This window comes from Camarhynchus parvulus, chromosome 1 (assembly GCF_901933205.1).
Source record: "Camarhynchus parvulus chromosome 1, STF_HiC, whole genome shotgun sequence".
Taxonomy (NCBI): domain Eukaryota; kingdom Metazoa; phylum Chordata; class Aves; order Passeriformes; family Thraupidae; genus Camarhynchus; species Camarhynchus parvulus.
The window spans coordinates 109,970,250-110,114,428 of record NC_044571.1 but is presented as its reverse complement, the minus strand read 5'-3'; the positions used below and the strand labels follow the sequence as shown (position 1 = coordinate 110,114,428).

Below are 144,179 nucleotides of genomic sequence, written 5' to 3'. Positions count from 1 at the left end.
AGGACTTGTAAGAGCAGCTAAAGATGCGCTTATATCACCAAAGTACCATCTCTACTAGTAAAGGCATGAAGAACAAAAAATCAGCATAAACCAGTCATTAATAACAGCATTTTGCAGGGATCGCTGCTCAGTTGTAAAGGGCTAGCAGTACTTGAAGAAAATGAGAATGTAAAGGCAGATGAGTTGAAAATGAAAATGTGTTTGTGCACACAAATGACTGGGAGTGTGAGGCAGCTTCTTATTGCTGGTTGGCATCCAGAGATCTCATCTGTTTCTCTCTGCTTTGTTTGGAAGCAGAGGATTAGCTTTTTCTTCCAGATAAGGTAGGCAGTTATGTCACAAGTTCATGGATACTGACATCTAGCTCTGTAACCTGCTCTCTTTTCTCATTGCTCAGACACCTCCCGTAGGCTTCTCTACATCCTGACAGGAGCAGCTGCAGGTACCATTGCTGTCATTGGTCTGACTTTATGCTTGATTTTCAGGCACAGAGGTGAGTCCTTTTAATCTGAATTATATTAAAATCCCATTGCTGACCATGTGCAATACAGGTACAAGGACATGCACTTTATTGCTGAGACTGAGTTGGGAGGCAAGGGTTGAGGAAAATGTTCATATATGCACTGTCCTTTTGGAGGAGTCATAATAAAATAAGGGGCAGCAATTTAGAATAAGTCTGGAGTTTTGAAAGAGCCACAGGTATTGTGGTATTAATGCATTACAGACATGTCATAGATTCATTCAGGATGAAAAGGGGTCTTTCTGAGAATAGGGCAGGCTTTCAGTTTTTAGAATTATTTTGTTTGTTCTGCATTTACTGGCACAGAATTCTATACTAAAGAATGACAGTTCATAAACTTGTGACCTAACACAAATAATCTCCTTCTATGAGCAGTGATAATTTTTCCCTTGAGCAAGTGTAAGAATAGGCCAAATGTACATTGATATCTTGCAGATAGTTGTGCATTGGGCATATTAGATAGCTGATTTGTTTCATTTCTCACACTAAATGCAAAACACAGCTTCTAGGAAGAAAATCAACTCTACCCCAGTAGAAACCAGGGCACCCAGCATGAACAAAAGTTCAAATGAAGGGAAAAATAAGAGTGTGCTAAAGAGCAGGATGTAAAAAACCCCAAAAACTTAACATATGAAGGTAACTGTATTTTGAAGAAAGTCTTTCAAGAGCTGGGGGCAGCTAGAGGAGAACCCCAACTATAACAGCTGTGTACCCGGCACCATCAAACCACTCTAACTTCCTGACATCCTCTTTTCAGCTTGCTGCTTACGTAAACGGGCACAGGGCCCAGCAGAACACTCTACAGTAAGTGGGCTTTGTGTGTGTGTCCTTTGCAGGTTTTGGTGTTTTCTTCACTAAAATTTGGAATTTATTTCCAATGTGTCTGCTCTGACATACTCCCATACACCTCTGTGAGCACTTGGAGGGGGGGATGAGGAACACAACATCTGTGAGAATGTCTGTTGTTTGGATGGCCCTATCTTCATGTATAATCAGAGTATCTGAGCAATTGTTTAAGCCCTGGATAGAGAGTGGTGTGGTGCACTTCCTGTGTATAAGTCGCATTTACAATGCTGAATTTTAACTCTCCCAAAACGTAATATTTTCATATTTCTGCTTCACAGAGTAGTCTTTACTCAGATGTTTTATTTAAGAATGTGTATTCTTAATGGCAGAAGCCTGCCTGATTAAAGATTAGAACTAGACATGCCTTTTACAATGAGGGGAAAAAGGTCCACTTTGTTTCACTGTATTGGAGACAAACACAGCTATGAAACTTTTATTTTTATATGGCAGTTCATATACTTGTAAAGCCAGGAAACACCAGGGATAAATCTGCCACCACAACTTTTACTCACTCTCTAATTCCAGTGTGTTGTGATATATATTTAACAAAAATGAAAATGTGCTGCTTTTCCTCAGGGCTTCTGCCTCACTTAATGCACATGCAAAGACCAATTATTTCCTATTTTGTTTCCTGCTCATGATTTAATTAATGGTCGTGTGCCCTGTTGGTTGCAAAGCAGTCAGAATGCTCTGAAGTTAGCATGATTCATTTCCTGATATGTTCTTGTGTGGCATTCAGGACAATTTCATTGACGAGAGGGGGAGTTGCAGATGTCAAAGTCTTCCAGTGATTTTAGGTGCCTAAATTGGATTGTTTGTGGTCTGTTTTGTTTTCAGAGAACCTATCATCATTCATTTTCATCTATTTTGCTGTAGATACCAACATTTCAAAATTTGTTTTTGAAAAGACAATATTAAGAAAAAAAACAATATTAAGAAAACAATGTCCGAGACTTTATGAAGGCTGTTCTTGCATCTGTCTGCCAGTTCATGTTTCACCCTCTGTGTTCTACCCTTTTGCTCAGAGAGCTCAGAGAAATCACTTCACATTTCTTTTGCAACAATAATATTACCTACCAGGTCTCTTCTGCTCTTTGCTTTTAGTTTGGGATCTATAGGAATGACAGCCCCACAAAATTCTACAATGTAATACAACGGTACATGTTTTTCCTCCTGTTGCAGGCTAGAGCCTCGAAGTTCTCACCTCCACGTGCAACAAGAGCAACAGTCAGTCCTCCTGACTTTCCAGAGAGCATCTATGTGAATTGCAAGCCAAGATCTATTTATATAACCTTATAAGAGTGTAGGCGCAAGTAGCCAGCCCAGCTACTAATGATACTCAGCTACTCAAACTTGTACTTCAACTCTTAAGCCTCAGACCTTACCTCCAAAAACCTTTGTCTTTCCTGACCTGACAATGGTGGGCAGAAAGGCCTGTTTTAGTAAGTTCTTTTCTCTTCCTCTAAATATCAGTACAGCTCTAGAGAAAGTTGGAAATTTTAAAGATTGAATTAGGGAAATACCTTAATTTTGTTAGAAAATGGACTCTGATGCATGTGCTGCCTTTCCTCAATGGACATATTTCTGTGCCAGAGTAAAACACTGCTGGTGAAAATGTAGCACTTTTCTTTCAAATTTGACAGCTGGATTCTCTGTAAAGGTCTGTGTTGGAAACTAGAAAGTGGCATGGGAGACCTCAAAACACAGAAGGTCAAAGCAATACATCTAACAGAAATGAAGAAATAAGAGAGTTTTAGGGGTTTTGGTTGTTTTGTTTTGTTTTCTGGTTGCAATGACATGATGATCTCGTATTTGACATCTTTGTATTTTTAACATATTTCTTTTTCAGTTAATCTTTCTGTTTGCATTGATAACTGATGGAAAATAAAACCATTTTGATATTATACTGGATATGGAAATAAGAAACAACGATGGACAATTTTTGGACAGTCTTTAATGTAAACATGCAAATATTTACTGCAAAGATTTTTGTGGTTATTTGGGAAAATTTTTTGACCAGTTTCTGAGAAGATGAGAGCATGGTTTTACTGAGAACAGAAGTGTTAAGTTGTATAAAGTGCAGGTGGTATGTTTCTTTAAAACAAAGGAAAAAAGACAACCCTAACCGCACCATTTATTTCTTCTCATCTTATGTCCCCAAGCTAAAAAAACCTCCACAGGGTGGTTGTTAATTTCAGTTTTCATTGGTCAGGTCTGTCAGAGCTTCCAAACACTAATGCAGCAGTAACTAAACTGAAATGTGTGCTTTGAAGAGCCTTTTCCTGCTTGTTTCTGCAGGGTCATCTCTGCTCATAAGCATTCTTAGGCATGAGCATCTCCCAGTGCCTTTTAATTGTACTTTATCACTTCTAAATAGACATGGATGTCAGCTGACATCACTCCAGCCTTTCATTTTAGTCAGAAAGGCATGAAGAATGATTCTCTGCCTTAAGGAAAAGGACCTACAGAGGCCATGCTGGTTTCCAGGCTTGGTGGACAAGCGAAGCCTTTCCTGTGGTGTTGGATGTCAGTGATGGGTTGCTCTCAGAGCTGTGTGCAGCATCATCATGCCTTCTGTAGGAAGGGAGAGGCCCTTTTCATGTGTAAAACCTCTGGGAGAAATAAGTGACAGCTTGGAAGTATTGCAAATAGGTTTGAAATGATGCTAGATAGGAAAAGTGTTTTGTAGCTCTAGTGAAATCCGCAGCAGTGCCTTAATCCAAGGCGCTGTCAAGGGGTCATTTGTGACTTGAAGCTTCTGAAATAGAGAGAAGATCTCTTGTTTGCTTAAGGAACTACCCAGTCAGGTCTAAACATGAGTTCCTGGACTGGTGTTTTCTCAGTGTGGTAAATGAGCATGGATAGTTTTTGTGGACAGCTACAGCAATCTGTGCCTTTTTCAGAAGCTGGATCATTGCAGCCATGCCCAAAGATGACAGGGCTGTTAAAATTAAGAGAGTTAGGCTGTACAGCAGCCTGTTTCTGGGAATCACAGTGCATGTATGCTGTGATTATTAGGATGTAATGTAATTTTTCCTTAATTCCTTTGCCCCAAGTGAGATGTTGAAGGGTGAGATCTCATAGAGACAGAAAAGATAGAACCTAGACAGGGAGATGATGGTGTGTGGGGAGAAAGCTCTCTGAAGCTATATCTGTGATAATTTGTCCTGGCTGAAAACTATGGTTTTCACACTCATATCTTTATTTTCACCTTTAATTTGCAATTGGTTGAATTGGCCCAGTCACCTGCACTGTGTCAGCACTTTTGTTAATGTAGAAATTCTGAGCAGACTTAGTGCTGAAATTAGGTGCTCTGGCAATGACATGGGCTATCCTGGAATAAAATTGGCCCTTATGCTTTTTAGGTATGTTGTTATGATTAATAGAAGTTATCAGGCCAAAGAGAATAATGTGGTTATGAGAGTGGTTGTAAGAAAGGCTGGGACATCAATAAAGCTTTTACAGGTACTTTCACTGTTGGTTATGACTGGCAAAGGGCAGGGTTTTGTCATATGTGGAGCTCCTGGTGTGGGCTTTGGTGGCTTCCTCTCTGCCTGCCATGACCAGAGCCATATGTGCCATGCTTCTTGGGCTGATGAGCTGATCTCTTGAGTATTTGAGAATGAGAAATAAATCACTTAAATATTTTTTGTCATGCTGCTTTTGTATGGGATAGGCAGCTTGGTGTAACCCAGAGAACAAATCAAAATGTGTGTTTGGTGTCTTATAACAATTTGGTCTCAAAAATAAGCAACTCCAAATGTTTTTATGTTTATCATGTTTTTTCCCCCCCCATTAATTATGAGTACATTTTTGGTGACCCTATACTTTTTATTTGCACTGAAAGAAAAATTAATCAAGGCTGGTATTTTAGACTGCCAAAATGTGTAGGAAAATGCTGACTGTTTGTTGAATAATCATTGTGAGAGAGCTACTAAAAAGTGATGGGAATTGGAGTCAACTATTTGCACATTGTCACAAGAAAAAATTTTTTAAAAAAGCCTGGGAGCGTGACACTGCTGTTTCAGATTGACTGTTTAGTCAAATGCACAGTTGACTGAATGTCACTTGAGCTTTTTAGCACCAGATGTGATTATAGATGAAAATGCTCCTGTTTATTGTGTGGATTTTCACTCACATTGTTCATAGGACACTCTTTGTAATAATGATGATGTCTGCTTTCTCATTAATCTATGAACAATTTGTCTTCTGGAAATAGCAGGTGTTGTGATGCCTCTTTCTCTTCACTGAATATGGAAAAAAATGGTGACAAAGCATTGCTCAGACTCTCCTAAATTGGAATATAACTTCAGATTGTGAACAATATTTGTTTAAAATCACAAATTTCAACACCAGGATTGAAATTAAGAAGGTAAACAATTTTCCTGCAGATTCTGGAAATGGAGCAGATTTCCAAAGGGTATTTTCCAGTTCATTGAAGAGCTCGATTTTCCTAAGTTTGAAGTTGCAGCTATAAGTTTTGCCTAACCTTCCCGGCATCAATTTGTCACAACTTTTCCTCTCTGATGAGAAAATAATGCTTTCCTTGGTTCTCCTCTCGTAACTGTAACACCTGTGATGTCTTTGTGACCTGCTTTTTCTGACTTTGTGAAGTCTTTGCTGTTAATGATAACTTGTCAGCTCCTTGATTTTGTGTCCACAATCTGTATACAGCTGTCATGTGCTGGAGGCAGCGAAGAGCTCGAATTAACCAAGTGGGATTTTTTCTACATTTCCTATCACTTCTCTGTCCTGCTGTAGTTTGTACTTGTGCTCTTAATGATGCTTCTTTAAGCAAGTACCTTCTTTTCTCTTTTTCCTCCCCAATCTTTTCATGCACTAGTTTTCTCAATTTATTGGTTTTTATGTTCTCCAAGTATTTTATTACCTAGTTTTATTTCTTTCTCTTTCTGGCATCAAGTACAATTTTATTCTTCATTCTTTTGTTGCCTTTTGTATGTGTGTAACAAGAGGTTTCAAATAGTGACTTGTTTTGGAATTTTTTAGTGCTTTTCACTGAACTTCTTCATAGGAACATACTTACTCCAGGTCTCCTTCATTTTTTTGTCCCAAGGCATAATAGAGATTAATCACTCTTGATGAGAAAAATCTTCTGTTCTTAGACTTCTGTGAATCTAAGTTCACTTACCAAATCCAAATGCATAACATGTAGCATTGTATTTGTTCTTGGCTGACATCTGTCTAACAGAATCATAGAATTGTTAAGGTTGGAAATATCTTCGGAGATCATCAAGTCCAACCATTAACCCAGCACCATGGTGGTCACAACTAAACTGTGCTCCTCTGTGACAGATTTACATGTTTTTGAACACATCCAAGGATGGTGATTTTACCGGCTCCCTGGGCAGCCTGTTACAATACCTGACCAGCTTCTCAGTGAAGAAACTTTTCTGAATATTTAATATACTCTGCAGCACCTGTGAGGAAGAGGAGTGAGAAAAATGTGAGAGGAACAGCCCTGCAAACACCAAGGTCAGTGGAGAAGGAGGACAGGAGGTGCTTCAGGTACCAAAGCTGGGCTTCCCCTGCAGCCTCTGGTGAGACCATGGTGAGGCAGCTGTGCCCCAGCAGCCCATGGGGGTCCATGAAGGAGCACCTGCAGCTCATGGGGATCCCATCCTGGAGTACACTTCTGGCAGGAGCTGTGACCCTGGAAAGGGATCCATGCAGGAATGGATTTTCTGGCAGAAATCACACTGAAGCAGTCTGTTCCTGAAGGACTGCATCCCATGGAAAGGACCCACACTGGAGCAGTTTGTGAAGGACTCTATCCCATGGTGAGGAACTTGCTGGAACAGAGGAACTGTGTGAAGGAGGAGTAGTGGAGGTGAAGAGGTATGAACTGACCCCCAAACCCCACTCCCCACCCTGCTGCACTGCTGGGGCTGGGGAATATGAGGGAAATCTGTGAAGAAGAGGGAGTGAGAGCAAAGGTGGTTTCAATTTTGTTTATTTGTCATTATCCTACTCTGTTATTAATTGCTAATAAAAGAAATTAACTTCCCCAAGTCAAGTCTCCTTTGCCCATGACACTAACCAGTGATCATCTTCTTCTTATCTTGACCCATGAACTTTTCCATCATGTTTTCTCCTCTTGTTGTGCTGAGGGGGGGGGAGTGAGAGAGTGTCTGGCTGGGCACTGTCAGGTGGCAGCCAGCCAAGGTCAATGCACCAGGCAAGGCTTAGTCACCAGCAGAGCTATAATAGGAAAGAGGATGCTGTAAACATCTCATTCTACATTATTAAGGCATTTTTATGCCGATGGTCCCTCTCTAGGTCTTCTGACTTTAATCTCATCACTGTGTACTGAGCTCTGAAAATTTCATTTCCTCTCATTCTATTCTCTCAGCTGTCAATAAGTACTGCTGAGCAAACAAGGCTAAGTGCTTTTGGGATTGATTTTTGTCTCACTTCTGCCACAGTCCGACAGTGTTTATATTGTCATATCATAATGCTCATATCTAGCTGTGCTTATATTTTAGATTTCCATGTGTGCATCTGAAAAAGAAAACATGGGCAGCCCCCCTGAAATTGTTTCCGTGCTAGATTTATGATCTTTGAAGAGTGCAACCCCCTCTTCTGTGCAAAACATGTGGCCACATGCTGCAGAACAACGTGCTTAGTACATGAATGTCTTGTAATTCACTCCATCTCGTGTGAGAGGAGTGTTGTGTGGAATAAACAGACAAACGAGCCAACTACTGAAAAGCTCTGGTCTGGCTGCTCGTCTTTTTGTGCAACTTGCTTGAAATATTCAAATCAGGAAGATTGGAATCCAACACCACCAGTCAGTGTATTGTTAGGGCTGCCTCCTTAATCAGGCAAGTTAGTGCCTGCAAAGCTCTGATACCTTCAGGAGCACTGCCTGCCTCCAGGTCTGAATATCTACCACCTACACTTATTATCACACCCTTCATCATTGTCATTCTTGTGTAATCAACAGTGGCTGCCAATTTCATGCTGCTATAGATAGCAGAAATAAAACTGTACACCTATATGCAAACATCTTGATTCATAGTTACATTGCTGTGTGTGTGTGAAGCTGTGAATATACACAGGAAAAGTTACAGGTTTTTTTTTCCCTGAGAAATTAATTTCTTAATAATTTCCCATCATCAGAACATCTCATTATATATAAATGTTGTGAAAGACCTTATAAGACAGATAGACACATGAGGGATAAAATGAAAAGTTGCTGTGGAAACCATAACCTGAAATAAATCTTTCTTCTGTGCACTCAAAATCCCAGTCTTTGTCTTCTATTAGAATATTGTTTGCATATCATTTCCCTCTTTTAGAAAGAATCTGAATTTCTGATACACAAATGGAAATGCCATCTTGACTGTGACTGTAAAGTGCATCTCAGACTAATGGAAAATTTTTTTCCTCTCCTGTGAGTATTTTAAGCCTTTCTCTTTTCTTGGTATCAGTCTGGTGTAAGGCAGAAAAATTGTTGGTCAGTACAGCCCACATCTGACCACGTGCAGCAGTTTTGAACTGATTATATTAATTGGACCTAATTTTGGTGTAGGAGACAGCTTGGGGTAGGCTGTAAAAGAGAGAATAAGAACACATAGAAGATGCTAAGGCACAGAGGAAATGTTTGGCTAAACACAAAACATTCTTTAGCTCTCAGCTTGCAGCTGTCATCATCCCTCTATAGCACATTCTTAGAGAAACACATTTCAAATAGGGGCTGTCAAATGAGCAAAAAGAGATTTGAGCTCTGGTATGGAGAGGCTGGATCACGTTCTGTCCTTGAGACTCTCCTGTAGCTGTTGTTCTCTGCAGTCATCTGTTGGCAGATGCACTCACACAGTGTCAGCCTGGGTCAGGAATGTGCTTTTGAAAAGAAGCTCCCGGTGCTCTCGTGCTCACTGTGCGCGGTTGGTATTGTCCAGCAGCCTTGCAGCACACAGCAAACGCTGCATCTTTTCTGCAGCACCCCTGGGCTTCACCTAAAGCTCCCCAGCTGCTCATGGGTGTTCAGCTCACAGGAGCAGACCAGAGCCAGCCCAAAATAAAATCCCCCAGCTCGTGCTGTGTTCTGTCAAATCACTCCTGCTGAGCTACGCAGCTGATGAGATAAACTTAGCTTTTGTTAAACAAACCCTTCCTGCAGTGCGATTTTTCTTTTTAATCTGTTTTGTATGCAAGAAATAACTTCAGCATCAGCTCCAAGAAGGCACTGAAAAATACCAATTTGCAGTGCTTATGTATTGAAGATCTTTTTTGATCACACAAAGGATATGCATGGAAAAGATGAGGCCAGCTATTGAGTGTGCTCCTCTGATTCTCAGTCTAGCAAAAAGCACTGGGGACTGATTCTTCACCTGCTAAAACTGGATTGCTTGGCAAGAAAACATAGCAGACATGGCTTCATGCAGGCATTATTGCTGGCTAAGCCTCATGTTTTCTTCACAAATGCTGAAATACCACAAAGAATGATTTAAGATCAATCTGCACAGTGATTTGCAAATGCATTAGTCCCATTTCCCTTATTCAGTAGTTACATATATAGAAATATATATATATATATATAAACTGGCATAGAATTTCTACTGTTTTTGCACAACAGCTTGCATTTGAAAGGTCATTGTGCTCAACTGCCAATGGAGAATTAGCATATCTGTAAAAAAAAAAAGGAGGGTATGTATGTGACAAAAATGTAAAAAGCCAAATTCTTGGCATACATCTACTAGATGTAATGTCAAAGTCCCATATCTGGAGTTCACCCTCAGCAAACATTTTAGATACAGACACTACCTGATGGGCAGGCAATTCTTCTGCCCTTCCAGTTTTAGTGCCATCAATGGAGAGCTCAGCCTGGTAGAGTTTGATGGAATTGGGGCTGAATCAGTACCTGAATGCCTCTGTGGTGTCTTATGCCCTGCCCATGGCAGGGGCAGGGTGGAACCACATGAACGTTGGGGTCCCCTTCCGACCCAAACCCAAATCAGAATTCTGATTCCATAACTTGAATGAGGAGCTGGCTGTGAAACAAGCCTAGACATTGTGAAACACATCTCTTTTTCAGCAGCTCAGAGGAACATTCTGGAGATGGCTTGAGACTGTTTTAGCTTCGTGTAATATTTTATAGGATGGTCCAGAATGGCCAGAAGAGAAAAGACCATAGGAAACCACAGCTATCTGACTCTTTGAAAACCTTGCTCAGCTTCTTAGAGTCAAGGGTTTAGGACTTTGTGAGATGGAGGTTGTGTTTGAATGATCTCGTAACAGCCACAGATAAACCTGCCCTCCATAATTATTTCAATGTCTTTTAACCTTTATATGTTTTTAATCTATAATATAAGATCCATCAATGAGTTCCACAAATTTAATTATGTTCTGTGAAAGAATATTTTTCCTGGTGATTGAAACCCACTTCTTGGTAGTTAAATGCTGAGAGGAGGAGGCATTACTATGGTGAAGCTGAAGAAAACAGTAAGTAGCAAAAGAAACAGTAGTGGCAAAGAAGAGGAGCAAAGCACCTCACTCCAAAAGAGAGGCAAGAGTCAGGAAGAAGAATTGTAGGGAGAGGACCTCAAAGATTCCCACCTGCCCCTAAAGGGCACATCCACGAGTGTAAACAACCCTGGCTAAGGAAAAATTGGTCAGGTTTTTCACTGGTGAATGGGAGACTCATGAACTACATCCCTAAGGAAGGACTAGCACAGAGTGTTAAGGCTGAAAAAGATTCTGAAGGTCATGGGAAGAATCAATAGTGGATTTTTCCCTGTTAAAAAAAAACCTGTCAATGCCCAAAGGAAAAAAAACCCAAAAACTGTGTGAAAGTGTGAAAGTGATATTCAACAAAGACTTGGTTTAGGTGAAATTTGGTAAAAGACTTTGGAAGGAAGGACAGAAAAGTTCCTCCAGATCACTGCAGTCAGTGCAAGGAGTGTGGTTAGAAGGAAAAGCCATGCAAAGGGGCATCCCCCATGTGAGGGTGGATAATGCTGAAGACACAGCTTCCTGGCATCACACTTAACAAGGTTTGTGAAAAGAAATCTAAATAAAGAAATGAATAATTTTGTTTGGAAAAGTAGTGAAGACCTTAGAGCTATTTTTATAATACAAAGAGAAGGGGAAAAGGGAGTAGAACTGCTGCCAACTGTAGTTAAGTGGGCAATATCAAAGCATTTACGTTTATATGCCTAGAAAGTATGGTCAGGAGATAACAGATATGGTGTTCACACCAAGCAAGTGTTTATTGCAGGTGTTGTTGGAGCAGGAAACTGAATATCCTCATCAACTTAATTACATTGAGGTGGAAGAGTAGCAGTAATTATTACATGACAGGAGCAATCATGTTGGAAATGGGCTGTACAGAAATGATAGAATAATGATTTTAAAGGTATTGGAGGAGTAGAAACATACTTTAAAGATGTTAAGAAAAAAAAAGGGTAATGTGGATAATGTAGATTAGTTTCCATCAGAATTATTCCAGGGAAAGAAGCCCTCCTGGGATAGACTAGGGAGTTGAATTTGGATGCAAATAAAGAATTACTGAATGCTTTTAGAGAATGAAATACTCCAGAGATTTGTGTCACAGGAAATTTTCTTAGTCATCCAGACTGAAAACCATTAGCAATCATACACCATGGGAGTGACAACAGAAGATCTGTTTAACTCCACAGTCAATGAACCAGGGGCTGATACGACTTAAGATTTTGTTTCTGAGACTAAACATTAATAACTTAGAGGAGATGTAGGAAAACACTTGAGTGAGCAAGTGAGGTTGATTTAGTTGATGTGACCTGGAACATGGGTATGTGATCCCAGTTTAAAAAGGGAAAATCATGCATAACTAGGGGGAACTAAATGGTGAAGAATGGACTAAAAAGCTCAAGATTTCATTTTAAATGAAGCTGGGAATTTCTTTATGTTAAAGATGTAGAGATGTTGGAGACTTCTCTTCTAAACCAAAGGAAACATCAGCCCAACCAGCTCTGGAAATAAGGGAAAATTCAATTAAAATGGACATTAGGAAAAAGGGGAAACCCTGAGAGGATGGGGAAAGATGACTGCCCTGCAAAAGGGCCTGTCCTAAGGATCAAGAATCTCAGGGAATTGCTAACACCTGTGCAATTGCACAGCTGGTCTTGCAAAATACCTTTAATTGCTAAGCAGGGGGCTCGCTAGGTTTTGGCCAATAAAAGCTGTGGTGAGAGCAGGTCTGAATCCTAAAGCTGTACTTTGGGAGAGACAGAGGATCTTGTGGAGGAGTTGGTGTTTGGAGTCATGGATAGCCAGCGCTCAGTAAGTACGAAAAGGGTGTGTGGGGGTAAGAACTGTTGCAGAGAAACATTTGGAGTTTTTCTGTAATGAGCGGAGCATTTTGGTCCAAGTTTGCTTTTGGTACCTGGCAATGTGGGCTGGGCCAGGGTTCTGTGTTAGCCCAGACACTCCTGTGATATGAGGCACCTGTTTGAGGAAGAAGGGGGTCAGTCTGAGCAGTGAAATGCCTTGAGAAGTGGTACAAATGAAGTCTTTCACTGCAAAGTGTTAGGAAATTTTAATTACCAGTCTCATCACTAATTTGATGTGTGATGGCTTCACTTCAGAGGATTCAGCAGCTGTTTGGGCAGAGATAGAAATGAATCTGTGTTGATGTAAGGTAGACATTCACTATGACTCCCATATATTTTTCGTGTCCACCTGCCTAAGGAGGATGTGCCCCACCTCAAATCCTATAGTGGCTGTATCTGGATCAAAAAACTACTGGATATGGTAAGAGCTTGACATCTGCTTGATGTTGGGAAGATCACAGCCTTCCTCAGGGTACCACGTGGCAGCCTGAGGAGCCATCTTAGTGTGATGTTGAATGGACAGAATGAAAATTCGACTGTGGCCTTCCACAGAAACCTGCTTAACATTTTTCCTACTGGCTTTATGCAAAATTTCCTCATGTGAAATAAGTTTTCACTTTCCCCTATCTCTGAAAACACAAGCTGACTATGGCCTTGTTTGTTTTCACTGATTACTCACAGTCTCTGATGGTTTTTGCTTTGTTTTACCTTAAAATCCCACTTGTTTGAGCCCCAGTTTTGGTGTTTGGTTACTCTGTGTTCCTGGATTTTAAAATGATTGAAAACCCAGAGGATCTGACACCACAGCTGTTAATAGCAAATTAAGCAAATCTCAGTTGTACTATTTTCTGAAGCCCCAGCTATGACTTCAAACAGTAAAGGTTAACAATAAGAAGACTAGCCAAAAAGAATAAATTTTTATATTCTTTAATCAAATCTCTACTCTAGACCCTACAATTTTATGTCAAAGGAGGTCCCTTGCTTGTTTCCTTTAACATTTTACAGACTTAAAAATGACATAATGAAGCTTAAGGAGAGAATCAAATCATGTCATAGTAGGTGAGGAGATTTTGGTTTAGTTCTTTGTAACTGTTTTCTTTTGTGATTTTGGGCAATAGTTTCTCCTTCTCTGTCTCTCTCTCTGGTATGATTTTTTATCTCTAACTGAGGACACAGAAAAAAGAAAACTTTCTTGTTTCTGCTGGAGATGCATTCTTTTAATTACTATAAAAGACAATGAAGAGCTCAGACAGTAAAGCAAGGGTGTTAAATACAAGAGAGGGAAAAAGCCACTCTGAGGCTTCTGAGTTAAGCCTGGATTGTTTAAATATCTCTATCAATTTGTTGTGCCCTCTGTGAAGATGGGAAGTGAGGACACCAATAACATCTGCACCTTACTGGGTTAGAGATCCAACCTCTGCTGCCAACTCAAACCTTGGTCTCACTTTTACGAACATCTTTGCAACTGTTAATCTCTGATGTTGAAAAAGACTGTAGAAAACACACCCATCTGTGAAATGGAAGTGTAGAATGAAATGGCTTTTTCTGGTTTTTGGTGGCTTTTTTTCCTTTTTGGTTGATGTTGTTATTAAAATAGAAAATAAGGTACTTAATGAATTCCTCTTGTCCTACTTGAGTTTTGTGCCTAGATAGCTACAGTGTGGGATTATTAACAACTTTGAAAAGGAGATGAGTAGATTATCAAGGAAATGGCACATCACATTGGTCTCCCATAACTATCAAGACTGTCCACAAATGGTGCTGACTGATACCTTTGGATTTGATGAACTTCAGGCAGAAGCAGCCTGGAAGGAAGGAATTTCCCTGCAACATCTAGACAAAACAGCCACCTGACAGGACAAACTCTTGGCTGATAGTGCTGTCATTCAGATGAATGTCTGGTTTATCACCTTTTTCTTTTTTTAATCCCCATTTGCTTGGGGAGCACTCTTTAGCCTTTTTGGGACAAGGTAATATGTGTATTTCTGTACTTCAAAAAAAGCCCAGGTGCTTGACTTTGCCATTTTGACACACTTGGAAATGGAAAAACCCATGAATTTGTGGGCAGTAATTGTGTAGAAGCTACGTATCAGACTCTGGCTGCCCTGTGGTCTGTGAAGCCTCTCTGAGCAGTGGGCTACCTGTGAAGAAGTGGGTTGTACTGAAGGAGGAGGAGATCACGGTGATGGGGTTAGAGCAAGGAAATGACCACAGTGTGGGGGATGTGTGAAAGAAGGAAATAGAAGTACACCTCTAAAGACCAAGGAGGAAATGGTAGCACATGTCAGACTTTTGCTGCATTAATAAAGAGAATTATTTTGTATTTATATTTTGGGTTACTAAGCCGTACTTTGTATGTATAGATAGTCAGCTCAGAAAATGCATTGCTGAGGGCAGTGATACTGCTCATTCCATTCTGGCAGCAAAGGCCAGAGTTATCTGGAGCATATTCATGGTCTGCATTGCTTCCACAGCTGACGCCAAGCAAAGGGCAAGCTGGACTAATTGGTCAGCAGGGGACTTCCTTGTATGAAAAAGGCCCTCAAAAGGCTCAGGAGTGACCATACCTTAATGACAGCAGACTGTCTAGCAAGAAGTAGCTGCATTTCAGTGGAAGGACTAAAGGGACACAGGGCTGTCATCTTCCTTGGCTATGTGTTTGGGCTGGCCTTTCCCTGACTGCAGTGACCCCAGCCCTGCAGACCTGTGAGCCAGCATGTCCCACACTGTCCTTGTGCAGCTGCTGCTGGGACACCAGCTCAGCTGAACACTGAGAGATCTCCTGGGAGGGTGCTCTCCCTGGGGGCTGGATTGGGGATTTCACTCATTCTGCTTGTGCTCCAAGCCACACTCAGCACCCTGACTCACCATCAATCTTCCTTTTCCTTACCAGGGCCTGGGGAAGCTCCTATCCTTATTTGTTTCAGATCAGCTTGCTTCATTTTACCTTGGGGCCTTAGACAGGTGCCTTGTGTGATGCAGAGATGATCACTCACTCATCTGTGATCTCCTGAGGTGTTGGTGACACTGTTTGAACTTCCCTGCTACAGTAATGAAACTCCAGGAGATGCATTTGAGCAAGGAGACCTCCCATGCCAGAACATTTGTCTGGATGTTATGTAGTGACAGAAAGAAATAAATTGAGGCAGGGGAATAAGGGAAGGAGTTTACTCCACACTTGCTTATTATATTCTGAACTAGGTAGAAAGTGTCCCTGTGATATTTTTGCATCAAACAAACGTTAAATATTTTAAAGAGCACTATCTGGCGAGAGATCCTGCCCACACGTTTCTGGGCAATTGAATAGGAGGATGTGGTTTGCACCACATGATGATGGTGCTGAATGTAGGGTTTGGAGAGGTTTGTACACCTCTCCAAACAACCTGAAAATGTGAATTCTATGCTATTTAAAACTAGCTTGCCTTGAGGGTGTCTGAATATCTGCAATTACCACCAATATTAGCAATATATTTCACAGCAGAGGGGAATGAGATGGGATCATACTGCCACTGTGTATTCCCTTGGAAATGCAGCATGTGTAACTGTAACTGGCCTCACAGTTGTGATGAAAGATTTGGATTGATTTTTTTTTTTGATCCTTGGTTTGATTTTATTTTCCCCTCCTTCTTAGGATCCAAAAAAACTTGGAAAGAAATTTCTAGGTCTGGCAAAGTTGTTTGTGTGGCTTTTTTTGTTTGTTTTGTTTTGTTTATTTCTTTGTTTTGTGTCTGTATGACAATGAAGAAAGGATATAGGACAGAAAAAAGAGAGATGTTGACAGAAGCACAGAAGTCAAAAAATCTGTCATAATTTTTCTTTCTTAGCTTTGCAAAGCAGCTCAAGTATTTCTGAGGCTTTTGTGCTGCCTATATATAAAAGAAGAAGCAAATTCAAACTGCAAGGGAATTGCATAAACAATTCTAGATTTACTTTTTGAGAAACAGGAATAGAATTGGACAGCTGACAAGAACCAGCTGGAGCACTTGGGTATAAATCAATGGTTAGGCAATGCATGAGAGAGAATTTCTTAACATGAAAAATGCCAAGGGAATTGGAAACAGCCCTTTCTAGAACAGTTTCTGAGGTCTTCTCTTGCTCAGAAAAAAATCTGCTGTCATGAATCCCTTATGTTTGGTAATTTCTAACTCTGAAAAGGATTGTTTGTGGCACTTTAGCTCTGTGTTCATGTACAAATATTTGTGCGGTCTAGATGTGTTTCTTTGTGTTCATGTTCTGGTCTCAGCTGAGACTTCAAAGCTCCTCTCCTCAGTACCTACAGTATGCATTGATTTACTGCTGCCCAGTATTCCACCAAATTCAGACATGCTGTTGGTAGAATTTCACAGAAAATGTATGAAGACAGTAAGACTTCAGTTATTCACACTTCAGCATGATTTTTCTTTCCTAGAATGACATTCCAGTCATTGACCACTTTATAATTCCAGAGCATAACTGCCCACTGCCCTGTGCTTTTCATTGTCCTTGTGCAGTATGAGAGGGGCTACAGATTTTGGAAATGAGGAAATTTTAGCCACTTAGCACAGTACTGTGCAATATCAAAAAGTGGTAAAGAGCAACTGGGAACAAAACCCCCAGTCCAGTAACCACAAACAAGTCCAAATCAAAAATAGTTATTATAAATGATGTCATTATTTCAAATGGAGGGCTAAGTGGCTATTTCTGTAGTGCTTGCTATTGTTCATGAATACTTAGAATTAAATCCTGAAAGAAACCAAATAACACATCAGAAAGAACCGGCTTCTCTAGAAACTGCCTTAGAAGCTTCTACCTGTCACTGAGGCCTTTATTACTGTTTTATCAGCCCCTCTGATCTCTAGTGATTCGTAATTTTTCTCCCCTATGTACAGTTTTTGACTGCATAGGTGTTTCTGCCCACCATTTCAAATGACGGTATTTTCTGACCTTTGTTTGGGAGGTCGTGCACACACTGCTGAACTCCCCAGACTTTAATTGGAATGCTCTGGAGTCCCATTCAGCTCACAAAATGTTACTTACTACCTCAGTCTTGAAGGAACCATGACAGGGAGCAAATGTCATGTTCTCTTGCTGGGAAACCTCCATTGCCTCTGGTTCCTGCTTGTCCCAGGAGCCTTGTGCTATGGGAGTTTTAACCCAGAGGAAAGCTCTATTGCAGCTCCCATGTTCATCAACCCAGCCTTCAACCTGCTCAGTGATGATTCCTTAGGAAATCAATGTTCCACTGACATTTTTCTTCCTTTTGTGTGTATGGTGCACCAAGTCCCTAAATGAGCAGATGCTGTGGTGCATCAAGCACAGCAGCGTTGGCTGGTTGAGGGAGGTGATTGTTCTGCTCTGCCCTGGTGGGGCCTTACCTTGGGCCCTGAGGGCATTTTTGTGTGCCATGATATAAAAAAGACATGGAGCCATTGGAGAGTGTCCAAAGGAGAGCCATGAGGATGGTGAAGGGACTGGAGGGGAAGCCTTATGAGGAATGGTTGAGGTCTCTTGGTCTGTTCATCCTGGAGGAGACTGAGGGGAGACCTCACTGTGGTCTTCAACACTCTCATGAGGGGAAGCAGAGCGGCTGACACAGCTCTCCTCTCTCTGGCGCCCAGCCCTGGGGGAACGGCATGGAGCTGTGTGAGGAGGAGAAAGTGGCCTGGATATCAGGGAAAGTTTCCTCGCCCAGATGGTGGCTGTGCACTGGAACAGGCTCTGCAGGGAACTGGTCTCAGATCCAAGCCTGCCAGAGTTCAAGAAATGCTTGGACAAAGCTCCTGGGCACATAATGGGATTGTTGCAGTGTGCGGGGCCAGGGGATCGACGGTTGGACTCGATGATCCTCGTGGTTCCTTTACAACTCAGGGTATTGTACGATTCTCTGATAAACCTGCTGAACAGGGGTGCAGGTAGACATGAGGGCTCTGAAATTCTTGCTGGCAAAGGAGAAATCCCATGCTGATGGTTTCCCCACTTTATCGGCACGTTTGTTCCCCGGCCAGGGCTGCCTGTCAGCGGGCGGCCCGGGGTGCCATGCTGGGCACTCGGGGAGCGGGGCTTGGCTGCCAGCCGAGCCCAGCCGGGCCGGGAGAGTGTGTAGGGACGGCAGCCGGGGCTGTGATCCGCGGGCAGGGACCGGGAGCTCGGCCGGGGCCGCTGCCGGGCTCAGGTGCCGCTAGGGGGACCCGCCCGCCCGGGAAAAGGCTCCGCGGCCCGGCGCACCACCCGGCACATCCCCCGGCACATCCCTGGCCCTGCAGCGAGCCTCCAGCGGCTCCGGGGCCTGGCACGGCGAGAACAGCCCCAAATCGCCTCCTGTTCCCACCCCTGGCTGTGAACTCCTGGTTTCTTGCCCGCGGAGGGGAGCTGGGGTTGCCCTCTCACGAAGTGTCTGGAGGCTGAGGCAAAGCTGCTCTGTCCCGTGAGAACCCGGCCCTTAGTGGGAGCCTCTCCCTCCTCGCCTTTCGTCGGTGTTTCCCTGTCTGCACCTGAGCCAATAATCCCTCGCTCCTCTTTGGTTTTCTTTGTATGGCTGAGGATGAAGGAAGGCAAAGCAGGTTATCATTTCATAGCCTTCCTTGTTCCCCTGAAGGATCTTTAAATGAGAGCTCTTTAGCCCAACTATACAAAATAAGTCAAACCTGCTACTGGAATAACGTTTCCCCCTCCGTCACAGTGTGCAGTGTGTTGTGGGTGAGAAGAGTGTGGAGTGGGGTGAATAGAAAGGGTGGTTCAGAGGAGTGTCACTTGATTTATTTTCTCTTAAATCTAGGCTGCTTCCTTCTATTTCTATTTTATGCCCTATTTGCTGGTTTAGAACTTGGAGGGTGTTCCAGTTGCTTTTTGTTATTCTTCTCCAGTCAAGTGAAAGAGAGGAGTGCTGGAGTAAATTGTTATGGAGTGCTTTAACACTATGTTCAGTGAGCTGGAGACACAGGTGAGGGCCAGGCTGGCAGGGGCTGGGGAGGATTGGCATACCCTGGGGTATTTAACTAAGCAGAGCAGGAAACGTGGTAGTGGTTTGGCTGTGTAAAGTTGTACTTCTGAAATATAAAGCAAGATGAGCATCTATCCCTGCCACGTCTAAAGCAAGGGACAAAGTCTCCATTCTCGAGCTCTCCAGGTGCTCGAGGTGGCTTCTGAGAAGGCAGGAGGGTATTGGAATGTAGATAAGATTTTAAAATATCCTTTCTTTCTACTAATTTTTTTTTTTCTCTGCTGTTTGTACCTCTCAAGATCTCAGTACTTGCAGTTCCCCAGCCTCACTGGCTGAGTACGGCTGGTGCTGACCAGAGTTGTCACAGCAGCTTTGGAGAAGGATCACGTGTGCTGGGCTGTGCAGTGCTGCACTGACCCTGTGTGGGATGGGGGTGGCAAAACCACCTCCTCTCCCTCTCTCAGCTCCAGGAGGTGCCAGGCAGCTCCGAAGTGAACTGGCACTTCTGTTTGCTGGATCTGAGCTGTGATGAGTTCAAGCAAGTTTACTTCAAGGCTGCCAAGCCCTATAAGGAGAAAACTGCTCAGTCTTTCTCTCTCCCTGTTCTCCTCCTCCTTCCACTTTCCTGATTTGCCTTGCTCCACAGGTCTCATTTTCATCCCTCTGACAGTAGTGTGTGATTCCTTGTGCAGCTAAGAAAAGCTTTCCTGCTCTCCCTTCCCCTCCTTTCACCTCCCCTCCACTCCAGGACCTCAGGATGAGGTGCTGGCTGACTTCTTCCCTTAGCTTTTGGTTTTCTGACTATAAAAATGAGATAAGACCTACCTGAGATAATTGATTAATTAATTAGTATTTCTTCCACACTTTTAAAACCAGATGAAAGCAATACTTATCAAAATGGAGGATACCATCAATGAAAGAGGTTTGAAACAGTCCAATAGTAACATATAATATGTGTGTGAAAAATGAAGTCCTGCCTTGCTGTTATGGATATATCCTGCTTGGAAAACTGTTTTGGGTTCAAAATGATTGCAGTTTACTGGCTATTAGATTTGGAAGACAAATCCCTAACCTGCAAACAAGTAGCTTGAACTTTTCTTATCTTAAATTCCAGTATTTTTGCATATATCTAAGCTGATAGATCACCTCAGGCTTCAGAGGTGAACTTTTTGATGACAGAAAATGCAAGCCCTGTATTGACCAGAACTGTTGAGGTAATTCAGCACTGTTTTGCTGATCACTGGCATTCTCCTTGAAGGAATCTCTTTTTGTGTCTGGCTGGGGAGCAGTGCTGCTCTGCGTTGAGCCCACCTGGCCATGAGTCAGTTCAGCCTGCCTCCAAAGTAGTAGATGAATGTGAAAGATTTTTTTTTTTCCCTGTGGATGCAGGCACAGCTTTGCTGCTATTGGTTAGTGGTGTGTGTTTGTGGGGCAACTATTTTCCAGTGACTGCCAGACTAGAAACATCTGGAGTGTAAACTGTCTGATTCCTTATTTTGTGGCTGTGGACTGTTTCATGCAGCTTTGTGCTGTGAAAGATAGGGAACCAGGCTTAGCCAAGAGCGAGTTGCTTAGCAGATGCTTGCTGTCATACAAATTAACCACAGCTTTTGCATCTTGGAGTGCTGCCAGAGCACAGAACCAGCTATTGCATTAAATGTCTACCACCAGTCATGATCTAAACTGAAAGTGAGAAGATTAATCTCTCTTCTAGCATTACCTTAGCAGTTAGTGCTTTTTGTGGTGTTAAACATGTTTTTCACCTGTAAACCCAAACCATGAAATACAGCTCTGAGTTTCAGAAAAATGGGTGTACAGGAAGAAGGGAAAGGTCTTAATTTAGTGAGGGGAAAATATCATCCATGTATAGGAGGTATCTTGCTATAAAGTGGAAAGAGAGGCAAATTTTTATTAGTGCTGCCCATCTGGTACATAGCAATGAATACCTTCAAAACGATATTTTAAGTAATTTTAGGCCTATATTATATATATATGTAATATAAACAAGAGTAGATACAATTGGTTTGAGCTATTAATGGATTAAGAGCAATAGCATTGGATAAGCAGCATCTTTGACTTTACACAGCCCCAACCAGGATTTGAAATTCATAAATGTACTGATGTACTTTGACTAATGAAAATGAGACACAGTACTTTTTCCTTGCCTAAAAATATTCCCTTCTGAAATTTTCCTGAGTTGCAGAGTTCTTACTTAGGAAGTAACTCACTTGAACGTGAAGTAAACAACTAAAATTTACGAAACTCATACTTTGGTAAGTTAGGATAGAAAGTGAGGATATAAAGTTGCTTTCAGTCGCTGGTGTTCATTATGTGTGGGAGATTTGACACCAGAAAGTCTGTTTTGAATTTGGCTGGTAACCTTGGCTGTTCACAGCCCTTGCTGCTGACTTCTGTTTGTTCTGTTCTCTGTAATCTTTCCTTTTAGCCAAGATCAGTATCATCAGAGATTTAATTTTTTGGAGTTACTTTATGATGGCTAGAAACAATCATAAAAACATCTTTGTTTCTTTTAGAGGTTTAGCTTTTCTGGTTGAGAAGTGAAGTAAGAAATTTGATCCTAGTTCTCCAGAAGACAATGGAAGATCTGAAACAAATTGGTTTAATTAATTTCAGGATTTCACAGGGAAGGAGATATCAACATCTTGCGTTAATTTTTAGCAGTTCTGCTATTGGTAGTACTGTCACTTTGGTAGGACTGACATGTGTTAGGATTCTTCCTAATCTTTACAGGGCTACTACAAGGGTTTCCTCTCACTTTCTTGCAGGATTTACTCTTTGGTGTGAAGAGTTACAAAGAGCCCTTTTTTTTTGTTCTTTTTTTTTTTTTCCGCAGCAGCTACAGCGGTGATTTTCTGTTTCTCTTCTGCGAGGGGAATCTGACGTGCAAAGGTCAAGTAGTAATGTGTACTTGCCTAGAAATAATGTGCTGAGTTTGTAACTGCTGGAGAAAATAATTTGGCACGGAGCTATTTCCGTGCACCTCCCCAGCACCGAGAACAATCAGGCGCCAGCTGAAGACAGCGACTGCCAAAAGCGCATTTGGATGAGGTGGGTGTTTCTGGGTGGTACAGTCATGTGTTAACAAGTGTGACTGCATCACTAAAACAAATGTATTTTTGAGTCCCCAAGCTCTCTGTAGGGGTATGCCATCCTCAGGAGGAAAGGACACCAATAAAGCCTCTGGCAGGGATGAAAGGCAAAGAAATGAGTACAGCACAACGAGGTGGATCTAACTGCTTATTGTTTGTAAAACCATCCACCTGAGCTGGATGTCATGTTCACAGCTGCTTCAGGAACAATTCTCTGTGAAAGCTGAAGTGGGAGTGGGTCAGCTGTTCCAAATCCAGTTCTCTGGGTGTTGGAAGAAATCTAAACTGGTGGGTGGGCAGCAAACAGCAATGGGGAGGGCAGCTGCAGCAGTGATAGGGACCCAGGAAGCTTTGTGCAAACTCTGGAGTACATGTTAAACCCTTTCCCTGAAATACACAGAGTCTTCTGGCGGAGGTGGGAAACCAGACGCTTTTTTTTTTTCTCTTTGCTGAGACTGAACTCTCACAGAGCACAGAGCTACTTGCAAAAAATCTTAACTCCAGTGCATAAAATTGCTCCTTCAACCTGGTGCTAAGGTCCAGTGGAAGCCTGTCTGCTTCACAGGGAGGGAAAGCAGCATCCTGCAGACATCTTAACGTCTATCCATTTTGAAAAGGGAATTCTTGTATTTTTTTCTGAATGTATCACATGCATGGGTAAATGCTAGAGCTGAAATGGTACTGTGTGCTGCTGTGTGGGGAAGTGTTTGGCACAGTGGGTTCTGTAAGGGAACGAGTGATGAGTTGCAGTCAGACACCAAGAAATGATGGTCCACAAGCAGCAAGTGCTTTTAATGGAATAACTTCCCACTTGTTTGATCAGATTTCTTGTAGTTGCCTCTCCCACCACTGTGCTGAAGGGTGAGCAGATACAGCTCAGTGAAAACAAAAAAGAAACCACCCTGCATCTTGAGAAATGTTTAGCAGCTTAATTAGTTTCAGAGTATAATACTGTTAACAGTGCATAAATGACAGATATTTTCTGTTTATCTACATATGGTTCCTTCTTTCAGCTTCACCCATTATTATTTAAATGAGTATTTTAAGTATCTTTTCTCCTGAAAAGCAGCCCCTATTTTTCCTTCCAATTTGATGTCACAAGATATTGTCAAACATCTTACTAGTAAGAGGATAAACAATATAGTCTGTACTCCAGGAGCCATAAAGGGAGAGGAATGGATTTCCCCAAGACAACCAGGGTTACAACTCAGGAAATGTGGGAAGCAGAGGTCTTCAAAAGTGGACGATTTTGTGGGGTTTTCTGTGCTGCCTCCTGCTAATCTGCTAATCCTTTTGGAAAGCTAAAATTCATGGCTCTTTCTGGAGACAGCAGAGCACAGCTGATGCCGAGAGCAATTTTTTCTCTCAGCATAATGCAGCCAGTGCTGAGGTCATGGGGGCTGCAGAGGCTGTGCTCTGACTGCAATGGTAATAAAGCGTGCTGGCTTGCACTGAGCATGAGCCAATTCCACTCTGTCACATCCCAGTATCTTCAAAATTTAGCTGTGCCACTGCTGTGCTAGAGCTCCATGGTATGACAAGTGAGCTTTCCATTAGATTCCTGGCTGTGTTAAAATCAACAGCAAATGCACTGTTTCTGCTAATTCTGAATAGCATTTCATTTGGACCTTGATGTGAAAGCAGAATACAGTAAGTTACAAGTGACAGAAAAAATTAGTTCAGTATCTCAAGTTTCAAACCTCGTCATCTTGCAGGAAACCCTTTTGACACCTGTTGTGTCAGCTGGTAGCCAGCAGGGAAAATACAAAAATTATTACCAACTCCAGAGTTTGTAATACAGAGGAGGGTGAGGGGGAGAGACAAATGACAGTGTTGACTTTTTTGTGTAATACAAACCACTGAAAGTCTCTTGGAAGAACAGTTGCAAGGGCCAGTGACACCTTTCCCCAACTGAAGGTGACCATGGTGCTGTCATTTCTCAGTTCCTTTGTGGTGTCCCTAGGCTGGTGGCCCAGGTGTCAAACTGGAGAACCTTTGCAGGAGGTTGCTGCTGCTGACAGTGTGGTTTGTGATCCCTGTAAGGAGTTTCAAGTCTCTGTTCCTGTGAGGCAGCACTGAATGTCTGACAAAGAATTTGAATTTGGGCTCTTAATGACACAGCCTGAATCTGTTTGTCCTGAAAAGTGCAAAACCTGGACTTTGGTGTGGCTCTTAACAACTTCATGGCTTGGCATCTAGAACATGTTGGTCAGGATTGGCCAAGCTGCCATCTTTCAGGCCTTGGAAGGGATTTGTTCATAGAGGTCATCTTTGACTAAGTTAGGGTGGGCTGGACTTCATGTTAGCTCTGCTGGGAATTGGGGGATATGGATGGATGCTCTGGGGGAAGGCGGGGTTTAGAGGTGAGCTTCTCAGTGAGCATCCCACAGGATCCCCTGCCCAGGTGTGCAGTGCATACTGAGGTCACTCCCTCTTCCCCTGCTGCAGAAAGTGCTCCACAGCCTTTTCCAGAGACGCATGCCAGCACTGTGGTGCTTTCTCACTTGCTTGGAAAGGCAGCACAGCCCTGGTGCTTGGGACAGTTAAGAAGAGGCTCAGGGGCATCAGGCTTCTGAGGATGGAGGGCTGAACATGCTGAGCTAGAGCTGCCCCAGTCCTTCAAACCTTACTGAGCTACCCTCTGTCAGCAGTGCTCAGCCCTGGTATGAGCTGTGGCTGGTTTGGTGCTCCAGGTCACAGGCTCTGTGCCTGGCCAGGTGTGAGGACATGGAGAAAGGAGAATCTCCTTGTCTCCTGCTTCTCTACCTTCTAATATATCCACAAGGAGAACCAGCTGCTCTTTATGAACCTTCCCTTTCCCACACAAGTGGTGTCTCAGAGCACCAGGCACTCTGTGTACCCAGCTCACTGGAGGTGCCCCAGATGTTTGGCTGTTTCCCTTGGGATTATGCTCACATCTGCTGTGGGTGTGCAATGGCAGAGGGCTCCCAACACTAGCTTGCTATGAAACTGGTAACCCATGAGAGCCTCGTGCCTGCTGCTGGGATGTGGACTTCCATAGGGAAGTCCACTTATGGGACAAGGCAGAGCTGCAGCTCACTCTGCAGCTCACTGACAGGATGATGGTAGATATATTTAAAGCTACTACCCTTGGCTGTGAATGGCTTGGCTCTATGCTGCAGGCCTGTGCTGGACTGTTAAAATCATGTTGTCATTCCATGGTGTATTTTCTATCTTATGTCAGTAGGGTTTAAAATGTGTGTGTTGTTTTACTTAACATTTCATTGATGACTGAGGGTTACTTTTAAAAAAGTTTTGCTTCTTCATCTACTTCAAGTACATATTTCCTTCTTATTTAAGGTAATACCTTATGCTTCAAGCTAGGCAGCTGTGCAAATCCCAACTGGATCAGAGCTACCTCTTTTTCTAGAGCAAAACCAATCCCAGATGATCCATATCTTTAAAACTTGGGCAATCAATGCTCCCAATATTACCTATACAAAAAAGTCATTATAATGTAAATGCAGAGTCCTGGTGCTTTGCCTTAAATACAACAAATGCCATCTCAGTTATATAAATTTATACAGGTTAAAAAACAATGAATGTGTTCTCCTTATATGAACAAAAGCTCTTAAAGGTATTGCCCGCACCGTACAAGCTTCTGGAAGGCTTTCTTGAAATCTTCATTAAAGATTGTGTAGATTAAAGGGTTAATAAGGGAGTTTATATATCCCAGCCATGTTAGGAAATTAGACATGTCCTCTGAGATGTGACATGTTTCACAGGTATTAACAACTACTTCTTTTACAAAAAATGGGAGCCAGCAGATCACAAAAGCCCCCAAGATCAAACCCAATGTTGTTGCTGCCTTTCTCTCTCTTGTGCTGGAGATTCTCTGTTTTTTCCAGGACTTCTCGTGCTTGGATTCAGACCTGGGACTCCGTAAGGTGATGTTGATTTTCTCAGAGCTCACCAGGGGATCTGAGGTCTTCTCTGTTGTGCTGGGCATTGAAGCTGATTTGGTGCTTCTTTCACCTGCGTCCAAAAGGACTTGTCCATTCACACCCTCCTCCCTCACGATCCGGCTGACGCTTCTCCTGTGAAATGTCTTTGCTGCTTTGTAGATCTTGTAGTAAAGGATCAGGATCAAGGCCAGCGGGATGTAAAAGGCGCCAAACGTGGAGTAAATGGTGGAAACGATGTGGTCGTGTTTGATGATGCATTCGTCCTCCCTGCTGGTTGTCTGGTGCCTCCAAAACAAAGGTGGCATGGAGATAAGAATGGATATGATCCATACAACTGCTATCATGATGCCAGCGTGCTTAGGTGTCCTTTTCCGGGCATATTCCACGGCATCCGTGATCGCTCGGTACCGGTCCAAAGCAATGGCGGAGAGGTGCAGGATGGAACAAGTGCAGCACGTGATGTCCACGCTCAGCCAAATGTCACACACCACCTGGCCCATGATCCAGGTCTCCTTTACGATGTAGACAATGCTGAAGGGCATCACCAGCACTGCCACAAGGAAGTCAGTCACTGCAAGAGAGCAGATTAGATAGTTGGCGGGGTGGTGGAGCTTTCTTGTCACAATTATTGCAGTCATCACGAGAGAATTAATGGCTGTTGTCATTAGAGCCAGCACAGACAGGGTAATGGAAATGAGAATCTTGGATGTTGCCCATTTGAAAGGTTCTTCTGATGTACTGTTTTGTTCAGTTGAGTTTATTAAATCCATGTTCCCTTTTAAAGATGATCTTTATCCGTAGCAGTTACCTGTTGGAAAAGTAAAAACAGTCAGATATTGCACCCTTGATTTTTGTCATCTTAAAAGACTGTGGGCCCTAAGCTTACAAGTAGTTCAGACTTATCATTAGAAATTATTCTGACTCCAAACTCCAGCCTGGTTCCTCGAGTGGCTAAAAATACTTACTTCCCTTCCAGCTAGAAGCATTTATTCTGAATGCTTTGTAGAGGAGTCCTGAAATTGGTTTAATATGAACAACCTCATCCTAAAGTAAGCACTAATACTTCTTTTAGGCTCGTGCTGTCTGCTCCACTAAGCAATGTAATGACTGTTGAAAACATTAATGCAGTAGGCATAATGCTTATTTTCCCCATATAAACTCATTTTCCCCATCAATAAGTGACTCATTCCTCATGTATTAGCTAAACATGGGATTTCTTAACTGGGACATAGCTTTGAAAAGAAAATAGAAATCTGAAATATTGCCATATGCCCTGGGGCGACACCATACAAACAGGAGAAGAAAAAAATGGTGTGATGAAAGTGTTGTATTACATCTTCCTCTTACACATCTCTAAAATGAAACATCTTAATAGGTTTTAAAGCTTCAAATGGTTAACTTATTGGCTAAGTGAAATATTAGATGTACATTAGAGCCCTGAGAAATCTTTACTTTTCCTCAAGTTTTGCTGTTCTCTGGTTTCTGCCAAAGAAAACTGAAGAAAGCTTGGGTGCTACTTGTTCTGATAATGACTCTTTCTATGGAAATAGCCTAACTCCTCCTATGGCTCTGCAGGAAGGAAAATGCAGAGAAATAGTGATGAAATAAGTTCTTGGTTGTGTTCTGGGGATACGTTCTTATCAAGAAGAGTTTGAGTATCCTGCAGAGTGCAGCTGAATTGGAGTTTCCAGCTTTTACTGTGAGTGACAAGCTTTGCTCTAAAGATCAGGTTTCATTCTCTAGTGAGTGTTGACCTGCAATTTCTTGTGTAAGATCTACTTGATGAACACCTAAGTGGGGTTATCTCTCACAGGTTTTTGAGTGTAGTGAATGAGTTGCGCTTGTGTTACATTGGATGCCACAAGTAGGGAAATATGTGAAATTAGCAAATATTTTTTCTTTCAGAAATTTGATTTCATTAACATAACTAAAGCTTTTTGATATTATGCTGGAGTGGCTGAAAAAGAATCTTGTTTACTGTTTATAACCTTGCACCCAACTCACTCACTTGCTTTGAGATTTTAACCCAGGCAGTGCTTAATATGCTACTGACTGCTCAGGAATATTTTTAGCACTGACTGACCAACATTTATTTGAATGGAAGCACAAGGAAAGGAAATATATTTTATGCGGTGATATTTGCACATGCTTAGCAGGTACTTGTTCTGTACATGATCTGATCACACGTGTGTGCTTTCTGTGTTCCTTCCTCTGAACTTGAAATATACTTTACACATGTAAAAATAGATCTTTCATCATGTCAGTGTCACCTTAAATCCCTCTGAATCCACACTAATTTCTGTTTTGCAGATATTTTTGTCTACAGCTAGCTGCCTTCTGGGGAAAGAACAGACACATATGCTATTATCTGGTGAATGCTCAACCTCTGCTAAATAGTCTTCCTTTTCAAGCTTGTGCAAATACACAGGGAAAAATGTTTATTGGGAAAAAAATGATATCTGTTGATATTCAGCAATTGATCATACTATGGTTAATCACTCATTATGGTTAATCACCTTATGAATTTCTAACTCTTTGGATATTAGTCTTTAATTGCAAGCAAGGAAAAAGCAATTTAGAGCTAATGAAAGCTGATTAATAATTTTTGAAAGATTCTTCAGTTTGAGACTGTGGAGTAAGGAAGACACTCTGGGTAGATTTTTAAGAGTGGCGAGTAGGAATAAGTAGTTTCCTTAATGCTGCTGTGATTTGGAGGCTCTTTATGAGAAGCACAGTGGCAGAAACGTGCACATTTCTGTGCAGTGATTGTGCCTCTCTGTGTGGAGGCAGAGCCATGAGGGCTCTGCTGCTTAGGGCTGCCAGTCACAAAATTTGGGGGCTTTCCTGGTCGGGTGAGGTGGAGATCCATTTCTAACTGGTGCAGCTTTACTGGGTGATCGTTAACCAAAAAGATTGTTTTATACATATGTGGAGTTGAAGCACTGGCAGTATTTAAGGATTGCTGCTTCTTTTTCTTTTGATAATGGTCAGAAATTACCTAATTCTGGATTTTTTTCTTAAGTGGAACTCAGTTCAGTCAGTTGCTATGGCTGACTTCTGCCCTCAGCAAGCAACCAACCCACTTTCAGGAGTATGAAGGATGATCCTGTAGACAGTGCACTGGATTAGAATGCAGGAGGGCCGGCCTCTGCCCCTCTGCTTTAGCCTTTCCTTGTCAATTTTTGAGCAAATTAATTACAGTGCTTCTGCTAATTCACTGTAAAACAAGAGGAATTCCCTGGAACCTTTGTTTGTTTTTATTGCTTTCTCTTAGTAGCATGATTGATCTCTTGTGGAATGGGTTTAGCAGCGACTATTTCAAGCATGCAGCTATTTTCAGAAGAGGTGCTGCAGTCCAGATATTTGTAAGGTTACTGTTGTGGAGTTGGCAGCTCAGTGCCCCTCTTGTAGAGCTTATCACTGATACCTCTCCATCAGCTATCTCTGATATCACTCTATCAGCTTATCACCGATAACTCTAATTCCATGGCACCTGCTCTTGCTGCAGATGGAAGTATTGTTTTTTGCTATTACCTTTTCAATACTGAGCTGTTGTTCCAAAACTCTGGAAAGACTTGAAATTTTGATTGCATTACATTGTCCTGAATTTAAGACTGGTGAAAATGGTGTTTCGTACTTTATTCATTATTTATTTATTATTATTTATGATTGTTGAACGAGAGCTCTGTAAACAAAGGAAGCTGCTGTTCACCTAAGATAGCATGCCTCTTATCATGGACACAGGAATATTATTATTTTGGAGGAATTAGCCACTTCTACAAATCTTTTTTCCTTCCCTTCCAGATCTGGCATATTAAGATGACCTGAATGTAAATACTTCCTTGTCTGTAAACACACACATATATCATCTTAGTGATCATATTTACAAGGCATGGATGAAAATGTCTGTGCAGCCTTATCACAAAAGTAAGCATTGAGTTTGGCTAGTGGCCGCTCAAGAAAAATGGATGTTGCAGGTGTTTCAGCTTTTTTTGGGCATGTGTGTGCGTTATTAAGCCCATAACCCACCATTTGTGGCTAAGATTTACAAAATAACAATGTAATTGATCTTGTTCAACAGCCGTAGTCTGCCCTTCCAGGTTTGGAAAACAGTACTGCTCTGCCTTTGAAAACATGAAAAATAATTAAAAATGCCTAATGCTGGAGAAACCTGACTGGGAATACCTTTGGAAAGGGCATCATCAGTCTGCTGTTTGGGGTTCTGAATGTAGACTGAACTGCTAGAAATGTACAACTTTTGATTTTTGGGCCTGTTTTTTTCTTTTTTTCTTTTTCTTAAATATTTCGTTAAGTATTGATGGGGAGAAAACTTGCTGATTAGTGTTTAAGTACTGCTTTCAAACATAGGTTTTCCGAGAGTACTGGGAGGGGTGGGAGAAGGTGTTTACTTTTTTCTGCGTGGTTTCATTAGCAAAATGTGTCTTAATTAAAAACCAGTAACAGTAATCAGACAGCAAAATAAGCCAGGGGTTGAATTTAGGGTGTTTAAACTGCTAGAGGCAGCAATAGCAGCCTTTGTGCTTTAAGTAAACACCAAGTTGTACCGGGGCAGAGAAAGCTCCTACTTTTCCACCTTCCACCAGGCTTCAGCTGGCTTTGAAATGAAACACTTCACTTGTCAGCAGGTGTCCCTTGCTCTGTTGGCCTCTCTGACCTGCAAGGCAATTTGATCTAAAATTGTTTGAGGCTTTATAAACTTGTACAAATCCTTCCTAATGTGACCGTGTGTCTTTAGACACTGACCAAGTGATGTACTAATGACAATTAGCTTCATCCATCATATTTAGTGTGAGTAGAGGGAAATATGGCTGCTTTGGATTAAAAAAAAAATCCCATTTAAGAAAGAGGAGCTTGCATGTGGATCTGATAGGGGATGTGTACTTTGATCCTGAACTCCCATGTCCCAACAGAGGAGGAAGGGTAGAGGGACACTTTCACTTGTTGCTTGGTGTCCTTGAATTCTTTCCTGCCAATAACTCTTCCTAAGGCTCCTAAAGCCACAGTGCAACCCTGGGACAGGGCAGGGAAGGTTTGTAAGGGAAGTTTCTTGCCAGCTGAAGGCTGCTGCAGCAAGCCTGCCTTTCCTGGAATGCAAAGTAGATGTCTGTCAGCAGATTGAAGTGCGAAGCAGAAATTACAAGGTTGCCAACTCTCCTTACCCAGTCTGCATTTCTTCATGCTTAAAACCTTATTTTTTCTTTTTTTTTTTCTCCCCCATATCTGCCATTTAACTCAGAGGTAGAGTTATTTCCAGTTCTTAATCTGTCAGCAAATATTTGTATATGCATGCTAAAGTAATGCTTAAGATTCCCTGTTTGGGTGATGCTATCCAATCCATGGGGCTGAGCACAGTTTAGACCAGAAATGTATTGGCAGCTGGAGAAATATCTTAAAAGCTGTTTAGTTTTTGCTGTATGAGTCTCCACAAACTGGATTTATTTATAATTTCCACTTGTAAAAGGTCACAACAGACTTAGAAACACAGACAACAAATAACTGCAAAATTACAGGTAAATCAATTGAACTAATATCAACTAAAGATAATGTGGAATTCTGTCTCCCAAGCACGCCTCAGGAGAAGCAGGGGCAAATAAATAGGCTTTGCAGCATGCCCTGAATACCAATATACCACAGGAAGGAAACAGATCTGAGTCCTGGAGAATAGGTATCTCCATGTCTGAGCACAGATGCTCTGATTTCTTACAGAACGGCAAAGGAAAGTTCCCTTCAGTGCCTTGAACCTGGATTTGGTGCTTTCCTTAGCTGTGTAACAGTCTTAAAAGTCCTTCTGTTGGCAAAATGATGTGCTGCAGTATGTTTTGTGTCAGGCACAGCAAAGATTATGCTTGCTTTAGATTTTCTGGATGTCTCTTTAAATTCGTTCTGCCAGCAGAAATAATCCCAAATGGCTAAAATGACAAAGTCTGATAGACTTAGCCCTGAAAATTACCATTCCACATGTCTACTTTGTCATGTTATTGCAACAAAGATAGGCAGTGCTTCCACTGAAGCAGCTGAAATGCAAAGTCTGAAGCCTTCCTTGAGCTGCCAGGCAAAAGGAATTTGCCCTCTGCCACTGGATACTGACAGGAGAGATGCAAGCACCAACTCCAGCAGGACAGGAACGCAGACAGTGCTCTCTGGTAAAAGGGAAGCACTGGAATAGCTCTGTCCTCATCTCCTTGGTGTGATTAACTCACCTTCACATTTCCCACTGTGATTCCTTCGCCAGGTTCTCTGCTTGTGTGTCTAGGACTGCAGTGTAGTCCCAGACTGCCTGTCAAGCCTGCCTGGAGGATCCCTCCCCTGCTTGTTGTCATCTTATCTGTAGCAACCCCTGCATCTGCTTATGTGGAGGAATGTGATGTTCAGAGGGTAATTATGCATTCCTTGCTGCTGCTAACGTTGAAGTTAAGGGTTTGGCTTTCTGTCTCCTCTTGGAAAATTAGTCACTTGCCTGTGTTTGCTCTTTATTTCATGTCCCTCTGCCATCTGTTTTAATCTAGCTGAGGGGTGGAGGGGGGGGGAGGGAAGGAGGAGCAGCAAGAACACAGGATGATGGACTTGCTTATATAACACAACTCCCAAATCCAGCTTCAGTTACTTGGGTGGTCACAGAGTGAACCTGTTATGATTTAATCATTTTTGGCTGGAGAAAGAGAAAATTTCATTTTTCTATTCATAGTTCTCCAGAAGAGATGACAGTGATTTGTTTCTTTGTTAGGTGAAGGGATTTGGTTTCCTCCCTTATTTGAGGCTGGTCTGAGCCCCTAGTCCAGATCTCTCAGGATAATGGCCTGGCTAGTTGTCTGTTGTGGTTGAGCCCCAGAGGATCAGGTCCTGGACAATGGTGCCCATAGGAGCTGCTTCCTGCCATCTTTTCTGCTGTTGATGCTCAAAGCTCTTTAAATTAAATATATGTGAGAAATAGTGTTGGAGCATCCCATCCCCCAGTGTGAGCTCCACACTGAGCAGAATGGCACGTCCATGATGATAAAGCCAAAATCCCATGTAACCCTGTGGCCACCACCCTGTCCTTAGAGGGGGTTGGGATCTGAACTTGATGCCTCCATAACATAAGTTAAGGGGCCACTCCCTTCCCATCCCTACTCTTTGGCGTTCCTCCTTTGTTTAATTTGGATCTAACATGCCTGAAATGACCCATTCAACCAAAAAATTTCTGTATTAAGAAAAAGTTTAAAATTTTTACTTTAATCCTAGTGAAGAAAAAGCAAGGTTTCTTTTTGTTTTTACTTGAAGGTTTTTTTTTTTCCTTTTTTGATTGGTAGTGAATCAAAGAAGTGACTAATCACCCATTTTTAATCTGATTTGTACAACTAGATTGTTCCTCGGCAGGAGTGTCTTGTTTTCATTGCTATCAACTAAATTTGTACAGGGGGTTGAAAATGCAGAATGGCTTTGCTTGTGTTCCAAAAAAACTGCCTTTTCAGGTAAGGGCTTGAACCCTGTAGGAATCACAAGGCAGTGCTGGAGCAAGGAGGTTGAGAGGCAGTTTTAGTTTGCTTGAACAGTCATAAAATGCAGCCTTGTTTCTCCCACTTCCCACTCATCCTTATGCTTTGAGGCCATGTGTTCTTTGACAGCCCTCTGAAAACACTTGTGTGTGCAGCTGCAAGTCCCAAACCTCCTTCACTGACAGACCTCCCTCTGAAACTCTTTTACAAGAAGGAGTTTCAGTAACAAAACAATCAATATTTTCAAATGTGTTCCTAGAAATGAAGAAAAGATCTTCATTTCAAGCTATAACATAAAACATAATTTTCAGACTATACCCTGGTCCAACAGTTGGGAAATTATTTTTCTGCCGTGTGATCACCAGGACAGCTTTGTGGGAGAATTGGTCTCAGAAGAATTTGCTGGAAGAGGAGTGAAGGCGACACGTCCCTGTGCTCCTCATCTGCAGCAGGATTCTGTGTGACACAAGAACAGCACAAGTCTGTGGCTGATCACTTACAGTTAGGAGAGATGGCAAAATTCACTTAATCTTTAATCACATCTCTGACTAGTTTTTAGAGACTGATGCTGTTTTAGATTGTATTTGTCTCACTGCATATTTCCCAGTGTCTTTCTCTGTACTTCTTCTCACTGTGTCATTTGTTTTTGTTCTAGTCCTCATCTGATCATCTTGGAGACTGAAGGTTCATTTCCCCTTGATCTTATTATCCATATGGCACGGCATAATCCTTTCAGATGCAAACTCTGCATTGGGTTTGCCCTGAACAGCACTTCTCTAACATTGCCTTTATCAGGACTAACTGAGACAATTCAGGCTATTTCCCTCAAATGATGTGCATGTCATCCTGGCCAAGAAGTACTTCAAGTAAAACAAACAAAACAGTCCTTAAAGCTGATGATTTTGGAATAGGGAGGGATATTAAGAGCATCAACCTTTTATAGGAAGTAGAATTCAAGATTTTTATTTTTGTTCTGTCTCCATGGGAAAGACAGGGAGAAAATCTGCCAGAAAAGCGGGAAGAATTTGTGGAAAGCTTTCTCAAAGTGATGCATCCATGGCACAGGATTTTGTTGTGGAGGAATGTTTGGTTTTTTTCTTTCAGACAATGCTTTCCTGCTGCAGGATGCCAGGCTGCCTCGCCTTGATGACTTGCACACTTAGGTTGGGGCTGTCTTTCTAAAACTCAGATTCTGTGCCTTCAAACTTAGATCTATACTAACCAGGACATGATTTTTGCTATACTCTGCATGGGGTGCCACAGTGCTGGTGACACAATACAGAGAACTGTTCTTGTAGCTGCTTTCTCCTGCATGGAGACAGAGCATTAATGTGGGCAGGTAACTGACCAGACTTTCCATGAGCACCACAGGATAACCAGAAAGTCCTCATTTCCTTCTTTCATGTGCTTTTCCTGTTGTGAGGAGTTTTTGTTATTGTTTTTTTTCTGTTTGTTTGTTTGGTTTTAATTATATTTTTTTAGGGATTTAAATCCTCACATTGACACAACTGACTATTTTAGCCAGAAGAATTATGTTCACGCAGTGAATTGGCATAAATGCTAATGGCAGAAACCCCATTAGTTCCAGGGCTGTTTAAACCATCTGTGTCTTGAGATCTGGGATGCAGCTATGCTGGCAAAACTTCTCTGGTGCAGATTGGGCTTTAGATTTCCTTCTTTTTACATTTTCCAACTACTCTGCAGCTCTTGAGCATGCCTTTCTTTTTACTTCAGTTTCTTACTGCACTGCAATGTGATTCTCTTTACAAGCAGCAGCATTTGGGCAGAATAAGTCCCAGGACAGCCTGCATGAAATCAAGTGTGTGGTGAGGAGAGCTGGGGAGATAGGGGAGAGTACATCACGTGCAAGAGTTGTGAGGAGCACTTGAGGAAGAGGAATGGCTGGGAATGAGGGCTGCTGGAGTAACCCCTGCTTAGTGTTTGTATGTGGCTGTATCCCACACTGCTGCTGAACTGCACTGGCATGATACAAATACAGCAACTTCCTTGCAGAGCTAAGATGCATCAAACAGCACTTCCACACGGTGCTGTGGAGGTCAATGCTTGGGATTTCTGAGATTTCTGGCAGCTTTCCTTGGCTCAGTGTGTGTCTGCAGCAGTGAGCATGAGAGGAAGGCAAACTGGAGCAGCTGCTACCAGCCCAGACTGGCAGCTGGTCTGGAAATGACTTGTGTGTGGTCAGGACTGGGAGCCCAGCAAAATCTCCCGAGATCCTACTTTGGCAGAGAATGACTGTCTCTGTGGTCAGCTGCCATCAAAGCTTGCTGAAGAATTCCTGGAAACATTCAGCCTTGGGTGTATTTTTAGGGGTACAACACTGTCCAGCAGGACAGTCTCAAACTGTCCAAACACAGAAACAAGGATTTTTCTTCCTTAGGAAGCTCCCTGGATGTGCCAGGTCTCTTGTAGTAGATGTTGTGAATACTAAACCAGCTCTTAAGCTCTCTAATGCTTTGTGAACTCATTTTCATTTCTGATAGGAAAATAACAGACTGTCACACACAACTTTTTTCCTTTGCATAATTCAGATGTAGTTGTGACACTTGACACACAGCACAGATGACTGTGAATGGCTCCTTAAATTTTAAACAGATGATTCAGAATTAATTATGAAAACTAACCTTATAGTTGTCCCAGGAATTCAGTACAGATGATTATTGTCTAAGAAGATCACCCAGCTCCAGCTGACCCCCAAAATTTCTCACTGATAAAGCAGCTAAGAATCTTGAATGATAGGCTAAGGAAGTATTGAAAAGCTTTTGGTTTTCCTGTTGTTGATATTTTTTTTTCCTTTGAGAATCTATTGATGTTGGCTTTCTAAGATCTTCTTTTAAAACATAACTTTGTGACTATGAAAGCCTTCAGCATTGTATAGAGGTTAAGGTACAACTTGGTCCTAGGGATTCTTGTAGGCAGCACTTTAGCTCTTCATTTCCTGAGTAAGAAAAACCGATGCAGTTTCAGAAGAGGGTTGTGCAAATCTAACTTTTAGATTTAGATTGTAATCATAACATGAAGAGGAAATAATTATAGCAGCCGATTTCTCCTTAAGTTGTATGCTGAGAAAATGAAATTTGTGTTTTTATGGGATAAGAATGTTTCTTTGAAAACCTAGTGCACTCTTGCAATGTATTTCAATATATTTCACAACAATTGTTAAAAAAAACCTGTTTGGCTGCACTTGCACATGATAACATGAAATATTAGTTTGATTGTGAAAAGAAGCAATAAACAGACTGGGTCCAATTGCCCAAATCCACAGAAGGCACATGAGTGTTCTGAACTGCTGCAGGAGAGCTCAGAAAACCTTCAGTGGAATCTCAGCAATTGCAGGCTTTCTGTGGCCCCTGTCATTTCTGAGAGGGATCAAGATTGTAAGATGTGCTTTCACATAATAACATGGTAAAAAGCAAGAGTAAAGGACAGAGGCAAATGGTTAAGGTGCTGATCTTCAGAGACTGGAAGAGGCCTGGAAAAATCAAAGGTGAGCCCTTGCTTCAGCATGATCTGCCTTGTTTGTTATGAATGGGAACAACATCATGCTTAGCACTGCTGGAAATGCTGGATTCCTTTCCCTGGGTTGCTTACAGCCCAACTGTCACACTGGGAAGCTGGAGGATTTCCCTATGGACTACAGCATGAAAAACTATTTTTCTACTAGGAAATTGGAAAAGACCAAATTATAACTTCAAAGCTGTCTGCTCAAAAATGCTTTTTCAATTTTAACCTCTGAAGCTACTGAGATTTATGGAAAAAGGCTTTTAACATTTTAACATCAATGCACTGTTGATAAGCAATGAGACCTGTAGTACAGGTTCTGACATTGTTTGCCCTTGTGTAGGTATACATGTGCATATTGCATCATATTTTCCCACATCATTTCTGTGTTTTCTATTTTAAGAAATCATCATTGAAAACTACATTTCCTTAGTGTTCAAAATGCTTCTTTGCTCTTTGAAGCTGAAGAACATTATAATGTTAACTCTTCTGGAAAGGAGCAATGAACAGATTCAGGCAAGTGCCCACTTCCATAAAATACCTTGGGGTTTTTTTCCTCATTTCAGGTTTTCCCATTTTCAGCCACTAAATGCTGACATTACATTCTGTGATTCTTTTTCCTCTTTGTCTCTTTATTCACAATCTTTTGGTTGTGACTAGTTCATATATAGCAATTATTCCCCCTCCTAGAACCAAGGGTTAGAGGCTTTCTTAAAAAGACACAGGGGGTCATACATGAATAAATCAGGGGGATACTCTCTATAATCAGTTGACCTGAGTATCTAAGGCTTCAAGTAAGACTGAAGAGAAATAGCTGGATCACCAGCTGTTGGAACATGGAAAATGGGTGTGGTTACCAGCACCTCAAGAAATTATATGTATTTTTACATGGAAGCTCCATCTCTTTGTACTTGCTTAGCTCTGGGATTTGAGGATGAAAAGTTCCAACATCATTAGCTGCAGTTCCTGGCTCTGCTCTTACCTGACCTCTACTTCAAGGTTATTATCCTTTCTGAAAATTCAAATGGATTGTTTTAGACCCAGGCAAGCAGTCACAGTATTTTCTACCTGCAAAGAGTTTGAGTTTCTTTGTTCTCTCTGTTTCTGATAATGCCTCCTAATGAAAAAAAAAATCATTAAGCACTAATTTAGACCATGCAGCAAGCTTTATCTAAAATCTTAGAATCGGTTGTGTGGAAAATAACATTATATTATACACTTACACTTTTTCTTTTGATTACTGCAGTATGACCTGGTTTGACCATAATATTGACTGTCAATATTCTCTATTCACTAGATAATAGGCAGCACTGCATGAAAGAAAACTGCAAAGACATAACCATTAATTCATCAACTATTCTAAGTCCAAATACAAATTTTAATTTGGAAAAAAACCCTATAACAAACAGCATAGGAGCTTTCAGAAAATTTGTGATTTGAGGTAGTGTTGTTTGAGGTAAAATGTGGTGCACTGAAGTCCTTGCTTCCCTATTATTTTCAGCTAGTAGTGGAAAAAATGCTGCAGACCTTTAAATACCATGAAGGTTTATCTTATCTCAGTTGGAGATAAGGTATTTTGTGAAAAGTAGGTGCAGAAGAGCACTGAAGAAGCAAAACTGCCCCCCCCAAGCCTAAGAAAAAAACAACGAAATAGAAAACAACAGAAACAAAAACAACAAACCAACCCCCCAAAATAAAATTTGACTATGTCTTATAATCATCAAATATGGCAGAGGATCATTAGATTAACCTTTTGTTATGATGAAAAGCATTGCTGTAAGATGTTTTTCAGCTGTATTTAATGGGATCAGTAGGTTTATGCTCCTTATTACATTGAAACGGATAAAGATTTTAATTTAGATAAGTGGGTACCTGACATGGTCTGTTGTTGTGGGTTTTCTTTTTTATATAACTGCTGCTTTTATGTTGGCTTCTGACTTCTGTGATGATTAACAGATAATTACTTTTCCTGTAGTGAGCAGTGCTGAATTTGGGTGGCAAGAAGGAATTATGTTTTTTGTGTGGATGTTGCAGCAGGAATGGTGTAGCCAGTGTCCATGTGGGTAATCCTGAATAAAAGCAGCTGCATCTGCCCAACTCAGAGAACTTGGCTGCCCTTTCTGGTTTGCCTCTGCCCAATTTATAGAGCTGTGTCAAAATGTGCCTCTTCAGGCCTCTGAAACAGATGAATCACTTTAAATGCTAGAGGTTGTTATTCAGTTGGGAGAAGTTGATATTGGTGCCAAAACTGTTTTGGAAAGGTCCATGTTGGATTTCAGAGCAGGACAATACAAATCAAGCAACTGTGCTGGCTCCTTCCTGCCTCTCTGAACTGATTTTTCTCTTCTGTACCAGGGCACCTCTTTGCCACATTGCCATCCACTCTGCATGCCCAGGATCACACGAGCCCTGCAGTGTCCAGCAGCTGGTGCCAAGCAGGAGCAGGGTGGTGGGATCCCTGCTGTTGCTTTGTGACTGCTAGGAAATCATGCTTCAGGATGTACTAGGAGAGCTTGGTGAGTGAATGACTTCAGTGTGTAAAATGGACAATCCAGCACTTGTGCTTTGTAAATATATTGAACACTGTCAGCTGTGCAGATAGTCCTGCGATGGAAAGATTGAATTAAGGTGTAAAATTCTTTTAGGCTAGAAAGTATCCAGCTCAAATAATCTGTTACAACTTCCAGTTGTTCTTCCTTCAGTCTGAGTGCAGGATACTTTAATCACATCTATTTAATTTCATCCAAGGTTGCTCGGATGATGTGGTGTGGAGTGCCAGCGATGACCCCCAGAAATTCATACTGCAGAACCACTTGAAAACAACAAAGCTCAGTACCTACAGGTGTCAGCATGGTCAAATAGTTGCACATTGCTCAAGGTAACCTTTTCAAAGACAAGTGATGATGAGAAGTTTGGGTTTCTGAAAGAGTGAATGGCTGAAGCCTCAGGGAGCTGCTATCAGCAGCGCTGTGTTTGGGGGCACAGCAGGTCCTCCTTTCTTCTTCTCTCATCCCCTCCTGTTTGCATAATGAAATGCAGCAAAAAGGAGGTTTGCTTATCAGATGCTTGGAACACAAGGCAATTATTCATCAGTCCTTTTCCTACAGGAATTCCTTTACACCTGGAAAAAATAAATGCATTCCAGCCTGGGCTCCTTGCCCCATGCCACTGATGGTCTCATACACTTTTTTCTATGTCTGGCTGAACAATTGCCAGATCAAGGCTTAGGGTCTGTAAGTCTTAATAGGTTTTAAGACAAGAACTGTTTGATTGTTACTTAATTACTTAATAATGTATTTTTTCAGCCTAATATGATTAAAAATCTTTTAGTGCCATTAAAGTTGTTACAGAATACCCAGAAGGAGGACATTGAGCTCTCTTCGAATTACAAGTTGGTGTCATTGTGGCTTTTCTTTTGCTCACATGTAAGAGTAGGTGCTTTTGTAGGGAAGAGGTGCTTTTGACCCTTTTTTCAACTGCTGGGAGTGTGCTTTCTTGAGTTTTTGTGTGGGTGGGAAGTGTGCCTGAGAAGGAAGCTGGGCTGCGTCAATGACAGCATTGTGGTAACAGAAGTCTGCAGAATAATTGCTGAGACATCTGTTTAGGAAATTGGTGGCAGGGGGCTCTTCATTTGCTTGACTCTGTGGCATGACAAAGTTATTTTCCAGTCTGGAACTGAAGGAATTATTTGGGTTTTTGACTGCCACTGTATGAGAGACTCATCAGAACAATAATAACAACAACAGCAGTTACTTCTTCAGGCTTCTTCATCTCCTTGTGTTGGCTGCATTGCAGGTTGCTAATAAAAGTGGTGTTATAGATTGCAGTGGCTTATATGTGGGAATAGGTCTTTTTATATTCTCAGTTCACCATGGATGATGTTTACTGCATTTGCACTTTTAAAAGCAGTTATGTAACATCAGCAAAAGGTGTGTCAGAGGAAAGGCAATTGACTTTGAAAAGTTTTCATAAGCTGTGTTATTAAGTATTTATCTGTGTGGTCTCAGAGCAGGTAGTCTGAAAAGTAACTGCCTTTAAGAATGTCACAAATGCTGCTTGGGACTGCTGGGAGAGCACTATTTGGACCATTTATCTATCAAAACAAGAGACTGATGAGCACAGGAACTTTCTTCTGACAAGAGTAAAAATGTCAGTCTGAGCAGTTCTTCCCATTTCAAGCCTTTACTTTTCATTTAAAATTCTACTGCCATTTGATCAGAACATTGAAGTCGTGCTCAAGTTCTGTGCCCTGTTCAATCAGGAGATTGTTTTATTCCTAGATGCATGCTACAGATTCTAGAGAACTAACACTTCATTTGGTAGGGAGTGAGGAGTCCACATGCCTCTTTCTGGACATGGTTAGAAATTATATTATATTGGCTGTGAAGAAGCTTTTAGTGTTAATGTTGTAGTCATATATAGGAGAGTTTTTGAAAAGACAACAACCATACTGCCTATATTTATTGACTTTAGCCAAAAGACATAGATTCAGCTGCTTGCTCTGTTTATGACCAGAGAAAAGCTCACAAAGATCTCCTGTTCTCCATGAAACCAGATAAAAAACCTCATGCATCAATTTCTTGAGAAGCTCTTTTAACATCTAGGTGACTTCCTGTGTACCTTTAAAGAATATTTCATCTTGCATTGATATTTAAATCAAATGAGTCTCAACCCTAGGAAACGCTATAGCTAAATGTCTAAAATTGAAATTATTTAAAGGAATTAAATGTGGTTACATGGTATTTTCCTATTTCCTATATTGCAAACAGTATTCAGAGACTGTATTTGTTTAACTGTATTTTTAATACTTAGGCTCTTCTGCAATTTTCCTACTTGTACATAAGGCGTTAATGAAATAAACCTTCTCTGTCAAGGAGATGTAACCCTTCCTTCAGCACATAGAATTATGACAATAATAATGACTGGCAATAGAAAATTCACATACATATAAATTTAATTACCCATTTTTTGTCTTTGGACATCTGGATGGCCAACAACACATGGCACTAAAATTGGTTTTTGGGTTTCTTTATTTTATTAATCACTTAGGTGTCTGATAATGTGAGTGTCTATGAGTAGGGAGAGAAGTTGAATATTTCCTGACCCCCCATTTCCTTCCTCATCTACTAGAAACAGACACTAGCAAAGTTAAAGACAAGATTTTTACCTTTTTGCTTTAACTGCAAAGAAATGTAAAAAATGGACGACTTAGTGCCCCAGGAGGGGTCGAATAAGTACTTTCCTTTTGCTCTAGTGGCAAAAATGTCTTGAAATGTCTGAGCTCAGTCCCGTTTCATAGAGCTTTTAGAATATTTTTCCGTGCAATTTGACCGAATGCTCCCATTTGGCTGCCTTTCCCATTCCATACCCCTTGGCAGCAGAGAGTTGGTCATGTTTCCCTGCCAATCTCTGCACAGTCTGCAAGTAGTCTCAGCCATGAGCACTGTCCATTAGTTCTGCAGCACAGAACCCAGCAGCAAATCTGTCCTGATGCAACTCCTGGGGAGCAGATTTGCTTCTCGGCTCCACTGCTTCTGCTCCGTCAGGTAGAAATCCAGCCTAAGCACACTGAAAGGTTACAGAGGACTTTGTGAGCTCTTGCTTGAACATCTCAGGGTGATTTATTAAGCCTGGAGAGCCATTTGGAAGCGTAATGAGTGTCTAGGATGCTGAAAAGCTGTCTGAGACCAGGAGCCTACCATTAAGGATGACATACTGGTTTCAGCAGCATTTGCATTTATAAGGTTTTTTACCTTGAAGCAATTATGGTTTCACCCAGATGTGGTAGTGTAGGAGAGTTTTTGGAAGGTGCAAGCTGGAGTCCAGCGTGCAAGCACTTTGCACCAGTCCTTAGGAGCCTTGATGGGTGCACAGGGTGAGCTGAAATCAAATGCTGATTGGTCCTGTTAATTGATCCATCCCTGTCAAGGTGCCTCCTTCCAGGAGAAGCCATCTAAGTGCCTTAAACATCTAAAGCAGGGATTCAGGCATGGCAAGTCAACATGTTCACCATGACTTGCATAAGGATGCAGTCATTTTCTTAGCTGCTAGTGAGAGAGAGCTGAGTATAAATAACTTAAAGACAATTTAGCTGGTCAACAGCTGTAAACTTCTCTCCAAGTAAAGCCAAAATTCTTTGACAAAGTACTTTTTGGTGTGCTTCAGCATAACAAGACAGAAGGAGGCTCTTGGGTTTTCTTCTAGCCAAGGCAGAGCTACAGGTGGAAGATCTCTTACATAAAATGGTGTAGCTCAAGGATGTATCCATGAAAGACAATTTTTGTAGAATTTCTTTCCAAGTCTTATATTCTCTAGTAAGAAAATATATTTTTCCCAAGAAAACAAGTGTGGCTGAAAATAATTCTGGCATAATAATAACAACGGTGCTTCAAAGGGCAACAGTCTCCTCCTTTTCAAATTAACTTGTTACTTAACTTGAAAGTTGATCCCTTTTGCATTTCACATGGCTGAAGCTAAACTGTGGCACATATTTGATTCCACAGCTTTTGGCAAGACCTATTGTTTGGAAGCAGTGGCACCAGAAAAGACACTTTTCTGCCAATGATGGCAGATGACCCAGCTCCAGATGAGGCATCATCAGTGTTGTTCCTAGGGTAGATTATCCTTGCCACAAAGGGATCTGGCATTATCCTTCGTGTACTTGGCACCTCAAGAAGCAAAGCAAGCAGCAAAACTCAGGAAGGAAAGTTGGAGTAATCTGTGTAGTTGGTAAGCTATCTTTGAGCACATTTTACATTGTCAGCTTCCTCCCTTAGGCTGAGCTTTTCCTCTATGCTTTACACTGAGTGATCTTGTGTTTCTTAGCAGAAGCTACATGAAGGATTAAAAGTAATAGCATATTTTTTTTCTGTTGGAGAAAGGTATCCCTAGTCCTAAGGTCTTGACAGTGGATAAAGATCCACAGCTGATGTTTATTCTGACACTGTGGTACCTTGCTTGAGTGTATGGACAACATAAAACCTGTCTGTGTCTGTCTTTGCACTGATGACACTGGACCTGGGGACTGGGAAGGTGAGATAGCTCCCAAAGTGACTTCTCTGTTCCCTCTGGGAAGCTGCCATTTATAAGCTGGAGAGGAATGATCCTAGCAGCCACCCCTATTATAAATCCAAAAGGGACAAGCTTCTCCTTGTCAGTGCTGGTCAAAAGGATGAAATGCAGTCACTCAGGAGGTGTGTGGGAGTGACAGCTGCCTCATGCACCTCTAGTGTGGCTGGAGGTGGTGTTTGTCTTCCCATTGCTCCTTCATCTGTGAACTGCAGCTTGAAAACCCCATGAGGGAGCTCAGAGAAGCTTTTCTCCCAGGAGGGCCTCCTGCTGTGTCCAGAATTTAAAAAGTACCATGCTGGAGCATTAGAGAGCAAGCTGGAAGTAAATTATGACAAATCAATTAGCTACAAGTGCTATTTAGAGAGTGTTTTGGATTGAAATAGGCACCTAAGAGCGTGAAGTATTCTGTCAAATCATTGAACATAAGGGTGAAAAATGGAGGAAGTCCATTTTAGTACACATGTTCAGCCACATTAATTAGAGCAAACTGATGATTTTCTTCTGCAGGGAAATGTTGAGTCTGTGCTCTCAAAAGAAAATCAGCTCTTTAGAGGGAAAACTCTCCAGCAGGTTATTGTGTGCAGGCTCCACTTATGACCGTGTGAGATTTCCCTACCCATGTGTCATGCTCCACATTGGGAATATTGGGGAAAAATAACATTTTAAACCATAAATGGTGGGATTTAAATGACTAAATGCAGCCATCTAATCCTTAATTGTCACCCTACACAGGGAAGCAGTCATCTCCAGGGCAGAGTTGTTCTCAGCCTGAAGTAGCTGTCTCAATTGAGTCAGGTGAATTATGCCTGGAGGTGCTTCTTTCTCCCCACTGATTGTAAAGGGAGCCTGGGAAGACTGACTCACATACAGAAGTGTGCAGTGTGGCCCTCTAGAGCTAAGGGAGATGAACCCTGCCCAGGAGATCAATAGTGTCATGTCCATTGTGGTGTTACACAGTGGGACAGAGAACACGTGGCATGAAAATTTCAGAGCTGCAGTGGTTCATCAGTGAAGATAACCAACAGAGCAGGGTATGCAAGGAGCATTTTTTAGGATGTTTGTAGTAATATCAACATTGAGATGACCTCTGTTGGGGAATTTAACCCATTGGGGTTCACCAGCTGTCTTTGCACCCTTGTAAAAGGCAACTCAGAGGAAAAGCAAGAGAACTTAGAATTTCATCTCATTTCAGCCTGTTTGTATTACTCTTAGAAGATAGGTGCTTTCCTGTAATACTTCTGTTATTAAAATTCTCCTTTTCCCTTTCTCTTCTACCTGGAAAATTGTATGTGGTGCCACTTGGATTTTATCTTATTGGCAATAATCAGTTTCTCATAAACGAGAATATGGGAATATGAGATGTGAGGTAATGGCCCAATTTATGGAACTAAAGAACTTTCAGTGAGTCTTCAACAATGTATTACAGCCTAAATTCACACATTTTAAAAATGTACCATGGACATAGGGATGTATTTGGGGCCTGTGTCTAGAACAGCAAAAGTTGGCTATTTCCCTATATTAAACTATAAAAGCACTTCTAATTTCAAGGACATGGAACTGCAAGCTGCTAAATATATATTTTTTTTTGAACCAATATGTGTCTCTATAAAGACAATGAATTGTGACTGCCTTCTCATCTTGTGCGAAGAACAATAAGTCTTAGAAGGCAGCAGCTTTAAAGATTGGTACTTAATTAGAAAGTGTCCTAAATGAAAAGTCAGCGTTTTAATAAATTTCCTCTAGGATGAAAGAAATGTCTCTCAAAGGAAATTATAGCAGATGTGTGAGTATTTGGGATCACTGGGGAGACCTTGGCATTTGAAGGCAGAGAACTTGAACTGTGAAGAGTTTGCTCGGTAGTTTTGAAGAATGTGTCTGTGTGCAAACACAGTGTCTACATAACATTGAAAAATGTCTATAAACATATAGATATATAGGGGTTTTTATACACACTAAAAAAATCCCAAAACAGCCCCCTCCAAATACAGGAATAGGCATCTTTCTGAGCAGCACTAGTGGGTGGGAGGAGAGGTGGTAGCAGAAGTTGTTGTAGGGGTTTGTGAGGAAGCAGCACAGCCTGAAAGGGATACCTGGAGCCAAAGATGGGACCCCTGATTCCCAGGGCTGGGAATCCTGCATAAAATTACCCTTTCCTGCCTCCTTCATTGCTCGTGGGACTTCTGAGAGCTTAGAGCATGCCATGGGTCCTTGACAAAACAAAAGCTGTCAGGGATGGAGGGGAGTGGGGGATCTCCTTCCAGCAGCTGTTCCGTGGTTCTCTTGGACACCACGGCTTGGTGTTCCCTGGATTCCAGCCTGCCCTGGGCCAGGTGAGGTGCAGCCAGGAGGTGCTTGCTCCCTCTGCCCTGCTGCCCACACCTGCTGTGCCCACAGCATTTTGGGGAAGTCTAATGGGGCAGGTTCAGAGCCATCCTCCCCATGTGGGTTTTGGTTACCTCATCCTTCCCACACCAATACCACTGGGAGCAATTTCCAATAGCTCTCACATCCTTCCTCCTAAGTGATCCATGAATAACTTGGAAAAGTTCCTTTGGGCCATTATTTTAAACTGGCAGCTGTGAGTGATGCTGCTGTGGGAAGCTGGTACACAGTGTCTTGCACTCTCTTTATGACCTAGCTCATCCAATATGCTGGTGCTTGCAATGGGCTTCAAGGGACTTTGATGCTTAATCTGTGTTTGAAGTCATGTTTGTTCCTAGCATTTTTTTGTAATGGAACAATTACAGAAAGTTACTTTTGGTAATGTAGGCTGCTAGACTGTCTTCCTGGTAGTTTCAGAGCACTTAATACTAATTTTCTTAAATCAATGTAAAATTTGTTAAGTCAAGTAATGTCCTGTATGAGTTCATTCTTCAGTTCAGACAGAAGTATTTTATAAACTCGTCTGCAGGAAATGTCCAATTGAGTTGTTAAAACTTCTTGCCAGGTTCAAAATTACATTAACTGTTTTACCAGCAGAACAGGGGATTGTTGAAGAAACATCTGTTCTGAAAGGCTTATCAAATTTTTACTCCCTCATCATCAGATTAGTTTGTTGTCTTGTTCATTCAGTTGTGTTGCCTGACAATTTACTGCAATTTTCTGCTCATTTCTTTGACCTAGAGTTTGGGATTTAAAGGTTATAACTACTAGGATAGTAGGAAGCATTGGTTTACTAGGAGAAATAGAAATATTTCCTGCATCATAGCACTTTTGATAATATTGGTAAGCAGAAGACTTTTCTTCATTAATCAAGTAATGCAATGAATGTTTCTATCTGATAAGAGTCCTCAAATTGCTCCTCCATACCTCCTCAAGTTGCTGCATTGCAATGACAGCTTTGTATTATGGGGAATGACAACTTTGGGAGTTACTGTGCAGTTATTTTATGTTTAGAATGGATGGCTGGCAGGGATTTCTAAGACCTGTGCACCCAGAAACAGAGGAAGTTTCACATTTCACAGTATCATTGCCCACCTGTACCTGAGCAGCAGCCTCTGCTTGGCCTTTCTCAAACTGGTTAGTTCCTCCAAAATATGCTCCCAGAATTGCCTGCCCTCAGGAGCCAACAATTAAGTGTGTGCTCTCAACCAGCACTGGAATATTGATGTTAATTTTCCTTACTTTATAGATATATTTATATAAATATAGGTATATATGTATAAAATCTTGTCATATGAACTTTCTGTGAATTCCTTGCTGATTTTGAGAATCACAGGATGAAGAAGGCTCTCTCCAGCCATTCTTTTCCTTAGAGAACAGTCCAATTCTCTAGAATTCCATCTGGGATACTACAGTGCAGTGCAGATGAACAACAGTTTCTGCAATAATCATGTTAGTTCTGCAATAATGGAATTGGTTCATTAATAGAATATCAATTCTCTAATTATCTTATTCCCTCTATTTCAAATCCCATAAACCTCATTTATACAAGAAAGCTGATTAGCACAATGCTGCAGCATGAAGCTGTAACAGCACAACAATAAATGTGTTATGCATTTTCTTAGTAATGCCTTTTTTGGGTGATAAATACCTAGCTATTTTTAAAGCAACAATTGCAAGACTTATTGCTTTAATTTTTGTGGGAATTACTAAAGGATGAACTATTTCATTGATATAATGAATATAACCTTGCATACAGATAATGCTAAATGATTGGGGAAAGTGAGGTTATTTGAAAGATTTTGTGTGCTTGTATACAAAGTAAGTGATCCTTAAGGACAAATAAGGAGAGAAATTTGCTAAGGAAGCATGTTTTGCTGGCTTGATGATTTTTTTTAATTTGCTGGACTAATGGTTTAGGCGATCCATTAGGTATCTAATGGAAATGTTTAAACCAACTATTTTTAAATGACATTTTCAGTAGTAAGCCAAGTAAGTCAAGTACAAATACAGTATGCAAATAGAGTATGTTAATAGAGTTCATGTGGTACACAGCAAGTTTGGAAACCCAAACTCCATCCCATGCATGTCTATGTTTAGAGCAGGTCAGTGCAGTGATTCTAAATCTGAGCACATTGATACTATTCAGAACTAGAACAAAAGAGTGAAATAAGACAGAACTCACTCATTCTTTGAAAAAATATGCAGAAGTTCCTTAACAGAAGAAATCACATATCTTGTGCTTTGAACAGAGCACAAAGAAATGTGGGGGCTGTGACTGACAGGTTTCAGTCTTGAAAATGGTTAAAGCTTGAACATCTTTCAGAAAAGACTTTGGAAGTAAGGATGGTTGAATCATGCTGTTTGCCTGTCTTTTCCTTGATAGCCAGCTTGAGCTGCAGAACAAGATGTAGCTGTTTATAGTCCTTTTTAAAGGGGAATGGAGTATATGCACATAGTGCTTTAAATATCTCTCTCTCTCTGGGGATACTAAAGTGGCCATTTGGGGAGGAAACAGAAAAAAAATAGAAGTCTAGGTCTCTTCCGACTTCAGAGAAGCACTTGTTAAAAATAAACATTACATTTCTTCCTCAGAAACTCTAAAATCTGAGCAGCTTTGCCTTGCATTGGGATCACTGCAGTCTCAGCAAGCACAGGTGCAAATATTCAGCACAAAGGCCAGTCTCCCTGGGGAGGCTGCTCTCCTGTATTTCCTCCCCAGCCCCTCCTGCTTGTCAGACTGCACTTCTCACACAGCAATTTCTTCAGTATTACATGAGCTGCATTTCAGAGGAGGGTTTAGAAAAGCAGAACAAACACAAGTGATGCCTTTCTGGAGGCCTCTGGGGGAAAAAAGCTGATGAACCACAGCCTTCCTCCCTCCATGCAGCTGGTGGTAGCAGCCAGCCCAGGGTGCAGTAGCTGTATTTACCTCTGGCAGAGATAAACTGGACATCCTTGGCAGCCTCATGTCCTAGGACAATGGGGATACTTAAAGCTCTAGCTGGGTGTGCCTTGCTGTGGGTCAGTAGGACAGGCAGGAATAATAACACAGATCTCTTGGAATCATCAGCTCAGAGCTTTAATGACCAGGTGGCCAAACAGCCAGAAACTTCTATAGGGCTTGACTGAAGAGTGTTCTCTTCCTATCTTGGCCCTAAAGAGTTGAGAGAATGGAAAGACAAGGTGCTGCTGAGAAAATAGGAAATGTAGAAGGTGATGAATGCTTCTTGTGCGTCCGTTTTTTGAAATGTGATGAGACAGTTGCCATAGAAATGCTGTTCTCTGCTCAATACAATGGGTGCCAGTTCCAGGAAGCCATTGACAGCTGTCACAAACAGCTTTCCATGATTTTAAATATCTAGAGTAATGTAAAGGGAAATAAGTCCTTGTGTTTCCTTGTAGATCAGATGCTGTAAGTTTTGATTTTACTTAGGGGAATATGACTGAGCAGAGCATCAGCTGTTACACATGGCCTGCAAAGTGAATGTAACTGCAGTTTGGTTTTGCTGTAAACAAAAGAACAGCATATGTTTTCCAGAAAGAAATTAACTTGCATCTTTTAATACTGTTTTGATAGACCAGAACTTGCAACTATCTTCACTTACACTACCAGACTATAAAGCTATACAAATTAATTTGTTTCAGAAGACCATTTTGGCAGTTTGAAACAATATACTCCATAAGAATAAAGTGCTCAGTAAGGAAGAGTTCTGAGCTGTAAATAGCTTAGGATAGCCAAACTATTATGAATACAACTAGTAAGTGTATTATGAAAGGTCATTTAGCAGGGAAGAGGCTTCTTAGTTGTTTTTGTGGCCAACATTCCTTATCCCAGTGGTGTGCTCAGATACTGCAGGAGGTAACAGCAGCTTGGGCAGAGCACCGAGCACGTAGTATGAGCTTCTGGTCTACTTTTTTGGGTTATCACTTTGTTCTGCAGGTCTCAGTTGAAAGCAGCTCCTTTGGGCAGAAGTTACTCATCAGAGCAGTCAAAGTTGAGCTGCCTCAGGGGAGGAAGAATGAGCTGTACCAAACAGCCAATGGAAACAATGTGTAAGAAAAGGAAGGCCCTAAAAGTGTTTTGCAGATGAAAGAGGCAATTCATGGATACATTTAGTAGCTCATGCTATTTACAAAATTTTGGTGGTCAGGCGTTATGCTTGTAAGAACTTTTTTCTTTTATAAAGAGATGAGAAAGATGAAAATTAAATTATTTTATGTAAGCAAATCCCTTTATGGAAGACTAGACTCTGTTACAAATGAAGAGAGGGCCAGCTCATTTTCTTTTCCCCAGAGCTTGCTGGACTGGAACAGCATCCTTAAACAGCCTTACAGTAATTTAAAAACTGAGACTGACTTTTTAAAGAGACTTGCTGCTTTCCTTTTCTGATAGTTAAATTTGGGTATACAAAAAGACATGCCTGTAGTAATTACCTGTAAAATTTATCTGTCCAGGTGAATGTGTTATGTAACCTACAGACAGAGTGCTTACTGAAAACTGCAGCTGGAGGATTGTTACTTTGCTTCTCTTGCACTGCCCTTCCAGTCTAAAGGAACCACTCGGGCCCATCATGTCTTAAAAACTGAGAGTAGGATAGCTGCAGGCTAATTTATTAATTATTGGGAAGTCTTGAGTCTATGTGAGAGTCTAGGTCAGAGATTTAGTGTTCCCTTTTCCTTTCCATGGAATCAGTCCAACACTATAAATTGCCAAAATATTCACAGCTACTCTGATGGGGAAGAAAGAGTTTAGCAGCAAGGCAGCACCCAATTCCCCTTAGGGCACAGTGATCTGGCACTTGTCTTGCTCCAAGGCCTCTGTGGATCCAGCAGCTGAGCATCACAACCTTCATCTCAGACTCAGTGCCTCCCCAGGTCCTGCTGGCAGGGTTTCTGGCTCTGCTCTGCTTGTTATTAATTCTTGCTGTGCAGCAGAGGTGCAAGGAGAGCCTGCTCAAGTCCTGAGGGGGAGGGAGAATAGTCAATGATCCCCTGTGCTAGAACTGACTGAGCATCACTCTGTGGGCTATAGATGCTGTACTGGGAACCTGGGGAACAAGGGGGTCCCAAAATGACTGGGATCCAAGGGGATTCGAGGTGCAGATCTCTGATTGAGAGCTGTGGTCATCCATGCTGAAGGGACATGATTGCTCAGCACTCTGTGTCTTGGAGAACTTGCCAAGTTCTTGTTCATTATAGGGCAAACTTAATTTGGCACTACTGACTGCCAGAAGCCTGAAGTCACACTGAGGTTTAGTACTCTGTTTCCTGCAGCTACTGTAAACAAATATGTGCTGTCTGCTAAGAGATCATCATACTTGTTCAGCATTAGACTTACAGACAGCTTTGTTCTTGGAGCAGTTCTTTTATTCATCATTGTATAAGAATTTGCAAACCTATTTTCTCAACATCAGTACTGATCCTGCTCTTGCTTTTCCATCTCTGATTTGTTGAATATTGTTAATCTTGGCAGGATTCAATTGCTTGAAATAGCCATATTGTGTATCCTGAAATGGCCTACTGTGAGGCTTCAAATTTGAGGGCTCTTAGAGCTGCAGCTTAATTTACATGATGGTGCTAGCATTTTGAAAGTATTTATTTCAGTTTGTAAACATTCATGCTTTGATGAATGGCAATCTATTGTCAACAATCCTGCACCTTCTTTCTATTTCTCTGCTTTCCCAACCAGAGACAGGACTGATTTTACCCACGCTGTGTGTGACTTTTTTCTTATTTAAAAACCTAGGTTTTCTTCCATTCTGTTGAAATGGAGAAAACTTCTGCCACTGGGTGTGTGGATGTGCAGTAGTACTATCCACCCGTGGACAAAATAAACACAACCTCTCTTGAAAGTGCAGCACAGCATGAGGCTCTCATTTATGTCACTGCCCTTGGGAACCGAACCACTACAAATAACAAGGGTTATGCTGAAGAGGTGCTGCAAGCATGTCCTTCCTGCAATCCACAGCCTGTGCTATGAGATGGAGCTCCAGAGGGACCCCTCCCTTCCCATTCTGTCCTGAATATTGAAACTTGAACCTGCTTGGACAAATTTCCCCCTTTATGTGCTTGAACCTTTTCTTCTTGTGGTGATTTCTCCCCTCCCTGGAGGGAGAGGCAGTAAATCTACAGAAGATTTATGGCTTTCTGTCAGCCAAGGACAGCCTGATACACTGGAACCACTGTGATCTCCTAGAAAACATGGCAGGGTAATCTATTGAGTCTTGTAGAGCACACAGCTGTCTTCTCTTAGAGAGGAGAAGGTCTTTTGGCTTGTAAAACTTTTGGAAATGAAGGATAAAGAGGGATAAAAGTTGCCCAATTTCTGAGTTCTACATTCTGAAAAGTCTGGTAGATTTTTAAACTTTTTAAAGTAAATCAGTTACCTTTATATCTCTAAGTCACTGGAATGAAAAATATCCTACACAATACTTACATAATGTTGCAAGATTTCTTACTTCCAACTCATTAAATGTTGTTTTGTTCTCTGACAGCCTATGCCTCCAGTAAGAAATTCCTCCTTTGGGAATGCCACAGACTGTGCAGAGTGCAGGGCTCAGTCCCTGAAGTGAATGTGTCTAGGTCTGAATTTAGAGAGACTGATATTCCAGCTGGAGTGGGTGGTGTCTCAAAAACCTCAGGTGGGAAGCAGATGCATTATCACACTAAATGTCTTGGTGATGGGTTTGGAAGGCTCTGCTACCAGCCTGGTTACAGCAAGAGCATCAGCACTCTGAATTAACTTGCTTGAGTCATAGCAGAATGCATCAAGAAAGATTAATTCCTGTCCAAAAATACCTGATAGGTGATGAGGTTTGAAATTTTTATTTATTAAGAAAACAAACCCCAACAAACCCAACCAAATCAAACATCTCCCCTTTCCCTCTCAACCAGTCCCCTGTCTGTGTTTTATTTTGCTGTAGCTCAAGACCCAACACCATGCATGCTGTGGTGAAAAATGCCACTGATATTAGGTGAAGATAATTACTGTTTTCAGTGCTGCTTGGAGCATTTAATTTCATGTTCAATACAAATGAAACAAACTGCTTTCACAAAATAACTTCACAGTTTCTTCCCTTTGTGTTTCCATGGAGGAAATCTCCATCTCTTTCTGGATTATCTATTCTCTTCATAGAATACTTTTGCCCTGGCTAAAAGTCCCTATAAGGACTGACCCTGACTTAATACTGAGTGGGAGACTTAGAATTGAGTTAGAGATTCTTTACTTTTAAATATCAGAAAGTAACAGAAGAGGAGGTTCCTTGAAATCTCTGTTAATCTGTTAGTCCACAGATAAAGGGTTTGATGTTTTTCATGAAATTCATGATACTTGTGATAATGAGTGATTATTTGTCTTTTACCATTAAAGGCACAGTATAGCTACTTGCTGCATGGATTTACAACCTGCCTTGCAAAGGGCAAGCCCCAAGGGGCTACATTTCAATGAATTGGAAGAAAAGGAAAAGGATAGGTAGATGTGCAGCACTTGTGTCCTTTCTTGCTTTCAAGTGCAGCTCCCTGAGTAAAAGGCCATCTGACCATTGCAGCTGATGGCTCTCAGCTCCAGTTTACCATCTCCTTAAATTGAGTCAGTGGTGATTGCAGGCATCTAAAAAAGAACTATAGGGTACAGTGTCTTGCTCTAGAATATTGCTTCAATCTTGAATATTCTTTTAAAGTAGCAACTTTTGACTTTTTTGTGGCAATTCTAGAAAATTGTAGAGAGTAATGGCAAAGTTGTGACAAAGCCTGAAAGGCAACAAAACTGAAATGATAAGCAGGCATATAAGTTAGAAAATTGTCTTCTTTCTTCTTTGTAGTTTTGATAGAAAAGAGATTATGAGAGGTTGGCAGATACAGGTCTTCCAGCATGGAAAGTGTTTCTAGCACCAGGGAGGGCTTCACCTATCTGCTGCAAGTTCTGGAGCCCAGATTGTCTATGGTTTATCCTAATTTTACAGGTAGAAAAGTCAAAATAAGGGAAAAGAGAGCTGACCTAAGTTTGTGAGCAGGGCAAGGTGAATGCTGAATTCTGCCTAAGGGTATGACAAAAAGAAAACAGAACTTTTTTTTTTTTTTTATTTTAAGATTGTTAGTTTGGCTTCTTGGGCAGTAGATGGCCTGGTAGCTCAGTGGTTTATCTATCCTGCACTGGTTTCGTGCTGTGCATGCTTTGCAAAACTATTGCTGAGCTTCTGCTCCTGTGCAGAGGCCAGATTTCTGCAAAATTATCATCAAACAACACCTGTCTGCTGCTTGGGGATCCTGTGTGCTCAGTAAATCAGTAGGTGGACTGTAGAACTTTATTAAGACTTAGGTCTTTGCAATGCCCTTGGTAGTTCATCACTGCTAAGCAGAAATGCAGGCTTGTAATTTCATAAAGGCCAGTTAGGCCTTTCAGAAATAACCCCAGTAGTTATGCTGATAGATCAAGTGTGGGACCTCTGGATAAAAAGCATTGCTGTTCATCATGGGATATAAAAATTTATATGGAGGGATTCTGTTGTGGGAGACTTTCTGTCTGTGTTGAAGTGGGTTGGTCGTAGCTAGAATTTGATTATCTGTACCAGCACGTTTTTGAAGTGAGAAAAGCTATTTGCATAAAATACAATAATGCCTCCCACCTGACATTTACAGAGGGAAGAAAAGAGTGTTTTCCCAATTTTTACTACCCTTTGTTCATGGTGATATCTTTAGCTACAGGCTTGTCTTGTTAATTGATTGAATTATTTAAGGTGCTGATTTATTTAGTGAAGGCAAAATTAGTATTTTTGTCTCTGACAGCCACAGGGCTTGGAAGAATAGTCAAGGTATTTTTCCTGATCTTTCAGCGCATTACCCAAGAACGTTTCCTGTGTACTAGGTAAAAACAGATGGAGAAATCTGATTTCTTTCTTTTGAAAAGCTTACTTCATAGTCCCTAGAAAGTTATCTGCACAGGCCTTTTGGTTCCTTCTCCCTGCAGTGGCCTTCCCATAAAAGATCAGGATTTTGCTACAGCTTTGGATGAGCCTCATAAAATTATTTAGAAAGGTGCATATTGCCCTATGTGTTATTGTGTGTAAGCCAGAACTGCAGTGTATATATTTTTGGGCATTTCTTCACTGTTTATAGTGCTTGTCTGCACTGATAGTGCGACAAACTTTGATGTTGGCTCAGCAGAAAGTCCTTCTGGGTTTGTGTGCTGCTTCCCGTGCCTCTGGCTGAACAGCCCCCTCACTTCCCTCTCCCAGCCTGCCCTGTAAAAATGTGTGAGCTGCCTTTGTCACCCCGGAGCCCTTTCCTCTCCAGAGTGTGCACAACCACAACAGTGTCTTGCAGAGGCACCTCGTCACTTGTAATTTATCCTTTCTTCCACAAGGAGCAACGCTGCTAAGTCCTTTAACTGGGGATTAATCTTTCTGTCTTTTACTCTTTGAGCTGCTGCCAGTCAACTATTATTTATAAAACAAGCTCTTGGGTGATGATGGCAGATCTCATAAGTCACTGTTCAGTTTCTGCCATACCTAACTGAGACTACTGGCATAAATTGAAGTATGTTCAGTTACTCATTTCTAATTTGGTCAGTACAAAATAATTTTATCTCCATATCACTGCCCATACTGGCACATCCAAGCAAGCAACCAATTGCCCCTTCATTTACTCCCTACAGCTGTACAGATCAGAAACAGAGGGCAGGAATTACCCTGCTGTGATCTGGCAGATTGTTCAGAAATGCTATTCTACCCCGCAGTGCTTAAAAACAGGAGCACTACAATTGATATCCATCCTAGGAGAACTGGGTGAATTTTGGGGGAGAAGGAGGCTCTGGATGTCAGAAATGAGGGCTGATCATTTTGGGGATGCTAACAACAAGCTTCAGCAGTGTTTGTATGGAATGGCCTCTATAGCTCATTCCTTTCTTTGCCTCTGAAGCTATTGCAGTGTTGCTGATAGAACCTTCATACCACACTAGTCCCAAGAGAGATGTAGAAGCAAGGAGACAGATATGTGTTATTTAATCTCTGGTTTGCACCATGCTTCAGTCAGTCTCTAGATATGACATGGGTGGTCAGTGTTGTGTTAGTCACAAAGCCTTGTGCCAAGGTTGAGCCTTGGCAATTTCGGATGCTTACACAATGAATATTGGGTAAGTCACTTGAACTTCTGAAACTTTCTGAGGAACAAGCTTTCTTTGGGATGTCAAATCTTGTAGTTCATGCTTTAAGCTAAGTCTAATAGCCTGAAATACCTTCTCTTACTGTTTTGCAACATTCCTGGATCTGGTATTATCCAAGCAATGCAGAGATACAAAAAACCCCACCGCAAATATGGGAGAGGACTCTGAGGATTCCACCAAATAAACCTCAGACTGTGTTCAAAAAACCCTCAAAAAATCCCCCCCCCCCCCCTTTTTTTTTTATTCTGGGCATATATGCAGATTATTTTCCTACTAAATATTCAGTTTCCACCTCCCATAGTGGACATGCAGAGCTGGTTAAAATCCAATCTCATTTAAATTTGGTACTCCACTATCGAAAACAATGAAAAAAAATACTGCCAAAGACTTGAGACCTACAGTTACCAGTCACATGATGTCTAGGTCTATTTTGCTAACCATCCCCCATGCTTATTTTGTTCCCCAGCCTGCAATAACCAACTTCAGATTTACTGCTGCCATTAACTTGCTTATTATCTAGAGACCCCTAATGTAGCTGATGAATACCTGTGTTCTGTGCCACACTGTTCTCAAAGGCTTTCTTTTTCCTTTTGCAAGGTGTGAGGCTGATCCCACAGATTCTCACTTTGAAGCATTGTTTGTAATATTAATTGGTTGAAAGAGAAAAGACCAGCAGCAAGCTTTTCTTTCTAACTTACACAGTCCATAGGAAGGCTGAAGAGATCTGAAGCTTTGTTTGACCTTCTAAGTTCAGAGAGGCTCACTCACAGTGCTTCATCCTGTGTGGGGACACTTGTCTTCCTAAACCCATTAAAAGGGAGGCTCTGTGAGTCACAGAATCACAGAGGTCTTGGTTGGATGGGGCAGGTGCAGGTTGCCTCATCCAGCCTCCTCTTTGTAGCTGGGGACTCGCTGACATTAGAGACCAGATCAGCCATGGCTTTGTATTTAAGAGTTTGGAAAATCCTCAGTAATTGAGACATTTACAAGCTCTGTGGGCAACTGCCCTGTCCTGCCAGTGAGGAAGTTTTTCCTAGTGTCCAACCTGAACCTATCAAGACAATGTTTGTGAATGTTGTCATTCTTCATTATCCTGCCTGCCACTCTCAAAACCAGTTTGGTTTTATGGTCTTTAGCCTCTCTAATAGTATTTGCACTAGATCATCCTTTTTTTAGTTTCATAGATCATCCCTTCTTTAAGGAGGGAACAACCCCTGTTCTTCACCCTCTCTCACAAGCCATGTGCCCTGAGCCCTGACCATCTCATAGACTGGACTTTCTCCGTTTTCTCCATGTCCATTTTGACCTCACTCTTCTTTGCAGAAGTGGCTGAAGTACTGCAAGTCTGGTCTGATCAGTGCTGACTGGATTGGGATAATGACCTCTTGACCTGCTGGACATGCTTATTTTAATGAGGTCATTTGCTTTGTTTCTGACACGAGTGCAGTGTTGGTTTATATTAATCTGGCACCCATGGTAACCTCAGGACCTTTTTGGCACGCTGATTTCAGCCCACTTGATTTCCTGCCCTTGCAGGTGCCTGGGGTCTTTCTTCCCTGAGTGCATAGCTTTGCACTTGGCTGTGTTGAACTTCATGATGTTTGTTTGCTCAGTCCTCAAATTTATAGCCAGCTCCCTTTGTGTCTGCCTTTTGTCATGTCAGAAACTTCTAATCTATTACCCTAGAGGATACAAAAAATCACAGGCAAGTTTCTGCTCCGATTTATTCTTTTGGGGGAGATTTCTCTATCCATTAACTATAGAGGGAACCATGGAAGACTTATTGCCTGAGCTATGGTTGGCTTTTGAGAGTCTTCAGCTTTAGTTTCCAGAAGTGAGAACAGTGAAACTACAGAGAAACTAGTATTGTGTTTTCTTTTCATCCTGCTGTGCCGTGCCAAGTCTGAATGGAATGGAGCAAGAGCTTTTTTTGTTGTTTTTTTTTCTTGCTGTGATGTTCTGCTTTGTATCTATTCTGCCTTCCAAATATTGTGTTTCATCTTTAATGGTTATGGCACCCATTAAGCCGAGAACAGTCTTATGACTGAACCATCTTCACAGACTGTTAGCCTCATTATAGAACCTTAACTTAATGTTCAGACTGTCAGTGCATTAATAATTGTTTGGTGTAAAATGTTGGCTTGCCTTCCCGCCTATTCTCTTCTCTTAAGGTTCTATTATTTGTAAATAGGGCAGCCTATGGCCAGTTAACCCATGGTGGGGTTTCCTTGTTACTCTTCCTGTTAACATCTGATACACCCCAATTTTTCTTGTATTTTCATCAGATTTCCTTTTTATTTTAGACACTTTGTTTTAGACAATAAGACCCCAATGGATATGTTTCTGTGCATATTCTCCTCTTTTAATTTTTGTAGTCTCTCTCAAGGGTTATCTGCCTTCTGCTATTGACCCTGTAAGATATTATTTAGGCATATTTACCTTCTGCAGTACTTTTAAGCTTTAAGCCAATGTGTAGATGACTAAAAATCTTTCAGTAGAAATGCAGGTCCCCATGTGAGAACTGATGTCATGCTCTAATAGAGTTGTGGGTTTGTTTCTGCCTAATTGTTTTGAGTGGATCTCTTAGAAGCTGTTCATGTAAAGGTTTACAGACCCCAAGATGAAAACAACCATTTTGTTTTATCTGATGGGAAAATAGAAAAGGAGTAATCTTAGGCTGTAGCCTACAGTAGAGAAAGCCACATGGGATGAGTACATGTAATAAATATCTGATATTGCCTAGAGGATTCACAGCAAAACACACATTTGACTCCCTTTGTTCACTAAAGGATAAAGGGCTAATAAGCAAAACCTGGTTTTGAGAAACCACAAGGATCTTTCACTTTGATAGATGTTTTCAACAAAAACTTACAACATGAAATCAGCATGCCTCATTCTGTTCTGTCTCAACTTGGACGTGGACTAGGTGAGAGGGACAGTATTTTAAAGGGCAAGAGGTGTGCTGTTGTTAAGCACAGCAGAAAAAGGCACTGGGCTGATGAGTGACTGACTTGCTCTCTCTCAGCAGTAGCAATTTCTCTTTTCAGCCACCAGCCATCCTGGATGCAGCCATATGAAAAGCCCACTGCTGAGGGGGAGTGAGTGTGACATTCTCTTCTGTGCAACTCAGAGCTAAAATAGCACAGTCCTCCTCCCTCATTTCTTCCTTCATGGATTGCAGTGCTGTGGCTGTATTAATGAGGCACCAGCCCTGTGGAGTATGTCGTTCAGGTGCCAAAGTTCAAGATTGGTAAAAATGTCTGAAAATGTTCAGTTTTCTGCAGGTTATAATTTTTTACAAAAAGATTCTTTCATTCGTTTTTTCCTTTCTTGGTCATAGCTTTAAGAAATTACCTATTTTATGTAAAGAGATGCTTAGTGCTTGCAATTTCATTGTCTTCCACCCTGCTTTAGCTGTGGATGTGTTTACCCACATCAGAGGACATCTGTGGTGCTGTTAATAACATCTAGTTTTTATGGATTTGGTGGTTTGCTGTATTCCTAGAAAGAGAACTTACACATAATAACCCTAAAAGTTTCTTACATTATTTCCCGCTGTAAAATGTGGGGTTTGTAGGATAAATGATCTGAATCAATTCACAGAGTGGTCTCTGGAATGGTGGTGGCTGAAGGGCTGGGCAGCACTCTGCTCCTCAGCTAAAATAAGTGCCTATTTCACACTGCTTTGTAAGGGGAGTCACACTTGATTTCATCAGTGTCTTCTCTTTCAACTCCGGGGTCCTGATTTTGTTTGGCACTAGGGCTAGACAATAAGCAGGAAAGTGCCCGAAATGGATGCATGGAAAAATCATGCCTGGAGAAAGTGCTTGTTCCTAACTGCCACGAGCTGCAGGTTGGCTGCTGGTTGAAGAATGAATAATTGCATTCCTTTTTAAATGACACACTTTAGAAATGGTGTGGATATTCCCTTTTTTTAGTCAGTCACATGTCCTGATCCAGAAATGTGTTTTAGCTCTTTTTAAACTCAGATGATACTTTGAAATAAATAAAGCTAGCATGTGCTCCAACACTGTTCTCAGGCATGAGTTCTTTCCAATGTCCAGGCCCTAACTTTTAAAAAAGTGATTATTTCTAGGATAATTTCATGCATTCAGAATTCCTGTGGGCATTTAGCTGACGTGCCTCATGACAGACACCCAAAACCCAGAGTGTGTGTGATATGGGCCAGGCAGGAACTGAGAGCTGACGCCCCAGCTCAGTGCCTTAGCCACAATCCCACCCCCAGCCACTGGAACTGGAGAGTGCATAGGGCAGGAAGCAGAAATCAGGGCTGGTTACCCAGGCTGGTGATTTCAGGGATGAAGCTGATGGAAGAGGAGGAGCAGAGAAGTGCACCGAGGGGAGCAATTTTAAATACTTAATTATAGAGTGCCTGAAGAAGGCTGGGCGCTTGCTGGGGCACAGATCAAGTGCTTTCTCCTCTGATGGGATTAGGCCACTTTGGCTACTTGTGTCAAATCCCTTTCAGACATGACACTGCTTTGATTCCTCCCACTCCCCAGAGGACTGTAATTAAGAAGTTACTGCCTCCCAAGTGTGCAATTATGCTCTCTGAAACCCAATAACCAGCCCTGAGTGTAAAACATTCCCTGCCCTCCTGCATGAGCATCCTTCTGACATGTAGGTACCTCAGCTTTGGTAAACTGCAGAGGATGTTTTGTCCCCAGACAATGTGTTCAATGTGCAGTGTTAGAGAGGGGATCAAAAGGAAGACATGAAGCAGGTAAAACACAAATAAGGGTGTAAGTATGCTTGGTAAGTATTTTTGACATAAAAGCTAGAATAAAAGCTTAAATGAAAGTCTGAGTAGTTGTTGAGTTTGCCAGAAATGAGGAATGAAAGACTTCCAAGGGACTGCAAGTTTGGGTTTTGATGTTTTGCCAGAGTTTCTGTGCTGTTGACAAAAAAAAAAAAATCAAGGAGTTATTACCCTCAAAGAGTTTTATTTACACTAGCCAAACACCCAGTTATGCCAGTCCCAATTTTAATCTTCTGCAAAGGCAAAGCTCACTTTGTGAAAATAGTATATACAAGACAGAAACATAATCTGCTGGAAAACTGGTTTTGAACAGTAATCTTGAGTGTTTCACCATGCCAGTGCTACTGTCGCATCTGACAAATATTTATGTTTCTCTTGTTTAAGGCACTCCAGCAACAGAAATAAACAATTCCCAGGCATCATTTCCCAACACAGTCAGAATTTGGAGCTAAACCTCCCTTGTTGCCAGGCATGCTAGGCTCTGGGTGGGCATGAAGCCTGTTTTTGTCCCTCCCTCACTGCAACAGCCTTTAGGCTTCTAAATGTGCTTCCCTTGTTTAAACTAAAGAACTTGATTTCTTTGATATTTCTTCTTAGTCCACAGTTTCTACTTATTTGAATTTTTTCCTTGTTCTTTCCTGTGTGCTATCCAGTATGACCCTGACCCTCATTTAGTTGTCAAAAATGAACAATTTAGTGGTCTGGGGTGATGTTTTGTTTATTACACTATAATATTTTGTGGGTTTTTTCCCCCTCTCCAATAGCATGGCATTGTTTGTGATCCCTTAAATCCTTCTCTGCAGAGTCCCTCACAGCCCTACTTTGTACAGGTGATTATTCCTAACTCAGTGTAGTGCTGTGAAATTCATTATGGATAATGAATGAGACAGATGTTTCTTTTTAAATGGACTGTTTCCTCCAGTTTGCCCACAGATGTTCTTGATTTAGGGCTGAGTTGTCAGAGCTGTGCCACAATCAAGGACACATTTTACCAGAAAAAGGCAACTGTCTGTGCCTGAACTGTTGTTCTAGAAGAGGATTTGCAGCTCAGGAGATAGTAATAGCATAGGCCTTCAGGGAAGGTTAAAAATGAAAAAAAAAAAAAGAGGAGTATTCTAGGGCAAAAAATGAGTATATAGTTTTAAAAGGTTCATTGCCTAGTGTCTTTAAGTAGTATCTTTTCTCAGTTCTACAAGTCATGGCAACTTTCAAATAAATTAAGTATAAACAGTTAGGCTAGTTCCACACCGAGGATTAATGGCAACACATTGAGAAAAAAACCCAAAAAGTAAACTATGCAAAAAGTTAAGGAAGCACTTAACTTTGTTTGGTAGATGATTCTACTAAATTAAAATGTAATTAATTTTACTGAATTCTGACTTAGCTAATGAGCATAGTTAACAAATATACAATAGAATCTTCAATTCCTTCACTTCCAAAATTACTTTTGGAATCATTTCCGCTTTCTACCAGCTGTTGTCATGCCTGAGCTATGAAGTCACTTGTAAGAACTAACCTGGAAATATGTTAGAAGTACTGCAGTTATTCCAGCTGCTTTGAGCAGGGAAAAGTGATGCATGCATAATATTCTAATTAGTATTTCTTCAAAATGTGTCCTGAGCATTGCTAGAAGCACTGGGAACAAGACATGAAAATAACAGCATTATCTAGCATTATCTGGCTTGCAGACTACTGCCTTCCAAATATAAGGTAACTTCAACATGAGTCTATAAACCTTTTTTTCTGTTTGGGGGTATCCCTTCAGTTCTGTTACCTGTACCACTAGTTAATTCTTGTGTTCAAAAGGAAGGGATGAACAGAGTATTTTAGTTCTGAATGTGCACATTTCTGAACAGAACAGGGAGCACCACAATATTTGTAGTAGTCTGGCTCTTTCTTAGTTAATTATAAACATCTGGTCAAACTGGTATCCCTGTTACTGTGCATGCTACAGAATATAGTGTCTTCCTTCTGCATCCTGTTGGTTTTCATAGGGATTTCTATTTCCTACAAAATATTTCTGTTAGTGTTGACAACAGCTCCTTTTAGCTTGAATGTTCCTGAATGGATGAAAAGAATCTAGATTTGCACAACAGAAGGTAAAGAAATCTAATTTAGGCAAATATTTTAAAGTGTTGTTGAATATATTGAAAAACCATCCCACACCTAAAATGACAAATGCCTGTATAGGACATATCAGCACTCTGCTGTCACACTGCAATATGTTGTATGACATTATTGGATCTCCAGGTTTGCTAGAGAAGAGTGAAAAGGGAAATAGAATTGCTGTTTCATACCTTAGAGAGGAATGTAATCATAATGAAATTCATTCAGGGGCCGATGCCTAAATCCATCCATGTATTTTCTGCTCTTAATGTGATTTTTTACTTCCTGCAGCTTTGCAAATAACAAAAAAACCTCAAACCAAACAAAAAAGACTTGTGATGCTGATTTTGTGCCTTAGGATGAATTGGTAATGAAAGAGAAAAGAAACTAAAGGCTTCAGGATTAGACACTTGCCTCTGGATCTTAAAATCAGCTTTAGTCCTCTTTCTGTTCTAACATCAGTTACCAACCCTGAAGTCACTTAAGTAAGGCTCTTGTCCCTCTGTATAATCTCAAATGCTTGGCTTGAGAGTTCATCTCTGATTTGCAGGAGTGGTAAGGTGATGTGAAAAGCTGATATCCAGGAGGTGTAAGGTAAAACCAGAGGGCTGTGCATTACTAAAACCTAAGGCCACTGCCCATGGGGGTTGGGGCAGAGGCCTTCACTGGATTTTGGAAAAATCTGTAGTGATGAACACCACTGGAAAACACCATGAGCATTTCTAAATCACTGTGGGGTAAAAGTATTACCTTCCCAAATATCTCTAAAAATGTTGCTTATGTAACTTTTGTGTTTTTACAATGTGATTGATTGGTTTTTCCTTTAGAATTTTCACTGTGGGTGTTTACAGTTATTTATTTTACATTTCTGGGCAAGAGAAACCTATTTAACTCAATGTCAGAGAATAAATTAAGTCATCCTTCAGTGTGTCACTTCTAATCTGGAGATCACTCTGAAGATATTTTTAATTATTTTGCATCTAGAAATATTAGTCTGATAATTTGTCTAAAACTCCTTGAAGACCATCTATTACAGATACACTTATTTAAGGAAACTTATGGTTTAAATTTTGACTGCACTGTATGTAAAATGTGTTTCTTAAAATTCTTCTTATAGTTTACACGGATAAATATTAATATATCATTTTATGACCTTTACTGTTATCTTATTTAGAATCCTGGAAGAATCTGAAAAAGCTAATTTGATTCAAAAATAACATATATTATTTTTATTTAACTAGCAGGGTGCTATTTTTAAATTATAGAAATTTAGCTGAGATACACAATTTTCCCGTTTAATTCTGTCTTACCCACAGACCAGATAGATGGCTGCTTGACTTCCTAAATTTTGATCCCAACATGTAAAAGCAACCTCCATCTCTCCCCTAGGAGGGCTGGGAAAAGCTGTGGGATATTGTTATGCCTCATAAATCCTATCTTGTCATGGTTTCACTCCAGCTCTCTTCCCTCTTTTCCTCATTTTCCTGAGGAGATGCTGCCCTTGCACTCTGGCTGTGTTGCTCTTTTGCCTCCTGTTTTATCATCCATGCTGTTCATGCACTAAAATTTGCTCTCTTAAAGAACAAGCCAGTTTCTAACAGGACAAACCTGAACACCAAAGCCTACAGGTTTTATGCCTGAGCCTGCTGCAGAGCAGCAGTAATGACACAGGACAGCTGTGTCACACTCATCTGTCCCCCTCCCAGAACATCCTTTGTATCGAAATTCTGACTCCCTCATGCCACAGCACAGCCATGTAATTCAAGTGTCATGGTGTGAAAATGTTACTCTGCCAGCTTAGGATGTGCGTTTTCATCTCTATAGCTTTTACCTGAAAAAACCCCAAGCATGTGATAAGAATTATATATAATAACTATGTTTTGGTGCTACAAGAGCTACCAGCCCGAGGGAAAATATCTGAGAGATGATTACAGGCTCAAATCAAACATTGCTTTGGCCCTGAGTCATGGCTGCAGCATTTCCCACCATAAAAAACTGGCAAATGGACTGGCCCAGCAGGTGCTAAGTCTGGCTCTGGAATCACACTGGAGATTGCTCTGGGGCTCAAACCTGGGGTCAGCTTCCTGTGCTGACCATGAAACTGAGTAAAATGAGTTGCTGTGATGAATTGTGCCTTTCTAGAGAATCATCTCATTCCAGCTGCTGTCCTCTAAGCACACTCACACCTGACAGTCTTTATCTCTGTTCTTGGCTCTTGCAAATGAAGGGCTGATAAGAACTAAAGGGCAGAAAATTGTCCCAATACCTATGGATAAATGTACAAATGCAGTGCAGGCAGCACTTCCCCCAGGAACTTTTCTGGTCCACCTCATTTTCTCCTGGCATTTCAGGAACATCCTGGCCATGCAGAAATTTTCCATGACTTTCTTTCCAAAAAATTAGTTATTGTCAAATTATGTTTGCTCCAGAGGATGCCAGGTCTGGGCAGCCTGAGACCATCTACACCAGCTGGTTTGGTGGCTGTGTTTCTTTTTGCTGGTGTGCTGCACAGAGACCATTTCTATGTGGCTTCAGGTGCCTTTCCTACAATTTCAGTGTTTTCATTTTCTAAATGAAGACTAACTTCTAGATATCTACTTCTCCTGTGTAGAAATGACATATACCTCTGTAGGAATATCTTAAACTGGAATGGGAATTCCTGTTTTCCCTTAAGTCTGCGTTAATTTACACCTTGGCCTCTGGTGACAATTTTTAACTGAGGTATTACACTTCCAACCCTTTTGGCTTCTTACATGCTGCTGAACATTGGCATGACTGGTGCATTTGGATTTGTAAAGGAGTCATCACAGAGCAAGCAAGGTCAGAACTGCCACTGTTTCAAATGAAAAGTAGGATTTCAAATAAATGGGGAGATTAACTTTGTCCTTTGAAAAGCAACTCTCTTTTTCAGGAATAAAATTCACCTCTAACTGCAAGAAGAAAATAATTTTCACTAAGTTACTAATAAGAGCACTTCTGAAATGTGCATGCATTTGGACTGAGATGTTTTGAGTGTGCTTGAAATTTATCTTAATTATGACTGTAAGCATGTAAGATGGTGAAAAATAGTATCTCTATTTAGTAGGAGTGGGTGGTGTTATCTATTTACATAAGTTTGAATTCACACAGTAACATTTAAAGTCTATTTATAAGTGAAAGACTAACAAACAGATGAGTGAATATAGGTCAGAGAGGGGAGTTAGAATGGGAATAATAACACCTCTGGCCACATGGGCTGATGCGGCACAACGCTGCCAGGGAAAAAGGATCAGAAAAATAGCTTGGTGTCTAAGTTAACTGTGGCTGCTTGCAGCAGAACAAAATACCAAACATTCTGACTGAGCCTTACAGCCCTGCAGAGTGCCTGAGGAGCTTTGTATTTCATCCCAGAGGCAGACATAGAGTGCTTATTATTCAAATACCCACCACTTATCCCTGATAATGCTTTCAAGGCATACCTGACTGAACTGTAAAAAAGCCAATCTGGTCAAGTGCTGGTTTAATATGCACAGACACTGGCTTGCAAACCACCATGGATTGTTTTCATGAACTACAATTTCACTGTCAAGATTTAATTAAGAAATATATCAGAGCCTGTGGAATAAGTGGTGTTGTCTAGGGTGTTGGACAAGTGCAATATGTGACATAAAAGTCTGCACTGACCAAGCTGCCTTCCTAAAAGTGAAAAAAGACAGGATTGCTTAAAAAAACCACCAAACCATTCCCCTTACCTATAATGCACATTGTGCTTTTACATCATTCTCATCACTGTAAACCACATTATGTAGTGGGGATTTGATTGTATTAACCTACATATTGCAGTCTTGAAAATCCTGGGAAAAGGACACATTTTATGGCACTATAAAGTCATCATTTTTCTGCTACTGTATGAAGATTATTACATTCCCTGAAAATACATAACAGATTTAATCCAAAATAGGATGTATTATTTTTTTTCTGTACAAGCAAGCTGTATGGCAGGCAGCAGGAAATAAAGAGAATGTTTATTATTAGGTTTTAGTGACTTAAAGTAGTATTTGTATAAATGCATATACATAGGAGCACTAAAAAAAAAAACCCAGAACAAAAAAATATTAAAGCTAACACATTGATTTTAAATGTTTTGAAATGCTGAAACTTAATGGGCAGCCAGACATCATTCACAAATACAAATTAATATAAATTAAGAAATGTTTCTGCTCTAAACCTCATGTATTAAACCCAATCAGTATTTACTGTATTATCTCTGAATAGAATAAGGACAGCACATTATCTGTTTCAGTAATGCAAAGTTAATTTTAGCAGTCAGAAGGTTGGAGTCAAAGACCTATAAAAGAATATATTTCCTGAGTGAAATCTAAAGGGACATTTTAATTTGTTTCTGTTCCATTGCTTCTGAATAAATTGTTTTGAAGCAGATAATGAATTCATTTAAGTGCTAGTCTTCTGTTCTGGTCCTAAAATTTCTAAAAGCATTTCTAAGAAAGCTCTATTTTCCTACTTTTAAAGTATAACCAAATACATTGGGGTTTTTTTTCAGTGTTAAAATGCCTTTGTGAGGGCAGTTCAAGCAAGAGTTTTCAAAGTTCAAATTACCTTAAGTAAAATTTATACAATTGTGTCAGACTTGTTTAAAATGTTAAATATGCATTTATGTATAATTTTCAGGGCTGTAACTATGTTGGCTGTTCCCAGGTGCTTATCACCGGGGAGGAGAATCCTAAACTTGGAGAAAGTTTCTGAATTTTAATTTCCACTAGCAAAGTGATTATTTGAAGGTAAGTCATTTGAAGGTAAGTGATTTAGAGCTGTTGAACAATGAAGTGTGCTACCAAAAGTCTCTCTTGTATGTTTTCCACTCACTGTAATGCATATTTAGCTTCTGAGGCTCAAAGCTGCACATTTGTCTTTTAGCTGTGCAAGACAAATTACAGAGCAATTTCAGTGGAAGAAGAAGGGAAGGTACTTGCAAGTATGGTTTTAATAGCAACACACACACCCTACTACTGAATTCATGAGACCCTGGGTATGAAATTATTAAAACTGCAGCACTGATCACCACAGGATGCTGAAGTAGCCAACAATAAAAACAGATTGGAAACAAATCACAGCAAATTCATGGGTAAGGAACCAGCACTGTTATTTGAATGTGATGACTTTACAGGTAACCTCCATCCCAGGAACTCCTAAGATGTTTTGAGCAGGACTACTCCAATGTGACTATTATTTATGTATTTAGAAGGTGTCACAAAGTGAATGTTTTTTGGGTCTTAGAGAAAAATACTTGTGTAGTGACATGGAAGATCTTATTGGTTCATAGCAGTGAATTGTAAAGAACTTAATGGGGACAATGATCTGTTTAGTGCTTCGGGGTTCTTGCATGCAAGGTGGAAAGTTTTTTACCAGATTGTTAATTGACTGAAAGGATTCCTCTAGCCCTGGAGAACCAGGCTGACAAGTTTTCTGTGGCAAAGTAGCAGCTTCCCCTTTAGTGATGGATTCTGGGCCCTGATGAGCCAGAGGGCTCAGTCACTCCTCTCCATTGGCACAACGACTCATTTCCCTGGCTGCTGCTCTAAGCTCTGCCTTTCTGCAGCTGAGAATAAGTGAGGGCTGTGCTGTACCAGAGCTTGTAGCACACTGAGCTGTAAAAGCTGTTGCTAAACACAAGTCATTTTGTGTCTGAGGCTTATGAGGGAATGGGAGGGAGATACAAGAGTTGGCAAGTTAGCCCAGCACTTCAAAGTACAAAAAGCCTCTAGTTAGTTTGACTTCCTTAGGTTTTCTTCTATTTGCCTTATATTTTCCTAGCTGGATCCTCAGATGAGCTCAGGAAAGTGGATACTTCCCAATTTTCCACACAATTATGACTTTCCTTTCCATAGGATAACCTGTTAAATTTTGGCACTACCTCTTTCTACCCCTGGAGTAGCTAAGATACCAAGAAATGTTCTTTCAATATCCTTCAGATTACAAGGCTGATTTGAAACAGGCACGAGGATCCTCTGCCCTTCTGTTGTGCTGTATCCTCTGTGTTTGCAACATCAGTGACCATAGCCCACCCACCCAGAGCTGGCAGCAGCAAGGCACCAAACCCCCAAACTCTCACTTGCTCCCTTCTTCCAGAGCTTGCAAAAAAACCCCAACAAGTGGAGAGCACAGGGTTCCTTCAAACCCATGCAAAATTTGGTTGGTTGGTTTGTTTGTTTGTTTTCCTCTCTGCTTTCCAATAAGGACAGAAGGTGGTGAAAGCACAAAGCTGCCATGCTTGATGGAAAAGTTATTAAAAGCTGGAACCATAGCTTGCAGTCTCAGAGAGGGCTCTGCTGGCCTGCCTGCTTTTTATACCACAGAGAAGTTTTTCATAGTTGTGTTGTTTCTGAAGAGTTGTGAGCCCAAAACACCGTTTAAACTGCTTTGAGTCAATACCTGAGGATGGCTGGGTAGGGGAACATACATGTGTTAGGTATAGAATAAAACATTCTTAGGGCTGCAAATTTACAACTGAAGGTGTATTTGATGGGCAGCAAATGTAAACTATTAAATCCCAACCTATGTGGCCTTCAATTTTCTGGCATAACTTCAGCTTCTGAAGGGTTTTAGTTAAATTGTTACAATTCATCTGGTTAAGAAAGACCACAAGTGTTTTCAAAACCACTTTTCCCCAAGCCTTCACTTTGCCTATTCACATACTGAAAGCTCTCTAGCAAATGGACCACTTATTGTATTTTTATTCAGTATGAGTGCCTGGGTTTTGAGGCACTACTGCAGTAACACAATTATAAGCAAATAACCACTCCAGGGTAATTCCAAACAGACCTTCATATTCACATTTTTGTACCTCAGATACATTCACAGCTTACTCAGTGCATCAATTAATTAAGCTAATCTGAGCCTGCTTATGACAAATGTCTCTAGCTTCCAAGTCATGGAACTGTTTTATCTTTTTGAAACATAAATTGCAAGTTTTGAAGGTTGGGGCTTATGTTTATGGGTCTTAAAGCAGTGAAAGAAATGGGAAAGAAAAAAGACCAAACCAAGAAATATCCTTGTCCTGGTGAGCAAGAGCAGCAAAACTGTCAATTTTTGCCCTTTCTTCTTATAGGTCAGTTCAAAATCCATCTCTCTGAGTAGCAGCTCAGCATCTGGCAATCAGATTTGTTGCCAAATAGTCCATTTCTATTATTTTAAGTACCAGCCTGAATCCACAGCAGGTTTCTCAGCTGCTTCCTTATTTTACATAATTAATCAGTGCAATAACTGCTAAACTTTAGAAATCATTTTATGGAGGCGATGACTAAGATACCTGAAGACATGAATTTCAAACACAGGTTTAATGTCTCCTCCTGGTCACACACAGCATATTTGTGTTTAAAGGGCTGCCTTTTTGTAAGCTGCAATAACAAAAGGTAAACTGCTTACTGATGCAATTTGCCTTTATCTTAATCATATTTAAGCAGGTGATCTTATGTTGTTTTTTTGGTTTTTTTTGCTATCCTATCTACTCTTTCAGATACAGCTGAAGGCATGATGTGTGTGTTTGTCCAGCTTAGCAGTATACATAGGGATAGGTGAAGATCTGATGATCACTGTCTCAAAATTTCCATTCCAAAGCCCTATTTCTCTACTGTTCTCTACTTTCTAAGCTAACCTAAAGCAGCTGGTTGAAATTTCTGTCTGCCTTGTGTTATTTTCTTCTCAGTGTAGGAAAAGAAGAAAGAAACATTTCTAGGAAATATACGTTAGAATATTTTCCAGCAGTCATGTTTTTCAGAGGCAGACAGAGAAAAGTTAAGTTGTTCTTGTCAATGTAAAATGTCTGTGAATATTTTTCTTGGCTGAGAAATTCTAGCTGTCTTTCATGACCCTGACATTTGACAAAGGAGGACCTTGCTGGTGGCCTTGACATCTTTGTAGAAGCTCAATTAAATCTGAGTAACAGAAAAATAAAATCTCACAAGGTGTACAGGCTTAGTACAGACTTCATAGATTTTTTGAGAAATGAATTCTGCAAAAAATGCCAGTGTTAAGGTCTGTTACCTCATAGGAAAACCACAATGCATTGTATTTCCATTCCATCTCCAAGCTATCATCAGTCTCTTTGGTGCTCTATCATCTCCAGCATGTCAACAGCTGATTCCAAAGGATCCTGTTTTGTCAAACATCTCTTTGTTAGCAGTTTAATCTTTGGAAGCTGCTCTGGGTCAGAGGCACATCAAGAAATCCTGTATTTAGAATAAGTAATATTTTCATTTGGCTGCTTTGTATTTTTCTCTACAGAAATATTGATCTTTCTTTCCAAGAAAGGACCTGAAAGACCCCAGGGCAAAAGTTTCTAACAACAGGCTCAGATAAAACCCAACACACTCTTTCAGGACAACATTTACATGCAAGCTTTGATTTTTATGGATTGTAGCCCTTAGCTGTCATGGGAGACAAGGCTCAAAACAGCAAAGACAACACTAAAACACACAACAGCTGTCACACACAGGAATCCCTGGAATTTGCTGCTCACTAAAGATTTGCCAGCATTTCTTAAACAGACCATGCTACCTGTTCCCCTGCACTGGGGACGTTGCAAAAGGTATTTGCTTATGTTAATCTACCCTGTGAATTAAAGCTTTTTTCCCCACTTCTTCTTTCCTATGTTTCTGATAAAACTCCTCTTCCTGAAGTCACCAACTCCTACTGAGTGAGAAAGTTTCATGCACCTGTTTATATGAAGGGAAATGAAACTGCCATTTCTTAAGTTTTTCAGCTTCTTTTAGTAGAATTCCTCTCACCTCCTTTTATGTCTCTGCCTAAGCTAAAAGCAATCTGTGCTATACAGGTACTCTTTGGCACTTTAGGCACTCTTTTTGGGAAAGGAGTGAAGCAAATACTGGGGTGAGATTGTGCTGACCTATTTACACCAGATGCTTTGCACCTCACCAGTGTCTGCTTCTCTCAATTACTGCAAAAAGAAATTTGGAATGATTGGTTCAAGATGTCTACCTTTGATCAGTTGAATTCTAACCTTTATTTGCAGGTACTAAGTGTTTAAGGTTTGACTGAGAATAAGGAATAATTGGCAATTTTCTGGTGGGAAAGGTGGTGTTGTGATAGTCAGCAGGAATGGGTTCTAATAGATTTTAATTGATCCTACTACAGCACTGGTGTTTAGTGTCCTGAGAATCTCACATTTTTGAAAGGGAAAAAGATGTCTCTTCCCTGAAGTAGATTGAAGTGCAAGAGAAAATGACTTTTAGTACTGTGTCTTAGGTCCTGACTAAAATCCTAAATTTGAGCATTCATCTGCTGAGCTTTTAGAAAGTGAATCTGCTGAGCTTTGCTGTACCTACCCTATCTGCATTAATTGAGCTTTGTTTAATTCAGCTAAGCATGTTTAGGTGATGACAACACTGTGCTCAAAACAGGACACAAACTTATCAAATATATTGTAGCTACCATCATTTTTAAAAACACATTTTCAAAGTCTGAACATTTCTTCCCCCTATAACTGCATGCATTTTACTGAAGTAGCAGTAACTTGCTTTCCCTTATCTTAACTGTAAATGACCCTATTCATTTGTAGCTAAAATTGTCCTCCCCAGAGTGCACTGGCTTCAGCAGAATTACAACTTGCATGATTTTAGCTGATAGACTCTACTGCAGATACGTAACCTAAAGAAGTAGCATATTTCTGGCAATACATGATAAAAGAAGCACTTGGCAAAGGTCAGCTTTTCAGATGTCTCGTGGAAATCTCATTAAGTACAGTCTTCTGATAGGTCCTCTTCTTCTGCCTCAGTGTCTGTACCAATTGTCCTGAATTTCTGATTGAAGTTGGGCATCTCAGTGACTTTTCTAACAAGTTAGAAGGTTCCAGTATAATTAAAATAACCTCAAAGTCAAATTTAACAGGTGAGAATTTTGATAAAACTCTTTGAATTAACTCTATTGTATGCAAGTAAAACAATCTTTAAATTATCAGTCCTTCTGAATGTAGCTAAGCCTGCTAAGATTTGAGTGAATGCCAGGCAAATTCCTAAATATTTGAACAAAAAAGCCTTGCTGAAGCAATTATTCTCTATTAATGGAAACTATGCCAAAATGAAACCCTTGTGCAAGCAAGGCCAATCTTCCTTTCAGTTTTCCATTTTAAATCCAAACTTTCCCTTTATTTCAGCCTTCCATTTGAAATCCTAACTTTTGTCTGCCATGATGACCTCTTGTTAAGCTGCTGTTAAAAGTCTAGGTTGGTGCATATGTTAAAAGAGTATAGGTAATAGAGATCAGAAATAAAAGTAGATGATCCAAAAGTTTTGATGAACTCCAGCTCAGTGCTGAGGCAAAACTCACCACTACCAGCATTGTTTCTGCCTACAAACTCCAGAAATTCTTTAAGCTGAGCCACTACAAACAGAGAGACGTTAATATTTATGTGGTGATGTTTTGCTTGACCATCAAGCCAGTTTTCAGCTGACAGACTGCTATAAAAAAAAAGATGGACAGCAACTAAAAAAGAATAAAATTAAGTTGTGTATTAGATATGAATCAATTACAGAGTGAGATGACAAGCTCATTCTCTTTCCTGCTGGAGGTGGGGAAGCAGAGTACTTCATAACCTTGATGTTTCTTTCAGAGCACATTTGCTTTCCTTACATGCACAGCAATATGTGAGCTTAAAGGCTGGCTCTTAACATCTGCATTACATTCCCCTTTAGGAAGGAGTAAGTTACAGAGAGTCTTCATTCATGTTTTAGAAGAGTCTGTGTGCCTATTTTCTGCTCCTGTACTTGTTCAGGATGCTTGATCCCAGATCCCAGCATTACCTCTGCTGCATTGCAAAGGTCTTGGATTGAGATGGCTGCCAGGAGGCTGAGCAGTAAGGAACATATCAGCTCCAAAGAGCTAAGGCTGAGTTCCATGGGCCACTGCAGGGGTTAAACTTGCTGGCATCCTCTCTGCTCATGTACTGAAGGACTTGTGAGCTTTTGGTCAGCACGAGCCTGCAGGATGCTCTTGCCCTCTTTAATAAACTTCAGTCACTTGTGTTGTACTGAACTGAGAAGGAAAGCCCTGCAAATTTGAAACCTGAAAGTAACTCCCATGAGACATTCAGCTGTCCAAAATATAGCTGGGACAGCTGAATGTCTGGTGAGTGCCCCAGTGGAGGCATCACTCCATTGGGGATGTGCATTCCTGTGGAGCACCCTCAGCTTAAGTCACAGAGAGTATCTCAGATACCAAAGAAAAAAAATTATATAGTCCATTCAAAGGCAAGTAGGTGGTAAATGTTTACATGGATTACAAAAGATGAAGTAGCCCACCACATGTTGCAAGATGCAAGTACTTAATCCATAGGAAAAAAAAAATGCAAGGATATCTTGCGCTTCTGGAAAACTGCAGAAGGACAGAGACTTCACAAGCCAACTTCTGTCCACTGACCCAGCTCCAGTCTCAGCCTTATTGAGGGGTATAAGATATAGGAACAGTCTACCAATATGCTGGTAATTTAAATGATAGATGCTGGTAAGTACTTTTTTCCTTCTTGCCTGAGCTTTACTCAAGTTCTTCCATTAAAATATGTAATTGAGTACCTAGACAGTTGCATTTTGATTTGCATCTCTTGCCAACCCAATATATCTTTCAGATAAGCCTTTCATGCATCCCTTTTAATAATAAGGTCTTAAATTAAAAGGCTGCTTCCATCAGCATAATGAAGCAAGATAGCCAAGGAAAATAGCTATGTGCCTGAGAAATTCATTAAAGTAAGAAAAAAATCCATGAAAAAGGAATGATAATGAGAAAAATATTGAGCCTCAAAGATGACAATACTGAAAGGAGAGACTGCATTTAGGGCTTACTTACTGCATGGGAGGGGCTGTTTTCTCTTTCCAGAGATCTTGTCTTTTTTTTAATTCTGACAAATCGCATAAAATTTTGGCAACTCAGTTACTTTTAAATTGCCATAGGCATATGGGAGTTTACTAGCACAAAACCTGTGCCTGATAGTGCTATCAGGGATAATCCTTTATGCTACTTATGTAAGTGTTAATGATGTCTCTTCTTCTAACACTGAGAAACCTACAACTTAATAATGACAAACACCAAAGCTGCTCAAAGAAGGCAATTTATTGTAATCAAGATATGCTTTCGAATTACTCTCCTAGTCTCTATTTAAGTTGCAGATTGTGCTGCTTATATTGATCTTAGAAATGCATTGTCCTTATAAAGTCCTTTTTTGAAAAGAAATAATTGAAGAGGTGCTGAAAAATATTATAGAGATTATAAGGAACTTGCATAGTGAGCACTAATGAGGCACGTGCTTGCCTTTGAATTGCATTCCCTCTTCCTCTCCCTCCCATCTTTCTCTCTTATCTTCAGGCAGCCAAGGCAGCGTTAAACAAGAAAACCAGTTCCCATCTGACTCCTCTCTGCCTGTCTGCTGAGCTGTGCTGCTGCTCCTGGCAGGCTGTGGGCCCTCAGGGACACACAGGGGCTTTGCAGGAGGAGCTGACACACATCCAAGCCTCAGACAGGCGCTGTAAACCTGCTCTCTGCTTGCCGTGACTACGCAGAGACAAAGACTCTGCCTGGGACAGAACGCCCCTTGGCTGCTGGAGCACAGATGGTATGAAAGTGCTTTGTGTGGCACGAGGTGTTAGAAAACGCTCAGCTCACTAACATGTGCTGTCAAGACCTGTTTTCTCCAAGCTGCCAGCCTGTCATTGTCTTTTAGAAACCAGCATGCAGCCAGGAAAACCATTTCCATCAGAAACAGAAGCCCTGTTTATACTTCACTTTCATTTTCTCCTACCAGGTAATTTCTCCCTCTAATGTCACCACAGGTGTTATAGTAGAATTAAGGAACAGCCAAAATTTCTCTTTCATTACATAAAAAACAGTAACTAGAAGAGAAAAATAGGTTTTAAAAATGACAAGAGTAAAGGAAAGAGAAGCTTTCAAACCAAGCATTCCCCACACCTGAATCTCCTGAACTTCCCAGATACAGTATAAAAGTCTTCCTTTTCTCTATGAAGTGTACAGCTGGAGGAATTCCTGGCCAAGGTAAAATCCACCTTAGAAGTAGGAAATAATACAAGTTTGGGAACTTTGTCTTTCTGTATATGTTCTTCATAGAAGCAGCAAAGGCTTGTAAGGGCTGAAACTGGCCCCTATTCTGATCTATTTTTCACCAAAATCTGTATGTTTCATTAACAGTACCATGAACCAACTTGGTGACTTTAGTCCATTTTACAGCTACCCAGTGACATTTTAAAATTTTTCTATTATTACAACTGCAGCAACCTTGTCTTTACCTCTTACTGTAAGACTTTTAAAAGTGCAATTTGCTGTATCTTTCAGAGTGTGGACACAATCCTGAGATGGTAGAGGTCAGAACTTGTGTAGATATAGATGAGGATAAGGATATCTGAACATGGGAACACATCAACCTTAAGGGTCTTTTTCTTCCTCTTGAAAAAAAAAAAAAAGAAAGGCAATGTGATTAAATACCTTAGAAAGTCTCTACATGTCCAATAGTGGCACATGACTCTGTCTCAACATGTGGAATTTTCAGGTTCATTTATGAGCAGTCATATTTCATGTTCATTTGCTCAGGTAATTAAATAATTGCTGAAGATTAACTTTGTTTCTTTTTGCTTTTTTATTCACATATCTCAGTGTTAAATGATAATTTTTTCTCATGATACTGTCGCAGGAAGTTTTACCCTTCTGTTTTTAAACATTTTTGTATTCAAACTAATTGAATACATTATCAATGTTAAGCTGTTATATTTGAATGACTGCAGGAAACAAGCATTTTGGGATTTCATCTTTGTTGTTAAAAATCTACAATTAGGCTATGGAAAAAGTCACTTGGTAAAACTGCCCAAGGCAAAACCAGAAATAAAATCAAGCATACAGTGACTAATGCAAAAAAGGAGAAAAGTCTTCTCACAAAATATCTTTGTGCTGCTGGGCTTTCCATCTTCAAAATGTCTTGCAAAGGTTAAGTCTTTAAAATATATCTGTGCAATGAAGCATTATATTGGCACCATTGTTTCTTTCCCCTCAGTTAAAGTAGATGTTGAGTGTTTAAATGTCCAAGGCTGTGGAGAAGGTCGCTCAGATCTAGGACTGCAGACTAAGCTGCTTCTGCAGTGCCTGAATTTCTCAGACTGGGCTGGACATTCTTCATTTATTCAGTCATCCTTCTGTCAGCCACTGCTCTCCTCTTCTCAACTGATTGTCCTCTTTGACATCTTTTCCTGGCTGGTCTGCAGCTTTCCACTGCACTGAGTGTGCTCAGATTGCCCCATTAAGCCTTCAAAAACCCCACAGTTCAACCCTCACTTGCCTGGGTTTCCCTGCTCCCACTTGAGGCTTTTTGCAGTGCAGACTTTTCTCTCCTCCTGTACTACTTTAAGGAAAGGTCAGTCTGGCAGAGGTCAGCAAAACTCTGTATTCAACCTGCTTTGCAGAATCCCTATGGAAGACCCAACCAAATTAATTTGATCTCTAAAGCAGGTACATCCCAAACACCTGTATAAAGTCTCTGTGTGTCAGAGTAAAAAGCAACTCACCATCTCCTGTGTCAGGAATCACCTTGGAAAAGCTGCCTCTGGGAATAGGACTGGTAGTAGGAATTTAATCAGCCTTAGCAACACTGATTACTGCCAAAACCCTGCAAGAAAGCAAAAAACCATAATATAGGCTCTGTAAATGACAATGAATGATGTCTGCGTCAGGGGAAGGAAAAGATTCTTCAGGCCTAAACTGTAGTTTTCAGGATCTCTCCAAATAGGTGGGAATGATTGTTTAAAAGCTTAGAGACCAGTGCCAGGAGCTCCCCCTGCTCAGAGTTCACACAAGAGCATAGCTGGTGATGACAGAAATGCTTTGGAATGAGCTAATGACCAGCAAGGGCCTTGCAGGATTAGACACGCCAGAAATCGACTCCACTTGAGGAACTCGAGAAATCGAAAGGTCTGACTTGTACTTTCCTGAAGATAAATGACCTGTTAAAGCAAAGGGGAAGGAAGTTTAGCCAAACCAGCAGTTTTAGTGTGTCTCAAGCTTTTAGCACCCGGGTGCATCTGTCAGGTGCTAATTGTCAACTCCCACTGACTGCAGCAGGAGCCCAGGGCACTTGGCTTTATGCAGTATTAACCTGCTGTTATTAAGCTAAAGAGATAAACATGCCAGAGTATGTGATGTTTGAACTGCAAGGCATTGTTTCTTGCATTCTCCCAACTTTAATATCTTTTTTTTTTCCCAGTTAGCAGTGTCTCACGGCAAGCAACTGCCTAAAGAGGAAACATAATGCAAAAGAATATGCACTGTGAAAAGTCTGCACTGTGAAGTGCAGAAATATATCATTCTACCAAGAGTAGGCTGATTTAATTTTAAATATAAAATCTTTAAATAGCTAATGTGCTTAAAATGTAGAAAATCAGATAACAAAAGCAGTTCTTGTTTCAAAGGAGAATAGCAGTCAGTGAGAAAAATGAATAAAAAGAAGACAAAGTGACAAAAGAAATAAGGAAATATCATTGATTTCCTGGGAAAAAAAGGATAAAACCTAATAATTTTTCACACATTATCAAATAACATGGTAATTTATCCAGATTATAATTATGCTAATATTTGGCTGTTACTTGGTATGAGATGAGTTCTTTCAGCTCAGAGTGTTCTGGGGCAGGTTTTGAGGGTGGTTTCAGACATGTTTGCTGGCATAATGGCTAATATCCCTAGAGGTGTTGAAGAAATGACTGGATGTGGCAATTAGTGCTGTGGTTTAGTAGAAAAGGTGGTGCTTGGTCAAGGGTTGGATTTGATGCTCTTGGAGTTCTTTTCCAGCCTTACTGATTCTATGGTTGTGTGGGCTAGGCTAGGATAGTAGGTGATGTGGCTTCTTGAGGTTGTCGGGGCAACTTTGGGAAGTTCTCATTTCATTACTGCTGAAGGAAGGGTGAGAGCATCCAGCAAATCATGAGTTACATCATCAGTGCTGCATGTTTTGCAAAAACTTGGGAAAGTAAAAGCTTTTATACTTTTGTACCCATTCCACTGGTAGACGTAAGACATTTTTTCAAAAATTAAGTCTCCTGCTTAGTACAGAACATTAACCTTCAAAATGTAACTTATTGGCAGTAATAACAGAGTTTAAAAAGTAAAATTAGTGCCTGTGCTCTGTTTTTCCCTGCTCTCCTTTGTAATTCAGATTTCTCTCTCTCTGGGCAAGGTCAGAAAGGACAGAAGACAGAGGGCCCAGCATGAGCTGCTGTGGGAATATGCAGCACTCAGGACATAATGATCCACTCTGCTGTATCTTGTTGAGCATCCACCAGATGACCATCAGTAACTGATAGAGGCAGAGTGGCCCTTTTGTCTGGTTTTGTTTGGAAGTTGTTGTAACCATTGCCTCCATCCTTTCCTCTCAACACACTCCTTCAGATGTAGCAAAACTCTTTACTGAATAAGGCTGCAGGAGTGCACAAGAGCTGGGATAATTTTAGGATTATCTTAAAATGCTCAGAAGGATTTCCATCTTAAGGGGTGGATGGAGAGGAAGCTGGCTTTAGTTCTTGTTTGACATCTTGCATCTTCATTTCCAGGGAAGAAATTTTAAGTATCAGAACATCTAGGCAGCACCAGAACACCTCAGAGGTTTTATTTGGCTTTTTTAACAAATAAGAAGTCTCTGTTTCTTCACAAGCTCAAGGTCTTTTTTGTGCATGCCTTACCCCTGCAGTCTATCCTTTTCCAATTCTCTTCTTTTTCGGCTTCTGCATCTTCACATTTTCATCTTCATCTCAACACAGCTCTTTGCATTCAGGCCATCTCCAATTGTATTCCCTATTTCTCCCCTGGTCCTCTAATGCAAAAGGGAATATTTCTGACATGCATGTGCTTACACAGTCAAGAATTTAATTGTTGGCACTGCCATCCAATGATTTCATTCTTGTGTGAATGGGGAAAGTGACTTCTGAAGGGGATCAGGAGGCCCCCTGGCTGCTTAGATCACTATTTGCTCCCTGTTATCTTGTTTGGAGTGCTGCCAGCCACTCCTGTGCAGGGAGATTTGCAAGCTGCCTACAAGCTCTTGTGAAGACCTTGTCTGAATGGGAAGGATGTGGGAGTCCTTGTTGATGATACAGCTGTATGGATGGATGTTTTACCTCTTCATTTATCATTATCATTATAATTTCATTATCATTACATTTTCAGCTTAATTAAAATGTAAGCACCCTGGACCTAGAGGATCAGCACAGGAACTGAACAGACATCTCCAAGATTAATTTTAACATAGCTGGAAAGCAATGTTCATATGGATTTATGCTTTCTTTTATGCATCAGACAAAGGTCAGGTAATGTTCAATGAGTTAAGTGAGGCTGGGTTTAGAGTAGTGCTAAATGCAGCCAAAGACAGAGAAGAAGACATTACAAAACTTCAGAAATAAGGATTTTTGGAACTATTGATAGGTAATTTACAATTAGAGTAATTTTTGTTATGGTAGAACATCCCCACATAAGCAAAACAAACAAACAAAAGGGAATTGCCCCAAGTCCTATGACCTCTCTGTTTTGTTTATTAAACAGAAGCCAAGCTTTTAAAATATTTGCAGTTGTTTGGTACATATGAGGACTTAATATTTCTGAACAAAACCCAAACCTGTTTTTACCCGATATAAAATCATTTCACATCTGCTCAAAATCCCAGCAGTCTCAGTTTGTGTGTGGCAGCAACTTCCTCTAGGAAGGTTGTCCAGCAGAAGAAATTCTGGACCTGCTTCCATCTCTGAAACACATTTATTGTTTCCATTGCCTATCAAGCCTCATGGTACTCCTGCTTCAAGTCTGAACATTTATTATGCAGGTTGAAGTCTGCCAGTAACCAAAACCCAGAACTATCAATTCCAGCCCTCCTTCCTTAGCAAAGACATCGATATTATGAGGGCTTTGGTCTTGTGAAACACAATAGGAAAAATCTTGTGAAATGTATGGAAGGAAAGCTTTTTTTGTGGTTAAAAACAGCATCTGCAATAATTCCAGGAGAAGAATAAAAGTGAGTTTCTTACCATGAGGAGGATGCTAAATAAGACTTTTTTAAATGGTACCTTTTTCTAGAACAATTATGGAAGAAAAACAGCTTTCCATGAATCTAACAGCTGTTTTAAAGGCTCAGCTGGCAGCATCATTTCCTATCATGCAGAAGATCTAAGTTCAAGATCACACACAGGTTTTGGTCTTCTCAAAAGGCAGGAGGAAGTCAAGGTGGCATAAAGAAAATTACAATCTTACTGCAACGGCAAACAGAAATCTCTCTGTGATCATGAGCTGAGTTTGTTTCCTGTACAAAAGTAGCAAGGAGTTAGAAGCAGATAATACTCCCTAGAATGGCTTGACATCCATAGCTGGATGAGAATTCTCTTTTTCTTTAAATTTACAGTGGCTGCATCTGATGTTCCAGAAAATGATGGATCAGTACAGTTCTATAAATCCCAAACACATATGTAGTATATCTTTTCAGAAATAACTTACAAAACAGCCTTCCAGAGGAGGAGAAGTCTGCAATAATGACAGCACCCTGACAGTGCAATAAAGAGGAATTCATTATTCAGACTGCAGGGGTTGACAATGGCCAGAGGGCAAATGCATAAAATAAGAAGAAAGAGTCAATGCTCAAATGTCAAAAACTCCCTGCCACAAGTGGGAAAAAAGAGAAATGTGTTCAAAATGTACTTCCTCTGTATAGGAATGACGGTGGTGATGATAATAATAACATTTCTCTGAGTATGATAAATATTGCTGAGGTTAAAGCATTATATGACATCACCTGTGTATAAATAAATTGTCCCTTTCCAGTTTCCATTGCCATAATATTAAAAGAAACCTCTGCAATCTAGAAAGTGGCAGCAAACCAAATATGCAGGATGGTTGGTTTTGTGAGTAATCCTTGTTGACAGTTTTTAAGCTACTGTTCAATTCTAGAAACAAATCTGATTGTTATCATTATTTCTTTTATTACCTAAAGAGGATAATACCTACTCATAAGTGCAATTACTTCAGTATGAAATTTTGCAGGCATAAACTGCACCCTCAAACAAGATCTGAATCCCACAAAGGAACAGCAATAAGCTGGGCAAAAGCCCAGTTGTTTTTCTGGAGTTATTTAGTTCTAAACAAACTTGCCTTGCAGTCTGTCTGTTTTTTATTTTTAGTTCCTCCTTCTTTGCTATTGAATGCTTTTGTAAGGAGGAAGGATTCTTGTTCTGCATTTTTCTTCCCCTGACATTTCCCATATGAAGTTACAATCCTCTGATGGCTTGTATGAAGAGGATTAGAAACATGTCATCGCTAATTGCAGACGAGGATTTAAAGGAGGGCTGGGCAGGAGAAGCACAAAGATGAGATTGCCTGACCTGTCTTGATTAGGCTGTGGATGCTTTGTGCCTGCCTCTGCTGCTCCGGGAAGTTAGCCTGCCTCCCACATCTGCCCTCATCTTATGGAAAGGGAAAATTGTTGGTTGTTGAACAGGATGAAAGACTGATTTCTTTACTGCTCCTAAAGACCCATTTCTGCCATGAGGACTGCATAAAGTTAGTTGGCTCATAATGCACAAGGGAGTGTGAAGTTGCAAAGAGGAATCACTTTTAACTTAAAAAAAAAAGAAAAAAAAAGCCAGATTACACTTGTGGGATTGTTTCTTTCTCCTCAACAGTTTTTTTGTTGTTTGTATTAAACTGTAAAATGAATCACTGTATCCTCACACACACCACACAAGTGTGGAAGTAGCAGTGGCTAAGCAAGCCCTCACCATCTGTGAGCATTCCCACTGCTTAATGTCAAACCAGTACCAGTTTGGCTAATAACGTTAAGGAATTACATAACTTAAGTGGAATTACAACAGAATTATGCCATCATGTGTTCCCCTCTCTTTTGCTCCGGGATGAATCAATTATGAAACATAAATCCAAGTAATGGATACAATATTTATAACCATTTAGGCTCCCAGGCATTGATTAACCATGACTGAGAGAACTTTTTGTTGTGGAAATGGATGTTGGATCATAAAGAACCTGTAAATTCCCATCTAGGGCTGTGAACTACTCGGAAGGGCATTTTACTCTAGGTCTAGCATTCTTTGAAAGGTTGAAGTCTGAGGAGATAAGACACAAGAAGGAAGGCCAAGTAGTCAGAGTTGCTTTACACTTTTCTGTATGGATCATTCCTCAGTGAGTCACATAATCAGAGAAATGTTTAATGAAGATGCCCCTTTGTCTACTTTAAAAACAATGCTACATTCTTCAGGCCTTGCAACAAGGTAAAAAGTGACTCAAGAGTTCCAAAAGTGGTAAAAATGAGCCAGAGTGATAGGAATTATCTTCAGACTTGTAATGGAAACCACAGAGTTTTGTCACAATTTTCAGGACTTGTCTGTCAAGCTTTGACAGATCAGGAATCTGAAAAGGATGATTTCTGGATTAAGACTGAAAATAAAGCCTGAACTTCACTTTCAAGGAGAAAGTATGTTTATTTTGATTAATAAAGAAATATGCGGTAAAACTACCTCCTTCTCTGCCAACAAAGTTATAACCACAATTCCACATCTCTGTCTCTCCCATGACAAGTTTTGGGCTCTCATTTTGGCAACAAAAATGTCTTTTACAAATTCATTTGGAGAACAATGTACGACTTACTTAAGGAAATAATGAAATAGCTCAGTCTTCTCAGAATTAAAGGCAAATAACATTTTTAGCTGCATTAATAGACTTGTTGATGTAACCTGCTGGTTCTTGGTCATCTAAGTTTATCTTGGTCATCTAAGTTTACCAGTGTCTCTCTGCAAAATCTCTGTTGCTAAAATGGGCTCATTTTCTTGTCATTTAATCACTCAATCAGAGCACTTCTGGTGAGGAAAAACAGGGATTAACAGACAGAGGACTGTGTATGGGATTAAAAACATGTGTATATTGTTTCTGGACTGGTATGACAGACTGTGTGCTCCCTGTTTCACAGACAAATGTTTTACATCCCAAAAGGTCATGTCTCTAGAGCAGGCAGCCCTTCAGTCCTGTCTAACATTCTTTTAGCAAAGTTATCATATGGCTCAAACTTCCCTGAAACAGTCACTCTCATTTAAAATATAGCTGTTGATGATGCAAGACTTAAAAGAGAAAAGTTCTTGGAAAATGAAAGGGAATCTTGCCATAAGCTTTATCAGTGGCTTGGCAACCCTTTGGAGACAGAAAACTTTGGTGTTGGTTCATCTTTACTCTCAGAGTTTGGGGTTCTGGATATCATGCTGGCTTACACAAACATGTTGAGACTAACTCCTTTCTTCCTGATGCAGGTGCTGCTGCTGGAAGAGTTTTTGGGGAAGAGCTCTAGCTGTGAAACACAGAAATGGTGATGGATACAGCAGGGGGGCCACTAAAGGTACTTGTTTATATTTTTCTTCCAGAGAAGGTCTGTAGAGCTAACATAAATGTTTATATTATCCTTCACTGCTGCTTTCAATTAAATTCAATTTAAGAATCTCAACTTTTACACAAGATTTGTTTGTGAGGGCCTGATGAATGCAGCTCCAAAGGATGCTGCTGTCAGAGGTACCTTTTGAAGCAGATGTGTTTAATGGTGATGTGCAAAGAATTGCTCTCCATTCTGCTAAATTACATTTAGTTTCAGCACTCCAATCTTTAAGCCATATCCAAAAGCTGGATCTGTTTAGGAAAATTCACTGGCAGCCTGGCTGAGATTACATCTCAAGCAAATCATTTTAATATGTAGTTATAAATCACTTCTAACTTTCTGCACGTAGAGTGTTTTCTGTTGATGTATTTGAGAACATTGTAGAGAGGTTTGTAATTAAATGAGGAAAAAGTAGGGCTTCTTTTATGAAGAAGTAAATTTTTAATGCCATAGAAATAAGGGACTTTTGAAAATGCTGTGCACTCTTTATTTTGGCTTTGTACCTGAAAGTTGCTCAAAAGTAATTGCATTTCTCTTTAAAAGATAGTGGAGGGAGAAATAGCCAGCTTTCTTTTACATTTGGAATAAAAAAATTATCAAGTAGAGAGACCACAGATTTAGATAAAGATTTCTAGATTTTTCTACAACATTTTCAGGGACAAGCTCTCCAAAATCTTTTGCCAAATTGTGTACTAAACTGTATCTTTCTATGCATTAAAAGTGCCCATGCTTCACAGCAGGGTTTAGCTTTAAAATGATGTGTTAGGGCTCAAAACCCCACAGAGTTGAGTTTCTAGTACCAAATGTAGAAAATGCCCTTCTCTTCCTTGGCCTTTTCCAGCCCAGGGTGGCCAGTTTAGTGTTCTGCCTGTTTTTGATTAAAGGTGAGGTACCCTATGATCTAGCATGGTAATTACTGTATTCCAGTGTAAGTCACAGACCATTGCTGCTATTATTTGTTCTGAGACAAACACATTCATTCACTCCTCTCCAGCTACAGGCTGCAAATTCTTAATGGCTTGACTTTTGCTGTGAGTGAAACCACTTTATTTTTCATTTGCTCCAGTTGCTGAGATAGCTGCACTATCGGTTGTTCATTCTCTGTGGAAAGATTTGAAATTTGCCAGTGCTCTCTTTCACTATGGATCGGAAACCAGATAAGTTTTCAATGTTAAGGATGGTCACTTGTACCTCATCCAGTTTCTGCATGCTTAAATAAATGCACACATTTGTCAGATCACTCTCTTCTACAGAAATTTTCTTTTTCCCTTCGTGGAGTTGGTGGAGTATCTTGCAAACTTGAGCCTATATTGGCAAATTCCAAGAAAAAATGGATGATAGACTAAGGAGTGTCGCAGACATCTTTTTCACTAAAATCTTTTCTTTAGGATTTTTCTTGCTGAAGCTGAGAAGTTCAGCAACAAAAGGTAAACAATAAGTTATTTTCTGCTGTGGAATGCAACAAGTCTGTCTAGATTGGCGCAGTTTGCATGTTTATAGTTAATGGCTAATCCAGAACTGAGATCTCTCAGACACAGTCTGAGAGAGCTAGTTTGTTACCATTCTTTACTTTTCTTAGCTTAGCTTAGCAGCTTCTGGAAACTCTCTTTTCTTTTTCTTTTTAATATAGTTAAATAGATGTATATATCATAAAATAATAAATCAAGCCTTCTGTGATAGAGTCAAAGATCTCATCTCTTCCTTCACCCAAACACCCTTGTGGCAACTGTCACAAAGGAATTTATTAAATATGTTATTTTCGTGAAAAAGTTTTATTAGGTTCACTTCATTTTGTACAAAACCAGAGGCAAACATGGAGCAGAAGTCTACACATAAGAAAAACCCCCAAAATAGCCTCCAGCCCCACAACTTTTTCTCCTAGAACTGTTTAATGTGGGAAAAAGCTGAGTGCACAAAGCCACTCCATGGTGAGCTAGTGAGTCACTGTCTTCAATCTGCGCCTCTTCGGTTCAGGCTGATGTATTTGCAGCTAAACTTTTTAGGCTTGCCAGTTCTCTGGAGAAGATGTATATTACAGAAAAGTTGGGAATTTTCAAGATACAGCTCATCTATTCACCATGTATAGCACTTCTGAGAAGTGCTATACCAACCATCTAACAATAGGGAAAGGGAAGGGAGCGGGGAGATACGGATCTGAGTACAAGACCTGCAGAAGTGCTTTCAGCTTGTTAGAAACTTTTAGGACCTAAAACTTCTTAGTATAGTATTTAAGTACCTGCCTTGAAGAAGCTGTAGGTAGCAACAATGGGTGAAAGTGCTTTTTTAAAGAAGTGAGTAAATCTGTTCCTTTCTTAATGGAAAAATCTACACAATCTGTCAAGGAGTGGGTAGGTGTTCTTCAAAGCAGACAAATACCAATGGCGTGACATTTCCTGCCTGTCCTACTAATGAATAAGACATTCAGTAGAATCTTAGAATGGCTTGGGTTCCTCAAAGATCTTTGAGTTCCAACCCCCCTGCCAGGGGCAAGGACAGAGAGTAAGCAAGGAGAGGTTGGAGAAGAACAAGAAGCTGGAATGAGGTGTGCAGTGGAGTGGATAAAGGTAGGCAAAGCTACTGTAACTAACCATACTTGAAACTGGATCTTTTGCTCCATTCCAGCAAAAAGAAAACAAATTTTTCATTGTCCTCAGCATCCCTTTGCATTGCAAATGACAGGAATGTACAGGTAGAAGAAAGATCAGTCTTCAAAATCCAAATGTTTTAAAATGGAAAAGTGCTATTGATTTTAAGTACACAGTGTTCATGCAGAAGATTAGATAATCAGTTTTATATTGAAAATATAGAAGTGCACACAGAGCATTATTTTGGGGAATAATAGAATATTTTCTTTTATGTTCTTATGAGAACTCTATTGTGCTTGCTCCACCATAAATTTTCCACTATTGTTCATGGACAGTTCAAGAGTTTGAAGCCAAGATTTGATGCTGCAAAAATTCAGATAGAAGCCATGAGGTAAAGGAGGAAATGTGCAGAACATCTCAGAGTTTCCTATCCAGATTCCCTCAGAGAAAAAAACATCTTTAAGAAAGCTGGATGTATAATGAAAAGGCAGATAAGTGTTTCATCTCATTATTTTCCTGTCCTAAACCCCAGGCTCATATCCTCCCCCTTGGCTTCTGAAGACAGAATTGCTTACTTTTCAATCATGAGTAATGCTTCCCTTTCCTAAAAATCCTTCTCCCACCTCTTAAAATAGTTTCCAACGTTGGAATCAAGGTACAACCTCAGCCAGAAGTGGTGAGGTCTAACCAAATGTCTCATTATCCTGACTGGAGAGTTAAGGCAGAGCCGCAAGCTCAGCTAGCTGGGAGGAAAACAGTCTTAAAATATCAAATCTTCTAAGTGAGGAGACTGAAACAGGAAAGATCTCAGGATTTTTAGACAGCCTGTTGTTTGAAGCCTCTCTTAGCCAATGTGGCACCTGTCAAGACTCAAAAGAACACCTGGCTGGGTGTTTACAAAGATGTGTCAGCTGATAGTCGCTGTTGTATCTCACTTCATGTGAAGCAAAGGAGGTCTGGCACTTGCCCCAGGGTGGCTCCTATGGAGACTGTGACTGCCTCAAAACTGCTCCTAGCAACTGCTGCCATCTCCATCTCTGGCAGTATTTTGATCTGCTTGTTGGGGCTGGAACATGAAGTAGGCTTGGAAAAATGCACCCATGGCTGCTCTTCTTTGTCTGGGAAGGAGTGACTTGAGCCAAGATTCTCTTCTGCCTTACTGGGCTTGTTCTCAAGCTACTTTGCCAGGGCAAGAGACACAGGAAAGAGGGCACAGCAGTGGAACAGTGCTGGGCAAGAAAGGGGGGATTTGCTAGCCCTCAGCTTAACCATAACCTTCAGGGTCTGGAGGATTCCACAGAAGAAAAGTCTGGATGAGCAATGCTGGCGATGGGACAAATGGCTCAGAACTAGCCATGGTCTGCAGGGAAGTGGTTAATGCTGGGTTTATGATTTGTGCTCAAAGAGCCTAAGCAATTAGATTTACTCCTAAATACCACAGGACCCAGGTGGCTAGTTGAGCAGATAGGATTTCTGCTGTGGGAAAGGTCTCTGCAGTGACTAATACCTGGTTTATAGTGGGGATGGTAACAGCTGAGACAGAACGTGCTCAAGGTGTGCCAGTGGTGGAGCCACAGTTGGAATCTTTGATCCCAAGGATGAGGGTCTGGCCTGGCCAAGATTTGGGAAGGGGAGTCAGAGGGAAGGATAGTGGTAGAAGCAAGAGAAAGGTCAGATTTGCTGCTCTGGCTGTTTTAGGGGAAACAGGAGGGAGGAGAATGACTCCCTGCACACAGAGACTCTGCACTTCTGGGGCAGCTAAATGGAACGTGTGGGGCTCCAGCACTGGAGCATACAATTTGTAATGCCTACATAGTGAATGCCTACAGCTGATCCTGATCTGAAGACTAAGATTTACTGCTGGTTGGTGCAGGACCTTGAGGACTTCTGCTGACAAAACCCACTAGCATATGTATGCTTTTGAAAGAGGAAGGTGTTGCTGAACTCTAGTGAAGGCTGCATTTCAGGCTAAGATTATATTTAAGGAGCTTGGCAATGAGAATTCAATAATTATGTTTATTTTTTCCCTCCTAACATATTTGCTTGGCAGGTTTAAGGGAAGGATAATATGGAGCAGGTGGCTCCAGATGCAGCAGAAAGATTGAGAGGAGAGTAGGTCCAAGGAGAGTGAATGCTGGGTGCTGACAGCAGGAGTGGAGTTTCAAGGGAGGCTGCTTAGAGTGAGGAGAACAAGCATAAGTGGAAGAAGGAAAGGGGAGGGAGAAAGTGTGAGGGAAGAGGCAAAAGCCAAAGGCAATTTCCAAAGGCTTCTCTCTTCATCCCTGTCCTCCTCCTCATCTTCTGTGTACACCATGACTTAACCCATGCCCTCTCAAAAACGGAAGGAAAAACTGAAAGCTACAGCTCTCCTTTATGTTCACACTAAATGATTTGATGCCTGATTAAGTGACCTGGCCAATTTCAGCATCCAGAGATCAGTGCACCTTTTTCACCTCCTTTTCTCCTGCTTGTTGGCAGAAAACAGGACACAGCTGATTTTTTAGAGAGTACTTTAGTTCTGAGAATCTAAAGTAAATATTTTTACATTGTGCATCTTAAAATTTCTGGACATTTGTCTTCATCATTCTCAAGCACAGGAATAGCATGTTAAAAAGTATCAGCTACTGTAGATAATGAAGAAAATGCATAACAGGATATTAGATGTATCTATATCTATGTATATATTTGCATATGAGTGAAGGACTGAGACACCAAGAGTCTCCAGATCTCAATAAAAGGGTTGCATAAAAGGAGAAGCAGGATACTGACTGTGAGGGTGACATGATATTGTAACCTGAAAACTAATTAAGGAAAGAACAGAATTTAAATAACATTTGGTTGCAACAGCAGGAAATACAAGGAACAGGTGTTTAACAAGATTTCTTTTGACTGTTTAACCTCTTTGCTAATGCCAAAAAAATCCCAAACTCTGTCAGACTTCAGCTTTACTTCATGTCAGTAGTTGTCCTTTTGGCTATTTCATGACTCAGAGCATTTATTCTGCTGTTAGTTTGTCTCTAGGGATCTGGGTCTCTGCCATTAAGTGTTTTTGATCTCCATTGCATGTGTTGTTTTCTCTTCAGGGAGCAGTGAGATTACATGGCTTCAAATAAGGCCCAGAATTTGTGACTCTGCTCTGTGGATTCACAACAGCATCTGCAGGAGAGAAAACTGAGTAGGATTTGTTTCCTAACACTTAGAAACCAGGGAAGGCTTTTCTTTGTGATCACTATAAAATACAAAAGCATAAATAAGTGTTTTGCAGTGTTTCAGGTATTGGTACAGTCTAGAGGGATAGCTGTTAAGGGAGTAGGTCTCTGACACCCTGCTGAGTGACTGGGATTACATAATACACTTTATGTACACATCTCTTAAGAAGCTCCTTGTTTAAATGACCTTCTAGCAACGAGCTCTTTCTCTCTTTTATATTCTGCTTTCACACTGTTTCTTGGATTTAGAAAACAAAAATAAGCTCAGGTGATACCTGCTTTTAACAGTCACCTTTCATTGTGTGTTTTCTTCCATCATGATTTTAAAAAGTTTCTTCTGAATTTCTTTTGTTCAGTGTTTGAAGTGAAGAAATTGTTAGAATAGTAAAAGCATGCTTTCTTCAGGAGGGGGTTTCAACAACTTTAGTCAATAGACAGAGTCAGGATTGGATGTCAGATTCTGCCTGCATGAACTCCCACCCCCCGCTCTCCTCCTACACACATTTAGACCTCTGCATGGCAGGGACATACATCTCTAACTCTTTAGGCTCGTTTTCAGAAATTGATTCCGTTAGCTGCTGCTTCTTTTTGTTAGTTTTCCCTTTCATCTTCCTCATTGCTTTCTGCCCAGCATGCAGTCCAACCTGCTGGCTGATGTTCTCCTTCCAAATCAGAGGGTCTGACACTAGAATCTTCTACAAATAAACTGATCTATGTTTTCACCCCATTCCTCCAGTAGATGTATATGTGAGAAGTGCCTTTCTCCTGAACCTTGCTCTCCTGTCCCTGACCTCTCTCTCCACACTGAGGGCATCAGGACCCTCTGTCACCTCTCCCTTGGAAGGGCTTGGCTGCCCTGGCTCAGGGCTGTGACATTTGTTGTCAGCTCTTTGTTGCTTCCTGGATGTTATCTCCAGGGCTGATGGTGGCCCAAATCCCCCTACCAAAGATCCTGTTTAATCTCCTTCCCTACTGTTATCATCAGTTATGATCTGTAGGTTTTCTGGTTTCTTTTTACAGTTTCCCTCCTTTTTTTTATTTTCCCCTGATAACAAGTGCACCAAGGACACACTTGCAGTGTTCAGGGACCACGCTGATCTCCAGGATGGGACTGCTGGAAGGGGAAAGAACATTTCTGACCTGAAGAACCTATCAATAGATGTACCTAGCTCACAACTTCCCACCAATTCCCTAGCTTGAACATATTTTCAATCTTGAATTTAAAAGTAATCAGCAACACTTGGGAACAGGAGATCTGTTGTGCAACATGGTCCAAATTCTTGCAGTGTCATGTCTGAAATGAGTGCTTCAGTCTCCATTTCTAAACTCCTGGGAAGCAGGAAAAGAACCAGGTTGAGTGCAGGATGCAAGAGACTGCCCGTGTGGATGCTAATAGAGGGTGGGCTTGAGTGCTCAGACAGGATTCAACCCATTAAACAGACAGCTGCTTTAATGTTTCTCACCCTAGAGAGTTGCTTCCTATACAATACTTCATCTTTTATGATCTTAATTAATACTAATTGGTAGATGATTGCCTCTAAAAGTACTATTCTATGGAGAAAACTAATCTCTGATATTACAGTGAATGATATTTGGGAGAAATCATAAGGTACTGCAACCCTATGTAAATGATTAAATAGATTGCCTTTCTCTGTTTTGATTTGTATCTGTTTATATATTGTTTTCCTTGATAGTCTATCTTGTACCTCCCACACCTGGGGAGTTTCATCACGTTTTTTAAACCATAATGTGTGGCTAGAGGAGATCACACTTTTGAAAACTGTAATGAACACCCATTATTAAATAAGGGATTTAGCTGTTTTCTTTTTTTTTTCTTTGTTTGCTTTCAATCAGCAAACTAATTCTGTTTTTATGTAGAATTTGCTCCTCTATTTTTAAGGTAGAATGATTTAAATTTTGATCTATTCCTATTTTGAGAAGGAATCCTCCTGCATACATCCCCAAGATCCTCTTTTAGTGAAGACTGTGATTACAGAAAAGTAGAAGCAGAGATCTTAGATCTCAGTAAACAAAATCAGAGAATGAATTAATGTTTAAAGCTGGCTGTGACACTGAACTTGCAATTCACTTATTATTTTTGGCAGCAGCGTGTCCAAACTGCCAAGACCATTCTTGGAAATCACAGCTGTGATGTCTATAATAGCTGAACTACAGGAAAGCTGCAGTTAGGTCATACTGCCTTGTCACTGCACATGAATAGTGCAAGTGATAATAGTTACCATTACTGCCTACTCATTTTGCAGCATGTTTTTGTTCAGTTAAAACAATTCCAATTATTAACAGCATGATAAAATTGTCTGCTGAGTGCATTCCCTCCTGCTCTACACGGTTGACTCAGGTAAGGAGGGTGGTGGGGGCAGATCAGCCCCAGCTGAATCCAACTGGGCTGTGTGGGTAAGGGCAGAGAAAGGTCATGGAGTGGGCTGGGAAGGGAGGTCATGGGACTGGCTGGGGCCAGGTGGTTTTTGGAGGCCACCTGGGAAAGGAGAAGCTTCAAAGTGAAGCTGGGGAGAGGCCAAGGCCAGTCAGAGCCATCGATGGAGGGGAAGAAGCTTGCTGAGCTCTCTATGCAGTGAGTACTTGAATGCATTTTCATAAGTAAGAAAAGGTCTCAGGAGTTTATTGTCAGCCAGAGCTGCTGGTCAAGGGGGAGGTGTTAAAATTAGATGCTGAGCTGGAAGGGTATTAGGAAATTGATGCTTATTACTGTGTTTTAGCAACCTAATTCTCAGAGTAAGTTATATAGGGCATGCTGCCAATTATTTTCAAACAGAGCTTGAAAAGGGCTCCTGGCCTGATGTAAATACTATCAACTTCAGAAGAGCTCAACTGCTGTTTCAGAGCACTCACATAAACATACATTCCACATCTACAATTCTTTGTTTTACAGGATTAAGTTTCTTTTAGATGCTATTAATGGTTTGGAAACCTGTGCCAGCCTCCTGCATGCACACACTGTTGGACCACAGGTGTCTGATTTAGAAGGTCTGCAAAGCATCTACTTTGCATGTTTGCAAGCAGTCCAGGAGCAAATTGCTTGATAATGCTGTTAGCAAGACAGGGCATATGTGGTAAAATGGCAGAAGCCATGGACAAACAAAATATTGTAAAAGCCTAAGTACTTACAATGGTAGGTGATATGATGCAAGAATTGTCCAGAGCTCCAAAAGATTCCCTCTCTTGTTAAAGGTAATGAACTGTTGGGGGTTTTTTTTGTGTGTTTTTTTTTAATGGTTTTTTTTTTTGGCTCAGTTTTTTCCCTTTTCTCAGCTGGTGCTGAAATGATTTGGCTTAGCCTGAGGGAAGTGGAGGGGAATTGCTGCCCCTAGACCTGGGAAATGAATTTTGGCAGGGAAGCTGGCACATGCTCCTCACAGCCTGTTTTGAGCTGCAGCCAGTCAATAGGGCCAACTTTGGGGCAGTAAAGCTGAATGCTGAAAGACACTCTAGACTTCATCTCCTAGGATTTGGGGCAGGAGGAAAGAAAACTTGGAAAACAAATAGTATGTCAAAGATGGACAGAATTTTCTTGCTCTTGGCAGGTAAACAAAAGAAATTCTGATGCAGAGGCTTAATACAATATAGGTGTAATTTTTTTTTTTAATAGTAATTGTTTTGGCTGTACTGCTGCAACAACAACTCAAGAGCCTGTAGTACAGACTTTTTTTCAGTCTGAAGCAATTCTTAGGTTTATAAATCCCTGCATAATGTGATTGAACCATGTTTTAAAAGAGAGTTCCTCATCCCAACTCCTTTGTCTGCAAGATTGATCCAGAGTTTGATGCTGATAGACATGAAAGCAATTTTATTTCCTTGCCCAGCTTCCAGTTCTATCTGATGAATTATGAGTTCATATTTACTTGAATTTTTACTGATGTCTTTGAAACAGATCTTATTTTCCTGTTTGCCCCCTCTCAAATTTGACATGACAAAACTGTCCAATCTCTTGTAGCTTTTCCATTCCTTTAATTTTTCTGTTCTTCCTCTGTACCCATTCTAACTAACATTACTTTTTTTCAGAATGTAAATTACCAGAAAAGTAGTCCAAATAGTATTTTAGTGAAATCTTTTAAAACAGTCTTTTTCTCTTACAAAATTATCTTGCCTAAAGCATTTTCGGATGTCATTAACTTCTTCCACACCTGCATCACACCAACAACTCACAGCCAAATGCTGATTGACCAGTGCAACCTGACTTTCCTCCTTTTAGCCATCTCTTTGACATAATCTCTATGGAAATAGTATGAATTCTTGTTATGGAAATAGTATAAATTCTTGTTAATCAAACAGTGATTAGGAATCAAATAGTTCAATCTCCTAAGCTGTAAAATATCTTCCCTTTTTTTTTTTTTGGTGAGAATATGTTATCTCCTCTTGGCATAGAAACCCGAGAGCTCCAGTCATGTTGGGCAGCATTCTGTAAGGTCATATTTAAGGATAAAAGTATAAATCTCACTCATTGATCAACTAAAACCTCCAAACTTTCCTGAGACTCACATAAAACCTAAAATGTGCCCCATGCAGGTTGGTGATCATGGTTACAATAGCAAGACAAACCCTGACAAGGGTTTGGTTGCCAAATCCACTCTTTTGGATTAAAGTCATAAATAAAAAGGCAGAACAAACATAATTAAGTTGGACACAATAATCAGACTTACGAAGCTTTTATGCATTTAATATGTACAAGAGCCACAGCAAACAAGAATTTGAATATAATAGAAATATAGTAAAGTGAAGAGATTCTGATTGTATAAACAATTTCATCCCTGATTTTTCTTTACAGTAGGTGTTTTCAAAAACAAAGTCGGTGTTAAAAACACCACTCCAAGCTGCCATACTAGAGGATGATCTGGAAGTTTTTCCTATAGCTTTGCAGTGAAACATTGCAGACCTTGCTCTGATCTCCTGTCTGTAACCAGACTATTTATCAGGTAATGTTAATTATGGGGAAGAAGCAGGTAGATGTACAAATGGCACAATCAAACAAAACACATTTAATTGCAAAAGCTTGAAGTTACTCACTATGTGAAAAGTGGGCTATAAACCAAAAAGCCACTATTCTATTCCCTAATAGTGACAGATTACAAAAAATTATATTCCACGACTCCTACAAGTCTACATCTGATGTACTTTCAGGGACTAAACACAAGTCACTCCTCAGAGAATACTGAGCTGTGAGGGATGCTGAAAAGAATGTGGGATGGAGGAGGCATGGGAAGATGGAGGGAAGAGCAGATGATGTTCTTCTCTCCCTGACGAGACACATAAAAGCTGAAGAGTCCCATTCTACACCAACGTGTTTTCAGTACCTACATATTTTCAAAATGCATTAGAAAAGGATCGTTACTATGTCTGATGTGTGTCACCAAAGCACAGCTTGTCAGGGAAAGAAGAGATTCAAACAGCCTGAAGACAGAGAGAAGTGTGCTCTAATCACAACCTTGGGCTCCTTCAGAAGCTTTGCGCTATCTATTCTCCTTGGTATTTCTTGTAGTTAAAGGCACTAATGATACTCCAAAATCTGGTCTTGCAGTGTCCAAAGACAATGTTTGCAAGGTATTTTGATGGCTGAAAAGAGCACCAACTAAACAACACTTTTGCCACTGGAGCCTGTGCATTCAGATGCATTGATAATAGAAGGAGGTGGGCAGCTCTCTGTACTAGACAAAGAGTAGGAAACTTTCCTTCCTTGTGAAGGAAAGTTTATCTGAAAATGTAAGAGTTTTACCAGAGCTTTGCAAATTCAAATGCACAAAAAGCTAGAGAATAAATAGCTGATAGAAAATTAATAACTAAGCGCTGAAATAAAATGCTTATAAGTGAGCAGAACTACTGTGCAAGGATGGTTTGGTGTGTCAAGAATTTTCTTGCAGGAGTTATTGAAGGAGTAATGTAAGTAAGGACAATTTGGGCTATAACAAGGAAGTTAAGCAATCAAGAGATGAGATCCAACAAATATCAAATGTTAGAAATTTACTTAAAACCCACAATAGTGGCAATATCATCGTGAAGGGTGTCATATATCCATCTTGGCTGATGAACCACTAATTAATCTTGTAATGCTAGAAGCTAAAACAATCCCAGACAGTGGCATGGGTCTTTACATCTGGAAGAGAGTATGTGGTGAAATCAAAAGTTTCTCAGATCAGCCAGACATTCTTTCTGCTCAGTGTAGTGTTCTTCTCTCATATTATGCTTCCTTGAAATGAACTTTTTGGCTTGATTATTTTTATAATAATTTTATTTAGGAGGAGTAAATGTTCATAAAATCCCCATTCCACTATAAGTATCCTGAACCAGCTCAGCCTGTGACTGAGAATATTTTAACTGTAAGAGAGTCCCTTTACTTGAGGAAATTAACACAGCATTCCAGTGACACAATTCTGAGAGGAACGTGATTTTTATATAACCTTAATCCATCCATTTAAAAGAAGTGATGCAGTTCTACTTTTAATGGAAATTTACTTCTCCAGCAGACTTAAAACTTTCAGGGAAGACAGAAATTTCCTTAAATGTAGACACATAGAAGTGTTTAGACTTGAAAAGGTCCTTGAGTCCAAGCATTAACCCAGCATTGCCCAGTCCCCCACTAGACCATGTCCCTAAGCACCACATCTGCACATCTTTTGAGCACCTCCAGGGATGGTGACTCCACCACTTCTGTGGGCAGCCTGTTCCAGGGCCTGACAGCTTTTTCCATTAAGAATTTTTTTCCTGATGTCCAATCTAAGCCTCCCTTGGCACAACTTGAGGCTGCTTCCTCTTGTCCTGTCACTTGTTACCTGGGAGAACAGACCAACCCCCACCTGGCTGCACTCTCAGGGAATTGCAGAGAGTGATAAGGTTCTCCCTGAGCCTCCTTTTCTCCAGGATAAACACCCCCAGCTCCCTCAGCTGCTCCTCAAAACCCTTGTGCTCTAAACCCTTCCCTAACTCTGTTATTCTTCTTTGGATGCGTGTAATGCAAAGATCTATAAATTATGGCAGTTTTGGGGTTTTTTTTGCATTTTCTTAATGTTCAGTAGCTTTCTAGGGTGCAGTGCTTTACATCTGAAAGTAAAATGTCTGAAACAGATGAGAGGATTTTGTATTTTTCACTTTATTGGCTACAAAGAGAGTGTGGGATGACCTGCCTGGATAGGTTTCTAAATTACATATGAAAATCTTGTCTCAATGGCACCAATTGCTATAACTTCATTAAACAGATAGATTTATAGAAAATATATGATTGCTGCGTGACTATCTTTTGTATGAATATCTGGCTGGACTGAAAATTGGCTGTGATAAATCCAGTGTGCTTTAAAGTGGATCAGGAATACCACTTGGCAAATCTCCTACTAAGCTAGGTTTTTTTTTTCTACTGAGGAAATGAGGGTAAGGGAGTTCTTTTCTACTTAAACATGTAGTGCAGAGTCCACCTGCCTGAGGAGATGCTAGGTAGCTCATATTTTTTGCAGGTCTCTTCTCTGAAAGCTCCTGCAGCAGTCAAATACCCAAGGTTCTACTTTTGGGTCAGTTCAGAGCTCTGACCAGAGCCTACAGCCCTGTGCTCAGCAGCGGCTCCTCACCACAGGCAGGAGCCACCACAAATGAAGTTTTTTAAGGGGGCTGTAACTGTCCCAGATCTCTGCACTTGCTGTAACTGGCTGCAATTCCCAGAGTCCTGGAAAAGATCTGTTCCCTAAGAGTACGTGTATTTTGAGGGTGTGTGCTAAACTACAATAGAGAGTGTTATGTTATTTAGTTAATGTCTCAAGTGAGAATTTTGGAAACTGGATATAGACCTTTCCTGATCCGTGCACAGTACACAAAGGACTGTGCCAATTCTGAAATTGCCGTGACTAAACAGCTCTGCATTAATCATCTTGCAAATTTAATTTTAAAATGAGAACAAGAGAACTTAAGCTCATCTTTTAGGCCTCTGAGGGGTTCTTTTTTAAACTTTTTGTTCCCTATTCCTCCTTTTCCCTTTTCATCTACTGAAGAGTGAAAAAAGGACCAGAACAGTAGATTTCATTTGGCTGTTGATCCAATGTGTTAATGCTTCTACCACTGCATTCGAACTACCGTAGCTGGAAAATAAAGAAAAAGAAATATTCTTCTTAAATTTCTCCAGCTGGTCTACTGGGTTTTCTGACTCCACATTCTTCTTGAGTGATAGAGACTACTTTAATTTGCACAATATTAAGACAAACAAGCAAAAAACCCAACCCCGAAAGGCAAACTCACCAGAACCACTTTTGGTAGACATAAGTGTTTAAAAGCAGTGGCTAATTGTGCCACCCCCATCTACCCATGTGGTAAACCAAAAGTGAATAAATATTAGTTTACCCTTACAAGAATCTTGTAATTTGTGTTTCAAGCACAAAACAGCAGAAACAATGCACTGGCTAAATGATTTAACAGTTAATAAAATAGTGACTGTCCAAACCACTTGTACAAATAAAAGGTTAGATCAAGTTCACACTGGGATTTCTTAGACATGCATCCAAAATGCAATAAGAATTCTGAAGGGAACACATAGTGCTTAAAATACCAATGCAAATTCAAAGATTCTATTCTGCACCTGTGCTAAAATTCATGCTTGAGGCGATGCCATGAGAGAAACATGAGCTACTGGCGTGCATCAAAATGAAAACTTTAGGCTTCTATTTATGCACATTGATGCACGGTACTGAAGCGTCGTGTGCATCTAAAAACAAAAACCATTTTCTCTCCTCTTTGGCTGTTTGAGGCCAGGAGGAGCAAAGAAAGCCCTGCCACAGGGAAGGGAGTTGTCTTGTGGTTTTGTGGGGTTAGAAAGGATGGGGTTGGATCTGGGCCTCGTACCTGTGCTTGGGGCAGTCCAGGCACCACCCCAGAAAACCTTTTGTCCTTGTTCCACCCCTCAGCATGACATCCCAAACCCTCTGCTGACATGATTTTGGTAGTCTGAACCACAAAAAAATGATGCCTTGGAGTACCAGAGGGAAGGGCAAGCTGACTCCCTGTGTTATCTCCTTTATCTGTGCCTTTTTTTTTTCTTCTTGTCCCTGGGCTGTTAGGGAATTGGGAATTGTTAAAGCTGCCTCTTCAGGCTGATGCTTCAAATCCAGCCCAAGCTAACAACAGCTGTTTAAGTGTATGTAAAATTAACTTTTCCCAGCTTTCACTGGATCCTGGGCTGCACCTCTTGAAATAATTGATAGTGCTGCCAGAAGTCTTAGCAGACAAGCCAAAGTCTGAAGTTGTGATGTCCCCAGAGATCTTACTGCAGATCTGAGATGCATCATTTCCAGGGAGCAATGGGAGGTAATTATGGAGTTCAGGTGCTTTAGCCTACATACATATTTTGGAGGGAAAAAAAAAAAGGCAGCTCACACTGATACATTCCAGGTATATTCACCAGATACACGTCCTGTACACAAACATTGTTAGCAAAATATCTGAAAGCTTGTAAAACAGTATAGCTTGCTGCTCAAATATGAACTGGCTGTGTAATGCCTCACTGGAGGTCTGATGAGAATGCTACAACTGTATTTTACTGACTTCTGGCTTTATAGAAAAGCTAACACTTCCTTTAGTTTCAAGTCACAAAGCTGTGTCCAGCTCTGCAGGCCATAGTTTCTACCCCATCACTCCAGCCACTCTGCTAAAATCTCTTGGTAAAGCAATTTTACATTTCTCAGAGGATATTGCAAAAGGGTGGAAGAAAAGAGCAGAAAGATGTAGGGTCTAAAAAATATGAAAATAACACTGAATCAAAACAGCACCACCTCAATGGTCCTTCCCCAATGTTTAGTTGTTAACCATTTGTCTGAGATACACAGATGGCACTAATTCCCCACCAATGAAAAGTGCAGGATAAATATCATGTTAAAATAATGTATTACTGTAAATTAACATGTAAGTTTCCCACAAAATTCGCTCAGTTTGTATGAAATTGATGTATTATTAATATTTAATGCTTCTACTCTGTGACTCCAGTAAGAGTTTTCTGTAGACTGTCTATTATTTACAGACACATATAATTGTAGTTGACAGCAGGAATGTAAAAATATTTTCAGGTAAATTTTACTCAAATAAAAATCTTGGCAACTTAAAATTACTTGAGGATGTTGAGGAATATATTTTAAATGTTAACAAAAGTGCAGTTAAACATTCAACTGTCCCATCTGGCACAGCTGTAAATAACAATCTGTCTGTTTTAAACAGTCCTCTGTTGACTGTGTCAGCAAATGTTAGGATTACTTGCTACTAACTGACAATTTCATCTTTGAGTGTATTTATAAAGTTCTCCAGCACTGACACCAGTACATATATCATTTCCTGCAGATCAGTATAATGCTGAAAGAATCTTTGTGCAAACATACTTAAAGCTCTTCATCTTTATGTCTGAAGATGTTGATGTGGATGGAGTTAGAGAGATTTATCATCATCTTCACTTTGATCCCCTTTCCTCCAAAAAAAAGCAATAAGCTTAAAAAATTCATGCATCTGGAGAAGTAGGGAAGGCAGTTTCATCTGCCACTGAAATCACTTAGGCATGAGGGACTGGCTGACTTCTGGATGTGAGTGGGTACAGCATAAATGCCTCAGATAGTGTGTGTGGCACAGTGGTCTTTCATCAGAGCAGAATTTATGGGTGTTTCCTAGCTACTAGATGAGTGGTGTGTAATGTGATTCCATAAACTACTGTGAAAAGCAGATAGCAGTACAATAAAAGTAAATATTGAGAGCAGGAACCAGTGTATGTTACCCTATATGAACAAAGGAAAAACATGGAGAGATCACCTCACTCCTGCTCATGAGGGCTTTAATAGTGACCTCACACTGGCAGGGATTCCTGACCTTTGTTCCAAATGAAAATCAACATCTGGCCTGCTGGGTTGGATATAAGACAAATATTGTGTGGTAAAGTGTGTTTTATGAAACACATTTTTCATTCTTTAAGTAGCAGTTATCAGTTTGTTGCTTCCAGTTTAAAATCACTGCTTATTGTATCAGATAAAGAACACTCTACCTGTGCTCAGGCCATGCTGTTACCTCTGCACAATGCACCTAAAACTTTCTAAGGCCAAAAGTGGATGAAAACAAAAGTGAGATGTTTAAGCACTAAAATTTACACTGTTTCTTCAAGAAGAAAGCTGAACTAATCGTCTAATTGTCTTTTCCAAGCCCTGAAAACTTATTTGACCTAGAAATTTCTTCCATGGCTTTGGGTAAAGAGGAGGTGCTACAAGTGTTCAGCAAAGGGCAGAGCAAAATGAATGTGAAAGCAGCACTCAGTCCCAGGTATTTCAAAAGCTGCTCTGAGAAGAGACTTTATCTAACATCTCCAACTTCGATGTAAAATTATCACCCACTCAGGATGTTATTTATGTGTATTCAAAGGCACAGCTACTTGCTTGCCTTTCAAACTGGTGTTGTAACTATTTTCTTTGGTGTGCAAGCCCAGCACAGGAGATGTGCTGACAGTAAACCAGGTTCAACATTTTCTTGTATGTCACTGGGGTTGTTTGTGAGTTCTGGTCTGTGCTGTCTGTGCAAAAAAATAGTGGCAAAAAACAATGCTCAAGTGTCAGTGAAACAACTGGGCCAGAGGATTCCTCATTAAAGCTAATTATGCATGAGAAGGACTTTGCTTGATTGTCAGCTTGAGCTGGTAGCACTGACAGATTGGGGAAACCAAACCAAATTTAACTTGCAGATAATGTATTTTACATGGAAATAACTGACATACAACAACTTAGAAAGTTCCTGCCTGCTGCTTGTGTGACCACTTTGCAGATAGAACCATCATTTAAATGGAAGTAGAAAGCACCACCACCCTCTCCTGAAGGTTTCATTGTGATCAACTTAAATCTGTTTAGAATGGAATAATTGGTACAGAACACCTCTAAATGCATAATGAAAAATGTGTTGATAAACAGCCTGTCCCTTCTGTGAAATAAAATTGGAGAAAAAACCAGCTTTAATGGAAGGATCTGTGGAATTTAGTGTCTGTGAGTTAGCCGCACTTAAGATAGACTGGGGTATTTTTGTTGTTGTTGGCTTTATTTAAAAGCAGAATTTTCTTCCTAAAGTTGAAACTTTTGAAAGAACTGGTCTTGTATAAGCAGGAGGATTGCAAAACTAAAAAAACACCCTTGCCCAAAATCCTGCATGCTCCTCCATATGGGATATAAGGGTAACAATGTCCCAGCATCCCTCCAGACCTCTTCATGCTTCAGGGCTAGAAGGAGAGCAGATTCTCTGGACCTTCCCACAGCCCCCTGTTCTCTTGTTTCACTCTCTGGTTTGTTGTAGTGTTTCAACTACATCAAACTGATGCTCGGAGGATGAGAAAAGAGATGCTGGCAAATTTCATTTCCAGCTTTGCAAAAAAAATCTGTGATCCAATTCAATTCCACAATGCATATCAATTGTTATAAAGGCAAAAAAAAAACCAAACCCACATTACCCACATTAAGAAGATTCAATAGAAAATGGAATTGGTTTTAGGGATAAATAAATACAAGTTAACTACAAAATGTCTTTGTTCAGTGAGTTTGAAGAACAATTGAAATGCATACTTATTCAACAGATTATTTTTTTTTTAAGCTTTCAGAAATGACAAACATTAGAGTTGACTGAAGGGAGAATTGAAATTTGTGGGGTGTATATATATATATTTGCAATTATTACTTAATAAGATGCATTCAGAAGTAGTAAAGATGTAATATGTACTGAAAATAGTAGACATGGTAGAAAATTGCATCAAGAAAATGAATTAAATTGGATTTCAAGCCATCCATTACACAGTGGAAATGAACTTAGAAGAGGAAGATACGGCTTGACATGCAAAATAATTATTTTAAATGCGTATATGCATTAAAAGGTTGTGTCAACATGCAGGCACAGCTCCAGTGACCTTGCCTGGTAGGGCATGGGGAATTTCGCCATCAGACTGCTGCAGGCTAATTAGCACTGCTCTTGTTTTCCAAAAATAGAATAGTCAACTTTATTCTTTATTTGCAGAACCCTTTTTCTCTTGGACTATTGCAAAGCTTTTTAATAAGAAACCTTAAAGTGCATTTGTGAAATGAGTCAGATATTTTAACTGGGTGTGTTGAAGCAAATAAAAAGGGACTTATCAAAGTGATGTGTCAGTGGCAGAAAGAGCTGGCTGAAGAGTTCACAAACAAAACATAGCCAAATTTGGTTAAGCCCTTGGAGGGAATATCCCATTTACTTGAAACTTAAAAAGCGTAACAGTAATTATCTAAAGATACTAGTGCTTTCCATTCTATTCTCACATTTCAATACAGTCAATAATTTGGTTTAGGATTTACAAACTGCATAAACTCTGTTAAAGTTGAGAAGTAATTGATTGAGGGAAAGTAGTTGGTTGCTTTTCCCTAAGTGTGTCTCTCATCTGGGCAGCGTGGGTAGAGTCAATTCCATGAATGGAGGGTGAGCCATGTAGGGATTTCAACCCCTGCTACAGCAGGCAGAGCTTTACTTTTCCATTTCCTCCCTCCTCTCCAAGAACAACTGGCAGAACTCAGTCTGTGCCATGCCAGCACATTCAACAGAAACCTTTGCCTTCTGAGAGAACAGAAAGAAAAGATCTGTTTGTTTCTGGTCTAGGAATGGTCTCTCTTCTGCCCACCTCAGGCAAATTCATCTCTAAATTAATTACCCAAACCCATCAATCTCCATTTTGAAATACTTCTGTGCCAATTATCCTTAGAAAACTGTTCCCCAAACCCAATCTAACTGCACTGAAGGTGGGATATGTTCTTCTAACTTCATGTTGTGTTTGCTTTCTTGGCAACATTACCCTTCAGCTAAAATATTATTTTCCATTTTCTGGTTTTTACTTCAACTGTGTGCTTGTTGACAGAATGCTTATCTGCCAAAGCTGTTACTTTGGCAAACTCAGCAACCTCTTTGCAGTTGTATGGTCACTTAAGAATGGATTGACACAGCAGAATTATTGAAAGTATTTGCTCTACCTGCTATTTTGCATCCTGTTCTTTCAGAATTCTGCTGTGATGATTATTTGGTCTCAAAAGACCAAATAAGCTCCTTAGCAATTTTTTCCTAACCTGATTCCTCTTAGCCATTCTGCCTCTTGTTCCATGTTCAGCATCATCTCCTCTGATTGAAACGAGGCACAGAGTATTTACCCAGTTTTTGGGTTGTACCCAGATTATCTTTAATCTCTGCCCTTCCTGCAAAGTAACTCCATTCCCCCCAGTTTACTTTAATATCCTTTGCCAAGTCTAATTTTCACTGTAAGTCTGCATTTGTTAGTTTCTAACACACAGCTTAATTTGATGCTCAGTACTTTCTCGTTGGTTCTTCATACTCAACATCTGGTTTTGTTGCCACTGTTCATCCTACTGGGCAAGCCTATTTACACATTTAAAAGAGCAATCAAAGGTTCCAATGATGGAAAAACACATTTCCTAAATGTGGTACTGCACTGTGCTTCACAGCTTCCAGGTCAGGTTATTCTAGCAGCTTGTTTTTGTTGTCCTAAAGAAAACTCTCATTAGACGGATGCAACATTCCCTTTGCTTACTTAGCATTGCTTAGTATGTACCATTTTCTGTTTATACGTGGCTTTCAAGCTATATTCTGGATGAAATACTCATTTGCGTTCTATAAAGATTTATGTGGCTTTATGTAGCTTCTATATTCACTCCTAAATGGTGACAAAATGAAACTTTTCTATTTACTCCATGGATGACATTTATGGACTGAGCAAAAATGAATGGGAAGTACTCTGGTAATTCAGAAGAAAAACACAACAGTAGTATTGGTTTCCTCAAGGAAGACATAATTTTTGATACGGTGGCGTAAAATGAACACTAACCAGAATTTCAGCAATAAATCAACTTTTATAACAAGGACAGTGCATTAAGCTTAGATATATTTATGCTAACGCAGAAGTTTTCAACTCTGTTTTGTACATGTGTTTAGCTAATTTCATTCCTCATATTATCCACCTGCTCCCACACATCTAATAACTCGTTATTAAGGTTGCCTTTCATTGTCTCCCATCATGTTTCTCTTGAATTTCCTTGAATTGCCTCTTTTTTCCTACTGCAGTTTGTTTTCAGCTCCTACTTTCAGTGTAATTTCTTGCTTCAACTGACCACCTTCACAAAACTAAGCAGCTTTTGCCTTGAATATTTTGTGATAGGCAACTTGGAGCACTGTAAGTTCTCTTGCCACCTTGGTGTGAGGGGAGGGGAAGCTGTCCTTTGCAGCATCTGTTGCCTAGCAATGTTTCTCAGGTGCCTTTAGCTTTGCTGCATTGTGATCAAAGCTGGAAAGGCTGAGCGTAAGGGAAAGCGAAAATGGGCTTGAAAAACACCGCAATCAAAGCACAGCTCGGTGCAACATTCATGATTTTTACATGGCAGTGGAGAGGCCCCAGCAACACGTGCCATTATGTGCAAAAGGCTTCCCAAGCTCTGCTTCCCAAGTGCACAGCACTCCTTGGAGGAGAGACAGCAGCATCACCATCCAGCAGCTCTCTGCTGGACGCTGTGGCACGACTCTGCCCATTCAGGAGTCAAACTGATGGAGCTCAGCCTGGATTTCTGTTCTGAAATCAGCTGAGACGTTTTCAGTCACCTTTAGGTGGCATTAGAACCAGAGCCCAGGGAGGCAGTGTGTTTCCTGTGGGATGCATTGGTACAGGTGGGATGGAGCACCCTGAGAAGCTCTACTGCTTTTCACCCAGGCATTGTTCTGTGGGATTCACATTCTCTGAACCTGAGAGAAGCAGAGAAAAGAATGATCAAAACAATTCTTATCTCATTGGCTGCTCCAGTGTTGTGCCAAAGTAGAATGCAATATAGAGATTGTTTACCCAGAGTGATGGGGTTTTGTTTCCTTGGCCTATTAGGGCCAAGCACGTGTGAAGACTGTGGGTCAGCAAACAGCCACAAGATTCTGGGCAGTTGAGTTCATTGCTTGTGCAGATTCAGTTTAGATACAGTGTAATATAGTATAGAATAATATAGTATGGTAAAGTAATTAATTAGCCTTCTGATATCAATGGAGTCCTCCTCATCATTCTTCCCAGATGTCGGGCAAAGATATCACTGATACTGTTCAAAGATCCAGGCATGGCTTTGCATGTACCAGACCATCCCTGTGACCCATCTCAGCTATTTCATGACATTCCAACTCATCCAGTCCAAGCCACTCACTAAAGGTGGGAATGTTCCCTGTACCTGAACACCAACCCTGTTGTTTTAAGGCTTAAAAATTAGAAATTGTAGCATAAATCTTGTGTAAGAAGGATTTGTTAATATGAATGATGCCCAAGTCACTGACATGTCAGGCTGAGTTCTATTTGTGAGATGATACTAATAACAACACTGCACAAACTTAGATGCAGTGGTTAGTAGCATTCATGATGTTACAGGGAAAATGAGATTAATCATCCTTGCAAAACCAATCCTCTCTCAGTGACATCATCAGGATGGGAATATCTAGATTAAGACAGAATGGCCCCAGCCCAAGATAGCATTTTCCAAAACTGTGTTTATAATTTAGGTGTTTGGGTTATTTCAGTGTGACTTATAATTAATTTAGGCATTCATACAAGTATTTTATCTATGAGGTGACCCCTGAATAGAAACATGAGCATGTACTCTGTTGTTAAAAAATTGCATTCTCTGTGTGGTAGATAAAATTTCGGGGATAAAGATAAGTAAATCATCCTAAAGACAAAACTTCTCAGAAAACCATAAAGATTAGGGTACAGTAGCTAAAAAAAAATCTCTTGGTAATCTTGTCTTTCTTTAAAGTTCACAAAATAGAGGATTTCATCACCCTGTCTTGCGAAAGTGTGAGAGGGAAACGTGGTAGAAAGCTGATTTTGAATTGCACTTCAAACTTTCAGCACTGCTAGAGAGTTAAGCAGATAAATATCTCCCCCAACTAACCAGCTGCCAAGCAAGACTCTTCACAATGACATTTCATATACCATGCTTTTGGCATGTGAACAAAATCCATACCCTGCTGCTTCTCCCTCTCCTGACACTTCCTCAATTAGAAAGATCTTAGTTATTTGTCACAGTTTTATGTATTATATTTCATAAAAAGAAAATGAAATTACTTTCAGAGCAAGGGGTAATTGGTAGCATACTCGCCCAGCTCCATGATTCCTCCAGTATTTTCACACTTCAGCCATTCTATACTGCATGTGAGTTTCAAGTTTAAACTGATCATTTGTTATATAAGATAATCTTTCAAGAAGAAGATAGTCTGATGTTTTGTTGACTGGAGAAACTTTAGTTGAAAGTCTTGATTTGCAACAGCTTTGTCCTTAACTTTCTGAGCTTGAAAGAGCAGTTTTTCTGTCTGTTTGGTGTCTGGTTTGAAGTTTTCTCAGAAAGGCATTTCTACAGTTCTTCACAAGAAAGCAAGGGAATGAGCCTTCAGAAGTAACAGATAGAGGACTTTTAGTCTGAAGCTATTTTCCTTTGCAAGGCTGGAGAAGGGAAAGGAGATAGAAATGAGATGGTAACAGCAGAATTATAGTTGGACTGAGAGTCTCCCTGATCCCTATTCTGGTTTTGGACTTGCTCGAGTTTCCACAAAATATACCTTATAAACCAATAAATTAGTGAAGGCTTTTCCTCCTCTTTAAACTCTGGGAGGGAAAACATTCATCTCCCTGCTTTTGAAAGATTGCCTACAATGCAAGTTACGAGAAATTATGGTTTTATTTGGAAATTTTTGCACAGCAACTAATGGCCAAGATTGGCCATTCCTTGCTACCCTTTTAAATCTGTGCTGCAGTGCACCTTTGACACCACAGCACCCCAAAAAAAGTCAGTCCCATGACTGGTTAGTCTCTCTCATAGTGAAGGGCTGGGAAGAATTTATTGTGGGTGTTTTTTCCCCCTCAAAAGGTGGTGAGAAACCACATAAGAAGATCTAGGAATGCTGGGACTGGAGACCAGCATAAACTCAAAAATCTTCTGTATCATTCACGTGTCTTTTGCAAACCATGTCCATTTTTCAGTTGTTGTGTGCCAGCAGGGAAGGAAGGTGGTGCAGTGAGATCCCCGTGGGGGTGCTGCTGTCGCTGGGTGTGCCATGGCATAGATGGGTGGCCACAGCAGTCAGTGGCTTTGTCAGTCTGGACAAAGGAGGATAAAGTCTAAGGGGCAGCTTTTGTGAGCTCTGCCTGCACCAAATGGACTGAGTCCAGCTCAGTTTCTGGGCTCAGGAAATCAGTATGCATTTTTAGGAATGGATGTGATGTGGGATGAGGGTATATAACAGTGGCATGAGTGTGAATATCTGCCAGCCACATTTTGGACCCTTTTTGCAACCCCCTTTCCCTGTGACTGGAACCCTGCTCCCTGGCACAGGGTAGCTGGGCAGGACCAGGCATGCTGCTGTTCTCCTGGGAGACACATTCTATCCTCTGCTCATCCACTGGTTTGTGGCGTCTCTTGCTGGTTGTGCAAAATACAATTCCAGCTGTGCCCTCAGTGGCTGCAAAGGAATGAGATTTTGGAAGGGTGGAAGGACAAAGGCAGTGCTTGCTGCAGAGCCAGAGGTAACAGAACAAGGCTTGTTCACTGGGTTTTGCACAAGGGCTGTGGCAGAAAGAAGACAACATTTTCCATGGGTGAAAGATGTGTTCAGAGACACTTTACGTGGCTGGTGATGCTGCCTCCGGTGCCCTCGTAGGTAGTTGTGAAGCCTAGTTGATCATAAGTGCCTCATCTTCCTAATTTTCATCTACAAGCTCCACTGAATCTTTATTACCCTGCCTGAATGATTTTCCAGTGTTTCTGAAGAAGGGCAGGGCATTACTTTTACAGCCCAAGTGATTTTATGGAAAGGACTGAACTCAGGTCAACAACAATTCATCCATAAGAAGTGCAAGCTTTAGAGAACTGAAACATAAACCCTATCAGAAATGGCACAACCACCTCCTTCAGTGCAACCATGTGGATGTGGAAAACTTTCAAATTATCAAATTAATTCTAGCTTTTGCTCTTCCTTTGAGAAGAAAGCATGATGTTATATTTCCTTCCTAGGAGCATTGCTTTTCCTCTCAGTGCTGAAGAAAAGTGAGAGGCTGTTGCATCCTGGAAGGAAGAGATCTCAGTATTCACTGCTGAGTGTGCACAGCCGGTGCATTGCTCTCTGTGGGGGCAGGGCTTCATTATGGAATGGTAGAAGGTGACCATATGGTACCAAAGTATTTTCCAATTCTGTTTCTGCACTATCTTCAAAAGTAATTTTTCCATATCTCTACCTCTTACCTTTCTTTTTTTCCCCTTTCTTATTTATTTTCTCTTTTCTCTGATTTTATCCTCTCCTTCCACAAGGCCTTCCCTCATTTTTTTCTCCTTTTCTGGTCCCTGCCCAGACTTCAGGTTCTTATGCATTCTGCCATTCCCCTTCCAGTTCCTGGCCCAGAAATCTGTCAGGTGTGCTGGAATGTTGCTAGGACAGAACTGAAACAGTGGTGTAGAGTAGGGGAAGGAGTTAAAACTGAAGACTGGGAAGCTTTGAAACAGAACACAATAGTTATTGTGCTAATTTTCATCTCCATAGCAACACTAATGCAATGTTTTTCCCTCACTCCTGGAATTCCCCTCCAGTGTCTCCTCCTGGGCTCAGCCTGGAGACCAGCACTGACACAGGGACTGGGAGGGTGCCTGTATGGCTTTGAATTGTTGGAAAATGGATGGGATTTGAAGAAATCAGTAGTAACCTCCTGGTGCAACTCTATGGGCTGCCCCTGAGGTGTGGGACAGATCTGACCAGGAGATTTGTCACCAAGGAACAGAAAGGGTCTTGTTGAGATGGCAATGGCAGCTGGTGCAGCAATTATTCTGTGGGGAGCTTCTCACTGAGGTTCTGTGAGGATGAGAGGTCAATGTCAATGTTATAGGTGACCCCTCAGAGAGACACTCTTGCATTTGAATGTATTGTCCTTGAAATTTGGGTTTAGGTTGTCTGAAGGTCTGAGAAAATTGCATAACAAAAAATTGCATGTTTTGCACAATTTTTTTCTGAATTCAAATTATTAATAGTGTGAGACTGTGATTAATGCAAACTGAGTATCTTAAAATCTGTAGGCATCTTTACGTATCTTAGTTTGGGTAATGTATCTTGTAGAAGTTAAAGGTAGCTGAAGGCTCAGAGCATCATTCAAACTGTACATCAAATTACAATCTCAGCTGCATTTTCTCCTATACCTGATATCTTGGTAACCATGCTTGCATTATTATAAGCTTTGGGGGGGTTTTTTAACCCTCGTGGTACCATCATACTGAGCAAGAAAAATCTGGGAGGGAGGAGCCTTTTTGATACTCCACAAATGCAAGTGTCCCAACACTGCTGAACACTGCTGTGCCATTTGGAGAATGCCAGAGGGCAAACTTTGAAGAGGCATAAGAAGAACCAAGAGGGAGAAGAAAATGTTAGAAAGTACTGTTGTGACAGATGGTGAGATAGTAGGCTGTTCTCAGATGGAAACATGTTGAAGAGTTTTGCTTCTCCAGTCTGGACAGCTTCTTGAGAACAGGCTGGGGGCAAAAACATCCAGAAAGCCTCAGAACAGCTTTAATGTGTGAGCTGTAAGTGCTGGTGGAAAAGAGTCAGTGAGCAGCTCCCTCAGTAGCTGTAGTGGCTGAACATGTCCTGGTAGCAGTGCTGGATGTCCAGGAAGATCCATCAGGAGTCCTGGCTGGAATTCCTTGTGCCTTGGCTGAGGAACATTGATGCTCTCCACAAAACATGGGAGTGCAGTAGTGATCTTCCTCATAATCCACCAGTGCCATTTGGAGCCAAATCAGCACCTCCTGGGAGCCTTTTTTGTCAAGGGACCCTGACTTCTCTTGCAGTGGGGGAGTATCCAAGTGTGCCCTTCTTGGCTCCTGGCACTGCTGGATGTTACCATCAGCTCTGGCACTGCTCTGGCAGGTAGCACTGAACCCAGAGCTGCTCCTTTTGAGAAGGTCTTTACTAGGATTCCTCAGGTTTGGACTAAGATGAGATCTCTAGGAAGGTGTGTAGTTCTGCAGCTGGAACGCTGCAGTGTTTAAAGTGGGAATGTCACACAGGCACCCCATGGAAACAGGGAGCTTGCAGCTAAACTGAGGGCTCAGTGAAGGAAAGCTGCAGGAAAGTTAACTCAAAACACAGAACTGCTTTCCCTGTCAGCTGACTCTGAAGTTAAAGTGATGTCATTTTCAAGCAAGCGTTCCATTTCACCAAAAGTTTATACTTACTACTCTTACATACCCTTCTTAGCCTGCAGACATGAGGCATTTCTATTAAAAAAGAAAAAATTAAAAGAGGAATAAACCTGGGCATCTTTTACTTCCTCCACTACCTTCTGGCCATCCCTTCTCCCATCTTGAAATCCCATAGCCTTAGCACCCAAATTAGAGACCTTCCTCTCCCCACATATTCAGAGCCTAGAGCGTACATGTAGTTTGCAGAGCACTGAGTGGGCTTAATGTACCATCAGGCTGGAACGTGTTAGGAGCTAATTCTGGGATGCATGAGCACAGGAATTGTCATGGGAACACAGCCTATAATCAAGAAGGATAAAAATTCCAGTAGGAAACCAGGCTATGGGAGACTTCCATCATGTTGCTGAAAACAACCTTAAAGAGAGAATTATTTTGCAATTATTTCAAAGGAGACACCATGCCGTGGAAAACCCTGACAAAGCAAATTGCCTGTAATTAATAAAAGAGGGAACATTAAAAGGGTAATTTTTTCTAGTTATCCAAGGACATAAACCTGCCCTTCTTCTAGACCCACTAATGAGAAAAAACCCCAAACATTTGGGGAGTCAGTTTCCCTCTGACTGAAACTCAGCTAGTAAACATTGTGTAAAAATAAGTTTCCTCACTTTTTTTAACTGACAGAAAGGAAGGTTTCACTTAGCCTACTACATAGTCAGATGCTTCCTTTTAATCCAGTTTCCTTGGAAAGTAACAGTTACAAGATTGTGCCATTGTCAGTCCCCATGAGCTCCTTTTGAACTCATTGCCCAGTTTCAACTAAACTTGTAGAGAGATCAAGAGTCCCTTTGCCTTTGATGAAAACGAGCAGATACAAGGCAAGCCCCTGTTAATGGAAAGGCCACAGCATGTGTTCAACATATTATTAGACATTAGAGAGTCTGTGTGAGGGAACAGAAGGACTGAAAACTTTTGTAAGAGCAAAACCTACAGCAAGCAAGCTTTAAAAGTGTCACTGCTCAGACAACTTTTTGGGAGTTGCTGTACTAAGCTCCGTGATATAAATACTTGTAATTGTTTTCTAATTCCAACCAGTGCAGGGCCTCCTGATAATTAAAGTGTCAGCGCTTCAGTGATGAAAAGCCCCATTGAAAATCAATGTTCAGTTGCCATTGCTGCTTGCAGAGAAGACAGAAAGGTCTTGTGAAGGTCTGCAGAACCAGCTGTGAAAGCCTTCTGTCAGCTTGGTGGGAGGGGAGAGCTGTAAGACCAAACCACCATTTGCAAATTCTCATCCTTTCAACTTAGGGCTGTCTATAGAGAAAATCAGAGGCACGTCTTTCATGTGGAGGCCTCCAGAACTGCATGTCCTGCTTAAAACTTATTTTCAGGTATTCTGCCTGTTCCCATACCAAGAGAACAGACTGAGTAACCCTGACTGGAAGCTGCAGGGAAGCTCCTCACAGGAAGATCTGTCAGTGTATGCAATGGCACATCCTCACAGAGCTCAAACACCTTTTACTGTTCAATGTGGACTTTATTCCCAGTTCTTTGTTATTCAGGGGAATGCTCCTCACCTCGCTTCGTGAGTCAGGACAGTGAGATGCAGGGGGACTAAATGGCGACACCAAGGTCACACATTTTGGCAGAGGATGAAGTTAAACCCAAACCCTCTGAGCTGTGGGCTGGCAGTGACTCTGAGAGCTGTGGGAAGGGGCAGCCTTGGGCTCTCTGCAGCATGGAAAGCTCTTCCATGTGCTCTCTGCCCTTCTTCCCTTCTGAAACCAGCTCTCTGATTCCTGCTTGCACTTTTCTGACTGTGCTTTGGCCTATCAGGCTTCCCAGAACTGACCATTATGCCATCACTTTTGAAATGACTTTTGAGTATAACCCAGTGCAAGACTTGGTATTACAAACCTGCTTACAAAAATGACTTGCTGCCTTCCCTTAGAGCATTCATAAACTATGTCCAAAAATACTCCAAAGTAGGTGCTAATAGCCTAGATTGATTCTGACTGCATAAAAGACAAGTAATTTCAAATTATGAAAATTAACTACTTACATAATTTGATTTATTCAGTTACAGTCTCTGTGAGGATTTAATGATGGTGCCTTATTCCCAGCTCTGCTGCTGCTGCTGAACTGACAATATATCACAAGTGTGATTCAGAAAGGTCTAGCAAGAATGCCGGGTTGGTATGAGGGAAAAACAGGTAGATGATATAGCAGAACTTAAATTTCAGTCTCTGGCTTATAATTATTCTATCTTTTTCCCATCATCTGTGTTTATCCTATTGCATTTTGATTTAGCAGCTTCTTTAGGATCATGTTTATTATGTATATTAATATGTATATTTGCAATCTGATTACATCTTGTACTGGAATTCCTGGCTCAGACTTGGTGGACTTTTGCAATCCATGAATGATTGTTCTGCCTCAGAAATGACTTTCCTGTATCCCTACTCCACACAAGCAGGCACAGACCCCGAGTCCAGCCCAGCCCCTGCCTCTTGCTAAGGAAGATGCACCCTGCAGCCACTTGCAGATGCTGGCATGGAGCACATTCATAAGTCCCTTTATGACAAAGAGCATAAAGGGATGGTGGTGGTGTACCTGTGTCTGAGAGGCAGCAAGCTGACACCAGGAAAACCTGTTTAAATAAGGATTTACTTCTGTAATCAGACAGAGAGTCCCATGGCACAGTCTGTGGTACAGCCTCCTCCCTAACACAGAGAATCTAAATCTGAAAAGCAGAGACTGCACTAGGAATATTTCTATCTTCAAAATTTATTTGTGAAGTTGTTATCTTTGCTCTTATAGGGACCCTTCTACTTGCCACTGGCCTCTGCAATCACTCAGCTAAAAGGGGGTAAAAAACAGACAAGCACTTGCACACCAAAAAACATTGTGACTTGAGCAAGGGGCACTTGGAAGTCTGAAACCTAAATTTGCAAACAAACCTAAGGGATAAGAGTAGCTAGCTGGATAAACTTCCATAAGACTGAAACATCTTTCCAATCTCCTCTTTAGCTCCTTTAAGGCATTATCATCACTTTGATCTAAATTGAATTGACTCCAAGCCAGTTTATTGCAATGTATGAGCTGCTCCCCTGTAGATGCTGGAGATGAGGCTCTTGCCTGAGAGCTCCGAGTGACACAGTTCTTCCTCAAAGGCACCAAATGAGAGGTGAGAACAGATTCCTGTAGCTCCCTCCACCACAGAGTCAGAAGAAAAAGTGATTCTCACTTTCAGGATAGGTTTTAGAGGTAGATGAGGATGCAAAGAAAGAAAGGTCTTGTTTACCCTTTCTTTTCCCCTCTCTACCCTCAACCAAAACTGCCTTCTCTTCCCTGGCTGGGAGGTGGCTGTGTCTGAGAAGGAGAACAGTTCTGCCCACAAGGCTCTTTCTACCCCTCCTGGATATCTCCTTGTTGCAATTCAGTTCTTTCTGAGCTGGCAGCAATTGCAGGCAGGAAGAGTCTGAAGAAAGGAGTGACAAAGTCTTCTTTACTGAAAGCAAGAGCAATACTTCTTGATCCTTGATCATTGATTACAGCTCTTTAAAGGGCAGAACATCCAGCAATTCCATTTGACAGGTGTTGGGCCAGAAGATTTGTAACAGGAAACATGAGGGGTATGATTTGTTCTCATTACCACAAAAAGAAGATTTTTGTTTCAGTCGGAACAAACAAGTCTTTTATTTCCTGCCTCCTTTTATTACTTCACCAACTTATTAAATTCTTTATTTTCTTAATATCTCTGCAATGCCTTAGCTTTTTAGGTCAGTGACTCATATCTACAGCTGCATAAGAGCAAACCTCTTCATATAAATGGCTTAATTTTCAGGCTGACCATGTAATTTTATCATTCTTCAAATGATCTATGCTTCTCTAGATTAAATGGATGAGTTTCCAGAAAGTAAATGTGTTTGGGCTGCACAGACAGAGCTTTATGTCAGGTTCCTGCCAAAGAAGTCTGCACAATATTGTCTCAATAAAAAATGAGAAAATAAAAATCATTTAGTCACAGGTGTACTACACATTAAGATGCAGAAAAGGCATCACTAAATTAGTAGTTCCCTCAGTAACAGTTAAGAGAAGAAACTAGTTGGTCACAACTAAAGAAAGTGCAGCTTTTATGAAAAGAATTGGCAATAAAAAAGTCAGAATTACACTTCTATGTGAAGTAAGTTCTGATGAATTCAAGCAGCTCCTGCAGTTTCCAGTGCTCTTTCCTGTGTAAATGGTGCTTCATCCCATATGTATTTTCAGCACATCTCTCTGTCTGAGACTTCAACTTAAGATTCTCTACTGTTGCATTGAATTTGAATCCAGATTTCTGTGCCATTTCCACCAAGGTACCTCCCAGATTTATGAGAGAAGTGAAGATATATGTACTGTTCCCTTCTTTCTTGGTTACATACCTCTTTGATACATGGAAGTCAGATTTCGGCAGACTGGTGCCTTCAGGTCAGAAAAACGGTTGCTTTGTCATCTTTCTGCATTTAAGTCCATTTCAATTCTATATCTTCCCAGATAAATTCAGGCCAAACCTGTTTTTCCAGTATTTCATGAAGAGCTTTGTCATGTAACTTTTCTGATGGAGCAGAGATGAGCAATTTCTAAAAAGGCTTTGACTGTTATGAGCTGATTGGTTGTGTTGCAATGGCCCTGGTAACTGCAGAGGGTCACCAGTTTATCCTCACCACACACCCAAGAAGTCAGTCAGCATCACTGCTGTGCTGTCTGGGGAGATGAGAGGCAAACTCCCTGACCCCCTATATCATCCTTAGGCAGGGGTCTGCCTCTCCCTCTGAATCAGTAAAATGGAAGGAACTGTCACACTTCCAACCTCCCAGACTGCAGTGGGATGGACATTCAGTAAAACCCAGGTGATACTGCAGTAGTGGAGACCACATGACGCTTTAAAGAAGCATCTCTGAGGGTCTGCAGCGGAAAGCATTTTCCAAAGAGAATCAGGACACATCCTCCTCTTTCTCTGTCCTTCCCTCAGGGTATGTCCAGTCAAGCACACCCAGCACATTCTTGCAAGTGGATGCAACACAGACCCCGTGCTTCTGGGGTGCTGGTTTCCCATTTATCATGAGTTGCACCCACCAGCCTTCACAAACAGCCCTTGACAAAGAAGAATTTAATGGGATTTTCTGCAAAAGTGTTTGGAAAAGGAATGAAGAGTTTGCCAAAATGTGTTCCTCTCTTCATGTGGATGTAAATCAAACCCCTTGATTTCCTTTCTATACTCTTTGATTCCAGTAGAGGTCAGCTCTGCCTGTGCTGGGGATGGACAAAGCAGTTCAAAGTGTGGGTGCCTGCACACCTTGCAACCCAAAGCTCTGCTTTCATCCCTCTGCCCCTTACAGCACTAACTTCAGACCATTTCAGGCCCTCCTCTTAAATGGAGATAAAAGGGCTTTGAACCAGAGCATCTCTGTCTCCAGGACTGCCATAAAAGCTGGTTAGAGAGTTCTTCTTGCTGCTGCTCTGTGGCTTCAAGCCTGTTTGAGAACAGCCTGTAATGAGCACAAGGAGCAGGAGACTGTGACAGTGGTCCTTGGTGAGGTTAAAAGTGTTGCAAGATGAAAAACTCCCAAAGAGCAAGAAGTTATGTCTGGACTGTGCTTTCCAATTACTGAACTATTAGGGAAACAGAAATACTGCCATCCTGTTGCAACTATCTTCCTTTGCTGCTCTATCAGGATTGTTAAAAAAAACCCTAAAGCTGTGCTCAACAATGTTTGGTTAAGGTTTGTTCTGGCAAAAACAAAAATTGAGTGTATCTACAAAAAAATTTACTTCTTTAAATGGCATTATTTTGGTGGATATATGGTCCACTAAAATTCTTATTTCCTCTGTCAGTTACAGTGGTTCTTTAGCTCTTCAGAACACAAGACAAGAAACATTTTGAAGCTGAAGGCAGAATGTGTTGACAAAAACTCTCTAGTCTAACCATATAAATCTGCAAATGCCCAAGACGTGTTTTTATCCTCTCTTCTTTTTTAGAGATTAAATTATTGCTACATTGAGATTTTTTGTTAATTGTCATTAGTGATTGACAAACTTTGCAGACTTTTGAGTTAGAAATTAATGACTGCTTTTCTGAAATTAGATGTCACGCTTTCGACAGAAATCTTTCATGTAACCAGTGATGTGTGCCACTGAGACAGCAGCTGCTTCTGAAGGACAATATCTAAAAAACCCCAAAGAATCTCTCTGTAAATCTAATGCCTGGTTTTCCTAAATAATACTTTTCACACTTTTCTGGTACCTTTTTTTGAATTTAGCTTGTTAATACTAAAACTCAGATGAAGTTTCAGTGCATCTAAGCACTCCTTTTCTTTGTTCTATTTGGGAGATTTTGTAGATTGAAATGACTGAAATGACAAAACATGGTTTGCTTATTTCTTACATGTAGCTGTATCTAACAAGAAATGAGTGCCATTAGTCTAACAAACTACCAAGGGAGCCAGTAAATAATTTCAGCACAAGATCAAGGATAGGACTAATGAGCAGCAGACTTGACTTGTTACCTGAGAATTGAGAGAAGAAACATAAGCCCACTAGAAAGAGGTGATTAAGGCACACCTTCATAGTGAACTTGCACTCTGTGTGCAGTTGTGCTGCCCAGCACCAGCCCTTAGGAGTGTCAGATGAATGTCAGACAAAGCAAGAAAAGCCATTTTTCATTTTAGTGCTTGTTCCTCCTGATGGCATTATCTGTTATAGGTCAAGCAGCTACAGCTGACAGCTTCATAGGTCATCTTAAAAAAAGATATACACCCAGAGCTGTTGCTGCTGTTTAAAGATCACATATCTAAGTGCAGATGACACTCCTGGCTTTTGGGTGACTACAGTGGATTTGGAATTCCAGTGGGAACAGCACATTGTGTCCCAATACCTTGTACACACACAGCCAAGGCTGTTGTTCACCAGAGACTGTGTAACTGCCTCAGCAAAGAGCAAATTGTGTTCTGGAAAGTGACAGCATTTGTAAGGCTCCTATTCTTTGTTGTTACAAGGGGATCTGGATGGTCCAACACTTACAGGGGCTGGCTGCCACTACAGACAGTCACAAGCAGGCTTCACACTTAATGCCCTCTTTACCTGTCTTTCTTTGGCAGCTGCATCCAAATGCAGGTATTTTGTAGGTCAGATTTGTCTTTACAGAGAGTTCAAAGCACCACTGACTTTTGTGCTAAAAACTAATGGATGCATCCTGGGCTCCTCGTCTTGCTGTTTCATTTTGTCATCTCTCCAGTAGAAAATGCCTCGCCCTGGGCTGAGGAGAGTCTGATCTGCTTTTCTCAAGGAGAATTCTTAGGGTGTCTCTAGGCCATGGACAAAATCTGAAATGCAAACAAAAAACCTAATCCTGAATCACAAATCTCTGAAACAAACAGAAAAAGATCTCTCTTGCTGAGAGCTGCCTGCTCCCTAGCTGAAGTGGGGCTGGTGCCCACAGTATTCCTGTTAACTCCATCCAGAGCAGTGTGAGCAAACAGCTGTGCCCACACTCTATGGCCTGTAACACAGGGCCATGTGGCTGAAAAACATCATCACTGTTCTTTAGAGATTTTATGGTTCAAAAGACTTAAATTGACATGAGGGCTCAATCAGTGCATTGGTAGTTTGATAGCCTAATATCAAAAGGGGGATAAATTGTACATCCTTGGCCACGGCACGAAGGTTTGCGAGCCCTCGAGAGTAGAACTGCTGAAAGTGTGCTGGAAAACCCTGTGCAGCACAGAAAGATCCCAATCTGGATATGGTCCTGGCTATTGTGCTTATTTGAAATGGTCTCCTCAACAAATAACCTCCAAATCTACATCTGGCTTTTGTCTTGAAAAGGAACTGATTGGTTTTCTGCATAACAGGGTCCAAACAAACTCAAACTGATACAGCTTTGATGATCAGGAGATAGGGAATAACAGCAAATCAGAGAAGTGACAGTGTAGACACAAATCCTTATTATTAATAGTAAATGGTTGTTTATTCTAGATGTAAACATCCTAAAATATTAATTAAAAAAAAAAAGCCAAAACCCCATAATCACACAAGGCTTTGGTCTAGATGAAAAGAAACACATTTTGCCTTTTACAAAACAGCAGGGGCCCTTTTTGCCACTGGCAACTGTCAGTCTTCAGGTAATTTCATAATGAGACCTGCAGTACAGTCTTTGAGAAGAGTAAGACTAGAATGGAAGAAAAAAATTAAAAGCCTTCAGTAAAAGGCAGAGTGAGAAGGAGCTTGATTTATGACCCTAATGTAAAAATTCTTTGTGTGGAAGAGATGGTAATGATGCCATTATGTTGGGCAAGCCCAATACAGAAGATTGTTTATGTAGATACAAGTGTTAGGACAGAATGGAAGTCATTTCCCTAGGAAAGAAATCAACAGCCTTAAATGCATCTTTTAGAGAGACCAAAGTGCTATTAGACTTCTAAAGTTTGACTTTCCTCTTTTCTTGAGAGGATAATTATATTATTTGCTTGTTTTCTCTGGTACATTTGAATTTTTTTCTGTGTCACTAAATCTTGTCTGTCATTTTTTGCTCCTGGCTGCTTCCCTGGCTCATTCCCTCACTGACTGGGGTTGTTCCTGGCCCCATTATGGGCACCTGGCTCTGCCTGCCTGTGCTTGGCTGTGTCCCCTATGTGAGGAGTGCCTGTGCTGGGGTCACCTGGGCTCCCAGCCCATGTCCCCCTTGCAGAGCAGCCCTGCTCTCTCTGTTCCCCAAGTGTCCAGGCTCAGGATGTGGATAGCCATGTAGCAGTTGTTCTAAAAGGATTCACCGGTGACAGCATCAGGACATGAATCAGCTCTGTGATATTGCTGGGGTGCCAGCTCTGCCCAGCCTGTCATTTCCCCTGTTAAATTTGCAGTCCTGATTGTTCCTGCCCAAGAGCATCCCTGACACTGGTTCTATTCAGCAGCATTTTTTAAGACAGCCTTTAATTCTAACTCAGTTGTTCCATCCATTTGTTCCTCCCCAACCTTTCATCACCTGCACGCTTACCAACTTCAGAGGTTATTCCCTCAGCTCAACTGTTAATGAATAATTAAACACTAATTTTTATTAAACTATTAATTAACACACTTCAGGGTACCCAGGAGAGTCTCCTGAACAATCACAAGTGGTGTAAGGTTTGTAACTTGACAATAGTTATTATAATGAGCTATTTTTGATTAAAGCTTTCCAGACAATGGTACATACTCATAGTATTTTCACCCAACACACATTTATTGCTTTGTGTCTGTGGCACTGCTAAAAGCTTGTGCTGTATTTACCAGGATTTATTATAACACAAATTAGAGGAAGAGACTCTGACAATTGACTGGGCTGCATCTCTTAAGTAATACTGATGAGGTCCTAGTTAGCCTACATCCTTTAGTGGTCAAGTTACCAGTAAACCATGGCCTAAAATCTCTTTCAAGGATGATATTTTGATCACAGACCTCCCCGTTTCTGTTGTCTCTGCTGGTTTCAGAGCACCCCCTTCTCATCAGTGACTCAGTGAGCCACAGTCATCGCAGTGAGGTGACAAACTTGTACTCCGTGGGCTCCACCACTGCCTACTGCAGTGGTTTCTCCAAGCCAGGCTGATCTTTCATAATCCAGCACAAAGCTAAGGATAGGAAAATGAGTATTGATAGCTACTTCACCCCACCCTCCCTATTAAATTTAGAGGTAATCTTAGGCTTAATACAAATAAACTGGATGGATTTAATGCTATCAAATCAACAGTGCTAGGTAAAAAACAAAAGAATGTGTTTCTTTCCTCCTAGAGGAAGGCTCACTCTTATATAGTGAAAGATCCAATTATGGCCCAAATTATGGCCATCTAGAGACCAGCTAATGTGGTTATATTACAAATAAATCATCTGCACTTAAAACTGGAAAATGCTTTTTTTGATGTATTACAGCCACCCTCCATTAAGTGTCATGCACAGCAGGGTCTGGATTCAGGCAGAAACAACGACCCAAAGGATTACTGCTGCCCACACAGAAGTTTTCCAGGCAGGGCAGTGCTTCCACGTTAGTGCAATCAGCAGCACTCCTGCAAGTCAAAACCCAGGAAACTCAAACAGAGGAGGATGAGGACGGATGGGCTGCCTGACACCTAATTGCGGTGAGGCAAGCAAAACAGCAGGAATGGGAGGACAGAAGATGCAAGGTGATGCTGAAGTCATGTTCTGCTGCTGGCCATAAGAGTGATTCACTGAACAGCGTGTCCCCTGTCAGAGGGAGGGAACAATAAGCAGGAACATTTGGCATTCCAATCCATGAGAAGACCCAAGCCAACTGTCCTGCTCTGATCACTCAGCTGCTGCAGGAACGAACTATAGACAGCTCCAGGAAGAAAGGAAAAGGAATATAACTTGACTAAAATGAACTTTTATTTCCACTGCTGTGATAAAGGGGAAAGGGGATGCTGACTCTTGTTGTTTTGCCTATAATTGTTACTGCAGACACGACTATGTTACAGGTACAGTAATTTAATACTCTCAAATTCTATTTTGAAGGTCAAAGTGTTCTAACATTGTCATATTTTTGACTGTGACTTACAGCAGCAGTTTGGAAGTTCTCCTCAAGTCAGGAGGAGCTGCCAAATGAAACCACACTTCAATAGGTACAAAGTACCCTTTGGCAGAATTCCATCAAATTATAATCCCCTCTCATTACTGCATAAACATTTCTGGGTGAGGTAGCTAGTTCCAACCCTTCTCACTCATGTCAAAAATCTACATACTGGATCAGACATTTCTGTGATTCCTAGTTTTCATTTCTGCTTTCCTTTCCTATTTCTCCAGCAGGTCAACATCCCAATGTTGCTTCACATTTCACCACACCTTTTTGTTCATTCACATGGGTTTTGTATTGGCCTCCATGGAGCTGTTCTGTGTGTTTGTGTACATATGTAAGCACAGACACCTACTTATTTATGCAAGCAGGCAGCTAAATCACCTTGGCCCCTCTTTGCACCTCACAAACAGCTCAATAGCAGGACTGTCACTCTGCAATCCAGTATTCCCTGTGGCAGAGAATGACTTTTTAATAGCTAGGCACTTGGGGCATAACTGCTGTGTTTGTGCATGAGCCAGCTGACTGGCTGATTCTTTTTGGATGTTTTCACCATCAAACCATTCTATTTTCCACAATCAACACAAATTCAGTTCAGTCAAAGCCTGAAAAGGTAACAGTGCCATTTAACATAGTGGAGTAATGGTTTCTTATAAAATCCAATGAATTAGGCACAAGACTCTAGGAACAAATTAAAAAAAAAACAACCCAAACGTAGGCACCCATTTTTTCACTTTGATAAGCCTTGTCTTAAATTTGGGGATGCTTGCCACTCAAAATTTTCAAAGCTCATCTTGCATTTTGACAAGAAGAAACAATACTTAAACATAGTCAACAAGGCTACTTTTCTCATTTACTGATAGAGCTTTTCCAATCCTCCCATTCTGCAGAGGAGCAGTGATGTGGGAGTCCTTAGGTTGGACTTTTTGTAGTGCTGAGCAGCTGATGCTTCATGGCAGAGCAAGGCTGTTTAAAATTAGCCATCCTGCTTTTAGTTTTGGGCTTTTGCCCTCTCCCCTATGGCAAACCTGCAAATGCACACACAGGGATGTGCACCTGTAGGAGGCAAACCCAGTTTCATAACTCTTCCATTTCCAAGCAAGCTTCCCAAATTACCATGTGACACACTCCTACTGCAGGCAAGGCAAACTCAAAAGTGTTTAGTCAATTCTTAGGAAGTCTAGGTCTGCATATTTCACTGTAATCCCATGTGCTTTTCTTCCTCCAGTTAGTGCAGAACCGAGGCCCTGAAGAGAATGTGGAGGAAATGACCTCCAATTCCATTCTCTTACTCCAGCATTAATTTGTAACATGAATCATCAAGAAAACAACACTTTAAATTCAATATATATAGTATACATTCCCAATATTTTCTAAAATGTGCCCTGGTTTTAATTAAAATGTGAATTGTACAGGCAGAAGGACTTGTTCCTCTGCCAGGAGCAAATGTCCAGCCATGGACATCAAATGCCCATGGAAAAATATTTTGTTTTTTTCATGCATTGAAACTTCTCCAACTTTATTACATTTGGAAACAGAATGTAATAGCAGACGGCAACCTTATGTCTGACATATATAATTAGTTTACAAAAAAAAAATACAACCAGGGGACACAATTTTGATAGAACCACTTTTTTTCACGCAATATTTGCAGGATAATGGAGCACATTGATCCTTTTTGCTAAATGGTATGACAAAGAAAATGAGCATTTGTATAAAAATGCCATAACGTTGAAGCTTGAATCAGGGAGCCTGTAACCTTTGCTTGTGCTTATAAATTACCCTGCAGATGAGAATGTGACATCAAAAAAATAAAAAAGAGAAAGGCATCCAAAGCCAAGAGATGAAGAGATGCAACCCATCAAATACTGAAATGCTTTATGTATATGTGTACCCAATGTTAATCACTTCAGATCCTATAGTACAAATTGCCTCCAGCAGTTTCTAAAGTTATATCACAGGTTAAATGGACACCCACAGATAGAGATTAGTCATTTAAAATACAAAGGTATAAAAACTGATTTCAACTGCTAAAGCTTAAAGTCAGTTTTTCATGCATTTTGAAGCTGTGCCTTTTTTACCCTGTTTCTGGGTGAGGGGTTAATAGCAGGGCCAAACACTGAAACTGGCAGCATATAAGGCTTTTTCCCAGTAAATACCTTAGAGAAAATTGGGGCAAAAAGGTGTTATTCTTTCAGATAACAGTTGTCTCTTTCAACAGCTGTGCATCAGTAAGTAATTAAAAATATCTGAATTTTAATCACTTATGCTCTCAAACACTAGAATAGTGGTATGTCACTCTCAGATGTGGAATTAGCACAAAATGACATGAGAGATGTCCTGTACCCCCAGCTCAAGAGGAATCTCAGTCCTGAGGACTCAGATTCTGCATGCAGTGGGTGCCTCCTGCCTGACTGAATTCTGTCAGCCCTTTCATTTGCTGCCTGGATGAAAAAACAGGCAATTTGGAGCTCTCAGGGAAAGAAGGAGGAAGAAGCATACAAGGAAACTTGCTTATTTGCAGGTTTCACTGAGGGCAGTGACAGCTGCAGAGTCCAAAACTTCTGGGAGTAATAATAATAATAACAATAAAATTCCAAAACAAAGGCTTGATTAATCTCCTCTTAAAAAAGCAGACTTTTAAGTAAGTCAGAAATCCTATTTTAAGATATTGTATTAACTTTTCACAATAGCTTGGAGCTGATTACCTTTTTCTCTCCTTTAACATTCCAGGTGCTTCAGTCTCCACAATCAAAAAGAAGAAACTCACAGCTATTTATGAGAGGCTTGGTGGAAATCTGAACTTTGCAGAAATTCCACCAAAGAGAGAAGGTGTGAATGGTAACTGTGAAGAGGCTGAGGTACCAAGAGCAGTTTACTTACAGTACCTTAAAACAACCTGTACCTTTCCTAGTGTTCAGAAAGTAATAATCCTTGGAGTTACTAATGCTCTGAGCACTGCTGCTGACCAATCAATTAACCCCTTGAAGTCCTGTATCTGAGAAAAAAAAAAGTCTTCTAATTCCATATTGCTGTTTCATGCAACACTGCAAGAAGTGAAGCATGCAGTGTCAGCACACAGCAGTTTGTATGATCATAAACAAAAATAATTTTTTCAGCCCCTAAGCAAAGTCTCTTGGGTCAAAAGATCTTAGAATTTAGCAGATCTTAGAATTTAGCAGAAACCAGCAAATGCATGTTTCACCCCATTTTTAACACTAACAAGATAAATGATGGATGAACACAAGTTTTTAGAAGATTAATTTAAACACAGATGTAATCACAGCAGGCAGCAGCTCAGAGCAGAAGCTGTGCCAAGTGCATGTGAGGTCCTGCCTCTCTTCTTTGACCACTGAGACTCATTTACAAGGCAAGGTCCCTAAAATACGTGCCCAACAGCAAATATTGTAAATCCCTCCTTCCTTTTTCCTTTCCCCTGCATTGTTTGTAGTCCTCTGTGGCTCAAAACTTCAACTCTCAAGTCCTGCACTTGGACAGTATCAGGTGTTTGCCTGTGCAGGTGAATATGCTCATGCATGTATGGGTAGGCAGATTAATATGTGATTGACTTCCCAGAAAGGAAAGAAACAAAATCAATAAAGAGCAACAGAGTCTACCCTGAGCTAAGTTTTTCCCAAGTCAGACTTGGAAGTTTAGCCCATATTTTACAGCAAAGTTCAGGTCAGTAATCTTTATCAACTATGCAACTGATGCTCTCATTTTCTCTTGTTTGATTAGACAGTCTTTTCTCCATGTATACATTGATTTTAAACTAACCTCTCATAATTTTCCTCAGGTAAATATCTGCTGGAGTAATAGTCCAAAAAGAGGAATAGCTTATAGTAGCAAGCATAAGCATCTATGGAATTATAATACCTAACAAAGACATTTAATTTCCTAAAGTTGGTTTTCATAATGCGCAGAAAGCCTGGGGTTGCACAGTCTCATAAAACATCCAACCAACACAGGGGCTGTACAAAATGAATATCTTCTCAAACAAAAGCCCTCTGGATTATGAAGCTGTACAAATTGTGTGACCTGTACAAACGAGAGCATGCTTCTAGGTCTGAAAAGGCAACTAAAGAATTAAAGGGCTAAGAAACACGACTTGATTCGGTTCAGATGATCTCTTGGCAGAATCCACAAGTTGAATTTAGGATGAAAACAGAAGACAGTTCACTAGTTAACATCATAAACTAAAGACATTTAAAGCCTAGTCGGAATCTCAGCTGTGAATGCCAGCATACAAAATCTAACAGCCTACAGGACTGTATGTGTGTAGCACACACACATCTTTGCTGTGTTATTGGCAAAAACTGAGGGAAAAGCAAACTCAAGAGGATGCTGCCACAGGAAATCTCATCTATGTTCAGGTTGGTAAAGCAAGTAAACATACTCACAACGCTAGTATGAACTAGGAACGTTTTCATTCCTCAGCCCAACTTTAGGAAAAAGCAGAAACAGAGTCCTCCTCTGTTCTGAACCCCGATATTTCAAGTTCTCCGGCAGCACAAGATCAGATAATTAACAAAAACCAAAGGATGACGAAACGAAGCCAGATAAATAACAAATATCTACATATATAAGCACACAGCAAGCAAGATAATGAAAAGTTAGCTAGATTTACCGTTTTAATTATCCAAGTGGGTGGTATGTTTGGGTTTGGGGTTTTTTTGGCGGGGAGGGAAACGTCGGGCGCTGTTTTCACGAGGATTCCTCCATACGCATCCGCACCGCGGCAGGCGCCGGTCCCGGAGCGCGGAGAGCGAAGCGTTTCCCTCCGCAGCCGACGCTGCCCCCGCCAAAAATGAAACGAGAGAAGGCGGGGAGGGGCGGGGAAGCGGCGGCCGGCGGGGAAAGCTCCGGCACCGCCCCGAGCGCTCCCTGCCCGGCGCTGCGGCCGCGGCGGCTCCGCGCTGCCCGCAACTTGCGGGAGCCGCGGGGCGGGCGGTGCCGGGGCCGAGCCGGCGGGATGATGCCCGGCGGGATGATGCCCAGCGGGATGGTGCCCAGCGGGATGGTGCCCGGCGTGCTCCGCCCGCGGCTCCCGGGATGCGCCCACCTGCATCCCCGGTGCGATGCTGACCGCGGACCCTGCGCTTGTGCCGCCTCCGCGGCTCCAGAGTTGGGAGGGGCCACACGAATCCTCAGGAGTGGGGGCGCCCTGGTGTATCCTAAATTGGGTGGAAAGGTTGCTGCCTGGAGCGGGGATGAAGGGGGAGGTCTGTTTCAAGCGCCCGACTTGTGTGGGATTTGGGATCTTGCAAGTGCGGGCTCGTGGGTGCGGCTGTTCATCCGCTCCGGGGTGTTACGGCTGGGCTGTGAGGAAGGGGTGCCAGGGTGAGTGTGAAGTGGTGCAGGGGTGGACAAGCGTGTGCTCAGCTCTTCTGCAGAGAAACAGCGCAGCTGTCGGAGTTGTGTACTTGGACCAGCAGTGGGTGATAGCTTGCCGAGGAGCGCAGACGCGCCTGGGAGTTGTGACCTGAGCCCCAGCCCTTCAGCACCCACCAGCGCTCGCACACCCACTCGGTGCCTTCTGTCCCCCTCTGCTCGGCGCTCAGCGCTGGGACTCAGGCTCAGCTCCTCTCAGTGGCTGTTTCCAGCCCAGCATCGGGGAGGGCTGAGTGCCACACACACAACCTGTTTGCAGGCAGTGCTTTGAGCTCCCCTTTGCGTGCTGCTCGCAGTTTCCTTTCATGGTGCACATTCTACCTTGGTGCCAAGTAATCCAGAGTCCCCCTCAGTGCCCTTTCCTTTAGCTCATCATGTTTATTGTTTGCTTAGACCTGTATTTATGAGAGTTTTTGTTTCTGAGGCAAACCCAAAATGTGTTTCAGTGAAACCAGCCCCTACATTCCATTGCAAATATTTATTCCACAAAAGCTTAAAAGATTTGTATGTACTAGAAGGAAATTTCTAGTGTTGTTTATTAAGAAAAGCAAAGCCTTTAAAGACAGAAGTTCTATAAACTACCTGCATCACACAGCCACGTTGTAACTTCTTCAGTCTAATTAGATGCACTTTCCCTGGGTCATTTGATACCTGACGGGTGTTGAACTTGGTGCTTAGGACCTGTCTTCTGCAGGCTTTTTAAGTTCCAGTTTTGTATGAGCTGAACTCTGTTTTTCTTTTTGCAGGTTTTGGCACTAGTGACTACAGTCTCCTCTCTCAGCTGCATGCATCACTGGCTGCAGTTTGAATTAATGTATTATACCACAAGTGACCTTAGAAATGGCAGAAATAATAGCAAAACATTCCTGCTCTGTCCATTGGTCCTGACCAGTAAGAGTCAACTGTTTATGATTAATCTCTGCGCTGTAGTCTGCATCTGGTGTTAGATTGATGCCATTACACTCAGTCCAGCAGGAATGCCAAAATGCCTCTCTAGAACCGACAATTTAGTGTATTATTTTTTTTGCTGTGTCTGTAAACCTTTAAAATACATTTCTCCTAGGGAAAACTGCCTGAGTGACATTGATGGTGGCAGAAACTCTCTAGTAATTCCCAAAACAGTATGCAAGGGCACTGGATGTCACAGTGAGAGCAAGTAGTCTCTCCATCTCCTTCAAATATCTCCTTAGGACCTCTTGCTTCCTGTGGTGTTTGCTAAGAGTTTCCTCATTGTTATTTTGTGTGCTGTTTTGGTTTCAAACTGTGGCTCATCCTCAGATTGTGTCCTGCTCAATGTTGTGACATCTTGTTCAGCTGCTGTGTCTCACAGAAATAGATTTGATGGTAGCAAGGCGCTTTTCTGTTCTGATCATATCAGGTAGCAATTTAAAGCTTATTTTTCTGAGCATTTTTTTTTTGTCATTGTCTTTTACACAGGAATGGTCATGCTGAGGCAGGCAGAAATTCTTTCTGAGTCTGTTGTTTTCTCCCTGAGGAGGGCTGGTAGTGGGTACTTAGGAAAGGAGTATGAGACCTGGGCAAATACAGGGGGATCCTTGTCCTGGAACACCCTCTCATCTGGCTGAGGCTTGGGCAATGCAGGTTTGAAACACTGCCTGTGCATGTGTATCTAACCACCTTGAGGATCTTTTTTTAAAGAGTGTCTACAGGTGGTTTTTGAACACATTTCTGCTTTTGGTATCTGCTCCATCACTCCAGCAAGGCATTCTACAGCACACATATCCATGGGGCTTATGGAAAAGTATTTCTTGATTATTTTAAACTTCTTTCAAAACAAAGTGTCAAACTGAAAGTCAAGAAACGGTGGAGAAGTATTACTTAGCTTAAGTGATATTTGGGTTAGTTTAGATAAAGTTATTTAATCCCCTGCAAGAATTAAAAAGAAAAAAAAAAACAGAAATGGGTAATTGAACTGGAAACGGCTGCATTCGGGGTTTATAAGAATATCCACACATCCTTAAATCTCAATTTTTTGAGACAGTCTTTTCGACCTGAATTTGCATGACACCTGCTCCATTAAATTCTTTATCCTGGACTCAGGCTCTAAGACATTATGACACTAAAATTGTAATAGTGGACTGTTTGAATGGTAAATAAAACGAAAATTTAAAAATTATATGGTGGATGGTCTCTGAGCTGGTGTGTAAAGCTGGTGTTGGAGAAGAGCAGGGCAGTAAACCCTCAGTTTAACACATTGTTTGAAATTCCAGTATCCAGCTGTGAAGTCCAAGTTGCTTTCTTCTTTCTCAAACCCTGCCTCACATGGTAATGTAGTGAAAGGACTACAGCTTATTGTGAACCACCACCATTTGTAAACTCTCCTCCCTTCTTGACTGTGTAGACTTGATGCATCTGAAACTTTTGGGGGTTTCCATCACTTTTAAATTCTCCTTGTGCAATAAATCAGGTGGGTAATTTGTATTTCCTGTATGGCATCCCTTTGCAGGCTCTTTTGCCTTCTGGGATGTTTCTTTCCAGGAATGTTAAGAAGCTTTAGCTGTCTCCTGCTTCTTCATCCTTTCCCATTCGCTGATGTGGATCAGGTTGCTGAAGTTTGCTTGCAGATGCCTTTCCTCTCTTCTTGGGTTGTAACTGCAGGCCTGGAAGTTAATCAGATTGAGATGCTGGAGTTTTTTCCCTCCTGCTCTTCCTCCTTACCTCTCATATTACCTCCTCACCTCTTCTGCTGTGACAGAGGGACAAAGGAAAGTTTTAGTGAGGTTTTTGCAGTTGTGACACCATCAGATCTCCCCTCGAAGCATTTGCTTTCTGGGGAGTGGAGAAGAGGCCCTGAACACATTTGTGTGGATATAACCAGAGACACCAAATAGAAGATAAAACAGCTTGAACTGATGTAAGAAATTAATGTGGCAGATACTGCTGTCAGAAAAATTTCCTCCCACTGGGTTTATGAAAGGCAAGTATAAAAGTGGCTGTTTAGTCTCTGGGGCCACGCTGTCTTGTGCAAGAAGCTCCTTGGCAGTGGCATTTATTAGGGCCATAACTCAGCATTGCAGGGGATGCACATCCTTTTTTTGATTTTTACTGCTGTGCTCTTAGAAGAGATCTAGCTGACCATTTCCCCCTGCTTTTAAATCCCTCTCCACTTTTGCTTTCCTTTCGGAGCATATCTGTCTGCTTTGCATATCCTGACTAGCTCATGTGGGGTGAAGGGAGACTGAATCAGTGTGACACAGAGATTTGGGCCAGCCTCAGCCCTAGGACAGACCCCACTCAGTGCAGTGTGAGGGGTTTCAATGGCTTCATGGACAGGAAAGATGAAAAGGAGCTGGCTGAACAGTGTTTTGCATCAGAGCCATCTTTTGTAGCTGTTGCTGAGTCCCAGGATGACCTAGAGCCTGATCCCTCACAGTTCTTGCCTTTTCTACTTTACCATAAATATCTACACATTTGGGACAAACTATGCCATGCAGATGCCAGGTTAGCTTCAGTTAGATGACAGGGGTTATGATGTTATTATTTACAGTTTGATGTCTAGAGAGGTGAGAGTTGACTCTGCACAGCCACCGTGTGCCATGATGTGCCCTTAACGAGGGTCAGAGGAGCAGGTCAGGGGAGCAGGGACAAACCATCTGCAGTTTGCAGTACCAGGTGCTCAACATCTCTCAAAGTCAGACCATTTGTTTGCATCCTTTAATTAAAATACTCTTAGTTCACTTAAAGGCCGATTATGAAGCAAGAATGAAGATTGCTGCTTAGGAAAACAGATGATCGTTTCTGCCTAATGAAATGTGTGTGTGTCTCATTACTATCCATCTAAGGAGGGAAAATCGTGAAGATGTTTGTTCCCTGTAAATAATATTTACACTCCATGTATTCAAACATGCTCTCATCACAGAGGCCAAGGCATAAAGCTCAAGGGAGCCCTCCAGCACATTTAGCAGGGCCTATGGGGCAGGGCATGGTGTGTTACTCTTCTTGAAAGAAAACTGGAGAAGCTAAGGCTGCCTCTTGGAGAAAACAAAAAAGGAAATGCCACACCTATTATGTCAGATGGTGGGAAAGGAGATGCCCAGCACCTGGAGGCTGAAGAAGAAGACTGGAATTTTAAAAAGCATGAATGTTGCCTCACAATGGGCAGGAAAAGCAGAATGCAGTGCAAAATCACTCAGAAGAAAGCACGGATCTTATTGTCACCAGAAAAATTCATTTGAGTTTTCAGAATCTGGAAACTGGATTTGACACACAGCTGAGAGGGAGGACAAGGATGCGTATGTCCTAATTTATTATGTCAGCAAGAGGTTTATTACCTCTTTCTTAGATTTAGTGACCTCTTTCTTAGATTTAGTGACTTCCATTCCAGTTGTCCACTGGGACTTTGGTGGCTTTCTTCATGGCAGCATATACCAGGGTGTATATTCATGTACAGAACTACAGAAGCTGCCAAAATCCCTGTACTTTCCTCAGTCTTTCAAAAGTGAGGATGTTGTCCATATTTAATATATTTCTCAAGTTCAGATTCTATGAAATAAAATTATTTATCCAAAGTGATAACTGCTTAAGAAGTAGGTGGATATGACATCCCAGAGTTGACATGCTGGTGTTTGGTCAAAGGTTGGACTCAATGACCCTGGAGGTCTTTTCTAACCTTAATGATTCTATGATTTTATGAAATCTATTTTTAATTATAACAAAGAACATAGAAGAATTTTAGATGAGAGCCACTAGAAACCTTGATCATTTTCACTGCTCCATTACTGGCTAACTACATTTAACAGATGACTTACTTAGACAGATTGCTGTCTCTGGGAATGCATGTGTTTTGTCTTCTGAAAATTGTATTTTCCACTTGGCTGGGTGCTGCTGTTCTGTCAGCTGCTGTGATCATGTTTGCACACACACACACGCACACACAAACACACAGAGCCTGGCATCAGGGCAACATCCCACTGGAAAAGGAGGAGTTTGACCAGCAACAGGGAAAATTGCTAATTTCAGATAAAAATGGTGTACAATATTACAGGTACTGTAATAGTGCCCTTACAGCACATCATTAAGCCCATTAAAGTTCTATTATTTGATCAAGAGGTAAAAAAAACCCCTAACAAATTCTGATGTTACTACACTCCTTCCCTTTGGATAGTTTAGAAGCATTTTGTTCAGACTCCTGTCTTGAAAACCCAGAACTTCATTCCCTCCAATGAGTTACCAGAATTGTTTTGATAAGAAGCACTCTGATCTCTACCCCAGGGTGCTGACCAGTTACTGGGCTGATTTTGTTCTGATTCAGATTTGTTGAAGATTTACTGAAGTCTGTGGGGCTCAGTCATTTTCACTGAGAATGAGAATCTTTGTCATATTCAAGAGAGTTTTAAAACTAATAAAAACTTGCTGAAGGGAATAACTGCCTCCACCTGATGTAAAAAAAGCAGGTCTAACAATGCAAATGTTAAGAGTACTTACATCTGTTTTTTTCAGTAAAGAAAAAGTCATCCATATCAGTCATCAGGAATGACAAAGGAGGTTTCTACATAACCTTATTCGAAATGAACTTAGGATCTCTGCTGGAGAAGAATCAGAAAAAGACAGCCAAACAGCAGAAGAGTAATAAAGCAAGCCTTCCAAGGTTAATGGCTAAATGGTGTACATGCATTTATTTCGGTGCTGTCAAGTCTAGCATCCCTTGCTCTAACCATTTTTTTTACACTTTTCGTGGACATTTGTCATGCTTTTGACTGAATGACACCAACATGACTTTTTGCACAGCTAGATCCATATTTGCCACTGTTTGCTTAAACCAAGTGCTGACTGCCACAAAGACTGCAGGATTTCTTATTTTAAAAAATTCTTGTCCCCTTCCCTTACCCTTCTTAATTCAGTATTTTAGGTTTGCATGACCAGGTTTTGCTGGTGGGGGTCTGCAGGGGTGGCATCTGTGTGAAGCTGCCTCTGTGTCCAACAGAACTCATGCCAGGTGGCTCCAAGACAGACTCAGTGCTGGCCAAGGCCAAGCCCATCAAGGATGGTGGAACAGCCTCTGGGATTTGAGTAGGAGGAGGAGGAAAACCTGCACAACAACCTGTGGCTGGAGAGAGAGGTGAGAAGGGAAGAAACAGTTCTGCAGGCACCCAGGTCAGTGGAAAACGAGGGCCCCTGAGGTTCCCCTGCAGCCCATGGAGGATCCCACAGTGGAGCCTGATATTTAAATGTGACTTTGTTAGTGGATACCTGAAATAAGGCTGTGAGGAACTGAGCACAGCCACCACTCCCTCTACCCCTGTGCTGCTGGTGGGGAGGAGGGAGAGAAAATTTTGAGTGAAGTTGAGCCTGAGAAAAAGGACTTTGGTGGGTAATAAAGCCATTTCCCCAAGTCAAATCTGTTTTGCTGGTGAGTGATCTCTCCCTTTTCTTATATTGACCTCTCTCTGTTTTCCAGCTGAGAAAGGGAATGATAGATCAGCTTTCATGGGCACCTGGTGTCAGCTCACCACACCTAGAAAGATATTAAAAAATTTCCAACCCAGTTTGGCACTAAATAGCTTCTACTGCTTCTCTTAAAGAGAATACATATATAATATATATATGTGTGTGTATTTATATGTATATAATGAACATGGGGGCACCATCCTTGTGTATGGTTGGTTCTGATTGACTAAAAATTAAATAGCTCACCCACAGAGAAAACATTTAATAGAAGTTAAAATTATTAGGTTTTCTCAGATATCTCTGAGTCTTTTTGTTTTCTGCTGCTTTGATTAATATTTTGAAAATTGCATTGAAAAATAAATAGCCTAGGGACACATTTATTGCAAAGGTTTTGAATTTTCCATTATTAAACAGCTTGACTGTGTTGCTCTTAAACAGACTGAGCTTAGGTGAGAAAATGGAAGAATAGATGAGACAAATATTCTAATGACTTCTAAATAAATGCATCTTTCCATGACAGTGTTTGCTTTTAAAGGTCCCACTCAGTGAAATAGCTTCTTGCATCATTAGTGAATAGCGTATAGCTGGCTGATTGTTCATCTTCTTTTGTGCAAAAGCTTGGTGCGTTTGCTTTGAGTAAAGACTATCGAATGAATGTGTTTGAGGTTTTAAAACTCTCTGTTTTCTAAAAAGCAGCTTTGCCACCAAGCTACATCTCTTGAAATCTGTAAGATCAGGGTTTTTTTCCCCTCAGTTTCTTGACTTGTAAATAATATTTTAGGACCCTCCTGCACTCATCTATCTATATGTTTTCCTCCATCTCTGAAAAACATTATTTTGAAGTTCAGATGAGTTTCAATCTGTAAAAATTCCTGCTGGAAGAATATAGGTTAAGCTTTGTGATGTTATTTTTTACATAAATCAATAAATTATGCCTTTATTTTTCAAGAGATATTGAAATGTAACTTTGTAAGTGATGGTGAGATTGTCATGAGGAAGCACTAGTGGAGAACAGGTTTCCAGAAAAAAAAAAAAGAACAAAAGAACAAACATTGATTTATATGATTTATATTGATTGGCTGCATGATGTTGGATGAGGCCCCAAGATCTGGGGCTGATAAAGTTCATGGTCATTTTCATGGTCATTTACTACATCCAGCCTTCCAGTTATTTAAAATGGAGGGAAAACTTCTAGGGATAGTTGCTTTTCACCAAAGACAAGGAGGCTGAGGAAGTTATTGGCAGTTGTGCTTTTGCTATGAAAAACTTCAGCTAAATGTCGCATTGTTTCCCCATAGAAAACCACCTCTGTTAAGTTTTCTGCCTGGGATTACTCATCCCTGTGCCTCCCCTCTTTTTTTCCTTAGATGCTGGGCTCTCTCTGTCACCATGGAGCTTTGAACATTTTTCTTTCATACATTTTCTGGGAGAATCCACTTTCTACATATGTTTTCTATCCTTCCATTTGTGTTTTTCTGTCTCTTCTACCTTGAATGCCTCCAAAGCTGTTAGACCTTTACCTGCTCCCTCACAGAGAAAGATGCCTTCTGAGCATGTTCTTTCCTCTGATTCCTGTGTTGTGCATGCTTTTTGCTTTTTGCTTTTTCAGTCTTTAACCTGATCCTCCACCTCTAACAAAACCTTTGGTCTTAACATTTAGTAGGGACAATCTTTCAAAATAGTTTTCATACCCTTAGGGTAGGTCTTGCTTCTTACTCCTGTTTAGTTTTAGAATAGCCTAGAATCTTGATGAGAAATAGTAAAATATCATTAAGACATCTGTCACATCCATAATCTTGAGATTTATTTGATATAGGAGTGACCAGTGTCTCATTAGTTTGCTCCTGACATCATCTGTGTGGAGCTCAGCTACTGCTTTCCTTGAACTTTAATCCTTCTTGGTTTGCATTATGAAAACTGCCTTTGCAAGGAAAAAAGAAGTCTAACATGAAAACTGAGATTCTTCCTATGTGTTTTTCCTGAGCTTTTATGCACACTCACACACACACATATATGTGTGTGTGTGTATGTATATAACGAACATGGCAACATCATGCACCAGTCTTTTGGAAGGTGTTTATGAGGGAAAGCACTTGAAGTTAATAATAAAGCATATTTTAAACTATAAACACATTACTTTGAGTTCACAAATGTAACTGTTGATCTGCTTTGCAGGCTAGGTGGACCTTGAGATGGGATGCAGCTGGCTTTGTTTGCCATTGGCTGACTTTGTTATCAGGTCCAGGTGGGAAACAGGTGATTTCCATAAAGCAACAGAAACGAGGAGCTGGGTTTGCTTGTTTGGAGGAGGTCTTGGGGAGTCTGAACTGCTTTCAGCCTGCCTGGGCTGGGTGGCCTCTCTGCTTCAGCAGTCAAAGGTATCCTGAAAAAATATATATATATATACACCTTAGTGGCAACTCTAGTTCCTCTGGGTAAGCTGTCAGCTTGTTTTGGTGCTCTGCAATGGAAAGTTTAGGTATTGGAAGAGAAGAAGATAGGAGTTTGGAGCTGGCACCTGAAGTGGCAGCGTTCAGCCTGTGGACAAAGGATGAGACCTGGTAGATGCTGGGGAACAGGAGGGTGCTGCTGACTCCACAGAGTGTCTGCAATCTATCTCAGTGAAGGCCAGGTAAGGAGGTTTATGGCTGATACATTTCCATTTTGTTCAGGTTAAGTGCAGATAGCACCTGGTTTCCATATGTGGAGGGCATCACCTGCAGGGGTGGGCTCCAGCCTCACCGTGTGCTGCCCCAGGGGCCTCTTGGATGAACAATCTTGTCTTTGCTGCTCATTTCCATGTCATTGTTGCCTGACTTTTGAGGTTGTTTTAAGAAGCATCAAATCTTTGATGTATGTTGTGACCCTTGTATTTAAAGGGGAGGAAGTATCTGGTGTGGAAGATCTTGCTGTTGGTGGGTTCTGTGGCCTTGAATGGAAGTGTTTGTGCAATAACTGAGGGGTGAGCAGTCCTATTATTAAGCTTTAGCTGAGCATGCTTTTGAGGACATAAAATTGTATTTTGCTATTAACTTCGAGATAAACATTTGGAATTAAGGCAGTCAAATGCTTTGATGCTCTGAAAAGACATATCCCTATTTTAACTCTTAGTGTATGCATTATTGTTCTCTTGTTATAATGTACTACTATTAGCCTAAATCAGAGCTCATGGAGATGATGGAAATAGGAATAGATTGGACTTTATGAAATTTTGAAAGAAATGAAATAGTGAAATAATCTGTAAAGAGCTTTGGTGTGGCATGATAGAGGTTGGGCAAGAGTACTTGGTTCCTTTTCTGTGTAGTTGTTTGTAATTAATGAAAGGTTTTGAATACTGCTGGAAATGCAAACCCTGCAGCAATGGCCTTTTCCCATGCTTATTTTCCTAAGCAAAACTGTCCCTTTGTGATAACTCTTTCTAATATAAGCTTGGAAAGAAACAAAAGATTCAGCAGAATAGCACCTGTGGTATTACTGAGAAATTGTTCCTGAAAGGATGCTGTACTCTAATGAAATATTTTTAGTATCTTTCTGACTCTTTCTGGTCTCCTGCTGTTTAAAGCTGACTTTTCTTCATGCTTTCTTGGAGAACTTGTATATAGTGACCTTTAGAATGTGCTGCTTACTGAAGATGATCCAACATGTATTTAAGAACATTTATTTTGCTGAATACTAAGCTGAAATGCTACAAGTTTTGCAGAGAAGACCACAAAACATGTTGTGCATTAATTATTTGATGTAAAACTCACCCAGTAGAAAACTGTTGGATGACCAATTCCTATCTAAAAAGAGGTGAATGAATTCCTTTGTTTCCATCTATGGCTTTTTCTTTCCCTATTTAAGTGTCTTTATCTGAACCCATGAGGTTTCTCACTTTTAGCTTTCTGATTCTCTCTCCCATCCCACTGTGGGGGAGTGAGTGAGTGGCTGTGTGGGGCTGGGCTGAGCTCATTAAACCACTATTCCTTGGAGAAGTACAATCAGAAACAAAAATTGGTTGGGACAGAAACCTGTGATTGCTTTAGGAAAGGTCATAAGAGAATGTCCAGGGAATGTTCATACTTGTAAACAAGTTTATTACTATCATGCTGCTGTTGTGGTAAGCTCCTTTTCTTGAAAGGGGAGAACTGAAGAAGAACACAGTGTTCTCTTCTGTCTAGATTTAAGTGAGTCACCTGGTTGATGCCTTTACAACAATAAGATAACTGCCTGATAATGGTTTGTAGCTTTTTTTTCCCCCTTCTCCTTGAATCACTTAGAATGAAAACTGCTCTGTGGGATTAAAACATGCAAGAATGATGGTGGAAATTCTAATCTTCAAGACTGGCTTAATTTCAGAATAGATGTAGGTAAGTGGAATGCTGCGTGCAATTAATGTAGTTAAAATTCAATATCTATTTCTGATGCATTAGGGAATGTTGGGGTTTCTTTTCCAAGGCTTCCTCTGAAGTATGGAAATAGAAAAGCAACTTTTTAATACAACATGAGGCTGAACATACTAACTGTACCTCTATGAAACTTTGGCAATGACTTATTTTTATAACCCAATAAAATAGAACGCTTTTTTTTCAATTTGTTCTGCTTGCATTGTTGCAAAGTACTCCCACTTTTTACCCCCTCAAGAGTGAAAAACAATTCCCTGTAAATGCTTTTCACTGAAAAAACAGTTAGATATAAGTTACACCACTTGCTTTAAGCACCTGTCCAAGGATATGCACTGCTAATAGCTTTTTCCTAACAAAACTTAATCAATAAACATTAACTGGGGAATAGGAGAACGCAGGTTATTTGTTTTATTGTGAATCACTAAATAACATTTTCGAGTTTGGTGATCAGCCTACTTTCTGAATTTCAGTTTCTGCCAAGCCTGATTTATTATTGTTTCTCTTCCTCAAAGTGGTTCATATCAACATCAGGGTGGATTTTTCTACTGTACTGATATAGCAGTTAATAAATTTTATCAAAACTTACAGAACTTGGCCAAATATATGCAAATGTCTTATTTGTATGCAGCAGAATTTGCACACTCAATTTTGTGAATGTAAAACCCAAATGGTGCTATTAGAATTTTGCTCAAGGCTGCAACACTACAAAAGAAACTTGGGAGACTTAGAGTTTTTGCCAAGTTTTTTTTCCCTACTATCTGTAAGTCTTCATGAAGCATGTATACATCCACGTCTCTGTGTGCAATATTCAATATACTGTTACACTGTGCCTTCATACCAACATCTGTCTGTGCATAAATTGGTCAATGATTCTTGTGTTTTGCTCCAAATCCAGCACTGTCACTCCTCCAAGCTGAGAGTTAGGAACTGCACTGGGAGTGTTTTGGGATTGATGTGCTGTCAGTAACTGCAGGGAAAGTGTAAAGGCTGTTTTGTAGCTGCCCTGGGCTTCTTTGGGGAGCCTCTCTGCAGTGCCTGACTCTGCACAGCTCCTCCCTCCACCACCTGTGTTCAGGAATATCGCCTCATCCTAGTGAGTTCTTGAAGTTTTCTTACATTAGTCTGTGAAATATTTACCATTTCTGTCGGCAGACGATTTGCTTTTGTTTTTTTTCCCTTATCTGAAAGATGTGCTCCAGTCAGGACCCCTGAATGCTCCCCAGCTGGAGGGGATCTTACTGGGCTTTGGTGCCAGTGAGATGTGTGTGTGCCTGGCCCATGGAAAAGCAGCCCAGCTCTCCTAGGACTGCTACAATAGCCAGAGATCACTCACTGATTATTAATACCTACATGAAGATTAACTGTTCTAATTTCTCTTTTCCTGTGGAAAAGTTGGAAATAACTTGATTTCTGAGGAGGAGCCACACAATCCCCAAGTATCTGTTCAGGTGGAGGAATTCATCATGTGGTATGACCTGGAGTAAATGTGAAATGATCAGCTGAACTTGCCTCATATGCAGAGGAAAGGAATTTTGCTTCAGAAAGGGCCTAAAGATGTGGAGTTGCTGATGGTTTGGGTAGGGAATTATGGTTTACAGAGCTGATCTTTACCCTAAAGTTCTCCTGGTGTACTTGTGCAGGGTAATTACCAGTAACTAAATACAACATGTGGTTGTTCTTTTTTCCCTTTCCTCTATGGTATCTATAATTTTACTTTGAGTTCAGTGAGTTTGTTAATTACCTGCAAGTTTGAAGTTACAGACAGCTTTAATACAGGGTAAATAAAGCACTAGGCATAATGCAACTTTTGGATAGTGGCAATGACAGTTTTGAAGCGCTATGGCAGTCTCTTGATACTGCAAACTGTTTTTTTATAATTACAGCAGCAACATAATTTTTCTGCATGGTTGCTATCTTAAGTATTTGAAATGCTTAATAGCTAGCACTGTAAATAAAAGCTGATGTCTGGCTTGAAAAGTATATGTATAACAAAAATGAAGCAACTTTATACAAAACTTATGTCCACAGACTGGAGACATTTCTTCCTTTTGTACTTCATACTTTCATGCTTCCTTTCAGGCTTATTCCTTGTGTTGTCTTACTATTATTACCTTTCATCTCACTGACCTGTGCCATACTTAAAATGGACATGCCTTAAAATTATCTAAATGGTCTTTAAGAAACATGCAACAATTATGTGGCCATAACTTGATAGTAAATAGTGACAACTGCAAGATGCAAGTTAGGTTTCCATTTTTAATATCTGAAATAATATTTTGGGAATTAATTCTTGACTTCTGATTTTTGGACTTGGAAGAGTTTTCGTGAAACAACAACAAAAAAAAATCCTTTAAACCGTGTTGACAGCTGCTACATGTAATATTTCCATTTTCTAATCAGTAGTCTAAATGGAAATTATTGGTTGCTTTTCTTCTTCCAGTAAGAGTAAGACATTAATAAGTGAGAAATGTTCTCTTAGTTTTGCAGATAACCTGTTTAATGCAGTTATTTACCACAGAAATAGGAGGAACCATCACCTCAGATCACAAGTATCCTTCCTACAACAGTATAAATGAGACAAACAAAACAAATCTTTAGATGACAAGTTCAAGAGAATTTATCTTCAGAAAAAAACTCCTTGGTGAAATTCCAAGCCAATTCCTGAGTAAAAAGCAGTTTGAGGTATTTGAGGGGTAGAATTGTTATCAGAAGCTTTGCACAGTGAAGGGACAAGCTGTTTTGTGAGTTGCAATATTTGGACCTGCCAGGAGTGTGGCTAGGATCAGTGAAGATGGGTTATCAACCTGATACTGTGTTTCTCTGTTCAATTAAATATGTAAACCATGAGCAATTCTTCATATTTGGTGTGATTTGGTTTCATTTTTTTCCCCTGTCTTCACATTAGATTGGGAAATTTGGCTTTAATAAAATAATAATGTTCCTTTTGTGATGGTTGTATGTGTGTGTGCAGGATTTGGTTGTACAGCATGAGGTGCAAAGCCAGGGTTTGGCTGGTATTGTGGTGCAGGAGCAGTTGAACCAGAGATAAGATTTCTTTTATTTCAGTGGCTGAGTGCTTTAAGAATCAAGCAAAAGGCAGTTAGGAGGTAGTGTGCCATTTTTCCTGGGATGGTAATTGAGCTGTTTCCTGGGACAAAAGCCTCAGTGAATCTCAAGCTGTGGTTTAGTATGTTGCCAGCTGCTGTAGCACAGCCCTGAGGAGAGGGATTAGAGGATGCTTTGGATAAATCAGGGCAAGGGTGATGCCTTGAGGAAGACTCTGGGTGTGAAAGATCCCCTGGCTTTAGTGTTCTCCTGGCAAAAACAAGGAGTCTTGGCTGTCTTGTAACTGTCATTTAAGAGATTTTCTTTTTTCCCCCATGTGAGAGCTCATAGTGTTTGAGCAGTAAGATGTTGGTTTAATCTTTGCTCCTTAAGTGTGTGTGTGGTTCTTCTGGAACCGTGCAGCCCTGGAACATCAGGGATGGTGTTGGCAGAAGCAGCACATGATTAAGATACAGTCAACCTCTCCTGCAACCAAAATCCTCTCTTGTAAGTGCACACACTCCCTTTAGCCTGTGAACAATTCTGCTTGCTGACTGAGCACTTGTGCTTTCTCCCCCGCCTGAATTGCAGTTGGCTGTAATCTGACAGTCACCTGGGGAAAGGGAATAAACGTTGGGATATTTCTTCTTTTATGTAATAACCACAAAATAGAGCTTGCAGTGCACTCCATATTTGACTGCTTTGGAAGGAAGGAAAACTTGCTTCTTCAGGGAGATAGATGCCATTTAGTATACAGGATGTTTGTGATAAAGAAATATTGCACTCATGGGACCTTGACTTTCTTTTCTATTTTAGAATATGGATATTTCTAGCACAAAAAAACCTCTGCCTATAATATGGGAACAGAAATGATGGCAAGAATTAAGGATTTAACTCTCTTGACTTTAACCAAAGAAGTCTATTGAATAAAGAGAATCAAAACTGTAGGGGGAAAAAAGTCGAGTATTGGCTTGCAGGATGGTGACTTGGAGATTTAAGAGGGAGGAGTTTGCACTATAAGCTGTTAACAGCAATGTTGCTGTGTGGATACCACAGAGGTTGATTTCAAGAAAACAGATTTTCTGCTATGGATGGGAACCATTTATCATTCTGGGTTTGGGTTTTGGGGTTTTGGTTTTTTGTGGGTTTTTTTGGGTTTTTTTTTTTTTTTTTTCTTTTTGTGGATTTTTTAAAATGAAATGCATCTTAGCTGATATCTGCAGCATCCATTTACAGCAAATAGTTGTCACTCCTGTTCTTCAGTCAGCATAATTTTTTGCAGTAAAATAGTCTCCGCTCTCAGTTTCACAGCACCTTAGGTGAGGATATCACAGAGATATCTCAGCATTGTGCACTTTCTGTCTGGTTTATTATTGAAAAGATGCCATATTTGGGTCAGCAGCAAAAGGAAAACAATTGAAAATGTGTGAAAGAGCAAGAGGAGATGGGGAGGCTCATAGTAGTTGAGGACAGATTTTTCATTTTAATGATATTTTATGATGTGCTTCTGAATATGCATCAACAGGTTGTAAATAATCCAAAGAGAGGATTTGCACAGGCTCTGAAATGCTCTCAGTATCCCAGTTCAATTTCAAGCTGTGACAAATAAGCATAAATACTGCAGGCAGCGTTTTGCTCATCTGTCTAGCATTCAATCACTTATAAAACAGACTTAAAAGAAACA

The 144,179-nt window shown here is 40.8% G+C and overlaps 2 protein-coding genes across 2 annotated transcripts in view; one reads left to right on the top strand and one right to left on the bottom strand.

The window, feature by feature from the left end:
- LOC115903334 (cell surface glycoprotein CD200 receptor 1-B-like) overlaps positions 1–2,665 on the top strand; it is a 5,526-nt gene extending 2,861 nt beyond the window's left edge. The window contains exons 4-6 of the mRNA XM_030947759.1: positions 398–493; positions 1,278–1,324; positions 2,549–2,665. Coding sequence (XP_030803619.1) covers positions 398–493; positions 1,278–1,324; positions 2,549–2,665 — 260 coding nt within the window. The remainder of the gene's footprint in view (positions 1–397; positions 494–1,277; positions 1,325–2,548) is intronic.
- Positions 2,666–26,228: 23,563 nt separating this feature from the next.
- On the bottom strand, positions 26,229–128,051 carry HTR1F (5-hydroxytryptamine receptor 1F). The gene is made up of 3 exons (XM_030952562.1): positions 127,894–128,051; positions 78,741–78,841; positions 26,229–27,462 (listed from the first exon to the last, which is right to left on the bottom strand). Exon 3 carries the CDS (start codon positions 27,422–27,424, stop codon positions 26,321–26,323), a length of 1,104 nt encoding a protein of 367 aa, XP_030808422.1. The 5' UTR covers positions 27,425–27,462; positions 78,741–78,841; positions 127,894–128,051; the 3' UTR covers positions 26,229–26,320.
- Between the last annotated feature and the right edge of the window lie 16,128 nt (positions 128,052–144,179).

Coding starts and splice junctions, on each gene's coding strand:
- HTR1F (XM_030952562.1), bottom strand. CDS start 27,424: ATGGATTTAATAAACTCAACTGAACAAAACAGTACATCAGAAGAACCT.